General features: G+C 41.5%; 3 protein-coding genes, 1 long non-coding RNA gene and 1 other non-coding gene across 7 annotated transcripts; 4 read left to right on the top strand and 1 right to left on the bottom strand.

Annotated features, from left to right (window-relative positions):
* The first annotated feature begins 22953 nt into the window (after positions 1–22953).
* TRNAV-CAC (transfer RNA valine (anticodon CAC)) lies at positions 22954–23026 on the top strand. Its single transcript has one exon. It is a non-coding gene; the product is annotated as a tRNA-Val (tRNA).
* A 7326-nt stretch (positions 23027–30352) lies between these two features.
* LOC138986471 (uncharacterized) lies at positions 30353–52900 on the top strand. Of its 3 annotated transcripts, none has more exons than XR_011463321.1 (5): positions 30353–31327; positions 38106–38227; positions 39036–39092; positions 45555–46092; positions 46970–52900. It is a non-coding gene; the product is annotated as an uncharacterized lncRNA (long non-coding RNA). The 3 variants fall into 3 exon arrangements; XR_011463320.1 differs by adding an exon at positions 44271–44455 and having other exon boundaries at positions 30354–31327; positions 45555–52900; XR_011463319.1 differs by having other exon boundaries at positions 30383–31327; positions 45555–52900.
* Positions 52901–56685: 3785 nt separating this feature from the next.
* Positions 56686–60875, top strand: CFAP126 (cilia and flagella associated protein 126). The gene is made up of 5 exons (XM_005909223.3): positions 56686–57756; positions 59278–59340; positions 59536–59616; positions 60094–60270; positions 60633–60875. The coding sequence occupies exons 1-5, from the start codon at positions 57730–57732 to the stop codon at positions 60873–60875; spliced, it is 591 nt and encodes a 196-aa protein (XP_005909285.1). The 5' UTR covers positions 56686–57729.
* A 2692-nt stretch (positions 60876–63567) lies between these two features.
* SDHC (succinate dehydrogenase complex subunit C) lies at positions 63568–93856 on the bottom strand. The gene is made up of 6 exons (XM_005909219.3): positions 93800–93856; positions 88360–88416; positions 85101–85202; positions 77757–77818; positions 70607–70770; positions 63568–64432 (listed from the first exon to the last, which is right to left on the bottom strand). The coding sequence occupies exons 1-6, from the start codon at positions 93817–93819 to the stop codon at positions 64328–64330; spliced, it is 510 nt and encodes a 169-aa protein (XP_005909281.1). The 5' UTR covers positions 93820–93856; the 3' UTR covers positions 63568–64327.
* Positions 93857–97032: 3176 nt separating this feature from the next.
* On the top strand, positions 97033–101391 carry MPZ (myelin protein zero). The gene is made up of 6 exons (XM_005909218.3): positions 97033–97155; positions 99366–99532; positions 99785–99998; positions 100240–100375; positions 100507–100567; positions 100670–101391. Exons 1-6 carry the CDS (start codon positions 97089–97091, stop codon positions 100769–100771), a joined length of 747 nt encoding a protein of 248 aa, XP_005909280.3. The 5' UTR covers positions 97033–97088; the 3' UTR covers positions 100772–101391.
* The last annotated feature ends 7047 nt before the right edge of the window (positions 101392–108438 follow it).

The raw sequence follows: 108438 nt of genomic DNA, 5'->3' as shown, positions 1-108438 counted from the left end.
TTATGAGAACTTTAAATTTATAACTGGTTGATCAGATCCACAGGTGACGACCTGGACTTGCAATAGGTATATGAAACGGAGGACGGCAGTCTTGTGGGACTGAGCCCTTAACCTGTCTGGGCTAACCCCAGGCTGATAGTGTCAGAACTCAGTTGAATTTAGGACGCCCAGCTGGTGTCAGAGAACTGGTCAGTGTTGGGGGAACAAACCACACGTCTCTGTCAGAAGTACTCACTGTGTAGAAGAATAGAGTTTTGTGTGTGTGTTCAAATATTCTTATCCCAGCAGCTCAGAAACCATGCTTGTACACTTTAAAAATTGATGACCAGCTTGCATAACATATTACCTTTCATTCTGGGCTATTTTAATGTCCCATTCTGTAGACTTGTCATCCTGGATTAACTGATTATATAGTGCCAGACAAGATATTTCATTTCAGTTAGAGTCAAGCTAAAATAATCTACAGACATATGTAGTTCCCATTTGATTCAGCCCTTTGGGTCTGTATATGATAAGTTATGAAAACAAACAAAAAGGACAAATATTGCATTGTATTAGAATTTCAGAGAAATTAAACTATGATGAATCATTCTATTTCTGTTGCAGATGAAAGGCAAATCTTAAGTCATTCATATACATACTAAGGTTAATCAACCTTTCAAATGGCTTGAATAAAGTCTGCCTGTTAAGAAAAGTTTATAGTAGATCCTGTACCAGTATCTGATACAATTGTTTCAAACATCCCACTCTTGCAGAGAGGCTGCTACACGTTCAAAATTTCCCACACAGTGCCTTAGAGGGTCATGGATGCACACACTGAAGATTTTGTGGCTTCCTACATGAGGAGTCAGGTGCCATGATAAGAAGTGAAGGATAATGAGAACCAACCAGGAACAGCCTAAACACGTCTGTTTACCTAATGTCTATACTCCCCCTTTATACAAATGATACTATACTATACATATTTTTTTCTATACCTGCCTTATTAATTTAAATAATCTTCTTCATTCCTTTTTGTAGCTACATAGTATTCGACCATGTAGATGTTTATAATTTATTTCAGCAATACTCTATGAATGAATATTTAGGTTACTTCCAATCTGTTACTATTATGCTACTTGAATAACCTGTACAAGTATCATTTTGAAAATGTGCAACTATATCCAGAGATTAAATTCATGGAAGAATTGCTAAGTGAAAAGAAATATGAATTTGTAATTTTTAAGGAATTTCATTTTGTTCATTTTCCCTTCTTATTGAGATTTAAGGTGCACTAAACTAATATTAAACTTACAGCTTGGTGAGTTTGTATATATTCATACACCTGTGCAATCACCACTCAAGTTAAGATACAGAATATTTCCAGCATTCTAGGTGGTTCTCTGGAGAAGGCAATGGCACCCCACTCCAGTACTCTTGCCTGGAAAATCCCATGGATGGAGGAGCCTGGTAGGCTGCAGTCCATGGGGTCGCTAGGAGTCGGACAGGACTGTGCGACTTCACTTTCACTTTTCACTTTCATGCATTGGAGAAGGAAATGGCAACCCACTCCAGTGTTCTTGCCTGGAGAATCCCAGGGATGGGGGAGCCTGGTGGGCTGCCGTCTCTGGGGTCGCACAGAGTCGGACACGACTGACGAGACTTAGCAGCAGCAGCAGCAGCAGGTAGTTCTCTCCTGCTCCTTCTCAATCTGTACTCCCCACCAGAGGGAGACACTGTTCTGATATTTATCACAGTTCTTGAAATTTCATATACATGAAAGCACAGGGTAAGTTCTCTTTTGTGTATAGCGTCTCTCACTCACATAATGATTATTAAAAACAATTATATTGTTGAGGATATCAGTATATAGTTATTTTGTTGCTATGAGTATTACATTATATATCACATTTTTAAAATCCAGTCTCCTAATAATGTCTAGTCAAGGCTATGGTTTTTCCTGTGGTCATGTATGGATGTAAGAGTTGGACTGTGAAGAAAGCTGAGCACCAAATTATTGATGCTTTTGAACTGTGGTGTTGGAGAAGACTCTTGAGAGTCCCTTGGACTGCAAGGAGGTCCAACCAGTCCATCCTAAAGGAGATCAGTCCTGGGTGTTCTTTGGAAGGACTGATGGTAAAGCTGAAACTCCAATACTTTGGCCACCTCATGTGAAGAGTTGACTCATTGGAAAAGACCCTGATGCTGGGAGGGATTGGGGGCAGGAGGAGAAGGGGACGACAGAGGATGAGATGGCTGGATGGCATCACCGACTCAATGGACGTGAGTCTGAGTGAACTCTGGGAGTTGGTGATGGACAGGGAGGCCTGGCGTGCTGTGATTCATGGGGTCGCAGAGAGTCAGACATGACTGAGCGACTGGACTGACTGAATAATGGATATACAGGTATTTTTCCCAGTTTTAGATGATATTGGCACACCAGTCTTTTGGTTAATGTCTGCATGGTGTGTCATTTTCTGACCTTTCACTTTCAACCAATCTCTGTCTTAACACCTGAGGTGTATTTTGTGTGTTGTAAAGAGCACATAGTTGAGTCTTAGGTTTGTTTATTGATCCGGTCTGACAACTTTTGCTTTCTAACTGGGGTATACAGTCTATCTACACTTATTGTGGTTACTCACACAGTTAAGTTTATCTGTTTGTTTTCTACTTGCTCCATCTGTTATTTATTTCCTTATTATTCTTTCCTGTCTTCTCTTATGTTGATTGTATGTTTTGTTATTCAATTTCATCTCCTCTATTAACTTTGTAGTTATTGCTTTTTGGAGTATTCTTTTAGTGGTTATCCTAGAGATTACAATAGGCATCCTTGGTTTCTTTTAGCTTAACTTAATTTAGTATATTTACAACTACTTTATGAACTACACAGGAATCTTAACAGTTCAGTTCTACTTACCTTCCTGCATTTGTGTTATTTTTGTTATATATTTTACTTCACCGTAGGTTATAACCACCACAAAACATGGTTATCATTGTCACTTAAAATAGGCAATGTTATTTCGTATTTATATGCGTCAGTTTGCAGGTTGTCATTTTTTTCCTTATACATACCTGTTTCTATGTGGAGACATTTTCCTTTATCCAAAAAACTCCTCTTAGTCACCTGGAAATGTACAGCTTTTGTTTTGTCTGAAAATGTCTTTATTTTGCTTTCATATTAAGGATGCTTTCACTGATCATATAATTCTTGGATGGTAGGTGTTTCTTCTATTTTTCAGCATTTTAAACATGCTATTACATGTCTTCCATGGATTCTGTTGGAAAACCAGACATCGTTCATATTGACAGCTAACAATGGTGTCGGAATCATGATCTCTGAAGAAGAAGACTTAGCTTTGGGACCAAGGACCAGGCCTGATCACTCAGAGCTTTTGTGCGGCAGACATTTTACTACAATGAAAAAGGGCAGAGAAAGCTTCTGACATGGACATTAGAAGGGGGACAGAGAGTACCCCCTTGCCAGTCTTATCAAGGCCTTTTATATACTTTTACCAGACCCACTCCTATAACATGCATCTTAAATTAACAAGATTCGAACTAACAACAAAAAGATCTTACCAGACCCACTTCCACAATATCTTCCACAAATCTTAATATAACAAGATTAGTCAGAAGGTTCTTGTTAAAAAGGAGAAACATGTCCTCCAGCAAGATACATTGTTGTTATATAATCATTCAGTTCAGTTCAGTTCAGTCTTTCAGTCATGTCCGACTCTTTGCGACCCCATGAATCACAGCACGCCAGGCCTCCCAGTCCATCACCAACTCCCAGAGTTCACTCAGACTCACGTCCATCGAGTCAGTGATGCCATCCAGCCATCTCATCCTCTGTCGTCCCCTTCTCCTCCTGCCCCCCGATCCCTCCCAGCATCAGGGTCTTTTCCAGTGAGTCAACTCTTCACTTGAGGTGGCCAAAGTACTGGAGTTTCAGCTTTAGCATCATTCCTTCCAAAGAACACCCAGGGCTGATCTCCTTTAGAATGGACTGGTTGGATCTCCTTGCAGTCCAAAGGACTGTCAGGAGTCTTCTCCAACACCACAGTTCAAAAGCATCCATTCTTCAGCGCTCAGCTTTCTTCACAGTCCAACTCTCACATCCATACATGACCACTGGAAAAACCATAGCCTTGACTAGACAGACCTTTGTTGGCAAAGTAATGTCTCTGCTTTTTAGTATGCTATCTAGGTTGGTCATAACTTTTCTGCCTATTAGTACAGAGCTTATAAGGAAAAACATACCCTTGAGCAAGATGAGTTGTTTTGTTGTGTAATGTTTAGCTCTGGGCTTAAAGGAAAAAAAGTCTTATGTGACTAAGACAAACCAATGGAAAAAAAAGAAACACTTGTCCTTTTCTCTTCCTTAAGGGATTCAGACCCCTTATCAACCTACCTAAGAATTAACTCTCTCAATATGGTACTCTTTTAAAAGTAACATCTTTTTTTTTTTCTGTTTTTATGATTTTTATGTTTAACTTGTATTTTTAGTTGTTGAACTTTGATTTTTCAGGAACTTAGTAATTTAAAGAAAAGAACAAGGGTGGTTTTCTTTGTATTTGTCCTGCTTGGGATTTGCAGAATTCCTTGAGTCTGGAAATAGAGTCATTCATCAGTTTTGGAAAGTTCTCAGTCACTATCTCTTCAAAATCACTTTTGTCCATTATCTTTCCTCTCTCCTACTAGAACCAAATGCAATGTTTTTGGTATAGTCTCTTTTTCCCCATGTTTTGCATATGCTGCTACTGCTGCTAAGTCGCGTCAGTCATGTCCGACTCTGTGCGACCCCAGAGACGGCAGCCCACCAGGCTCCCGCGTCCCTGGGATTCTCCAGGCAAGAACACTGGAGTGGGTTGCCATTTCCTTCTCCAGTGCATGAAAGTGAAAAGTCAAAGTGAAGTCACTCAGTCGTGTCAGACTCTTCCCAACCCCATGGACTGCAGCCCACCAGGCTCCTCCGTCCGTGGGATTTTCCAGGCAAGAGTACTGGAGTGGGGTGCCATTGCCTTCTCTGTTTGCATATGTGTGTGCTTCAATTTGGATATTTCCTATTGACCTGTCTTTGAGTTCACTAATCCCATCTTCTGTTGTCCAGTTTGATGTTAAAGCCATCCAAAGAGTTCAGTTCTAGAAGTCCATTTGCATCTTTGTATGGATTCTTACATCTCTACTGAAATGCTCCATCTTTTCATCTATTTTTCATGTTTCTCTGTATTTTCTTTAAATAATAAACATAGTTATTTTAAAGTTCTTGTCTATAAGCAATTGGCTTACCTTTGTTTCTGCTTCTACCATTTGCTTTTTCTCCTGATTAATGGTCACATTTTCCTTCTTTTCATGTCTCCTAATTTTTATTGTATGATGGACATTGAATAAAATAACTATAGAAACTGAAGTAGATGTTTCCTCCCAAAGGGTTTTTTTCCCTTTTATTTTTTTCTGTCAGGCAGAGAGGATAAGAGTTGATCACTTTAATCCAATTGTGAATTAATCTGGGTCATGGATAGGTACATGCCCTAGATCATTGAAAAAGCCAGAGAGTTCGAGACAAACTCTTTCTAAAGCAGATCTATTTCTGCTTTATTGACTATGCCAAAGCCTTTGACTGTGTGGATCACAATAAACTGTGGAAAATTCTGAAAGAGATGAAATACCAGACCACCTGACCTGCCTCTTGAGAAACCTGCATGTAGGTCAGGAAGCAACAGTTAGAACTGGACATGGAACAACAGACTGGTTCCAAATAGGAAAAGGAGTACGTCAAGGCTGTATATTGTCACCCTGCTTATTTAACTTCTATGCAGAGTACATCATGAGAAACGCTGGACTGGAAGAAGCACAAGCTGGAATCAAGATTGCTGGGAGAAATATCAATAACCTCAGATATGCAGATGACACCACCCTTATGGCAGAAAGTGAAGAGGAACTAAAAAGCCTCTTGATGAAAGTGAAGGAGGAGAGTGAAAAAGTTGGCTTAAAGCTCAACATCCAGAAAATTAAGACCATGGCATCCAGTCCCATCACTTCATGGCAAATAGACATGGAAACAGTGGCTGACTTTATTTTTGGGGGCTCCAAAATCACTGCAGATGGTGATTGCAGCCATGAAATTAAAAGACACTTATTCCTTGGAAGGAAAGTTATGACCAACCTAGACAGCATATTAAAAAACAGAGACATTACTTTGTCAACAAAGGTCCCTCTAGTCAAGGCTATGGTTTTTCCAGTAGTCATGTATGGATGTGAGAGTTGTACCATAAAGAAAGCTGGGCACAGAAGAATTGATGCTTTTGAACTGTAGTGTTGGAGAAGACTCCTGAGAGTCCCTTGGACTGCGAGGAGATCCAACCAGTCCATTCTAAAAGACATCAGTCCTGGGTGTTCATTGTTTTGTTTTGAATTCCTCATATCATAGTTTATTTCCTGAAATTCCCACAGAAATTAAGGCAAGACAATGCTACTCTTAAACTCCTGTACCAGGTACCAAGTTTCCCAGAGAAATAATACTTGAGACCTCGGAGCCATACTGGCCAGGGGCTATTTTAGGTTCTTCGGTTCCCTCAAAGCAACAACTTTAAAATAACCATAGTTTGTTCTTAAAAAGAACTCTAGGAAGCTGCAACCTTTCAATGCAGTAGCAGTCTAATAGGAAGAGATCCTATACTGTGGCTATAGCAGCTAGGCTTTGAGAAACTAAACTGGATCATTGTACCTAAAATCCCCAGCTTGCCTGTTAGAAATTAAGCTCTAAAAAAAAAGAAGAAGAAGAAATTAAGCTCTAGACACACTAATGAACCATTACGTTTTCATCATTAAAAGAAAACTTTATCATGTACCTTCACTGTTCTTCTCTTTGCTCTCAATATACATGTTTCCTTTTTGCATGTAGAAAATATTTTCAGTGGATTTTTGACTCTTCAGCAATGCAAATCTCTGCCCCCTATTCCCCTAGTTCCTTCTTGGTAAATAATGTTAATTTTCCAATAGGAGGTGGAATACATTATCATCAAGCACCATTTATCTAGCCTCCTTACTTACGAAGAAAGTTACGGGGCAATGTTATACACCTGGAATTCCTTAAAGATACTTGCTTTCTAGTAAAATACGTGTATTTACACATATACATTATTTTTAAAATCTGTGAAGAATTCACTGAAGGATGAAATCACCTTTTATTGAGAAGCTAAAAATGTATCAAAATGCACATAACAATGGCTAATCTAGATACTATCTCCTATCAAATGTATCACCATCCTCCAAATCTAGAGCATATGCAGGCATAAACTGTATTAATCACGGTTAAGTGTGAAACCTTGCTTCGAAACATTGCTCACTATTAATTCTCAGAAGATATATGCTAGAACCATAGGAGTAATTGGTGGGCAAGTGGCTGAGGAATACCAATTAGAAAACAAAGCTTTGAGTGCTCAAAGTGCTTCTCTAGAAACTGTTGTATTCCCCATGGTATTTAGGAAGGGCACTATTCAGAATGAGTGTGAGTGATAGTTTCTCAGTCATGCCTGACTCTACAACCCCATGGACTGTAGCCTGCCAGGCTCCTCTGTTCATGGAATTCTCCAGGCAAGATTACTGGAGTGGGTTGCCATTTTCTTCTCCACTGGGTGTTCATTGGAAGGACTGATGTTGAAGCTGAAACTCCAGTACTTTGGACACCTCATGTGAAGAGTTGACTCATTGGAAAAGACCCTGATGCTGGGAAAGATTGAGGGCAGGAGGAGAAGGGGATGACAGAGGATGAGATTGACTGGATGGCATCACCGACTCAATGGACATAAGTTTGAGTGAACTCCAGGAGCTGGTGATGGACAGGGAGGCCTGGTGTGCTGTGATTCATGGGGTCACAAAGAGTCAGACAGGACTGAGCAACTGAACTGAACTGAACTGATGGATAGGTACAATTTTAGTCAGATTTAGTCCAAGTCTGATATCAATGATCTCAAGAGTAAAATCTGATATATATATTTGTACTTACTGCAGGCCAGTCTCTCTGGCACCCTGTCTGCCAAGCACTGAGACATTGCAGATCTCATTCTGTCTTTTCATCTCAGCACTCAGCCTCCCACGGTAACCCAGTTTTCAACAAATGTTGTGTGTGGGGAAATAGCCGTTTGTTTGATGTTCCATTGAGTTTTATCTATCAACAAACCAGTATGGCCATCAAAAGTTCCACTAGTTCTTCTTTCCTTTAGTAGGGTTCCTCTGCCTTTGTTGTTATTGTTCAGTCACCAAGTCATGCCTGACTCTTTGCAACCCCATGGACTGCAGCACACCAGGCCTCCCTGTCCCTCACCATCTCTCAGCATTTGCCCAAGTTCATGGACAGACTGTTGCCCTTTTCTCCTTCTGATTTCAATCTTTCTCAGCGTCAGGGTATTTTCCAATAAGTTGGCTCTTCACATCAGATGGCCAAAGTATTGGAGCTTCAGCTTCAGCATCAGTCCTTCTAATGAGTGTTCAGAGTTGATTCTCTTTAGGATTGATTGGTTGGATCTCCTTGCAGTCCAAGGGACTCTCAAGAGTCTTCTCCAACACCACAGTTCAAAGGCATCAATTCTTTGGTGCTCTACCTTCTTTATGGTCCAATTCTCACATCTGTACATGACTACTGGAAAGAACATAGCTTTGACTATCTATACGGACCTTTGTTGGCAAAGTGCTGTCTTTGCTGCTTAATACTCTGCCTCAGTTCAGTTCAGTCGCTCAGTCATGTCCAACTCTTTGCGACCTGATATCTAATTCTCACCTTGGTCCCAGACTCAGAAAATTCTCAGAGGGAAGAGAACAACTAACAATCTCAGCTTACCTGAGGCTATTTCTCTATATAATTTTCATTCATCTAGTCTTCTTTGCTTCACAGCCCTCTAATAACTTTTTAAAATATTACATTTGCAGTTTACTACATAAACTGCGGCTGCTGCTGCTAAGTCGCTTCAGTCATGTCCGACTCTGTGCGACCCCATAGACAGTAGCCCACTAGGTGCCTCTGTCCCTGGGATTCTCCAGGCAAGAATACTGGAGTGGGTTGCCATTTCCTTCTCCAGTGCATGAAAGTGAACAGTGAAAGTGAAGTTGCTCAGTGGTGCCTGACTCTTAGCAACCCCATGGACTGCAGCCCACCAGGCTCCTCCGTCCATGGGATTTTCCAGGCAAGAGTACTGGAGTGGGTTGCCATTGCCTTCTCCAACTACATAAACTACATACGGTTTACATATTATATTTATATTAAAATACTATATGTATTGGGCTTTCCAGTTGGCTGTAGTGGTAAAGAACTCACCTGCCAATGCAGGAAATGTAAGAGATGCAGGTTTGATCCCTGGGTCAGGAAAATCTCCTGGAGGAGAGCATGTCAACCCACTCCAGTGTTCTTCCCTGGAGAATCCCACAGACAGAAGAGCCTGGTGGGCTACAGTTCATTGGGTCGCACAGAGTCAGACAACACTGAAGCGGCTTAGCATGTACACACGGTATGTATTATATATAGAACTGCAATATATTATATCATATATAATTTTAAAGTATTCTATTTTTTCAGTTGCTGTAGTAAGCAAAACAGCCTGCCATTTCCTACTACAATAAACTCTGAAGCAGAGGAATTTTTTTTCATTATTTAAATAAATAATATGTACACATTGCAAAGTTTGAAAGGGCAAAGAGTAAAATCTAAGTCTAAAAACCTTCTTTCAGCCATGTAGTTTTCCCCAGAAACAATAGATACTAGCATATTCTGTATCTTTTCAGATATATGTAGATATGGATGCATATATGAGATAATTCCTCTTTTGAAGGAATGTTTGTGTTTTCCTCTGCATTAAAAAATCTATTATTTAATTTTCTTCCCTTGCGTCCAAGGATCTTTGCCAAGATATGTTAAAATAATGACAGTTGGCTTCAGTGTAATCATCCATGTTAGAATATACATCTCTATGGTTTCATTTACTCTCCAGAACGGTAAGCGATACATTTCTGCTGTTTACAAACTGAGTCTGTGGTATTTTGTTAATAGCAGCCTGAACGGGCTAAAGACAAGCAGCAAGAAGAGGTTACACATGAAGATGGTAGATTGCATAAGCGTATCTAATTTCACTCTCTTCAACCCTCAGTAAAACAATAGTATGAGATTTTAAAAAGATATAAAACACAGAGACGGGGAGAGCAAAGGAATAGTGGATATCAGTTTATAGAAACCAGTCAACAACAGTGCAGAGTAGCTTATCTCTATATACCGTTTTCTCCAGAGTGAATAAAGTAACTCTTACGAAAGTCAGTGGACTAGAATATACAAAGACCTTTCTTAAAAAACGGAGATATAATTGACACTTTCTTGACAAGATCCATGTTGCATAAGTAAATCAAGCATAAATTAATCTATACTTTGGCAACAGACATCTGGACTGCATCCAGTTCTGACTATCACACACAGTTCTATCCTGAATATCCTGGTACAAGTTTCCTAACAGACCTATGTGTTCGTTTCTCTGTGGCATATAGCTAGGAAGACTGCTGAGTCAGAACACACAGTTACGTAAGGACTTCCAGGATGCTTCCCACCAAGCTGAGCTACTTGAACTTCTACCAACAAGACGTGAGTATTCCCATTTCTCTATATTTTAGTTAAACTTACTTTCTAATGTTTCCCACTCAAAAATGTGAAGTGATATCTCAGTTTTATTTTCACTTTTCTAATTACTAGTAAGATTCACCGTCTCTTCAAATTTTTAGCCATCTCATTTTCTCCTTCTGTGAATTGACTAATCACATTCTCTGCCCACTTTTTTTCCTATTGGGTTTCCAGTTGGCTTTCTTATTTATTTTTTTTTGGTGGGGGGGAGATTATTGTTGAGGAAGTTCCTCATATGTCAATTATATCTCCGTTTTTTAAGAAAGGTCTTTGTACATTCCAGAATCTAAATATCAGTCCCTCGTTTGCTTTAGATGCTGCGGTATCTCGCCCCTATCTGTCGCTGTTCACGCTGTCCGTGCAGTGCCGTGTCGAAGTCTTTCCTTTTCATTGGCTCAGATTCATCTGTGTTTCTCACCGTGCTTTGTGCTTTCAGGATCTTATATTTAAAAAATCCCTTCACACCCCAAGGTAGCAAAAGCCCTGTTCTGCCTGTTCTCCGACTCAGCCTGGAGTTCAATCTTTCACTTTTTAATATTTATTCTATTGGAAATTCGTAACTATGTGAGTTACAACCCAAATTTCTTTTTACAGTACACAGTAAGTCACTTTACCCAAGATTATCTACTAAGCAACTCATTAATTTATGCTGCTATTTCTATCCTATACCGATGATAGAATAATACCGTTTTATTGCTGCAGCTTTCTATCATTTTTTCATATCAAGTACAGTGAGTCTCTACTCAGTCTTTTGAGCTGCGTTAGGCATTCTGACAGTCTCTTTCAAAATTCCCTTAATTATCCACAGATTTATGTACTCATGTAAATTTAAAAATCAGTTGTCAAGTTATAAAGCCACCCTGTTGGTATATTGATGCTGCATGGATTTTGTAGGAGGATTTGGGGAAAACTGTCATTTTTATACTATCAAAATACTTCATTTGTGTTCTCCTCTTGTCCTTCAGTAATTTTAAATGTTTCTCCATACAAAGATGATGTGAATTTGTTCTATGGCTTGTTGTAGGTACTTTAGGCTTTTATTCTATGTCCTCTTAGGTTTCCTAGGTGATTACTGCTGATGTGGTAGATGATACCGATTTTTGTGTGTTCATTTTGTAGCCAACAAACTTGTTGAATTCTCGTAGTCTAATAGTTTATTGACTCTGCTTCATTTTCTATGCAGTTAATCAAAACAACTGTGCCTCTTTGAGAAACTGTCTAGCATCAGGGTTATGAGAATGAAATCTGGAAGCCATTAAAGTTCATTTCAGAACTCTACTTCCTCTCCAGATTGCAAATTTAATGTGTAATTTTTTTCCCGGAGACTGTGCCTCCTCTATTGAAAACTCGTTCTAGAACATCCTTTGCCTCCTCCTCGCCACCACCAGTGTCCACGCCACAAAGAAGTCTCTGCCCATTGTCTCTTGCTGCCAAGTCCTTAAATTACATAAGTATTAGAGTCCTGAGGAGGAGGGTGTGATGGAAGACATTAAGCAATGGTATTGCAAAGAGTCAGGGACAGAGTCAAGTTTTAAAAGGAAGTGGGGTGGGGTGGGGCAGGGGTGAAATGCGGGAGGAGTGACATGACTTTTCAGAGCCAAGAAAATTTTGTTATTCAACCCAGAAAGGGAACTTCAACTTCTTGTTGGAGGATTGCCACCACCTCTACCCAGAATGATGTGATTAATATGTCAGGGTCGCTGTGTACTCAGGGAAATAGCTCCCGTAAGGAGTTGCTTTAGGGGAAAATCTGGGTGGGAAACAGTGATGAGTAGATCAAGAGTGATTCTCCTGAGCCAGATAAGGTGTGATGAGGGTGAATTCCAGGCAGCTCTCCCAGAGACCCACTGGCCCTTGGGGTCAGATGTGTGAAAGCTCCGCCTCCTCAGAGGCTGATCATAGGGAAAGGCACTGGCACAGTCCGGTCCTGACAGGGGAGGAGAATCAGAGACTAGCCCACACTGACAGGGGTCTGTGGGGATACGGGGGGAGGGTCCTTGTGTTCTGGGCTGTCCAGGGTCTCATCTGACCTCACAGAGTGGGAACTACTCAGAGGAAAATGCCTTTAGAGTAGAAACTCTCCTAACATCTGCTCCAGTTGCTAAAAGTGTATGCCATCCTTCCCCCCAGTTTTTGTCATTTTTTGCCATCTTATCCTTTGTAAGAACATTTGAGGGTTGCCACCTCAGCATTCCCATCTCCTTTGGCATACTTCACAAAACCTTGAATTTGTCAGCCATAAAGTCTAAGTAGGATTAATCCTACCTCTAACCTCAGGAGTAGCCCTGATTGGCTCAAACTAAGACGCACATCCCATCCTCTTTATCTATAGTACAATTACTCTTCAATAATGAGTTCTGTGAGAAATAAACACTTTTCCTGCTAGATGTGGACAAGGGAGCCTATAATCCAAGTTGCTGATGGTGGCATTTTGAGGATAGGTAAGCCAATTTATCAGAGAAGGCAATGGCACCCCACTCCAGTACTCTTGCCTGGAAAATCCCATGGACGGCAGAGCCTAGTAGGCTGCAGTCCATGGGGTCGCTGAGAGTCGGACAGGACTGAATGACTTCACTTTCACTTTTCACTTTCATGCATTGGAGAAGGAAATGGCAACCCACTCCGGTGTTCTTGCCTGGAGAATCCCAGGGACAGGGGAGCCTGGTGGGCTTCCGTCTATGGGGTCGTACAAAGTCAGACACAACTGAAGCGACTTAGCAGCAGCAAGCCAATTTATGCATTTTCTGTTAATTTGACTTCATCTGATAGACTTCTGACTCTCCAATGAGAATTCAGGCCATCAGCCATTTCTGATATCTTTTCACACTCAGCACATTCTCAGCCCACAAACATCTACTGCCCTGGTGCCCTCACACTGCGTTTCATAGCTCCTTAAACCTCCTTATTCTTTGGTTATTTATCCCATACCCACTTTCTCCTCTAGGCCCTTTTCAGATTAGAGCTTCTGGAGTAGTCAGCCAACATGGTCCCATTCTCGGTTCAGTTCAGTTCAGTTCAGTCGCTCAGTCGTGTCCAACTCTTTGTGACCCCATGAATCGCAGCACGCCAGGCCTCCCTGTCCATCACCAACTCCCGGAGTTCACCCAAACTCATGCGAATCGAGTCAGTGATGCCATCCAACCATCTCATCCTCTGTCATCCCCTTCTCTCCTGCCCCCAATCCCTCCCAGCATCAGAGTCTTTTCCAATGAGTCAACTCTTCGCATGAGGTGGCCAAAGTATTGGAGTTTCAGTCTCAGTATCAGTCCTTCCAATGAACACCCAGGACTGATCTCCTTTAGGATGGACTGGTTGGATCTCCTTGCAGTCCAAGGGACTCTCAAGAGTCTTCTCCAACACCACAGTTCAAAAGCATCAATTCTTCAGTGCTCAGCTTTCTTCACAGTCCAACTCTCACATCTGTACATGACCACTGGAAAACCCATAGCCTCGACTAAACAGACCTTTGTTGGCAAAGTAATAATTCTGCTTTTGAATATGCTATCTAGGTTGGTCACAACTTTCCTTCCAAGGAGTAAGCGTCTTTTAATTTCATGGCTGCAGTCACCATCTGCAGTGATTTTGGAGCCCCCTAAAATAAAGTCTGACATTGTTTCCACTGTTTCCCCATCTATTTCCCATGAAGTGATGGGACCAGATGCCATGATCTTCGTTTTCTGAATGTTGAGCTTTAAGCCAACTTTTTCACTCTCCTCTTTCACTTTCATCAAGAGGCTTTTTTAGTTCCTCTTCACTTTCTGCCGTAAGGGTGGTGTCACCTGCATATCTGAGGTTATTGATATTTCTCCCGGCAATCTTGATTCCAGCTTGTGCTTCTTCCAGCCCAGCGTTTCTCATGATGTACTCTGCATATAAGTTAAATAAGCAGGGTGACAATATACAGCCTTGACGTACTCCGTTTCCTAGTTGGAACCAGTCTGTTGTTCCATGTCTAGTCCCCCAGAAACGTGTATCATCCGACCACAAGTAAGTCTCCACTGCTCTTTTGGTAATATTCTCACCTTTCTCTTAACTTCCCAATGTTTTTCTCACATGGTATCCCCAAACTGTCTCTACCCCTTACCTCCTCAGATAATTCCACCCCTAACACTGTTGAGAAGATGAGGTCATTTGACCTCAGCAATCATTTTACACAAAGTATTTTGGGGTTCTACCGACAGGGAGGCCTGGCGTGCTGCAATTCATGGGGTCGCAAAGAGTCGGACACGACTGAGCAGCTGAACTGACTGACTGACTGACCTACCATCCACAGATGTTTCTTGAACCCCTCCAGGCATACTGTCACTGCAGGGTCTGTAGTCTTTAGGTCTCCAGTCTTGCCTGCTTCCTCAGGTTATAAGGTATAGTCCTGGTAAGACTAGATACAGCCTGAGACGATCAGGCTCGTGCACTCTTTTTTGATATTAATTAACTCTTCCATCTTAAGCAAGTAAAATGTGCTTAGCTAAGTCTCTTCATCCTTACACGGTTTAAAACATCTTTAACACATCTTATCTCAGGTGGCCTCGGCCTTGAAGCAAGAGTTTCGGTTCCCAGCCAGAGACTGAAGTCAGGCCTTGTCAGTGAGAGTACTGAATCCTAGCCACTAGACCGCCAGGTACCTGTGGCCAGTGACAAGGCCCTGGCCCATCGGCTGTGTAGAAATGAATTCCCACAACAGACAGAAAGTACTGAAACAAGAGAAGTGTTTATTGGGAGGAAAACAAGTACAGTACGTGTGGGTAGACACATGGGCGGGCTCAGGGAGAAAGTCACACCTTTGCGGTAGTTTGAGCCAGTTTTATGCGACGTTTCTTCCAAGTTTCTACTGGCCAGTCATTTTGCTTTGCCTGGTTCTGCATCCGTATTTGGGATATGACAGGGTCCTCCCTTGTGTGCGTGCACACCCCTTGGCCAAGATGAATTCCAGTGAAGAGGCCAATGGGTGATAAGCGTCACATCACTTACTCTGGAGTGGCGACCCCCCCTTTTTGACCTCCAAGGAGCCTTTCTGCACATGTATAGTTGGGGAGTTTCTCTGACTTCAAGAATGAGGAATATGTGGTCTTTTATCTCTTATCTGGGCAAGGCCCAGCTCCTCTCTCACTCCTGCTATTTTGGAGTATCTGTCTACAGCAGAGAAACTGTTTAGCCTGGGACCCATCTCTCTCCTGCCTCCCTTCCTTCATATCATTGTTATGAACACTCTCTCTCATTAAATGTGAGAGAGCACGAAAGTGCTAAAAAGGGAAAACTTTAGTTCTCCTTCTTCTATGTAGGGAAAGTCCCGTTTTTTCCCCACTGTATGTTTCCTTTCCTATGAGTCTCTTTTATTTCTTACACAGCACATCACTCTGGTCACCAAGTGTGTGGAGATTTTGCCCCCCACAGCAAGCAATTCTCTGTCTGACACTATGTAGTGTCCAAAGTGAGTTAAACTGTGGACATCCAGCTGGTGTCACAGACTGAGAATTAGTATGGAGAAAAACCTCCACATATTTGGCGACAGGATGAAGTGTTGTGTGAGTAATAAAGGAGACTCACAGGAAAGAAAAACATAGGAAGGGAAAAACTGAGGCTTTTCCAAATTCTAGTTCGTGCCAGTGAAGTGGGACTTGCTAGAATCAGCCTGGCTCATGGAAACATGTGGTTTGGGAAGAGAAAGGATAAGAGGGTAGTGTCCGATGAACCTTTGACCCCTGGATGGCTACCTGGTCACCCATGGTGTTAAACTTCAAGTCTCTACTAACGGAATTTAGAGATGGGAATAAATCTGACTCCTGAAGAGCTGACTCATTTAATAAGAAGGAAATGCATATAATAAAAAGCACACTAAACATATAATCTCTTGGTCATCATTATCTGTAATAGGTAAAATAAAGAAAGTGCTGGGTCAGAACTTGATGTTCATCCAACCTCAGACTTGGGTTGGTCTGAACTTCAGCCACTAACCTCAAAGCTGCCCACAGTGGGAAAAATGATGTCAGGACAACAAAGTACCTCTAAGGCCTCGGTTAGCAAGAAGGTCGTCGATGTGGGGGGAGGGGAAAACCAACAAACTACTGAAACCAGGGAGTATAGTGTGAAGGGGTCGTCTCATAGCAGCATCAGCTTCCTGAAGCGCTTTTATTAAAATGGATGCTGAGAATGGCTAATTTAGGGGCTATGTCTTTCATTTCGAATGCTGCTGAGTGGAAGGGCACATCTACATTGAGACAGGACCCACAGTTCACTATTGAACAATCACAGATGGTGTTATATGACCCAGACACACATAGAGGTGATATAGGATTCCTCATGCACTCTGGTACCAAAACCTATTGGTGAAACCATGACATCTTCAGTTAGATTGCATGCTAAATTGCTTCAGTTGTGTCTGAATCTATGGGACCCTATCTCTGTCCATGGGATTCTCCAGGCAAGAGCACTGGAGTGGGTTGCCATGCCCTCCTCCAGGGGATCTTCCTGACCAGGGATTGAACATGTGAGCACACCAGTAAGAGTATAAAAGTGGGACTGTCCAAACAAGATTCATGTAAAGCTGTGTCTCCTTTATATGAATGTTTCCTGGAAATGGATATTATGTCTGGCTGGGGAACACTTCCCTTACCTAGTATTGAAAACTCAAAATCTGTTGATGAACTCCTAGTGGAGGCTACAGTTAGGAGTGTAAATGTTTATGGAATTACAGTACTAGTTGGCAGGAGAATTGGTATGTTTGAACAGGTTTTATGTGAAGTGGTTATGTATCTTCTACCTGATTGTATTATGGGGATGGACACTGGATCTGACTGGGGAATATTTTCCCTTTCTAATATTGTAAAACAGGAACTATGTACATCCACCCTTCAAGCAACGTTAATTAGACATGCTTCTGCTGCTGCTAAGTTGCTTCAGTTGTGTCCAACTCTGTGCGACCCCATAGACGGCAGCCCACTAGGCTCCACCGTCCCTGGGATTCTCTAGGCAAGAACACTGGAGTGGGTTGCCATTTCCTTCTCCAATGCATGAAAGTGAAAAGTGAAAAAAAGTGAAGTCGCTCGGTCATGTCCGACTCTTCACGACCCCAGGGACTGCAGCCTACCAGGCTCCTCCGCCCATGGGAGTCTCCAGGCAAGAGTACTGGAGTGGGTTGCCATTGCCTTCTCCGAAATTAGACATGCTAAGTAGAATCAATAGAATGGGAAAGACTAGAGATCTCTTCAAGAAAATTAGAGATATCAAGGGAACATTTCATGCAAAGATGGGCTCAATAAAGGACAGAAACAGTGTGGACCTAACAGAAGCAGAAGATATTAAGAAGAGGTGGCAAGAATACACAGAAGAACTATACAAAAAAGATCTTCATAACCCAGACAACCACGATCACTCACCTCGAGCCAGACACCCTGGAGTGCAAAGTCAAATGGGCCTTAGGAAGCATTACTATGAACAAAGATAGTGGAGGGATGGAATTCCAGTTGAGCTATTTAAAATCCTAAAAGATGATGCTTTGAAAGTGTTGCACTCAATATGCCAGCAAATTTGGAAAACTCAGCAGTGGCCACAGGACTGGAAAAGATCAGTTTTCCTTCCAATCCCAAAGAAGGGCAACACCAAAGAATGTTCAAACTACCACACAATTGTACTCATCTCACATGCTAGCTAAGTAATGCTCAAAATTCTCCAAGCAAGTCTTCAACAGTACATGAACTGAGAACTTTCAGATGTTCAAGATGGATTTAGAAAAGGCAGAAGAACCAGAAATCAAATTGCCAACATCCCTTGGGCCATAGAAAAATCAAGAGAATTCCAGAAAAAACTTCTGCTTCATTGACTATACTAAAGCCTTCGACTATGTGGATCACAACAAACTCTGGAAAATTCTTCGAGAGATGGAAATACTAGACCACCTTACCTGCCTCCTGAGAAATCTGTATGCAGGTCAAGAAGCAACAGTTAGAACTGAACATGGAACAACAGACTGGTTCAAAATTGGGAAAGGAGTATGTTAAAGCTATGTGTTGTCACCCTGCTTATTTAAGTTATATCATGCAAAATGCCGAGCTGGATGAAGCACAAGCTGGAATCAAGATTGCCAGGAAAAATATCAACAACCTCAGATATGCAGATGACACCAGCCTTATGGCAGAAAGCAAAGAAGAACTAAAGAGCCTCTTGAAGAAAGTGAAAGAGGAGAGTGAAAAAGTTGGCTTAAAAGTCAACATTCAAAAAACTAAGATCATAGCATCCAGTCCCATGACTTCATGGCAAATAGATGGGAAACAATGGAAACAGTGAGAGACTTTATTTTCTTGGGCTCCAAAATCACTGCAGATGGTGACTGCTGCCATGAAATTAAAAGACGCTTTCTCCTTGGGAGAAAAGCTATGACCAACCTAGACAGCATATTAAAAAGCAGAGATTACTTTGCCAAGAAAGGCCCATCTAGTCAAAGCTATGGTTTTTCCAGTAGTCATGTATGGATGTGAGAGTTGGACCATAAAGAAAGCTGAGAACTGAAGAATTGATGTTTTCGAACTGTGGTGTTGGAGAAGGCTCTTGAGAACCCCAACCAGTCAATCCTAAAGGAAATCAGTCCTGAATATTCATTGGAAGGACTGATAACCTGAAACTCCAATACTTTGGCCACCTGATGCGAAGAACTGACTCATTGGAAAAGACCCTGATGCTGGGAGAGATTGGGGGCAGGAGGAGAAGGGGACGACAGAGGATGAGATGGCTGGATGGCATCATCGACTCCATGGCCATGAGTTTGAACAAGCTCTGGGAGTTGGTGATAGACAGGGAAGCCTGGCATGCTGCAGTCCATGGGGTCGCAAAGAGTCGTTCATGACTGAGCAACTGAATGGAACTGAAATGAGTCAGAGGGTGCTTACAGTCAAAATAAGAGGGACTAAAGGAGTCTCCCTGCTCAATGTATCTCTGTTTTACTGGTGGATCTGGGGGACTGGGGTATGGAAGGATGCTAGTCATTCTTTCTTCCCCATATCACCTCGACTTTTTTGTCTCTTTTACTGATGTAGTGGTCACAGGACCAGGGCTACAGCTAGAGCTGAAAATAGGCATAATCCTATCCAAAAAGTACAACTGTGTTTCTGATCTGATCTGATTTCTGATCTGTCATAATTACTAAGAGCCTATTGGGGCAGGATGTGGCTTCAACCCACTGACAAAATTGGGGCTAACAGTGAAGGCAGCTATATGGCTTGGTGGTTAAGAGAGCCCACTAGTTCTGTACTATGTAAACTTACCTCATCTGAACAGAAGTGGACTGAGGGGGAGGCACAGGCCACACTAGTACTACTGCCTGCAGTACAGACCAGCATAGTCTAATAGCCCTTCCAAAGGCAAAAGAGTTTGGGTATAAACAGAGAGAAGGAGGAATAATAGCAGTTAACAGTAAAGTAATGAATAAATGAATTATGTAATAAGGAAAAATTCCCATATTACATCAACACCTTGAAAGAGGCTCAGAACAAGACATGATATTGCCTCAGCTGAATTATGTAAGATGCCTAAAAGGGTGAAGCCATATGTTTGCTGAGAACATGCCTGCTTTTGGAACTTGAGAAGATGGAATGAAAGCCTGCAAACCTGAGTGGTCTTGCCCCAGGAGACAGTCTCATACAATATGATGACGGACAGGAATGATTTTTAATGACTACTTTGGATTCCAGTAATGTGAACTTGTACTTTTGAACTTGTGTATCATTTTGATGGAAGGGGTCAGTGGCCAGAGACCAGGGTTGGTGGGCTGTGAGAAAAGAGAAAAGAGAAAATATATATATTGGTCTCTGTCCCTGACTCCTGGCACAGAATTCCTAAAACCCTTTTAATTTCCTAAGTGATAAAAGCATCTTCTGTTCTAAGGAAGTGACGCTGAATGGGCTCCTGCTTGACGATTAGATTTGTGGCTGGTCACAAGAAAGACCAAGCCATGATTAAAAACTTGGAATTTTCAGCTCCATCCATCAGAAAGGGAAGCCTCCATAAAATCCCAAAAGCATGGGGTCCAGAAAGCTTCCAGACTGGAAGCTGGAACACCAAGAGGAGGATACACATTAACTCTACAGGGACAGAAGTTTCCGCACTAGAGAGCCTCCCAGATCTTGCTTGATGTATTTCTGTATCTGGTTATCCATCTGTATCCTGTATCATATTCTTTAATACACTGACGCAGTTGATGCAAGTAAGAGTTCTGTGAGCCGCTCTAGCAAATTAATGCAATCTGATGAAGGGATCACTGGAACCCCCAATCTATCATCTACAGCGGGTCAGAAGATACGACACCACAAAACTCCTAGAAGAGAACATAGCAAAACATTCTCTGACATGAATCAAGCAATATTTTCTTAGGTCAGAATCCCAAAGCAACAGAAATAAAAGTAAAAATAAACAAATGGGACCTAATCAAACTTGTAAATGTTTGCACAGCAAAGGAAACCATAAACAAGATGAGAAGAACCTACAGACTGGGAGTAAATACATGCAAATGATGCAATCAATAAGGGCTTAATTTCCAAAATATACAAACAAGTCATACAACTCAATAACAACAACAACAAACAAACAACCCACCCAATCAATAAATGGGCAGAAGACCTAAATAGATATTTCTCCAAAAAAAACATACAGATGGCCAATAGGTACATGAGAAGATGCTCAGTACCACTAATTATTAGAGAAACGCAAATAAAATAGGAGATATCACCCCACACAAGTCAAAATGGCCACCATCAAAAAGTTTATAAATAATAAATGCTAGAGGTGTGGAGAAAAAGCAACCCACCCTCCTACAATGTTGGTGGGAATGTAAATTGGCGCAGCCACTATGGAAACAGTACGGAGTTTCCTTAAAATACTAATAATAGAGTTACCATATGATTCAGCAATCTCACTCCTAAGCATATACTGGGAAACAATGAAAGCTCTAATTTGAAAGATACATGCACCTCCATGTTCATAGCAGCATAATTGGTAACAGTCAAGACATTTGGGACTTTTGGAAAAAACCCGTGTCCACTGACAGATGATTGACTTAAGATGTGGGGTATATATACTATGGAACATTACTCAGCCATGAGAGGATGAAGTAACATCATTTGCAGCAACATGAATAGACCTAGAGATGATCGTAGTAAGCGAAGTAAGTCAAAGACAAATAGCATATGATATCACTTGTGTGTGGAATCTAAAAAAACAGTACAAATGAACTTATTTACAAAACAGAAATGAACTTGCAGATATAGAAAACAAATTAATGGCTACCAAAGAGAAAAGGATATATTTGGAGTGTCAGATTAACATATGCATACTACTGTATATAAAATAAATGACTAGGATTTACCTATAGCATAAGTACTATATGTCATATCTTGTAATGAACTATAATGGAAAAGAATTGGAAAAAAATAATATGTACTTATAAATGTACAATCACATGTAGAACTACTTTGCTATACACCTGAAACTAACACAGTATTGCAAATAGACTAAACTTCAACTTTGAAAAGAAGTGCAGGTAATAACTTGGGCTTGAGACTGGCATCTGAAGGAAGTGGGGGCATTCTTGTAAGGAAGGACTGGGCCTTTAACCTGTGGACCTGACACTATCTCCAAGCAGTCAGTGTCAAAACTGAGTTAAATTGTAGGACACCTAGCTGCTGTCAGACACAGATTTGCTTGGTGTGGGGGGGAAATCCTCCCGCCTGGTAACCACAAGTGAAGTCCTGGTGCGAGTAGTAAAGGGAAGAAAGACATGGGAAGGGGAAAACTGAGTTTTCCCATTACAATTGCCTTCACAAGTAAGCACTGGGCAAACGTTAAGGTGCATATTTGTTTCACATATGAGCTGGTTTTCCTTATCTTGACCGAATCTGCCACCCAAGTGTCTTCCTACCTATAGTTACTGCACCATTTTTTCTCCAGTCTCGGAGCAGGGGATGTGAGCTAAGGGCCGGCGGGTGACCTGGCCCCAGGGCGGGCCGGCTCCCCGCCATCGTTCCTCCCGGACCACCAGGATCGGGAAAATTGCCCGACAAGCATTTAAGGAAGCCTGGAGCTTTGGCCCGCAGACTCCGGCTTTCAACATCAACAACACTGGCTGGAGCTGCACTTGCGCCTGAAGTTCCAGATAAGGCAAGATGGGGCTCCTCTGGTGCTGCGGCCATGACTCAGGGCGCGCATCAGAGCCTTGCAGGCCACCTCCAGGCGCTCGGGTTAGGCAGGGCTGTGCTCGATACGCCCCATGCTTTCCTCCTAGCCGGGGACACAGTGACAAGCTGATGTCTCTTAAGACGAGTTTCTGAGACAGAGTTTCCGTAGTGTAGTGGTTATCACGTTCGCCTCACACGCGAAAGGTCCCCGGTTCGAAACCGGGCGGAAACAGACGCGTTCTTCTTTTTCCCCGGCTGGTTGATCTGGATCAGCGGTTCTTGACTCATTCCTGCCAGAACCCTGAGACTAGTTCAGCAGGCACCTTCGCAGACGTCGACCCTTTGAGTTTTTCGTTATATTTTCTGACACTGTAAATCTAAAACAATTTTGGCCACTTAAATGAAGTCAGAGATCCGATCCGGATCCCTGGACCAAGTTCTGACTCGGGGCGGTGTCCCCTGCTCAGGCTCCGGACACTTCAGCTGGGACCACAAGGGGCTGTCTCCTGCAGAGAATTTGCAAACCTGTATCAAAACCCAGCTATGTGCCTGACATTATCTCGCTTTAAGCTGACAGCGGGTACATTTACCCTGCAGTCCAGAGGAATGAACGGAACATCGTTGCAGAGCCAGTGTCCCAAGTCACGCTGCTCTCTCACCACTACCAGACCCACCCTTCCCATTTCTATTCTCGTTTTAAGCTGTTTCCATGCATTCAATACTAAAGTTCCCAGTCATGGAGATGCTTCCTCCTTCCCTCCTCTGAGTCTTTTCCCACAGGGAATCCTAAAGCCCTAAGGCCCAGGGTTCTGAATCAGGGGAAAACAATATACATTTTCTTTTAATTAAAAGTTATTTTCACACACATTCCTCCCACCCCCATTGGGCAGTTTGCACAGACACTTCTCCAAAGATAGAGGGATAGCAAATAATCATATCTAAATATATTCCACATCATTAATCATTAGGGAAATGCAAATTTAAAATACAATGAAATATCACTACACATCGTTTGCTCCTTGGAAGGAAAGCTATGACAAGCCTAGCTAGACAGCATATAAAAAGGCAGAACATCACTTTTCCAACAAAAGTCTGTATAGTAAAAGTTATAGTTTTTCTAGTAGTCATGTATGGATATGAGAGTTGTACCATAAAGAAGGCTGAGCACGGAAGAACTGATGCCTTCGAATTGTGCTCCTGGAGAAGACTCTTGAGAGTCCCTTGGACAGCAAGGAGGTCAACCCAGTCAATCCTAAAGGAAATCAGTCCTGAATATTCATTGGAAGGACTGTTGCTGAAGCTGAAATTCTAATACTTTGGTTGCCTGATTCGAAGAGCTGACTCATTGGAAAAGATCCGGGTGCTGGGAAAGATCGAAGGCAAGAGGAGAAGAAGCCAGCAGAGGATGAGATGGTTGGATAGCATCACGGACTCAATGGACATAAACCTGAGCAAAGGATGGGAAGGACAAGAGTGCCTGGTATGCTGCAGTCCATGGGGTCACAAAGAGTCAGACATGGCTTAGCAGCTCAACAGAACAACAAATCACTGCACATATAAAACAGTGCATATGATACCAGATGTCCAGAATGTGGAGGGACTGGAACACTCATACACTGCTGAGGGGAATGTAAAATGTCACATCCACCTAGGAAAACAGTTAACAATATCTTGGAAAGTTCAACTACAATGATATGATTCAGCCATTCTAATCCCAGGTATTTACAAGAGAAAATTAAATGTGTGTGCATTGAATTGTATATGAATATTCATAGTAGCTTTATTTATAACAGCCCAAAGCTGGAAACAATACAAATGTCACTCAACAGGTGAAGATAAATTATGATTACATCCAGAAAATGGAATGCTACTCAGGAAAAATTATTATTATTACTCTTATGCTGGGTGAAAATTTCAATCAAAAAGTGTTGTATGATTCCATTTATATAAAATTGTAGAAAATGAAAACTATAATGACAGAAAGCAGAGCAGTGATTGCTTGATAAGAGGAAAGAGAATGGCAGGCAATAAGTATTAGAAAGGGAAAATCAGGAAGGGGAAACAATGCCTTTGCCCACCTTAACTGTGGCAGGGCTGTCATTATGACTTTCACTGGCCCTAGACACTTTGATCTTCGTGGAACCTCTCATACAAAATAATGTTTAAGTATTAAAATATTAATGTTGAAATATTTCAGTTCAATCACTCAGTCGTGTCTGACTCTTTGTGAACCCACAGAGTGCAGCACGCCTGGCTCCCCTGCCCATCACCAATTCCCAGAGCTTCCTCAAACTCATCTCCATCGAGTCGGTGATGCCATCCCAACCATCTCATCCTCTGTCATCCCCTTCTTCTCCTACCTTCCATCTTTCCCAGCATCAGGGTCTTTTCCAATGAGTCAGTTCTTCCCATCAGGTGGCCAAAGTATAAGCGCTTCAGCTTCAGCATCAGTCCTTCCAATAATATTCCAGTGATTTCCTTTAGGATTGTCTGATATTTTTAATTTAAATTTTATCTATTAATATAGTTTATTTACACATACCACAGATAATTGACTATAGTATATGATTATATAATATATAATTTATTGATATAAGATATTATACAGCTGCTTTGATATAAGTGGGTAAAGAATCTGCCTGTAATGTAGGACACAGAACATGAAGCTTCCATCCTGGGTGGGGAAGATCCCCTGAAGGACATGGCAATGCACTCCAGTATTCTTGCCTGGAGAATCCTGTGCCCACAGAAACCTGGAGGGCTACAGTCCTTGGGGTCACAAAGAGTCAGACACACCTGAGCGACTGAGCATAGTACATTAATATTAGATAAAAACGTTTGTAAAATTTTATTATGTTCTTTTGAATTTAAATGAATTTTTTAAATTAAAATATTTTGAATTAAAGAGTGGACACATTTTTGCAGGGGTATGCTTACGGTACCTAATGGGCAAGTCAGCCCCCCGTTGTAAAGATGCATTCACAGATCTATACATTTTGGCAACACTTACCAACCTGTACATCTTGAATATGTTCGCTTTGTTGTGTGTCAAGGATGCCCTAATACAGCTATTAATACTTGTTTTTAAATTTCTCAGAAGAAAAAACACATTTATTGAGATCTGTTCTGGATACTCATACAAATACGTATTTTTGTTTCTTATTAAAATTTTTGTATGAAATTAAAGTATGTATTCACAACATTGAATAACTTGGGGGTGGACCTTGGGTACAGTGTTAGTCTCAATTCATTGCCCTTAATTCACATTAAGGTGCAAGACTATTCTCTTGCTTTATTTATGTCAATTTATCACTTTCTTTGATCCTATTCCCCACTTCCACCCCCTCTCTAATGTGTTTGTTATGTATTATGAATCTGTATGTACCCTCGTAGGCTGTGGAGTTGTGCCGTGTGTAACTGTTGCCTAATCTTGCCTATGTTTGTCACTTAGCATGTGACTCTGGGGTCTACCCAGGTTGCTGTATGCACTTTTAGTCTTTGTTTCTAGCTGATGTAAATAATTCCACAGTGGGTACCCACTCATTTTACTTTTCTTCCCCCATTATAGATACTGGATTGTGACCCACTCCAGTGGATGACAAACAATGCCATCATAGATTCTTTTTTCCTTTTTATTGTATGTGTGTGAGTGTGTGTGTGTGAGTGTGTGTGTGTGTGTGTGTGTGTGGTTCAGTCGTGTCCCACTCTTCGAAACTCCATAGACTGTAGCCTTCCAGGCTCCTCTATCCGTGGAATTCTGGAGTGGGTTCCCATTCTCTTCTCCATGGGAATCTTTCCAACCCGGGGATCGAAACCCAGTCCCCTACATTGCAGGCAGATTCTTTACCACTGAGCCACCAGGGAAGCCCAAATGCTATGTAAATAGCTGTAAATACAATATAAATTCCATGTAAATAGTTGCTGGCTTGTAGGAAATTCAAGTTTTGCTTTTGGGAATTTTCTGGAATTTTTTTTTCCAACTATTTTTGATTCTTGGTTAGTTCACTCCAAGAATGTGGGATGCATGGGTAAGGAGGGCCAACTGTATTGTTATAAAACTGCTTGTATTAGTGAGGATGCAGAGACTGCTTATTCTTTACAGCATTGGTTACAAAATTAGAATTTTCTTAAATGAGAAGGAATTGGTTAGTGGTTACCTCATACCAACGTGGTAAAGAGTTTAAGTTGTGCCTGTGATTTCCAGAGGCATAAGCAAGAAGTGACCAAGTCAAGTTAGTCTCCCTTGTTTTGCAAAATAAGATAAATTAAGCTGCTCAGGAAATTTTCAAAGCCAGTCTTCATTTGTTCTTTAATTTAACAATTTCCCCCCTTCCAGTTTTATTGAGAAATAGTTGACATACAGCACTGTATAAGTTTAAGGTGTACAGCATAATGACTTGACTTATATACATCATGAAATGATTACCATAATTAGTTTAATGAACATCCATTACCTCATATAGATACAAAATAACATAATGTTAAAATTATGTTTTTTCCCTTGTGATGAAAACTGTTAGAATTTACTATCTTAAGTAACTTTAATATGTAACATACAGTAGTATTAATTATACTTATCACATTGTACATTACATCCCTTATTGTTCAGTTGCTCAGTTGTGTCCGACTCTTTGTGACCCCATGGACTGCAGCATGCCCCACCCTGTCCTTCGCCATCTCCTGGAGCTTACTCAAACTCATGTCCATTGAGTCAGTGATGTCATCTAACTATCATGTCCTCTGTCATATCCTTCTCCTCCTGCCTTCAATCCTTCCCAGCATCAGGATCTTTTCTAATGAGTCTGCTCTTCACATCAGGTGGCCAAAGTATTGGAGCTTCAGCTTTAGCATCAGTCCTTCCAATGAATATTCAGGGTTGATTTCCTTTAGGATTGACTGGGTTGATCTCCTTGCAGTCCAAGGGACTCTCAAGAGTCTTCTTCAACAGCAAAATTCAAAGACATCAATTCTTCCATGCTCAGCCTTCTTTATGCTCCAACTCTCACATTCATACATGACTACTGGAAAAACCATACTTTTGAATAGACAGCTCTGTTGGCAAAGTGATGTCTCTGCCTTTTAATACACTGTCTAGGTTTGTCATAACTTTTCTTCCAAGGAGCAAGCATCTTTTAATTTCATGGCAGCAGTCACCATCTGCAGTGATTTTGGAGCCCAAGAAAATAAAGTCTCTCACTGTTTCCATTGTTTCTCCATCTATTTGCCATGAAGTGATAGGACCTGATGCCATGATCTTAGTTTTTTGAATGTTGAGTTTTAAGCCAGCTTTTTCATTCTCTTCTTTCTCCTTCATCAAGAAGCTGTTTAGTTCCTCATCGCTTTCTGCCATAAGGCTGGTGTCATCTGTGTATCTGAGGTTATTGATATTTCTCCCAGAAGTCTTGATTCTAGCTTGTGCTTCATCCAGCTCAGCATTTCTTATGATGTACTCTGCATATGAGTTAAATAAGCAGGGTGACAATATACAGCCTTGACATACTCCTTTCCCAATTTGGAACCAGTCTGTTATTCTATGTCCGGTTCTAACTGTTGCTTCTTGACCTGAGTATTGGTTTCTCAGGAGGCAGGTCAGGTGGTCTGGTATTCCCATCTCTTTCAGAATTTTCCACAGTTTGCTGTGATCCACACAGTCAAAGGCTTTAGTGTAGTCAATGAAACAGAAGTAGATGTTTTTCTGGAACTCTCTTGTTCTTTCCATGATTCAAGGGATGTTGGCAATTTGATCTCTGGTTCCTCTGCCTTATCTAAATCCAGCTTTCACATCTGAAAGTTCTCAGTTCATGTACTGTTGAAGACTTGCTTGGAGAATTTTGAGCATTACATTGCTAATATGTGAGATGAGTGCAATTGTGCGGTAGTTTGAACATTGTTTGGCATTGCCCTTCTTTGGGATTGGAAGGAAAACTGATCTTTTCCAGTCCTGTGGCCACTGCTGAGTTTTCCAAATTTGCTGGCATATTGAGTACAGCACTTTCAAAGCATCATCTTTTAGGATTTTAAATAGCTCAACTGGAATTCCATCCCCTCCACTACCTTTGTTCCTAGTGATGCTTCCTAAGGCCTGCTTGACTTTGCACTCCAGGATGTCTGGCTCTAGGTGAGTGATCACACCATCGTGGTTATCTGAGTCATGCTGATCTTTTTTGTATAGTTCTTCTGTGTACTCTTGCCACCTCTTTTTAATATCTTCTGCTTCAGTTAGGTCTATACTGTTTCTGTCTTTTATCGTGCCCATCTTTGCATGAAATGTTCCCTTGGTATGTCTAATTTTCTTGAAGAGATCTCTAGTCTTTCCCATTCTATTGTTTTCCTCTATTTCTTTGCATTGATCACTGAGGAAGGCTTTCTTATCTCTTCTTGCTATTCTTTGGAACTCTGCATTCAGATAGGTGTATCTTTCCTTTTCTCCTTTGCCTTTTGCTTCTCTTCTTTTCTCTCTATTTGTAAGGCCTCCTCAGACAACCATTTTGCCTTTTTGCATTTCTTTTTCTTGGGGATGGTTTTGATCACCGCTTCCTGTACAATGTCACGAACCTCCATCCATAGTTCTTCAGGCACTCTGTCTATCAGATCTAATCCCTTGAATCTATCTGTCACTTCCACTGTATAATTTTAAGGGATTTGATTTAGGTCATACCTGAATGGCCTAGTGGTTTTCCCTACTTTCTTCAATTTAAGTCTGAATTTTGCAATAAGGAGTTCATGATCTGAGCCATAGTCATTTCCCAGTCTTGTTTTTGCTGACTGTATAGAGTTTCTCAATCTTCAACTGCAAAGAATATAATCAATCTGATTTCAGTATTGACCATCTGGTGATGTCCATGTGTATTAATTATATTTATCATATTGCACATTATGTCCCTAGTACTTATTTAACTTATAACTGGAAGTTTGTGCCCTTTGACCATCTTCATCCAATTCTGCCTCTCCCTAGACTGCAAATCTAGTATTTTGCTTTCTCTTTAAGTTACTTTTTGAAAAATGTTATTTATAGTTTTTTTTTTTTACGCCAGGAGGTATGGCACGTGGGATCTTAGTTTCCCAATCAGGGATGGAACCTGTGGGCCCTGTATTGGAAGGGTGGAGTCTTAACCATTGACCCACCAGGGAAGTCCCTGATCTTTTTTTCTATTAGTTTGCTTGTTTTTGAGGTATATTTGATATACAATACTATGTTAGTTCCTGATGCACAACATATTCAGTATTTCTATACACTTCAAAGTGATTACCATCTGTCACTATACTAAGATACTACATTGTCATTTACTATATTCTGCACACTGAGCAAGCACAAGCACCATACTGTATATTTACACTCCTAATTCATTTACTTTGTAATTGGAAGTTTGTACCACTTAACCTCCCTCACCTATTCCTCTCCTCTAGGCCATCACCCCTTTGGTCTCAGTTATCAACTTTCTTAGGGTATGAATTTATTTTTATTACTTTTATACATTACCATCACCGACTCGATGCACATGAGTTTGGGTGAACTCCGAGAGTTGGTGATGGACAGGGAGGCCTGGCGTGCTGCGATTCATGGGGTCACAAAGAGTCGGACACGACTGAGCGACTGAACTGAACTGATACATTACCTAGTCAATAATTATCAAATGTTTTTAAAATTTAAAAATCCCATTAAGACTAAATAGAAAGAAGTGTATGCGACCTAACTTTAAGTGAAAATGTCAGTGGCTATTTTGTGGAATGGGTAGCCGAATTCAAGCATGCTAAAAAGAAAAAGACACACAATATCATGAGAAGAGAGTAGTCTAGTTATGTAAAGGCGAAGTTATAAACTTTTATTACACAGACAAAGAAGATATGGACACATTAACAAAATTACAAAAACGAGAATTTCTCCAAAAATTAATTGGTAGCGTGATTTCGCCTTCGTACTCCTGGGGGCGTCCAAGCTCCACCTAACCCCTCCTTCCTCGTTTTTTCCCGAAGGCTCCGAGGACCAGCAGCTGGGCAGCGCGCGAGCCAACCAAGACGCCCCGGGATGCCGGGACAGACCCGAAACCTGGGCCCCTGGGCCAGGCGCGCCGAGGAGGAGGAGGGCCGACTCCGAGGCAGGGACCGTGCACAAAAGCCACTTTCGTCGCTTTAACTGTTCAACCCTAGAACCCTAACCCAGGACCAGAAGCCTGAGACTTGGGCAAAAAGCGGCCTAGGTTTCCCGGAAGCCTGAGAGGTCCGGTAGCCGCAGCCCGCGCGGGGCCCCGCCCGCACTCCCGCCGGCTCGACTCAGCCCGCGGAGGGCCCCGCCCCGCTCCTGCCCAGGCCTGCCGCGGTCGGGCCTTCCGGCGAGTCAGGCCTGAGTCAGGACTGGAAGGCTGGGAAGGAGCGACGGTTTCCCGGCATCGGGATCAGCATGACACGATACCAGCCACGCCACACATCGGTGGGAGGGACATGGAGTACAGCGCAGGCAGCCTCCTGCTGGTGTCCCCAGCTAGGCCCCAGGAGCTGGAAATGACTCGGCCTTGTCCTTGCTCCCAGGCGAGTGGTAAGCCCATGGGTCGAACGCTTCTCACTCGTGTGCGTGTTCCAGCCGGGTCCAGTTTACTCAGCTCCTCCAGCTCTACCCTAATTCTAGTGTTGACTGCAGGTTGACATTTGCCATGGGCACTTGCCATCTACCTCTAGAAGGACTAAATCCTGTGCTGTTGCAGCTGCTGACCATCAACACCCTCTGATGTTGAGGGCAGGAATGAGGCCCTCTGTGCTGGGGTGGGGTGGGGTGGTGGGTGGAGAAAGGAAACTGGCAGGACAGTTCTTTAAATAGATATTTGCAGGAGCCGCCTTTACGAACCCAATTCTTTTTTGTAATTTATTTATTTACTTTTGGCTGTGCTAGGTCTTTGTTGCTGCACATGGGGTTTCTCTAGCTGTGGAGGGCAAGGGCTACTGCTACTCTTCACTGAGGAGCACCGGCTTCAGTAGCTGCGGCGTGTGGGTTCAGTAGTTGTGGTGGCTTAGTCGCTCTTTGGCATGAAATCCTCCCGGACAAGGGATTGAGCCCAGGTTCCCTTCATTGGCAGGCGGATTCTTATCCAATGTACCACCAGGAAAGTCTCATGAACCCAGTTCTTGAATCTCCTCATATCTAGAAAATCACTGAAATCCTTCAGGGTGATGACTGTTTTCATGATTAGCAGAAAGCTTCATGAGACTAGCAGAAACCTGGAAAAAAATATGCAATCAATTGTATATATTCCCCTTTCACCAAAATCACGTATATACTGACATTCCTCCTTGCTTCGTCGGAGCAGTTTCTCAGAGGCATCTGCGGTGTTGTTTACAGGCTGCAGTCATTTTGCTATCCCAGTAACTTACAAGGTCGTTTAACCATTTTAACGATCTTATGAGATAATCATATGGGTAGTTTTCCAGGTCACATGTCAAAACGTTACAGGTGAGGAAATAAGTTGTAAAGCGACGTGCCTGAGTTTCCATTCTAGTTATGGAGCTAGACCCAGACCCAGGTCATTTATACCGATTGTCCACAAATCCCTTTTTAAATCAGAGCGTCTTGTCTTGGAGTTCTTGGAGGGGGCGACTGTGAGGTTCCAGTTAAACAAGGGAATGTGAGTGCCAGCCCTACCATGGAAGAGGTGGATTGCCTGGCTTCTGACGACAGACTGAGGCAGAGGGGAGACTGAGGTTGGGGTGTCAGCAGTGCTTCTTGCTGCCTTACACACTGCTGCTCTGGCTGTAACCCTTGTAGAACACTCCCAGATACTCTAATGAAACCCTGAGGTGGGGCTAGTGCTGGAAGGGCATCTGAGCTTCCCATTTCGGAGGAATGGATTTAAAAATAAAACAAACCCCCAAACCCCTAAGAGTAGGAAGTGAGAACTTGACCCGCCATCTGGTTGAATCAGTCACACTGGGAGTTGTTGGGGGCAGGGTGGATGGAGAGAGGAATGGTTTCTGAATAGATTCAATTCCCATCTCCTTCCAAGGAAAGACACCTGGACAAGAACAAATATCTTTCGTAGAAGTCCAGGAATGGGACAAGGCAGAGATTTTGCAGCTAAAGGCAAATGAATGGGGTGGGTCCATGGACCTGAGCAATTACTATCAGGTTGGCTAAAGACCCAACAGAATCAGCTGCAACTTAGCACATAGTACCTAGGGACAAGGCCACCCCAACACATCTGAGAGCAGTAAGGTCCCAGATGCCAGCCACAGGGACCTGAGGTTGCCTCCTTTTTCTGCTACCTCTAGGCCATGGTAGCTCCAGCTTCCCCTAGATGCCACCTGGAGGGGATAAGAGAGTGTTCTGGTTGTCTATTGCTGTGTAACAAACTATTCCAGAGTCAGGAATTTGGAAAGAGAATGAGGGGAGAAGCAGTTTATCTCTGCTTCTGAATTTCAGCTGAGAAGACTTAGAGGCCAGAGGTGACTTGATGACTGGGGACTGGAATCATCTGAAAAAATTATCTATTTCTGCATAATCACCTTAAAATTTAGTGCCTTAAAATAACAATTTATTATTTCTCATGGTTCAGATGTGAATTCGGCTGGAGCCAGAATGATCAGTTTAGCCGTAAGCCTTTCTCCACGTGACCTTTATCTCTGGCAGACTAACTGGTCTTCTTGCATGGCATGGAGTAGCAAGAGGGAATGCTTCAACCAAGGCAAGCAGAAGCTACAGATCTGTTAAAGCTCTCCCCTGAAAGTTATGTATCAGTACCTCCATTCCATTCTGTTGGTCAAAACAGGTCACGGGGCCAACTTGGATTTAAAGAGCAGGAAAATAGACTCTACCCTTTGAAGGGTAGTTTTCCAGGTCACATTTCAAAAGAGTTTATGGGGTGAGAGATATTGCTGTCATCTTTAGAAACACAGTCACTGCTACTACTTAAACAAGAACAAATGCAGAGATTTTTAACTGGATAGTTAAAGTTTCCCCATTTCTCCACATCTTGTAGGCTACAGGTTTAAGAACAGGTTAGGTCAATTATAACAGAGGCTACATGTTTTCCTGTGCATTGTTGTTGTTCAGTCACCAAGTCATGTATGACTCTTCAACCCTGTGAACTGCAGCATGACAGGCTTCCCTGTCCTTCACTATCTCTGGGAGTTTGCTCAGACTCATGTCCATTGAATCAGTGATACCAGCCAACCATCTCATCCTCTGTTGCCCACTTCTCCTTGTGCCCTCTCTGAATGTAATGAGTAAATTGTGAGCCACTACACATGTACAAGCTAGATGTAGAAAAGGCAGAGGAACAAGAGATCAAATTGCCAACACCCGCTGGCTCATAGAAAGAGCAAGAGAATTCCTGAAAAACATCTATTTCTGCTTCATTGACTCCACTAAAGCCTTTGAATGTGTGGCTCACAACAAACTAAGGAAAATTCTTAAAGAGATGGGAATACTAGACCACCTGACCTGCCTCCTGAGAAAGCTGTATGCAGGTCAAGATGCAACAATTAGAACCCGACATGGAAAATGGACTGGTTCCAAACTGGGAAAGGATTATGTCAAAGCTGTATATTGCCACTCTGTTTTTTATAACATATGCAGAATACATCATGCGAAATGCCGGGCTGGATTCTCACAAGCTGGAATCAGGATTGCCAGGAGAATAACCTCAGAAATGGAGATGATACCCTAATGGCAGAAAAACCAAGAGGAACTAAAGAGCCTCTTAATGAAGGTGAAAGAGGAGAGTGAAAACCTGGCTTAAAACTCAACATTTAAAAACCTAAGATCATAGCATCTGGTCCCATCACTTCATGGCAAATAGATGGAGAAAAAATGGAAACAGTCACTTTCTTGGGCTCCAAAATCACTGCAGATGGTGACTGTAGCCATGAAATTAAAAGACGCTTACTCCTTGGAAGGAAAGCTATGACAAACACAGACAGTGTATTAAAAAGCAGAGACATCACTGTCAACAAAGATCTGTCTCCTCGAAGCTATGGTTTTTCCAGGGGTCATGTAGTAGTGAGAGCTGGACCATAAAGAAGACTGAACACTGAAGAACTTATGCTTTTGAACTGTGGTGCTGGAGAAGACTCTTGAGAGTCCCTTGGAGATCAAACCAGTTAAATGAGGGCTTGAGATTTCAGATTTTGAGAGTCAGTTCCTAGGCAGGTTGATAAGAAGTCCAGGGTCCCCGAGGAGGAGAGAGGAGTCTGGGGCTCTCAAGGAGGAGAAAAGGACAAACTTTTTTTTTTTTCTCTCTACATTCCTTAGTCTTAGTCACATAAAACATTTTTTCTTTAAGCCCAGAACTGATGATTACACGACAAACAACTCAGTTTAAACTCTATACTAAGGATTATAGAACAACAATGTATCCTGTTTAAGGACAGTTTCTCCTTCCTGAAAACCTTCTGGCTAATCCTGTTATCTTAAAATGTAAATTGTGGGAGTGGGTCTAGTAGATCTTTACCAACTTGAGACATTCTTTTGATTTATTTTAATAAGTAATTAAAAAAGTATATGACTCTCTTGCTTAGACTAGTGAGGAGGGCACTCTCCGTCCCCCTTCTGATGTCTGTGTCAGAAGCGTTCTCTGTCCCCTTTCCTACTTTAATAAAACTCTGCTACATAAAAGCTCTTGAGTGATCAAGCCTGGTCCCTGGTACCAAAGGTAAATCTTCTACAGAGATCAGGAATCCGACACCGTTCACTGTAAGCTATCAATTTTAGGATCTGGACTTTTAGAAACAGGTCAGTTTGCGAGTTGGAAAACTGATTCTTCAACTTCAGTTTAGTTCAGTTTAGTTCAGTTCAGTCTGACTTTTTGTGACCCCATGAATCACAGCACGCCAGGCCTCCCTGTCCATCACCAACTCCCGGAGTTCACCCAAACTCATGTGCATTGAGTCGGTGATGCCATCCAACCATCTCATCCTCTGTCGTCCTCTTCTCCTCCTGCCCCCAATCCCTCCCAGCATCAGGGTCTTTTCCAATGAGTCAACTCTTCGCATGAGGTGGCCAAAGTACTGGAGTTTCAGCCTCAGTATCAGTCCTTCCAATGAACACCCAGGACTGATCTCCTTTAGGATGGACTGGTTGGATCTCCTTGCAGTCCAAGGGACTCTCAAGAGTCCTCTCCAACACCACAGTTCAAAAGCATCAATTCTTCGGTGCTCAGCTTTCTTCACAGTCCAACTCTCACATCCATACATGACCACTGGAAAAACCATAGCCTTGACTAGACAGACCTTTGTTGGCAAAGTAATGTCTCTGCTTTTGAATATGCTATCTAGGTTGGTCATAACTCTCCTTCCAAGGAGTAAGCGTCTTTTAATTTCATGGCTGCAGTCACCATCTGCAGTGATTTTGGAGCCCAAAAAAATAAAGTCTGACACTGTTTCCACTGTTTCCCCATCTATTTCCCATGAAGTGATGGGACCAGATGCCATGATCTTTGTTGAGCTTTAAGCCAACTTTTTCACTCTCCTCTTTCACTTTCATCAAGAGGCTTTTTAGTTCCTCTTCACTTTCTGCCATAAGGGTGGTATCATCTGCATATCTGAGGTTATTGATATTTCTCCCAGCAATCTTGATTCCAGCTTGTGCTTCTTCCAGCCCAGCTTTTCTCATGATGTACTCTGAATATACGTTAAATAAGCAGGGTGACAATATGCAGCCTTGACGTACTCCTTTTCCTATTTGGAACCAGTCTGTTGTTCCATGTCCAGTTCTAACTATTGCTTCCTGACCTGCATACAGGTTTCTCAAGAGGCAGGTCAGGTGGTCTGGTATTCCCATCTCTTTCCCACAGTTTATTGTGATCCACACAGTCAAAGGCTTTGGCATAGTCAATAAAGCAGAAATAGATGATTTTCTGGAACTCTCTTGCTTTTTCCATGATCCAGTGCTTGTTGGCAATTTGATCTCTGGTTCCTCTGCCTTTTCTAAAACCAGCTTGAACATCTGGAAGTTGACAGTTCACTGAAGCCTGGCTTAGAGAATTTTGAGCATTACTTTACTAGCGTGTGAGATGAGTGCAATTGTGCAGTAGTTTGAGCAAGAGAAGGCAATGGCACCCCACTCCAGTACTTTTTCCTGGAAAATCCCATGGATGGAGGAGCCTGGTAGGCTGCAGTCCATGGGGTCGCGAAGAGTCGGACACGACTGAGAGACTTCACTTTCACTTTTCACTTTCATGCATTGGAGAAGGAAATGGCAACCCACTCCAGTGTTCTTGCCTGGAGAATCCCAGGGACAGGGGAGCCTGGTGGCTGCCGTCTATGGGGTCACACAGAGTCGGACATGACTGAAGTGACTTAGCATAGCATAGCATTGAGCATTCTTTGGCATTGCCTTTCTTTGGGATTGGAATGAAAACTGACCTTTTCCAGTCCTGTGGCTGAGTTTTCCAAATTTGCTGGCATTCTTCAACTTAACTGGCTGTATATCTTGGACATACTGTTTAAGCTTCCTATGTTTCAATTTTCTTATATACAAAATGTACTAATATTATTCTCACTTTACATGGGGCTTGCAAAACTTAAGTTTAAAAACTTTGGCTTTAATAGCTCAAAAATTTTGATGATTGTGAGAGTGAAAACTTTGATCTAGACTTTTTAGGCAATCAGTGACTTGGCCTTATTTCTGACAAAAGAAGAAGGAGAGGATAAAATTTGGGAGTGGTCTGAGGCAGTATGTTCTTGGAGAAGAGGACATTTGAGTGATTCATGCATGTGAAAAGGAGGGACACAGAACTCTGGAGAGGTGTGTTCCTCCTGGTACTTAAAATTAGACCTGAGATCTAATCCTAGCATCATTCATTAGTACCTAGTCTCATTATTTTTTGGCAGTCTTGAGTAGAGTTCACTTTACACATTACTTTAAAAAATTTTTCTTATTGTAAAATACATATAAAATTTATCATCTTAGATGAAACCTTAAAAAGGTACAGTTCATATTGTTGTGTGACCATCACCCTTATCCATTTCCAGAATCCTTTTCATCTTGCAAAACTGAAACTCTGTACCTATTAAACAATATCTCCCCATCCCCATTACCTGTGCCCCCCCAGCCCCCATCTGTACAATTCTACTTTCTGCTTCTGTGATGTTTGATCATTAACGACCTCATATAAATGGAATCAGTATTTTCAGTATTTTTCTTTTTGTGACAGGCTTATTTCATTTAGCATAATGTCTTCAAGGTTCATTCAATGTTATAGCATATGTCAGAATTTCATGCTTTTTTAGGGCTAGTAATATTTCATTGTATAAACTTCACATTACTTTTTGTTATATCAAGAACTTTGGCCCTTTATAACATGCTTCTTATATTTTGCACACAGGAAGGGTCACCATACATAGTCGGGTCAGTGTTTTCCCTCTAGGATTTCAGTTCACCTTTTCAAAGGAGGAAGTGAAGGCAGAACAAAGACAGGAGTGACAACGGACTAAAATAATCATTCAAGTGAGTAGTTATTTCCTGGACAGTATTCCTGGCTAGATCTGTAACACAGCAGGCCCCCAGAGCTAAATTAAGGAGTTAGATTTGGGGAAAGGGGATTATCAACTCATGTATTTATTGGTAACAGCTTTATTGAGATATAATTCATAGACCATACAATTCATTCATTTAATGTTATTTAATTCATTCCTTTAACGTCATGACTTTTCACATATTCAGATTTGTATAACTGGTATCACAAAATCTTAGAAAATTTTTTCATAGTCCCCGAAAGAAATCTTGTACCAATTTGCCATCGTCCCCAGTTCCCTCCTCAGCCCTGTGCAACCGTTAATCTACTTTCTGTCCATACAGAGATGCCTGTTCTGGAAATTTCACGTAAATGAAATCATATAATATGTGGTTCTTTGTGACTGGCCTCTTTCACTTAGCTCAAGGTTCATCCATGTTGTAGTGTGTATAGATAATTCACTTCTTTGCTTACCAGAGGAGAGAAATAATAGCAGGAATTCACTTCTTTTTATTATTCAATAATATTCCATTCTGTTGATTATACTGCATTTTATCTACTCATCAGTTTTTGGACATTAGAGTTGTTCCTGTTTTTTAGCTATTATGAGTATTGCTGCTTTGAATACTCATGTCTAAATTATGTGGACCTATGTTTTAATTTCTCTTAGGTATATACCTAGAGGTGGATTTTTAAAAAATATTTTTATTTTATATTGGAGTATAGTTGATTTATAATGTTGTGTCAGTTTTAGACAAACAGCTGAGTGATTCAGTTATACATATATCCCTTCTTTTTCAGATTCTTCTCCCATATATGTTGTTACAGAATACTGAGTACAGTTTTCTGTGCTATACAGTAAGTCCTTGTTGATTATCTGTTTATATACATATGTGTGTGTGTATATATATGTGTGTGTGTGTGTGTATGTATGTGTATATATATATATATATAGAGAGAGAGAGAGAGAGAGAGAGTAGTGTGTACACGTTAATCCCAAACTCCTAATTTATCCTTCTCCTGCAAGGAGTTAGGTTTTATAGGACCAGAAAATGAATTTAGGAAACTAAACTATCTGTTCACTTCTTTTTGTATTCTTATTTAAAACTGTAAAGGAGATTGGAGATACATGCTGAGGTGGCAAGCACTGAACGTTCTCTACAAGCCACCATGAGCCAGAGAGAGGGGAAGGATGGCACACACTTTTAGCAACTGGAGCAGATGTTAGGAGAGTTTCTACTCTAAAGGCGTTTTCCTCTGAGTAGTTCCCACTCTGTGAGGTCAGATGAGACCCTGGACAGCCCAGAACACAAGGACCCTCCCCCCCGTATCCCCACAGACCCCTGTCAGTGTGGGCTAGTCTCTGATTCTCCTCCCCTGCCAGGACCGGACCGTGCCAGGGCCTTTCCCCATGACCAGCCTCTGAGGAGGCGGAGCTTTCACACATCTGACCCCAAGGGCCAGCGGGTCTCTGGGAGAGCTGCCTGGAGTTCACCGCATCACACCTTATCTGGCTCAGGAGAATCACTCTTGATCTACTCATCACTATTTCTCACCAAGATTTTCCCCTAAAGCAACTCCACGGGGGGAGCTATTTCCCTGAGTACACAGCGACCCCGACACATTAATCACGTCTTTCTGGGTAGAGGTGGTGGCAATCCTCCAACAAGAAGTTGAAGTTCCTTTCCTGTTCTGGACTGAACAACTAGATTTTCTTGGCTCTTAGAGTCTCTCCTGTCTCTCCTCCCCGCTCCACGCCCAACCCCATTCCGGCTTCCTTTTATTTATCTTTTAAAATTAATTAATTTATTTTAATTGGAGGCTAATTACTTGACAATATTGTAGTGATTTTTGCCGTACATTGACATGAATCACCAGCTTCCTTTTAAAAGTTGACTTTGTCCCTGACTCTGGACTTTAATACTGACGTAATTTAAGGATTTGGAGACAATGGGCAAAATATTTCTTCCTTTGTAGTGTAGGCGGACTAGTTGGAAAACTAATCTCCACTAGAGGGAGACTTCATCTTAAGAAAGAAAACGATATGGAATTTGTGATGTTTAATGGAAGTAGATAAAATATAGAACATGTAGCTGCTGCTGCTGCTGCTAAGTCGCTTCAGTCGTGTCTGACTCTGTGTGACCCCAGAGACGGCAGCCCACCAGGCTCCCCCGTCCCTGGGATTCTCCAGGCAAGAACACTGGAGTGGGTTGCCATTTCCCTCTCCAATGCATGAAAGTGAGAAGTGAAAGTGAAGTCGCTCAGTCGTGTCCGACTCCTATCGACCTCATGGACTGCAGCCCACCAGGCTCCTCCATCCATGGGATTTTCCAGGCAAGAGTACTGGAGTGGGGTGCCATAATTCATTTATATAGCTGTTGCATTTAGCCAACTGTCTCTTCTTTTAAAAAAAAAAAAAGCTGTTATTTCCACATTATTTTCACAATGATAATTCATTTTATGTAGGAATTACTTTTTGTTTTTAACTTAATTTTATAATTATGTAAAATATTTACATAATTACTTAAATATTTACATAATTTACTTCCCTGGTGGCTCAGATGGTAAAAGCCTCTGCCTACAATGCAGGAGACCTGGGTTCTATCCCTGGGTCAGGAAGATCCCTTGGAGAAGGAAATGGCAGCCCACTCCAGTATTCTTGCCTAGAAAATCCCATGGACAGAGAAGCCTGGTAGGCTACAGTCCATGAGCTTGCAAAGAGTCAGACATGACTGAGCGACTTCACTTTCTTTTACTTTTCTTTAATTTTATAATTATGTACAATATTTACGTATTTTTCATGTGTAATATTTGGGGGCCTTCCCTGGTGGCTCAGTTGGAAAAGAATCTGCCTGCAATGTGGGAGACCTGGGTTTGATTCCTGGGTTAGGAAGATCCTATGGTGAAGGGAAAGGCTACCCACTCCAATACTCTTGCCTGGAGAATTCCACAGACAGAGAAGTCTAGTGGGCTACTGTCCACAGGGTCGCAGAGTCGGACACGACTGAGTGACTAAGCACACGCACAAAATATTTACATGGTTCTAAAATCAACTGTACAAAACAAAGTATATTCAAACAAGTTTATCTTCTGTCTTTTCTGCATTATTTCTCCTCTCTCTAAAGGTAATCACTAATCATACCACTTATTTTTCCTACGTTATTTTTTCTATTAGAAACACACGTGTTTATCAGTTCAGTTCAGTCAGGTAGCTCAGTCATGTCCCACCCTTTGCGACCCCATGACTGTAGCACGCCAGGCTTCCCTGTTCATCACCAACTCCTGGAGATTACTCAGACTCATGTCCACCAAGTAAGTGATGCCATCTAACCATCTCATCCTCTGTCGTCCCCTTTTCCTCCTGCCCTCAATCTTTCCCAGCATCAGAGTCTTTCCTAATGAGTCAGTTCTTCCCATCAGGTGGCCAAAGTATTGGAGTTTCAGCTTCAGCATCAGTCCTTCCAATGAATATTCAGGACTGATTTCCTTTAGGATGGACTGGCTGGATCTCCTTGCTGTCCAAGGGACTCTCAAGAGTCTCCTTCAACACCACGGTTCAAAAGCATCAATTCTTGGGCACTAAGCTTTCTTTATAGTCCAACTCTCACATCCATACATGATGACTGGAAAAACCATAGCTTTGACTAGACGGAACTTTGTTGGCAAAGTAATGTCTCGCTTTTTAATATGCTGTCTAGGTTGATCATAACTTTTCCAAGGAGCAAGCGTCTTTTAATTTCATGGCTGCGGTGATTTTGGAGCCCAGAAAAATAAAGTCAGCCACTGTTTCCACATCTGTTTGCCATGAAGTGATGGGACCAGATGCCATGATCTTAGTTTTCTGAATGCTGAGTTTTAAGCCAACTTTTTCACTCTCCTCTTTCACTTTCTTCAAGAGGCTCTTTAGTTCCTCTTCGCTTTCTGCCCTAAATGTGGTATCATCTGCACATCTGAGGTTATTGATATTTCTCTGGCAGTCTTGATTCCAGCTTGTCCTTCATCCAGTCCAGCATTTCTTATGATGTACTCTGCATATAAGTTAAAGCAGGGTGACAATATGCAGCCTTGACGTACTCCTTTCCGGATTTGGAACCAGTCTGTTGTTCCATGTCCAGTTCTAACTGTTGCTTCTTGACCTGTATACAGATTTCTCAGGCGGCAGAGCAGGTGGTCTGGTATTCCCATCTCTTTAAGAATTTTCCACAGTTTGTTGTGATCCACACAGTCAAAGGCTTTGGCGTAGTTAATAAAGCCAAAGTATTTATTAAATAAATAATTTTTATTAAATAAATACTTTTTATTAAATAAAGCAGAAGTAGATGTTTTCCTGAAACTGTCTTGCTTTTTCAATGATCCAACAGATGTTGGCAATTTGATCTCTGGTTCCCCTGCCTTTTTTTATATCTCCTTTTAAATATAAACAATAGCGCACTATTCACATGTCCTCCACCTTTCTTTATTCACTTTAAAGTATTTCTTGGCGATCACTCCATAGCAGCATCTTCCTCACTGCTTTTTTACAGTAAAAAGTACTGTATAGTACTCCTTTTTGTGGAGGTACCATATTACTGACAGACAGTTGGGTTGTTTCCAGTCTGTAGCTATTACAAATAATGTTGTATACAATAGTGTACACTTTTCATACTTCTGTTAGAGTATCTTTGGGATGGGTTTCTAAAAATGGATTGCTTAATCAAAAGGCCCTGATAATCGTGCTAGTTAGATACTATCAAAGTCTCCATTGTGGAGGCTGTACCATTTTACATTTCCGTACTCAGCATATGAGAATGCCTGCTTCCTCACAGACTCATCAACAGAGTATGTTATCAAAGTTTTGGATGTATTCAGTCTCCTGGGTAAGATGTGCTATCTCCATGTACTTTTAATTTCCATGTTTTTAAAATTATGAGCAATACTGAACATTTTTCATATGATTAACAGAAATGTGTATGTCTTTCTCTGTGATAGGCTCATTTTATCAATTCATCTGTGGAGATGAGCATACATTTTTTTTTACCTTGGATCCATTAATATGATTAACTACATTAATGAATTTCCTCTGACTCTCCATTTTTGCATACATGGAGTATTATCCACTTGTTTATGATACAAATTTTTTAATGTATTATTGGCTTCTGTTTACTAATATCTTATTTAAGATTTTTATATCAGTATTAGCAAGTGAAGTTGATCTATAGTGTTTTTTGTTTAGCCTTTGTCATGATTCCAAAATTTAGGTTTGGGAATCAATATTACACTCACTTCGGAAAATGAATTTGAAAATGTTGGTCTTTTGAAGCTAAGGATTTATTTTTTTAGGTTTGATATTATCTTCTGTGAAACTATCTGGGTCTGTTTTCTTTTGTGGGGTAACTCTAATCAGTTTCTCTAATTCTTTTATGTTAAATCGTCTGTTTTTACTTTGTGTCCACATGAATCAATTCTATTAAATTGGGATTTTACACAAAATTATATACTTAATGTAGATTTTCAAACATATTTACATAGACTATTTTAAAAGTTCCTCTTCTATGTCTCTTTCTTTCTAGTTTTATGTATTTGTGGTGAAATTCCCCCCTCCCTGTTTTTTGAGTAGTTCTGCTAAGAAGTTGTTAGTTTTTTCAAAGAAACATTTTTGGATTTATTTGTTAGTTCTACTTTTGTTGTTGTTTTCAAACCCATTAGTCACTGACTTTCTTTTGACTTATTTCTTCCTTTTGCTGTTATTTGGTTTGCTTTGCTTTTTCCCTTAATTTTTTGAGTCATAATGTTTATTCATTTATTTTTGCTTTTAAACTTTAATTAATTTTTTATTATAAATCTTTCTCTGACAGCTGCTTTACCTATTTCCCATAGTTCTTGTTTTCATTATTAATATTTTCAATTTGTTTTGCATTTCTCCTTTGACCCAGAAGTGGTTAACAGCAGGTTTTTAAATTTCCCACTTGGAAATTTAAATTGGACTTTATTGAGATTTTTTTCTGTGGCCAAAAATGTTTCCAGATGGCACAGGTGATAAAGAATCTGCCATTGTAGGAGACTCAAGAGACTTGGATCCCTGGGTCAGAAGGAAATGGCAACCCACTCCAGCATTTCTTGCCTGGAAAATTCCAAGGACAGAGGAGCCTGGTGGGCTACAATCTGGGGTCACAAAGAGTCGGACATGCCTGAGCACACACATGCCATGCCAGAAGATGAATGTACACGTTTCTGTGATTTTTGTGAGTCAAAGATATGCATTTGTTGGTGTGTGTGGGGGTCCATATTCTCTATTATCAAGTTTTAGAGTTTAATATATTTTAAATATGCCTTATTTATTGTGTTGTTTAGGTTATCTTATCTGTACTAATTTCTTGTCATTTTCTCTCCCTAGATCTGAGAAATTTGTTAAAGTTCCTGTTATTATTAATGTGTTTCTGTTTCTCCCATTTTAAGTATAATTCTGATTTTTTAATTGTGGTAAAAATTTCTTTATTTCTTTTAAACCTTTTAAGTCAGAATCCTACTTTCTTGGATAATCACAACTGCAACCCCTGCTTAAATTACAGAAAAAATTCTGGTACATTTTTAGTCATTTATTTTTAGGCTTCCTGAATCTCTTCAATTTAGATATATTTCTTTTATACAGCATAGTGTTGGAATTTGCTTTGGTAGTCAATATGAAACTCATTTTAACAGGTGAGGTAAGCTTATTTATATATTTACTGATGTAGTCAATTTGTCTGGCCTTAGATCCGCCTTACTTTTTTTAAAAAGTTGTTTATTTTTGGTTGCACTGAGTCTGTGTTGCTGCGTGCAGGCTTTCTCTAGTAGCTGAGAGTGGGGGCCACTCTTTGACTGGCATCCGAGGGCCTCTCCCTGCACTGGCGCTCCTTGTTGTGGCGCATATGCTCTGAGAGCATGGGCTTCAGTGGCTGTGGCATGGGGGCTCAGCAGTTCTGGGGTAAAAACAGGCTTAGTTGCTGTGTGGCATGCGGAATCTTCCCCCACCAGGGATCGAACTAGTGCCCCCTGCATGGCATGGCAGATTCTTATCCACTGTACTACCAGGGAAGTCCTGCCTTACGGTTTTATGTTACATATTTTTTGTATATTTAGGTCTCTCACCATATGATCTATTTCATTTGCTTCCTCCCTCCTTTTTAAACATATCTTCTGATATTTAAAAGAGTTTATATTTTTGTTCTAATGGTTACCTTTATCCTAATACTTTTATTATATAATACGTAAGTTCTGTCTCTTTTTGGCTATTGTCTATATGAGCATGTGAGATGATCAAAAATGTATATATTGGTCTCTGCCCACGTTTTTTCCACACAGCTCCTGACCCTGGTAAATACCTAAGTGATAAAGGCTCTGCTGCTGCTGCTGCTAAGTCACTTCAGTCGTGTCCGACTCTGTGTGACCCCATAGACAGCAGCCCACCAGGCTCCCCCGTCCCTGGGATTCTCCAGGCAAGAACATAAAGGCTCTAGGAGCATCTTTTATGCTAACATTTGGTGTTTGATCCTGGTTCCTAACAGAGTGCTTGGAATTTCCTGGGTAATAGGGGTGCTTTTGTTCCCAGTGAGGTGATTCTTGGTGGGCTCCTGGATGAAAGCTGATCACAGAAAGACCAAATTGTGATTAGAGACTTAGAATTCAACCCCACCCCCATTCTCTGTACAAGGGAGAGGTGCTGGAAGTGGAGTTAAGGATGGATTAGACCTGTGTGATAAAGCCTCCATGGAAATCCCAATAAGATAAGTAAGGTTTGGAGAGTTTCCAGGGAGAGTGGCAGGCCTGCAGAGGATATGGGAGCTCCACACTGCTTCCCACACACCTTTCCTGAGCATCTCTTCCATCTGGAGGTTCATCAGTATCCTTTATCATATTCTTTTAAAGAAATTTTATTTTGGCTGTTCTGGGTCCTTGTGGCAGCACACAGGCTCTTTGTTGCATCATTCGGACTTCTCTTTTTGTGCCACGCAGACTTAGCTGCTCTGTGGCACTTGGGATCTTAGTTGACCGACCAGGGATTGAACCCAAGTCCCTTGCACTGCATGGTGGATTCTTCACCACTAGACTACCAGGGAAGTCCCCTGTCATTGCCTTTTATAAAAAGCAGTAAAGAGTACTTTCTTGAGTTCCGTGAGCCATTCTAGCAAATTACCTAAACTCAAGGAGGGGATTATGGGAACCTCTGACTTACAGCTGATTGATTAGAAGCACAAGTAGCAACCTGGACTTGGCAATTGGAATCTGAAGGGTAGGAGGGCAGGCAGTCTTGTGGGACTGAGCCCTTAACCTGTGGGGTCTGATGTTGTCACCAGATATTATCTCCTTGAGCTAAATTGTAGGATACCCAGCTTGTGTCATGGAATTACTTGTATGGGTAAACCTCCCCCCGCCACATCTGGTGTCAAAAGTGTTAATAAGATAGTAGTGTGAGAGTAAAGGAGGACTGAAGTTTTTCCTAATATACAGAGCAATATTGAAAAACTACCTAGGAATCTCTTAACCCCACCTCTCCACCTGCCCACCTATTGAATTCCTCTAGCATCTTCATATGTGGTACTTAGTGTGTGTGGACTCAGTCACGTCCAACTCTTTGCAGCCCCATCGCAGGAAAGAAAATAGGGTCAGAAATTTGTAATCTATAGAGAATTTTTGAAATTGTTTATATATTTGCAGCCAAAATTTTCAGTATTTACTGTGTACACAACTGTGTCTTCAGTTCCTATAAAAATATATAGAAAACAGGAAGTTTAAATACTTCAAAGACGGGCCAATAGCTGGTTGGATAAGATCCTGTTAGCTCAGGAAAACAGGCAAAAGCCAAGTCTCCACTCTAAGACCCATCATCACCTGCCCCAGTGAAATAGCATGCAGGGCACTTTGGAGCCATCTGGAAGAAACCTTCAAGAGCTGTTTGCTAAACTATGTAATAGATGAGATGATACCACTCTAATGGTAGAAAGTGAAGAGGAACTAAAAAGCCTCTTGATGAAGTGAAAGAAGAGAGTGAAAAGCTGGCTTGAAATTCAATTTTCAAAAAACTAAGATCACAGCATCTGGTCGCATCACTTCAAGAAAAAAATAGAAGGGGAAAAAGTGGAAGCAGTGACAGATTTTATTTTCTTGGGTTCCAATATCACTGTGGAAGGTAACTGCAGCCATGAAATTAAAAGACGCTTGCTCCTTGGAAGAAAAGCTATGACAAACGTAGACAGCACATTAAAAAGTAGAGACATCACTCTGCCAACAAAGATACATATAATCAAAGTTATGGTTTTTCCAGTAGTCATGTATAAATGTAAGAGTTGTACTATAAAGAAAGCTGAGTGCCGAAGAATTGATGCCTTAGGATTGTGGTGCTGGAGAAGACTCTTGAGAAGCTGAAGCTCCAATCCTTTGGCTACTTGATGCAAAGAGCTGACTCATTAGAAAAGAACCTGATGTTGGGAAAGACTGAGGGCAAAAGGAGAAGAGGGCGACAGAGGATTGAGATATTTAGATAGCACTCGGACTCGATGCATATGAACCTGAGCAAACTCTCGGGGGTGGGAAGGACAGGGATTCCTGGCGTACTGCAGCCCACGGGGTCTCAAATAGTCGGACACGACTTGGCGACTGAAAAACAACAACAACCAAGTTTTTACTATTGAGGCTACTAATGATTCTTCTGGTTTTAAAATTGCCATGGGGGGAATTCCCTGGCCATCCAGTGGTTAGGACTGAGATTTCACTGCCAAGGGCCTGGGTTCAATTCCTGGTTGGGGAACTAAGAGCCTGCAAGCTGCATGACAAAAAAGGGGGAAAAAAATTGCCATAGGAAGTAAAAATACACTGAAAGTTCAAGTAGAAACTTTTGACTGTTACCAGTTAGAAAGCACTAAATGAGATAGTTTACCTAACAACACAACTTTTCTTTAATGTCTGGGAAGAGATGCAGGATAAAAGCAAACTTGAAGATCTAACCAATCTATCAAGGCTTCAAGATCTCTGATACATGGTTGGAGAGGGAATGACCTCTAGAAGGCAATTTGGCAGTATCTATCAAATTGCACATAACTTTTGACTTCACAATCTTATTTCTATAAATTTATCATACAAATATACTCACACAATGAAAAATAACACATGTACAAAGTTAGTCATTGCTGCATTGTGATAGCAAAAGTTTAAAAACAAACTAAATGTTCAACAACAGGAAACTGGTTAGATAAATTATAATACATCATCAGTGTGATACTATGCAGCTGTAAAAAAGCAAGGAACCTCTTTATGCACTAATATTTAATGATATTCAAAATATATCTTTTGATCTTAAAAACGAAGTAGTATGTATGCTGTGATATATGAAAAAGGTAATGAATAAAATATATTTTTCTATGTATTATTTCTATCCTTTAAAAAATTTGTTTTATTTTTATTTCATTTTGTGAAGCATGTGGGATTTCAGTTCCCTGATCAAAGAACAACTGTGCCCCTTGCATTGGGAACATGGAGTCTTAACCACTAGACCGCCAGGAAATCCCTACTATTTCTATTCTTGAATATGCACAAAAGCATGGAAAACTACACAGAAAACTGATAACTGACTGTGGGAAAGTTATTACCTATTTGTTTAAAAGAAGATCCGCTACTTCAGAGCAAAAGTTTTACCTTCTATGGTCTCTCTCCACTTAAACTAACCAGCATTCTTTCTGTTCTTCCCATTCCCTCCTGCTGCATTAGTTAAGACTCTTTCTCATAAGGTTGCAAGAAAGGTATGAACCCAAGTTATCTCAGGATGGTGGCTGTCAGTGAGGAAGCAAATCAGTTGGCTGATTTGCAGAGGAAAAAGAGATGGAGGAAAAAAATCTCCCTTCCTGATCATGTTCTATCGTCCAGATTCTAATACCCTCTGAGACCCAAACTATACTATCTACTTTTGAAATCTGTTATGAATATCCTATAACTTTATAAAAAATTCCCCCCTTTTCTGTTTCAGGTAACCTGAATATGTATTTCTGTTTACTGGGCAGTCTTGAGCCAAATTAATGCTAAAATTATTGAACACTCACTATGCATCAAGCACCTACTAGGCATGTTATGTATGTTTAATGCTCAAAACTAAAATTATGCTCATTTCACACCATAAGGGTACTCAGATCCAGGAGGATCAACTAACTTATCCAAAGTCACACATTTAGGCAGAACTAGAATTTAATCCATGCAATCTGATTCCAGTGCTCAAGGTGGTAGCTGCCCTCAATTATACAGTTCATACATTTCCTCTAGACACAAAGTAAGTTTGTTGTTCAATGGCAGATTATCCCAATCCAAATAAAAGATTTCCTAATGGTCTAAGGAACAGTATGAAAAGGCAAAAAGAAAGGACACTGAAAAATGAACTCCCCAGGTCGGTAGGTGCCCAATATGCTAGTGGAGATCGGTGAAGAAATAACTCCAGAAAGAATGAAGAGACAGAGCCAAAGCAAAAACAAAGCCCAGTTGTGGATGTGACTGGTGATAGAAGCAAGCTCCGATGCTGTAAAGAGCAATACTGCAGAGGAACCTGGAATGTCAGGTCCATGAATCAAGGTACATTGGAAGTGGCCAAACAAGAGATGGCAAGAGTGAACATCGACATTTTAGGAATCAGTGAACTAAAATGGACTGGAATGCCATTATATCTACTACTGTGGGCAAGAATCCCTTAGAAGAAATGGAATAGCCATCATAGACAACCAAAGAGTCTGAAATGCAGTACTTGGATGCAGTCTCAAAAATGACAGAATGATCCCTGTTCATTTCCAAGGCAAACCATTCAGTATCACAGTAATCCAAGTCTATGCCCCAACCAGTAATGCTGAAGAAGCTGAAGTTGAACGGTTCTATGAAGACCTACAAGACCTTCACAAAAAACTAAAAGATGTCCTTTTCATTATAGGGGACTGGAATGCAAAAGTAGGAAGTCAAGAGATATCTGGAGTAACAGGAAAGTTTGGCCTTGGAGTACAAAATGAAGCAGGGCAAAGGCTAACAGAGTTTTGCCAAGAGAACACACTGGTCATAGCAACACCTTCTTCCAACAACATAAGAGAAGACTCTACACATGGACCTCACCAGATGGTCAACACCAAAATCAGATTGATTATATTCTTTGCAGCAAAAGATGGAGAAGCTCTATACAGTCAGCAAACACAAGAACGGGAGCTGACTGTGGTTCAGATCATGAACTCCTTATTGCCAAATTCAGATTTAAATTGAAGAAAGTAGGCAAAACCACCAGACCATTGAGGTATGACCTAAATCTAATCCCTTAAAATTATACAGTGGAAGTCAGAAATAGATTCAAGGGATTAGACCTGATAGACAGAGTGCCTGATAAACCATGGATGGAGGTTCATGACATGGTACAGGGGGCAGTGATCAAGACCATCCCCAGGAAAAAGAAATGCAAAAAGGCAAAATGGTTGCTGAGGAGGCCTTACAGATAGCCAAGAAGGGAAGAAACACTAAAGGCAAAGGAGAAAAGGAAATATATACCCATTTGAATGCAGAGTTCCAAAGAATAGCAAAGAGAGATAAGAAAGCCTTCCTCAGTGATCAGTGCAAAGAAATAAGAGGAAAACAATAGAATGGGAAAGACTAGAGATCTCTTCAAGAAAATTAGACATACCAAGGGAACATTTCATGCAAAGATGGGCACGATACAGGACAGAAATGGTATGGACCTAACAGAAGCAGAAGATATTAAGAAGAGGTGGCAAGAATACCCAGAAGAACTATACAAAAAAGATCAACATGACCCGGATAACCATGATGGTGTGATCACTCACCTAGAGCCAGACATCCTGGAGTGCAAAGTCAAGTGGGCCTTAGGAAACATCATTACAAACAAAGCTGGTGGAGGTGATGGAATTCCAGTTGAGCTATTTAAAATCCTAAAAGATGATGCTTTTAAAGTGCTGCAGTCAATATGCCAGCAAATTTGGAAAACTCAGCAGTGGCCACAGGACTGGAAAAGGTCAGTTTTCATTCCAGTCCCCAAAAAGGCAATGCCAAAGAATGTTCAAACTACCGCATAATTGCACTCATCTCACATGCTAACAAAGTAATGCTCAACATTCTCCAAGCCAGGCTTCAATAGTACATGAACCGAGAACTTCCAATAGTTCAAACTGGATTTAGAAAAGGCAGAGGAACCAGAGATCAAATTGCCAACATCCATTGGATCATCGAAAAAGTGAGAGAGTTCCAGAAAAACATCTACTTCTGCTTTATTGACTGCGCCAAAGCCTTTGACTATGTGGATCACAACAAACTGTGGAAAGAGTACCATCTTCTTAAAGAGATGGGAATACCAGACCACCTGACCTGCCTCCTGAGAAATCTGTATGCAGGTCAAGAAGCAACAGTTAGAACTGGACATGGAACAAAAGACTGGTTCCAAATCCAGAAAGGAGTACATCAAGGCTGAATATTGTCACCCTTCTTATTTAACTCATATGGAGAGTACATTATGCAAAATGCCAGGCTGGATGAAGCACAAGCTGGAATCAAGATTGCCAGGAGAAATATCAATAACCTCAGATATGCACATGACACCACCCTCATGGCAGAAAGTAAGAAGAACTAAAGAGCCTCTTGAAGAAAGTGAAAGAGGAGAGTGAAAAAGTTGGCTTAAAACTCAACATTCAGAAAACTAAGATCATGGCATCTAATCCCATCACTTCATGGCAAATAGATGGGGAAACAATGGAAACAGTGACAGACTTTATTTTTTGGGCTCCAAAATCATTGCAGATGATGATATCTGTAGCCAGGAAATTAAAAGATGCTTGCTCCTTGGAAGGAAAGCAATGACCAACCTAGTTCCAGTTCAGTTGCTCAGTCGTGTCCGACTCTTTGCGACCCCCATGAACTGCAGCATGCCAGGCCTCCCTGTCCATCACCCACTCCCGAAATCTACCCAAACCCATGTCCATTGAGTCGGTGATGCCATCCAACCATCTTATCCTTTGTCGTCCCCTTCTCCTCCTGCCCTCAATCTTTCCCAGCATCAGGGTCTTTTCAAATGAATTAGCTCTCCACATCAGGTGGCCAAAATATTGGAGTTTCAGCTTCAGCATCAGTCCCTCCAGTGAATACCCAGGACTGATCTCCTTTAGGATGGACTGATTGGATCTCCTTGCAGTCCAAGGGACTGTCAAGAGTCTTCTTCAACACCACAATTTTAAAGCATCAGTTCTTTGGCACTCAGCTTTCTTTATAGTCCAACTCTCACACCAATACATGACTACTGGAAAAACCATAGCCTTGACTAGACAGACCTTTGTTGGCAAAGTAATGTCTCTGCTTTTGAATATGCTATCTAGGTTGGTCATAACTTTTCTTCCAAAGAGCAACAGTCTTAATTTCATGGCTGCAATCACCATCTGCAGTGATTTTGGAGCCCCCCAAAATAAAGTCAGCCACTGTTTCCACTGTTTCCACATTTGCCATGAAATGATGGGACCAGATGCCATGATCTTAGTTTTCTGAATGTTGAGTTTAAGCCAACTTTTTCACTCTCCTCTTTCACTTTCATCAAGAGGCTTTTTAGTTTCTCTTCACTTTCTGCCATAAGGGTGGTATCATCTGCATATCTGAGATTATTGATATTCCTCCCGACAATCTTGATTCCAGTTTGTGCTTCATCCAGCCCAGCGTTTCTCATGATGTACTCTGCAAATAAGTTAAATAAGCAGGGTGACAGTATAGAGCCTTGACGTACTCCTTTTCCTATTTGGAACCAGTCTGTTGTTCAATGTCCAGTTCTAACTGTTGCTTCCTGACCTGTATACAGGTTTCTCAAGAGGCAGGTCAGGTGGTCTGGTATTCCCATCTCTGTCAGAATTTTCCACAGTTTATTACCACAGTCAAAGGCTTTGGCATAGTCAATAAAGCAGAAATAGACGTTTTTCTGAAAATCTCTTGCTTTTTCAATGATCCAACGGATGTTGGCAATTTGATCTCTGGTTCCTCTGCCTTTTCTAAAACCAGCTTGAAAATCTGGAAATTCACAGTTCACATATTGCTGAAGCCTGGCTTGGAGAATATTGAGCATTACTTTACTAGCGTGTGAGATGAGTGCAATTGTGTGGTAGTTCGAGCATTCTTTGGCATTGCCTTTCTTTGGGATTGGAATGAAAACTGACCTTTTCCAGTCTGATGGCCACTGCTGAGTTTTCCAAATTTGCTGACATATTGAGTACAGCACTTTCACAGCACCATCTTTTACGATTTGAAATAGCTCAACTGGAATTCCATCACTTCCACTAGCTTCGTTCTTAATGATGCTTCCTAAGGTCCACCTGACTTCACATTCCAGGATGTCCAGCTCTAGGTGAGTATGAGTGATCACATCTTCATGATTATCTGGGTTGTGAAGATCCCTTTGGTACAGATCTTCTGTGTATTCTTGCCACCTTCTTAGTATCTTCTGCTTCTGTTAGGTCCATACCACTTCTAGACAGCATATTAAAAAGCAGCTATATTACTTTGCCAACAAAGTTCTGTCTAGTCAAAGCTATGGCTTTTCCAATAGTCATGTATGGATATGAGAGTTGGACTATAAAGAAAGCTGAGTGCCGAAAAATTGATGCTTTTGAACTGTGGTGTTGGAGAACACTCTTGAGTGTCTGTTGGACTGCAAGGAGATCCAACCAGTCTATCCTAAAGGAAATCAGTCCTGAATATTCATTGGAAGGACTGATGCTGTAGCTGAAACTCCAGTTCTTTGGCCACATGATGCGAAGAACTGACTCATTAGAAAAGACTCTGATGCTGGCAAAGATTGGAGGCGGGAGGAGAAGGGGACGACAGAGGATGAGATGGTTGGATGGCATCACTTACTCGATGGACGTGAGTTTGAGTGAGCTCTGGGAATTGGTGACGGACAGAGAAGCCTGGCATGCTGCAGTCCGTGGGTTGCAAAGAGTCTGACATGACTGAGCGACTGAACTGAACTGAACTGAATGGTCTGTTCCAGGCATTAGAGAACTGAATCAAATCATGAAAATATCGTGAGACCTATTTTTTCAGTGGGGCCTGTATGAACCCTTCCAACTTTGAAAGAGTTGGTTTGATGAAAGAACAACAGCTGTACCTGAAGTCAAGCAGTCAATCAGAAGAACGGCTAAAATTTAATACGATTTTATTAGAAGCTTGTAAATGCCTGTTACTAATTATATTACAATTCCTGTAAGTGTCTGTGAAACACTAAGTGGAGAATTCACATAGGACTCAGGCAGGATTGAACCATGGATTTTAAAGAGACACAAATAACCTAAAATGGTCACGTCTCCCCACAGAAGAATGGGCTAGAGGATCCAGAAAGAGACCCAAATATTCGGGAATACAATAAAGGTCGTATTTCAAGTCAGTAGGAAAAGACGGCTTATTCAGTAAATGATGCTGAGACAACTAGTTAGGTATCTAGAGACTGACCTCAGCTTAGTCACCAAAACAGATACCAACAGAACAAAAATTTACATATAAAAACTGTAACCAAAAAAAAAAACTGTAACCAGGGGTAAATACTGGAACTTACAAAAAGCTTTCAAAGGATAAGATCTGGAAGCACAGAAAGAAAGAGTAATATATTTGACTACATAAATATTAAGAAGATGTCTATGGCAAAAAAAAAAAGCCACAAACGAAAATTAAATGAAAACCTGGGGGAAAATGTCTGTAACATAGTTGACAAAGGGCTGATTTCCTCAATACATGAAGTTTCAGACAGTTAATATAAATGATCAACAGCCCAATAGCAAATGGCGAAAAACATGAAAGGCTATTTTCAGGGGAAAAAAAAAGAAACAAAACATATAAACATAAGGGGGAAAAAAACTCATAATTAAAGAAATGAAAATGTAAAAAATGAAACACCACGTTTCACCTACAGTTAAGAAGCAATACAGTGTAATGGTTAAAACTGATTGCTCTAGAGTCAGAACACTTGAGATTGAATCCTGGTTCTACTCCTCACTGCATTCTCTTGTTTCCTAGGCCTGGGTTCTTGTGAGAACAAAAGGAGAAAATATAATAAAAAGCAATGAAGACTGCATGGCATATAGTAACCATATTAGTTCTTATTATCGGGTGGACAAAAACAGGGAAACCATTGGTATAGTGTTGGAAAGCGAGTGGAGAACTAGGCGCTCACGTGTACCACTAGCAGATGTATAAACTGGCAGTGTCTTTGAGCAGCAATTTGATATTGTCTACTCATGTTCTAAGTTCATAAACCCTGTGAGTTTGCAGTTCACTTTTAGAATTATCCTACTAATCACATACATTCATAAAGACATATGCTTCTATCTCTCTCTATATATATCTTTATACTCATAAAGCCATATACTTCTCTCTCTCTCTCTCTCTATATATATATATCTTTATACTCATAATGATATATAGGTAGATATAGATTTTCATTGCAGCAATGTATGTAACAGCAAAAGACTGAAGATGACCTAAATATCATCTAAATTAGACTAAAAAATACATGATGGTATACCCTAAAATGGAGAAGGCGATGGCACCCCACTCCAGTACTCTCGTCTGGAGAATCCCATGGGCGGAGGAGCCTGGTAGGCTGCAGTCCATGGGGTCACTAAGAGTTGGACACGACTGAGTGAATTCACTTTCACTTTTCACTTTCATGCATTGGAGAAGGAAATGGCAACCCACTCCAGTGTTCTTGCCTGGAGAATCCCAGGGACGGGGGAGCCTGGTGGGCTGCCGTCTATAGGGTCACACAGAGTCGGACACGACTGAAGTGACTTAGCAGCATACCCTAAAATGAAATAATATACTGCTATGAAAAAAATCTCCAAAATGGTCAAAAAAGCAAATCACCAAACAATGTGGACAGCTTACTCCCATTAGTCTAAGAATGCCTATAATATTTCTGGAAGGAGACACAAGAAAATAATAACAGTAGTTGCCTTTGAGGAGCAGGAATGGGAGCTGAAGTCAGATGGAGATTTGCTCTTCATTAAATACCCTTCTGTAAAAATTAAACTTTTTTCCCCATGTACATTTTTTTTAATGAAACAAAAACTAGTTAATTAAAAAAATAAGAGTGCAACCATCGTATAACATTACATCTCTATTAGAAAAGCATACCAGCTAAAGACAGAAGTTCTAAGAGAGATGATGCTTGCTTAAGTATAATCATGGCTTTAGGGACCAAAATATCACTCTAGAGAGTGATGAGAACCACAGCGACTGAACATACGAGTCTCCTTCCCAGACCTCGTATTATCCATCTGTTAACTACCTCTAAAATAAGAGCTGTTTCTACCTCCACCTCTAGAAGTGTATGAATGTTCTTCTACTTGGTGTATTGATTGGAATAAGTACTTTGGGGGAAGAAGGAAGGGAGAAGGACTGACAAGCATCCACTAAAATGCTCTCCTGGTTCTCAATGATCTATTTTTTTTTTTTTGACAACTTATTTCTTAGTTTTTTTCCTTTCATCTTAACACCTTACACATAAACTTTATAATTCAGAAAGCACAATTCCACTTTCTCCCTAACAACCCAGTAGATAGGTCTGATAATGCCATTTTAGATGAGTCTCAGAGAGGTCGCCTAATCCAACAGATTAGGTTTGTGTCCTAGCATCACCACTTCATCTTCTAAATCTGTTACTTTCCACACTACAGCGTTCTTTCATCCTCCCTGCTCAGTCTCATGGCACCAACTATGGATTCCAGCTCAACCCAGCCTACATCAAGCACCTGTATTCTTAGGCTGTATGATTCTAGAGAGTGATGGTAGAGACAGGAGTCAATTAAGAACAAAGGATAAGATATGTTTTTCTTTCTGGGGACAAATCTGAATCGACTGCTTTTTAAAACATCATTCCTTTGTTCTGTCTGAGAAAATGAAGTAGTGTACCCTGTAAACAGGGTCTTGGCAGTACTGAGCACATTATCTAGATATTCTATTCACTTTACCTCGTTTCCCCGGTAAAGGTTCTGTTATATCATCTTCACAATACAAACGACTACAGAAATTCAGTGAAGGGATGTCAATTGCTTTATATCACACAGCTCCTATGTTCCTGTGTTGAATAAGGACTCAGACCCCAGTGTCTGGCTCTAAAGTACGTTGTACATTACACCACTCCACCCAAAGAACAAGCACTGCTCTTGGGCTCCATGATTTGCTAGGGTGGTTAAAGAGCCCAGTCAAAGACAATCTGGAAGTTCTTAAGCATGCTAAGAACCTAGAAGTTACGCTAGAAAAGTCAGGGCTGCTATTCAACCAGTTTTCCCCCATTTATTTACTCTGTCCCTCACATCTCTAAAATGAAAATGCACCTAAGTTTCAGGGGAGAATACTGGGGGCACTATCAGCCAATAAAATGAATAACAAGAAGCAAAAGGCCGCCCCTAATTGCAAGGCCCTTCCGCAAGGGCTGCCTTCTGCGGTTGCCAGGCAACAAAGGTAAACAGCAGGAAGTGGCAGGATCATGGCCACTAACTACAGTGCCAACCAGGTAAGCACTTTTTTCCTTTTCTTTAACATTTAATTTTGCCTTCCAGAGTCCACCTTTTGCCTGACCCCTCCCATAGGATTCTGATTACTGAATAGACAGAAAAAAAAAGTGCTATGTGATAGTATTTTTTTTTTTTTTTTAACTTCTTGGCTCTCAGGGGAGGGAGGGCCTAAAGTACAAGTAATAAGTATTTCTGCATCAAGATTGTAGGCTCTAATCCAGAGGTCAGCAAATTTTTTTCTGGAAAGGGCCAGAGAGGAAATATTTTAGCCTCTGTGGGCCAAGTGAATAAAGATACTATATAGGTATGAGAGAAAACATTTTCCATAAAGTTTTTGACAAAATTCAAAATATAACAGTATAATTTTTTATATTATTAATGAAAAGAATGAAATTCTTATAGGATGAGAAAATATTTTTGCTTAATTGGAATACAAAGTTAGTGTTCCCTTTTATCAAATCAACTGCCAATGTTCATCTATTAAAAACAGTTCTTAGCTTTCTCAGGTCATCTCAAAACAGACAGGAGGATGGATTTGGCGCATGGGCCAGAGTTTGCTGACCCTGGTCTAGACCAGTACTATAATAAAAAGATAATGTGAATCACAAATGTAACTTCAAATTTTCTATTAGCTACATGCTGCTGTTGCTGCTAAGTCGCTTCAGTCATGTCTGACTCTGTGCGACCCCATAGACGGCAGCCCACCAGGCTCCGCTGTCCCTGGGATTCTCCAGGCAAGAACACCAGAGTGGGTTGCCATTTCCTTCTCCAATGCATGAAAGTGAAAAGTGAAAACTAAGTCGTGTCTGACTCTTCACAACCCCAGGCACCGCAGCCTACCAGGCTCCTCCATCCATGGGATTTTCCAGGCAAGAGTACTGGAGTGGGTTGGTAGCTACATGAGAAACATTTAAAAGAAAAAGTTAATTTTAATAATATATTTAATTTAGCCTGGTAAGTCCAAAATATTATTTCTAATATTTAATCAATATTTTAAATTATAGTTAGATGTTTCACATTCCCTTTTTTTGGTACTAAATCTTCAAAATCCAGTATTCTTTATATAGCTGATCCTTGAACAAGGCAGGAATTAGGGCACAGATCCCCACACAATTGAAAATCTGCATCTAACTTAACAGGCAGCCCTCCATATCCAGGGTTCCACATTCACAGATTCAACCAACTATTGATCATGTAGTACTATAGTACATATTTTTTGAAAAAAATCTGTAAGTTAACTTGCACAGTTCAAACCCATATGTTCAAGCGTCAACTGTACATACAAAGCACCTCAACTTGGACTGGTCATGTTTCCAGGGCTCAAGAGCCACACGTGGCTAGTGGCTTCATGTTGGACAGCACACAGACAAAACGACTTACCTGCTCTCTGCAGTGAGTTAAAGCTTACTTAGCATGGTTGTTCATGCCTCTGGTCTTCAAATCTAAAGAACTGTGTCTAGCTATCATTTCCTGGGCTTGGGACCTTTGAGTCTCAGGGATTCTTATCTTTCTCTCCACAGTATGAGAAACCTTTCTCACCCAAGTATCTGCAGAACTGGTCTCTTGCGAAGCCAACAAAAGAGGTATTCCAGCTTCAGTGCACCCTCTTTACGTCATGCTCTGTAATTCACTGGCACCTCCTAAACTCTTTCAGCATTCTTTGCATTCCCATAGCCTCCTCTCCCTCGGCCCTTAATTCAAATTTAAGCCCTTCAGATACTTTCTCCCACTTTTCCACTCCATCTTCACAAGCACTTTTCTCTCCACTTCTACCCCAGAGGATTTCTTCCCATGAAGGCTACACTCAGATTATTGCCAATGATCGTGGTCATCTGTTGCCTTCAGTGCCCCGTTCCAAGGTGAGATATTCATCTCCATTCTCATCTAGAAAGTTAAAGAACCAAGGCATAGAACTGGAGTAACAGAGGGAAGACTTGTAATCTCCTGCAGCCACTACTTGGAAGATTAAAGTGCAACCTAATTCACATTGTAACAAGAGTGCTCCCAAACTTCCAGCCAACAGGATAGGTTTAACACCCAGAACTCCTTAAGTTGATGAATGATTGGTATAAAATGAACACCTTCAAGGTGATAATACTTATATAGTGGGTACCCTGCCAAACTTAGGCTAAGGATGTAGAGTTTAAGCCAGTGGAGGTAAAGGGGATTAAAAAATTAGGGCAATCTAAATGAGAAAGGGGAAGAGACTGGGGAAGTTATGCTTTCAGTCTTGTTTCATGACAATCCCAAAGGTAAAAGATGGAACTAAGACAAATAGAACAGACCTGCCAATAGGCCAGTTACTGAGAGTCAGAAGCCCATCTTTTTCCATTTAGGCAAGTCCCTGGGGCTCCTTCATGGGCACCTGGCAAATGCCTCTGAAGGTACCCCCTGCTCGGGCGACCCTGACCTCCCGTACAGCTGCTGGTGCTGCCTCCCTCACCAGATGGATACAGAAAAATCCTGATTTACTTAAGGCTTCCAATGGGTTGCGTCCTGAAATCTTCGGCAAGGTATCTATTTCTCCCACTTAACCTCAATCCTGTTTCCTTTTCAACCTCAGAAATGTCTATTGTTATACTACCACAATCCCAGCAGGGGGAACCTTTAACCAATTCTGTCTAGTCCTTAAGCAACCTCTTCGGGATGAAGGGATAAGCTAAGGACATCTTATCCACCCCACACATCTCCCCACTTCACACAGTACAAAATGATCTGATCTCAAGGGGAGGTTAATGGTACCAATTTAACTTGTATTTGAAACCTGACTTCTTGCCCATGGGATGGGGAGAAGGGGATTTAGAATTGAGATGGATTGAGAATGATCTAGGCCTAACCGGAAACATAACTGTCTCTTCTGTTCTACCCCTGACAGCCCCATGATCCAGACAGTCAGAAGAAACTCAGGAAGTCTATCACAAAGACTGTACAACAAGCACCAAGCCCCACCATAATCCCAAGCTCCCCAGCCTCAAATCTCAGTTCCCCAGATCAACTCCAAAGCTCACATCCCTCTGCAGGTCACACTCCAGGTCCCCAAAGCCCACTCAACTCTCCAAAGTGCCCACCTGGAAGCCCGTGTTTGCCCCATGCAGGCCGTAATCTAGCCGAGGTCTAGAAATGCAAACCTGCAACTCCATAAGGGTCTAAGGGACTGAGTGGCCTAAGGAAGACCCCCCTTAATCAGGGAAATTACAGATGGGAATAAAGGCAAATTTGTAAAATAAACTTTTGTTATTGGAGTATAGTTGCTTTACAATTTTGTGTTAGTAACATTGTATGTTGAGTCTTTTACTGACTTGAAATTTTTCTCTTCAGCTCTTGAGGTAGGAGGTAGATGGGCACCCTCCACCTCACTCCCCCAAGGTAAAGCAATTGGAGATTCATTCCCTATAAACTGAAACTCCACTCCAAGGCAATAGCAGGACAATTAAGGGAGGAGGCTGGGCCCTGTTCAAACCATTTCTCACTCTGGAAGTCAGGAGACCTCCCCAACCACACATGCGTAGAAAGGCTCCTTGCAGGCAGAAGCAGGGAGCAATGCCAAGGGATGCTCTACCCATAACGCCTCTTCAGTAGAATCCACCTTAGCTAAGAGATGTGTGCACTCATCTGAGAAAATCCTGATATACCACATATGGAGTGTGAACCAGACAAATCAAAATGATTGGCCAAAGGAAACCAACAAGAAATGCCTCATAAAAGTAATTCAAACTGCTTCGAGGGCGCATGTCTGGGACAGTCTGCCTGTGTGCCTATCCACATGTATTATACTCTTTTTCCTCTTAATAAATACCTTACTTGCTTCACTACTTTCTTTGTGGGAATTCTTTTCTGCAAAGTCGAAGGGCCAGGGCCCTTGCCACTGACCACTGGTCTAGTAACTAGGATTTGGTGCTTTCACTGCTGCGGCCCAGCTGTAATCTCTGGCTGGGATACCAAGCCCTGCTCTAAGCTGCTGCAGGCCGAGGCCGCCCGAGGTCACTCTGGCCACCTCTTTTAACCCATAATTAGAAGGGTTGGAGGAAATAAATACCCCCTCACTTTTCACCCCGAGCATTAACTTCAAAGTCAGAAGTACGACCATTGAGAGTAGAGCAGGTGTATGTGTATTTGGAGGTGGGGAAGAAAAGCAACGGGATGCCAGGGTAGGAGACATGACCCTTGTCTAAGAGATCATATCTGATCTGACAGAACACACAGGGAACTAAGAGTTGTAAAAGCAAAACTTAAGCAAAAATACAAATATAACTTGAAAACTAAAGCTACAGAAGTGATTAGGAGACAGAGAAGAAAAATAAAGGGCGACACTTAAGTAGAAAGTTGGGGCAGAATTACATACATGATGACCACTCTGCCACTCCCAACCCAATCACCTGAATGATTAAGTCATAAGTCATAAGTTGCTCAGTCGTGTCCGACTCTTTGCAACCCCATGGGCTGTAACCTACCAGGTTCCTCCGTCCATGGGATTTTCCAGGCAAGAATACTGGAATGGGTTGCCATTTCTTTCTCCAGATCTTCCCAACCAAGGGACTGAACCCGGCTCTCCAGCATTGTAGGCAGACGCTTTACCATCTGAGCCACCAGGGAAGTCCAGGGAATGATTAAGAAGCCAAGAGAGTCCCCTATCCATTTCCCAGCCTCTCATTTCTGTTTATCTTTACCCCTGTTCTGCAACTTCCTGGCACTGGCTGTTGCATTTAATGTGCTTGCCAAAGCTTTCCCAGTTCTGGTACCCAGTTGTTCCCTGGTGAGCACGGATGCCTCACTCTGAGGACAAGCACAGAGGGCGTCTGGTGTGCAATGGAAAGCCTGTAAGTCGCTCATTCCTGTCCAACCCTTTTCGGCCCTGTGGACGGTAGCCCACCAGGCTCCTCTGTCCGTGGGATTCTCCAGGCAAGAATCCTGGAGTGGGTTAGCATGCCCTTCTCCAGGGACCTTTCTGACCCATGGACTAAATGCAAGTCTCCTGCATGGCAGGCAGATTCTTTACTGTTTGAGCCACAAGGGAAGCCCCTGGTGTGTGCTGGAAAAGGCTCCAAAGACTTCTCAGGGCCAGTATAGCAAAAAGGGAGACGTGATCATCACTTAAAGCCAAAGACTACTAGGAGCTGGGATGAAGACTGATGAAGCAGCCAAGCAAGGTCTTCCTCTCCAACTGATACCAATCACAGTCACTGCTGCTTCTCTCCAACCAAAGCTTTAACTGGCTGGCGAGCAGCTCAGTGACACACTAAGATCAGTCGCCCCAGAGTTTCCGGAGCCTATCAAAACAGCACTCCCGCCACAGGGAGCTAGGGGCCCAAAAGCCCGGCCTATATGGATGGATTAGGAAAGTAGCAAGTTTTCTCATAAAACCATAAATGTCTGCCAGGTTTCCATCAATCTCTTTCTTACCTCCACTCTCCCCTCTGCTGATTTACATACTTAGCTCATGGTCCCTTGGCCATCCCCTCCATTATTCCACTGGATTATAACTTGCTGAACTGTACCTTGGGGCTTCTAATCTGTTCTCAGTGGGATTCTGGAGTTTATAAAAAACTAAAAGCTCTCCACAGCTTAACTTCCTTTCTCCTGCTCCTTTCTTCTCTGAGGTTTCTGTATATTAAATCCCTAGCCACTTTTATTTGATTCCCTGATAATTTTTGAGTGCTCACTTAAAAGGACAAATTGCTTCCCTCTGGAGGAAGGCAGGATTGGGGGATGCAAGCACCTGAGAGGAGGAGGGAGACCAGATGGGGCAGGGAGGAAACTGGCTCCTCCTCCCCAGTTGCCGCTGTCTTGGTTTCTCCAAGTATCAACAAGAGTCAAAGGCAAAATAATAATTTTAATTCAGTTTCAGAAAAAGATGTCACGTGATTCTGGATTAGAAAACATGACAGTAAGAGGTTTGGTTTTTCTGGAAACACAAGGAAAAGAAATAACCCGTAACAGATTCAACAATAATTTTCTGGATTTTCTTCTTGCATCAAAAGCTATATATCTTCTCCCCAAGACCTGCTCCAAGAGCCAACTTAACTCTTCTTATCTCCCGCTAGCTGGGACAGGCTAATTCTCCTGCACCCCCACCCCTCTCCTTTCAGTCACACTATGTGGGCGCTAAAGACCCTGGGCTCTGACCAATGGACAGAATTGTCCTTTGAGCCAGCAACCCACAGGCAGTGGCACCCGGATCCCCACTCCCAGTCCCCACGGCAGAGGCCACAGAGCTGGCATTGTTTCCACTGTCTCAGGAAAAAGGAGCCAAAGGCTGACCCTCAGCATAAATCAAGGCCTAACATGGAGAGAGAAAGAAGGCTCCCAAGCCCAGAGTAGGCTGCAAGCCGGGGGCAAGAAAAGGGAGTTTTTGCAGTCATTCCATCCTTAGAAATAAGGAGAAAACTGGACCCTTTTCCACTGTTATGGTTCTGTAAGGTACTCTACTGCTGAGCTCCAAGGGGATCTGCAAGCAAAGAAGGGTCTAAACAAATCAGAATAACTTTGCCCTGGCCAAAGACAAGAGTAACAAACAGGAAGACAGGTCAATGTGATAATTTGTAGGATGATGACACTGGGAACTTCGGCTCTTCACATGGCTGCCAGCCCTACAGAGGACAACACAGTAAGAACCAGGACAGCCACTCCAGACTGGTGTAGCTGGGAAATCGTCAGGCCTTTTCCTAGATCCCACATCTGTAAAAATAAGAAGAAAAAATTTCAGCAATCAGGGTCCTGGTCACTCTCATAGCTCCTTTCTCAGAAAAGAACTCCACTTAGGAAACAGGCAATTTCTCTCAGCATGATTCTAGAGAAAAGCACTTCCTTATTCTGACCTTCACCTTCCTCAAAACCCACAATACGGTACCTGCCACCCTCTTATCCCAATGACAGCACAGGGAATCGATCCTCAGTCCCTATGTATAAGAACTTTCAGACTAAACAGATAAAACTTTCCCTCGTGACAACAAAACCAGATCAAGGTTTTCCAAAGTGTGTTTCTCCAAAAACTAGTTTCACAGAATGTTAAAAGGCATTACAGGTGGGAAAAAAAAGTTCTTAAGTCAAATAAATTTGGCAACTGTTTAAATACAAGACTTCTTAAACAACTTACTAATGTACACTGTTAATCTCCAAAATGGGGATATAATACATGGTTTTTTAGATATAGTCAACCTCTGAATCCTCTTTGGGAAGCAACATTTGTCCATTAGGGAACTAGTATTTTTTTAAAAAAATACTCTTTGGGGAATTCCCTGGTGGTCCAGTGGTTAAGACTCCACACTTCCAATGCAGGGGGTTCAATCCCTGGTGGGGAAATAATCCCACGTGACTCAAGGCATGGCCAAAAAAAACTACTCTGGGGATCTAGACTCAATTTTGTTTTGACTGTGACATGCCCCCACCACTAAAAAATATCTTTTTAGTTAGTACCCAATGTCTGTGTATATATATCTTATATATAAAAGTTCATGAAACAATAAGCAATATTTATCAACACCTTCTGTGTTATATTCTGTACGGTATATTCTATTTAAAGTTCTTTTTTGTTGGTAGCAACCCACTAAATAGATTTTCTACCCACGGAGTCAAAAAACACTAATTTAGACTTTCTTGTGTCCTAGGGATATCAACATATCATATTCTAAAAGCTCTCCTAGGGCAAAAGCAGAGTCTTCAGGTCTCACACTTTCCACACATGACTGCATCAACACAAAGAAGCCCACACTTTAAGAAAGCTTCAGAGAAAAATTAGAGCCTGGAAAAAACTCAAGATGAGAAGATGTCCCTACCTCAGGTGTCAAACAGCTTCTACCTAGATAAGATTAGGAGTCAAAGAGGCAAACAGTTGCTTGCTTATAAAGGAATAGTTCAGTTCAGTTGCTCAGTTGAGTCCAACTGTTTGCAGCCCTGTGGCCTGCAGCACACCAGGCCTCCCTGTCCATCACCAACTCCTAAAGCTTGCTCAAACTCATATCCATCGAGTCAGTGATGCCATCTAACCGTCTCATTCTCCGCTTCTCCCACCTTCAATCTTTCCCAGCATCAGGGTGGGAAATGAGTCAGTTCTTCGCATCAGGTGGCCCAAAGTATTGGAGTTTCAGCTTCAGCATTACTCCTTTCAATGAATATTCAGGAATGACTTCCTTTAGGATAGACTGGTTGGATCTCCTTGCAGTCCAAGGGACTCTCAAGAGTCTTCTCGAACACCACAGTTCAAAAGCATCAATTATGCAGTGCTCAGCTTTCTTTATGGTCCAGATCTCACATCTATACACGACTACTGGAAAAACCATAGCTTTAACTAGACAGACTTTTGCTGGTGAAGTAATGTCTCTGCTTTTTAATATGCTGTCTAGATTGGTCATAGCTTTTCTCCCAAGGAGCAAGCGTCTTTTAATTTCAAGGCAGCAGTCACCATCTGCAGTGATTCTGGAGCCCAAGAAAATAATCTGTCACTGTTTCCACTGTTTCCCCATCTATTTGCCATGAAGTGATGGGATCAGATGCCATGATCTTAGTTTTCTGAACGTTGAGTTTTAAGCCAGCTTTTTCACTCTTTTCTTTCACTTTCATCAAGAGGCTCTTTAGTTCCTCTTCACTTTCTGCCATAAGGATGGTGTCATCTGCCGGTCTGAGTTTATTGATGTTTCTCCCAGCAATTTTGATTCTAGCTTGTGCTTCATCCAGCCCAGCATTTCGCATGATGTACTCTGCATGTAAGTTAAACAAACAGGGTGACAATATACAGCCGTGACATACTCCTTTTACAATCTGGAACCAGTCTGTTGTTCATGTCTGGTTCTAACTGTTGTTTCTTGACCTGCATGCAGATTTCTAAGGAGGCAGGTCAGGTGGTCTGGTATTCGCATCTCTTTCAGAATTTTCCACAGTTTGCTGTGATCCACACAAAGGCTTTGACATAGTCAATGAAGCAGATGTTTTTCTGTAACTCTCTCGCTTTTTCGATGATCCAATGGATGTTGGCAATTTGATCTCTGGTTCCCCTGCCTTTTCTAAATCCATTTTGAACATCTGGAAGTTCTTGGTTCATGTACTACTGAAGCCTGACTTGGAGAATTTTGAGCATTATTTTGCTAGCATGTGAGATGAACACAATTGTGCAGTAGTTTGAACATTCTTTGGCATTGCCTTTCTTGTGGATTGGAATGAAAACTGGCCTTTTCCAGTCCTGTGGCCACTGCTGAGTTTTACAAATTTGCTGGCATATTGACTGCAGCACTTTCACAGCATCATCTTTCAGGATTTGAAATAGCTCAACTGGAATTCCATCACCTCCACTAACTTTGTTCATAGTGATGCTTTCTGAGGGCCACTTGACTTCGAACTCTAGGATGTCTAGCACTAAGTGAGTGATCACACCATTGTGGTTATCTGGGTCCTGAAGATCTTTTTTGTATAGTTCTTCTGTGTATTCTTGCCACCTCTTCTTAATATCTTCTGCTTCTGTTAGGTCCATACCATTTCTGTCCTTTATTGTGCTAATCTTTGCATGAAATGTTCCCCTGGTATCTCTAATTTTCTTGAAGAGACTGAGAGCTCTAGTCTTTCCCATTCTATTGTTTTCCTCTGTATCTTTGCACTGATCGTTTTAGGCTTTCTTATCTCTCCTTGCTATTCTTTGGAATTCTGCATTCAGATGGGTTTATCTTTTCTTTTCTCCTTTGCCTTTAGCTTCTCTTCTTTTCACAGCTATGTGCAAGGCCTCCCCAGACAGCCATTTTGCTTTTTTGCATTTCTTTTCCTTGGGGATGGTCTTGATCCCTGTCTCCTGTACAATGTCACGAACCTCCGTCCATAGTTCATCAGGCACTCTGTCTATCAGATCTAGTCCCTTAAATCTATTTCTCACTTCTACTGTATAATCATAAGGGATTTGATTTAGGTCATACCTGAATGGTCTAGTGGTTTTCCCTACTTTCTTCAATTTAAGTCTGAATTTGGCAATAAGGAGTTCATAATCTGAGCCACAGTCAGCTCCCGGTCTTGTTTTTGCTGACTGTATAGAGCTTCTCCATCTTTGGCTGCAAAGAATATAATCAATCTGATTTTGGTGTTGACCATCTGGTGAGGTCCATGTGTAGAGTCTTCTCTTATGTTATTGGAAGAAGGTGTTGCTATGACCAGTGTGTTCTCTTGGCAAAACTCTGTTAGCCTTTGCCCTGCTTCTTTTTTTATTCCAAGGCCAAATGTGCCTGTTACTCAAGGTATCTCTTGACTTCCTACTTTTGTATTCCAGTCCCCTATAATGAAAAGGACATCTTTTTTGTGTGTTAATTCTAGAAGGTCTTATAGGTCTTCATAGAACCATTCAACTTCAGCTTCTTCAGCATTACTGGTTGGGGCATAGACTTGGATTACTGTGATACTCAATGGTTTGCCTTGGAAACGAACAAAGATCATTCTGTCATTTTTGAGATTGCATCCAAGTACTGCATTTCGGACTCTTTGGTTGACTATGAGGGCTATTCCATTTCTTCTAAGGGATTCCTGCCCACAGTAGGAAATATAATGGTCATTTGAATTAAATTCACCCATTCCAGTCCATTTTAGTTCACTGATTTCTAAAATGTCAATCTTCACTTTTGCCATCTCCTGTTTGACCACTTCTATATATGCTAAGTCACTTCAGTCGTGTCCGACTCTGTGTGACCCCATAGACAGCAGCCCATCAGGCTCCCCCGTCCCTGGGATTCTCCAGGCAAGAACACTGGAGTGGGTTGCCATTTCCTTCTCCAATGCATGAAAGTGAAAAGTGAAAGTGAAGTCGCTCAGTCGTGTCCAACTCTTAGCGACCCCATGGATTGCAGCCTAACAGGCTCCTCTGTCCATGGGATTTTCCAAGCAAGAGTACTGGAGTGGGGTGCCTTCTCCCCTTTTTTTTTTTTTTTTTTTTTTTTGACCACTTCTAATTTACCTTGATTCATGGACCTAACAGTCCAGGTCCTATGCAATATTGTTCTTACAGCAACAGACTTTACTTCCATCACCAGTCACACCTACAACTGGGTGTTGTTTTTGCTTTGGCTCTGTCTCTTCATTCTTTCTGGAGTTATTTCTACCCTCTTCTCCAGTAGCGTATTGGGCACCTACCAACCTGGGGAGTTCATTTTTCAGTGTCGTATCTTTTTCCCTTTTCATACTATTCATGGGGCACAGTGCTTTCAAAAAAATAAAGGTACAATGCTTTACAGAAAAATTGAGTCCTACTGGGTGGTGGTGATAGGGGGATACTCTCTAGCATATCAGAGACCCTGTCACTTCCTAATCTCTTTCATCAATTCCACCCTCCACTCCATTAGATTTTTTTTTTCTTTTAATGTATGGGTAGCTATGCATTTACATGAATATGAATGTACAGGGAAAGTTCTGGATGTGATCTTGGAGAGACAGCAGTGAGCAGTCCTAGAGAAAGATCTTAGTTCCCTGCCCAGGAACTGAACCTGGGTAGCCTGGATGAAAACCAGGAATCCTAGCCACCAGACCACCAGGGGATAGAACTGTCAAGCTCAGAGTGCAAGAACTATGGACTGTCACAGAGAACAAAATCCTGTCCCACTCAGAGCCAGGACTTGCTAGAAGAACAAACAAAAGCAGATTTAAGGGCTTAAGAAAAGCCCTGACTGAGTTCTGACATTTTATAAAATCTCTTCCTCTTCCCTCCCCCCATTCTGAGACAAAAGCAAATATATGGCAAGTCCCTGCCTGAGCCAGGATGCCAACAGAGGAAGCTGATCAGCTGATTCTATTGGAGAGCTTTGTTCCGTGGAATAAGAAGTCATTAATGGAAATGCTCTCCCTCTCTCCCCGCTCCCCGAGGGAAGTGAAGTCATTTTGAATCAAACTGAACACTGCCCCAGGGAACAGTTAATAGATACACTTAATTTAATAGGTCATTTAGTCTCTCGCTTTTCTGATTCCATTAAACTGTCTATTGGACCAGACTAAAATTCAGAAAGTGCTTGTCTCTAAGCTCTAATGTGGAAGTTACAAAAGGTCAAATTAAGGCAAGAACATCCAACTGCCAGATGGCTCAGGGTGAGAGAGAATGGAAAACCATAAAGAAGGAAGCTATAATTATCTTCCTGACAAAGGAAGCAAGACCAGGGGTAGGGAGACCACAAAATATAAATCTTAAAGTGCTGTAGGAGAGATTGATCCCTGAGCTGGGGCAGGTTTGATTCCTTAAAAAAAAGGGGACACCAGTTTGAACTGACCCCAAGCTCATGTAGGAGGCAACTTGGACAGAGTTCAGCTGTCAAAAGATTTCTAAACCCAATATTGAGATCCTAGACACTCGGTTTCTTGTTGAAGTTGGTCCCATTCTAATAGTTCAAAACAAATAACAAAAGCAGTTAACATAATCCAATATCAAGTTAATAATAATCAGTATATTTGACTCCAGATATGTCACTTTGTCTTGATGAGACGATTAAGACTTCCCATCAAGCAGTAACTATGTTATCTAGTTCATAAATGAACCTCCAGTGTCTACAACAGTGCCTGATACAACAGGTAACAATTTCTGTCTGATAAATATGCCTTCTATGCCAGATATGTGGCCTGGCTTAAGGGGTCTCTTTTAGTAATGACCCTCTTAAAACTGGAAGAATTCACGGAGATCCTGAAAGCATCTGTCAGGTCTATGTCCAGTGCTCAGCTACATCACCAGCTGTGCTGCCTGGCAGTGCCCAGGCAATCTAGTTTAGCTTTGTCCAAGAGGCCCTTGAGCAAACATCCAGCACAACTAACTTTAAGAACAGTACTAAACCCAGACCAGAAAAGAGAATCCTCTGAGCCTCTCCATTCCTTGCACCTAGAAAATGTACAAGTCTACAATTAACTTACCAAGTGTCGGATCCCATTCCAGGTGTGATACATGAGAGGGAAGACAAGTGCAAATTTGGCTGTGTGGATCAGTGCTGGCCCCAAACACAGGGACTTCACAAATTCCAAATGAGACTCAAAGCTCCCAGGGACCAAGAGGGCTGACAAGCCAAAAAGAGAGACTCCTGAGGAGAAACAAAGTAAGTCCATCACAGCGGTCCATCAGCTACAACCAGTAAGACACATAAAACTGGTTTCTATGACAGTCCCTAGCACTTCACACAATTCTAAACCAATTTAAAATGGGGAAGATTTAAACTAATGTTCACATGTGTAGTAGGAGACAGGCTCCATGGAATCTGACTCCAATCTCTTAAAATTCAGAATATATATTTTAGCATCTTAATCCTTCATCCAACATTGCTCTCTATAAAAACTTTACCTACCACTTTAGACGTCACCTCTGCTGTATCTATATCATCTCAGTAAGAAAAAATAAAAACAGTATACTCGGTTCAAGAAAAAGACTGAGAAAAAAAAAATTTTAATCAATCAAATCTCTACCATACAAAAATTTAACTCAAAATGAATCAGAGACCTAAATGTAAGAACTAAAACCATAAAACCAAGAAAACACAGGAGTAAATCTTTAGGACTTTGGATCAGCAGTGGTTTCTTAGATACGACACCAAACCAGAAGCAACAAAATAATAAATTGGAGTTCATCAAAATTAAACACTTTTGGGGGCCATTTCTCCGTTAGTCTGGAAGGACGCTGATGCTGAGAATAACTACCATGGCTTTCAGTTCTTTGACGAAACTTCAGATTGTTGGAGCATTCACTGTATTCCGGGGGTGCAGCTTTCTGTAAGTTTGCTGTGGCTGAAGCAAGAAAGCAAGCATATGCAGACTACTACAGAAATTATGATTCCATGGAAGATTTTTGAGATGAGGAAGGCTGGTATCTTTCAGAGTGCAAAGTGATTTCACAATGTAAAAAATTTCTTTAGGTTGAGTTCCATGGAAGTTTTGTCACTGAACTGTAATCTGAATTACAAAACTATGACTTAAGAATAATGGAATAATTTGTGTTGATAAATCAACAAATACTATGGAAAAAAAATAAAAAACTTTTGTGCTACAAGCAATGCCAACAAGAAAGTAAAAAGACAACATATACAATGAGAGAAAATTTTTGTACATTGTTATGTCTGATAAGGGACTTGTATACAGAATATATTAAAGACCCTTATAGCTCAATAATAAAAAGGCAACCTAATTTAAAAACAGGCAAAGGATGTGAATAAATCTCTCTCCAAAGAAGTAAAAGGTCCATAAGTATATGAAAAGATGCTCAATACCATTAGTCACTAGGGAAATGCAAATCAAAACTATGAGAAGCCACTCCACACCCACTAGAAGGCTATACAGTTAGTGCTCCACATCCATGGGTTCTGCATCCAAATGAACTTTTAGTCCCATACATCCGTCCCCTTCCCTGTCTACTCCCCACTTCCTCTCACTATATACACACACCTGGGAGTGGCTGGTGATCAAGCTAATGACCAATGGCCAATGATTAATCAATCTTGCCTAGGCACTGAAGCCACCATAAACTACAGGATTTGGACAGCCTCTAGGTTACTGAACACAAGGATGTGCTAGGAGGGTGGTGTGCCCAGAGAGGGCATGGAAGCTTCATACACACTTTGCTCTCTGTTCCTGTGTATTTAGCCCTGTGTTATCTCCTCCATTGGTTTTTATTTTGAAAACCAGTATGTCTAAATAAAGTGTCTTCCTGAGTTATGGTGAGCTCTTCTAGTAAATTATCAAAACTGAGGACCGGGTCATGGGAACCCTGGTTAACAGCTGCAACTTTATATATATAATTCTCAAAGTCCTAGCAAGGCATTATAAGCAGAAAAGGAAGTGATGATACAGTAGCTAGTGAGAAAGTTGGAACTGAACTCAGAAATATCCAAAGTTTGTGCTTTTTCTCTACACTGTCTCAGTTGGGAATTACCAGGGTGTAACATATCACATCTAAGAATCAATAACTCATGTCCCATCTCATGAAAAGCCCAGAAAAACAAAACAGGGATTTTAGAGTTCCACTAGTTACTTTATAATCTGTCAGTTCTTTGGCTTTTCCAGAAAAGAAGTGATTACCTGAGCAGGTTTGCCTATACAGTCAAGTGACCTCTCACTGAAGTTCTGATTTTCAATCCGACCTATTTTTAAAGACTATCCAGAACATTCAGGACCATTCTTCTTCCCATTCAAGTTAACTGTACAATTTATTTACAGCTGCGTTCTTCTAACGTATCTGTTGTTTGGCACTCATTCATTTCATTGCTGTACGTTGCATTTTGATTACCCTTTCCCAGTCTTATTCACATTGCAGCTTCAACTATGCCATTTTTAAGGAATTTATCTAATTTCACCTATATTTTTACACTGTTGCTATGAAAAATCACAAGTATTTTAATCCCTTACAGAACCTAAGCAATGGAAAAGTGTTACTGGCTTCTTTTTCCATCTTTTAAAGAACTGCTTGTAAAGTTCTTCCTCAATAAATTCTATTTAAAGTCAAACTAGTGTCATCATGCTTTTTTAGTTCAACATGCTCTTTAGAGTATCAGCCACAAAATCTCTACAGTATGAATGAACACCTAATCATGGATTTGTCTAGCCCAGCTTGTTCTGTTACTGAAACAAATGAGAACATAAACCTTTTTTGATTTCTTATGGGATCAAGTTCCACCTTTTTTGATTTCTTATGGGATCAAGTTCCAACTTCTCGACACATCAGTCAAAGTCCTTTACAGCCCAGGACACTTCCCAGCCTTATCTTTTGCCACTTTTTCCATAACACAACTCTTAAACAAGTCCATCTAGTTATCATGATCCAACCTTATCTTCTGCCACTTTCGTAACACAGTTCTTAAACAAGTAGATCTACTTATCATCATCCAAGATTTTGGATGCTTTGCAAACCCTGTGCCTTTGCATCCGGTGGCTTCTCTGTCGGAATACAGAGAAGCCTCCTCTACCTCCGTTTCGTGAATTCTCCCACTCGTTCTTCTTTCAAGATCTCTGACTCCTGCAGAGTTGGTCTCACCTCTGGGACCTCATATCTCTATTAAAAAATTATCCCAGTGCATTACAAATATTTGTCTTATTCCTTAGACTCTTTTACCCTTGAGGGTAGACGCTTTTATCACTATCCAATTTCTAATGCATGAAAGAAGATCAATTAGAAGTTAGGAGGAACTGGTTCCAAATAGGAAAAGGAGTATGTCAAGGCTCTATATTGTCACCCTGCTCATTTAATTTATATGCAGAGTACATCATGAGAAATGCTGGGATGGAAGAAGCACAAGTTGGAATCAAGATTGCCGGGAGAAATATCAATAACCTCAGATATGCAGATGACACCACCATTATGGCAGAAAGTGAAGAAGAACTAAAGAGCCTCTTGATGAAAAGTGAAAGAGGAGAGTGAAAAAGTTGGCTTAAAGCTCAACATTCAGAAAACTAAGATCACAGCATCTGGTCCCATCACTTCATGGCAAACAAATGTGGAAACAGTGGCTGATTTTATTTTTCTGGGCTCCAAAATCACTGCAGTTGGTGACTGCAGCCATGAAATTAAAAGACGCTTACTCCTTGGAAGGAAAGTTATGACCAACCTAGACAGCATATTAAAAAGCAGAGACATTATTTTGTCAGCAAAGGTCCATCTAGTCAAGGCCATGGCTTTTCCAGTGGTCATGTATGGATATGAGAGTTGGACTATAAAGAAAGCTGAGCGCTGAAGAATTGATGCTTTTGAACTGTGGTGTTGGAGAAGACTCTTGAGAGTCCCTTGGACTTCGAGGAGATCCAACCAGTCCATCCTAAAGGAGATCAGTCCTGGGTGTTCATTGGAAGGACTGATGTTGAAGCTGAAACTCCAATACTTCGGCCACCTGATGCAGAGAGCTGACTCATTTGAAAAGACCCTGATGCTGGGAAAGATTGAGGGCAGGAGGAGAAGGGGACGACAGAGGATGAGATGGTTGGATGGCATCACCAACTCAACGGACATGGATTTGGTTGGACTCTGGGAGTTGGTGATGGACAGGGAGGCCTGGGTTGCAAGAGTTGGACACGACTGAGTGACTGAACTGACTGAGGAGGAACAAACATTTCTGAACTGACCACCATAAGCAAAGTGACTGACATGGTTGCATTCATTTAGCCTAAAAATCACTGGAAGGACAAGAGCAGTTTGTTTATTAGGTTAATAGTTTCCATTACTGGGCTTCGCTGGTGGCTGAGAAGGTAAAGAACCTGCCTGCAATTAAGGGAGACCCAGGTTTGATCCCTGGGTTGGGAAGATTCCCTGGAGAAGGTAATGGCTACCCACTACAGTATTCTTACCATGGACAGAGGAGCCTGGCAGGCTATGGTCCATGGAGTCGCAGAGCTGGGCATGACTGAGTGACTAAGACACTCACAGAAGCACCCACTGAGTGCTAGAGGATATGAATGGTAAATAAAGTAGATGCAGGGCCTACTATCTGAAGAGTTTACAGTCTAATCAAAGAGACAGATGTATAAAAAGCTGTGAAGAAACAGTGCAATAAGAACTATGAAGGAATAGTGTTGTGAAACTGAAAACTAATAACAGAACTAGAAACAAACCAGAGCTACTATTTTAGGTATGGTGGTGAGTAAAGTATCCTTTGAGCTGACAATTTTGTGGAGAGCTATGAAAGAAGGAACTAACCACACACTCTGTAGCAAGAGGTAGGAGTGGACATTTCAGATCAAGGGAATAAAACATGCAATGACTCTGGGATGAGAAAGAGTTTTACCTGTTCCAAAGAATTCAAAGACAAGTGTGGCCAGAATAGAGTACGAAAGGGGAGAAACGGCTGGATGACTTATGCAAGGGCCAGATCAGGTAGAGCATTTTAGGTCATGGTAGAGAGTTGAATTTTAATCTAAGTGCAAAGGCAAATACTGTAATAGGAAGATCCTAAGTGTGACTTGATTCAATTTATTTTCAAGAGATTTTTACTGTTCTTGCTGTTGTGTGAAAAATAGATTGGAGGAGTGCAACAAGATTGCAATGATCACAGCTGCTGGGACTGACTTCATTTCAGGTCAAATGATCCAATTCTTCTCGCCATTTGGTCCAGTACACACCATCTTCCAAGAGACTACTGCTATCAAATTTATCATGCTTCTCATCCCTGTTTTCCTAAGTCAACACCCAGAGTGTAGTTTCTTGAAATCCCATCAACTCTGGAATAGGCATTATTAATATCTTAAAATGAGGAATTAACAGAGGCTTACTGGTAGGCTGCCGTCTATGGGGTCGCACAGAGTCGGGCACAACTGAAGCGACTTAGCAGCAGCAGTAGCAGTAGAGAGGTAACTAAGTTACTATATCATCCACCTAGCAAAAATCTGTTCCAGTTTTGAAGTAGGGACTTTCAGAATTTAAGGGAAACATGGTAACTACTATTCTACAGCAATCAGCTACTGTTACGGAATTAAAGGAAAAGGTTTGGGAAAAAGGGTATACATGCTAACAAATACAAGATTATTCAAAGGGGTAAAAACAGAAAAAAATAATTATTAAGTTCAGCTGTGAAAAAAATACATACAACTTTAGCCATACTTAGCAAACTAATATTTCTTTACACTATAGTCTATGAAAGAGTCAATATCCTCTTTTTTCATTCAGTAGCGATAAATATACTGAGATAATAATGAACTGTGTGTATACTCAGTCATGTCCTACTCTATGCAACCTCATGGCTCTATGCAACCTCATGGACTGTAGCCAGCTGGGCTCCTCCATGGAATTTTTCAGGCAAGAATACTAGAATGGGTTGCCATTCAAGATCCAGGGGATCTTGCCAACCCAGGGATCAAACCCACATCTCCCACAACAGGAGGTGGATACTTCACCACTGAGCCACCTGGGAAGTCCAATAATTGAAACTATAGCCTAATAAATAAATTGTTCTTGTTCTTCCAGTGATTTTTAGGACTGAATCTGTTTTATAAACACCACCAAACTAAGCAAAAAGCATCAATCTAAAAGTTATGAGAGTCTAAGTACGAAAAAATAAAGTAACTATGAATTTATAGTTAGAACAGGCTAATCCTAAAATTTATCCTATTATTTAAATGCAAGTATGTTAAAAATCAGAAACTGTACAGATTCTCAGACAACACCAATCATCCTTATACCTGGATTCCATTATTACTTTACCAACCACAGAAAAGGTAACACAGGAATAACAACATCGGATCTTAAGATAGGAGTTCCTATCCTTACTTGATTACCAACAAAACTAATCTAATTTTGAATCACAGACTTAGTTTTAGATAATTTCTCCAATGCCTCAGCAGTAGCTTCCTCAATGCAGGATCCCTGTACTTGAGCCACTAGTCCTGTTGATGACCACTTCAGTAAAAACATACTCTATGGAAGACTAGGAGGGACCCCAAAGGATATTATGAAAAACAAATGCTGCAGCTGTATTTCATATTATATAAATAAACAAACAAATTGTGGTTTGCTACCAGGGTCTTTTTGAGAATGGAGAATGACTTAGTATTTCTGTACTTGATCAATTCCAGGTGACGAAAAATGGGTGTTAAAATGGATTTTCTGAAAGAATAAGGTTGATGATTAATCCGTATTTCTGTACTTGATCAATTCCAGGTGACGAAAAATGGGTGTTAAAATGGATTTTCTGAAAGAATAAGGTTGATGATTAATCTTGGACTGTGTTTGGTCAATGTTCTGTCAGCCAGTCTATCTCCATTATATTTCTGTATCTGTTCTCTGTAATGTCAATAAATATAATATCAGGACATGCTGGGAATAGTTTAAAAACTGGATAAGAAAAAATAAGAAAAATTTTTAAAAAAGGAAAAAAAAAACTGGTTAAGAAAAGAACGTGAGCATTGTGGGAACTCATAATTAACAGTTAAAGAAATGAATAAACAATAAACTTCAATGGACTTATCGTTTTCTCTAAATTAAGCTGCTGGGTTGCAAAGGAGGCACTATCAAGAGCCACAGAAATAGCAAAGTTTTTCAAAGAAATAATGTGTGTATGTGTGTGTGTGTTCATACGCAGATAAAAACATACATACATACCTGCACTCAAGGCAATACCGGTGCCACGGTGGCAAATGGACATCGCCATGGGAAGAGACCAGCTGAAAAGAAACACACAAAGGCGATTTGTAAGAGGAATAGAGGACACCACTGTAGAGAATCTATCTTGGAAAAGGAAATATAAACTACTTTGGAAATAGGCAACTATTTATCACAAACCAAAACCAAACAGCTTTCATATTCCTGTGTTTTTCACTCTCCAGTTTAAAAGTAAGAAAATGATTTATTTAAGAAGTCCCTCCCTTTTCTAGACTGCATCACTAACAGAGATGAGAAATTAATTAAGACTCAAATTCCTTTCATAAAAGAAAGAACATGGGTCGAAAACATCAATTAAAGTTGCATACAGTTAGAAAATAAACACTAGAATACAACCATCTGGGTCCTTCCTTTCCTCCAGTAGTAAGACAGAAGTAGAAGAAAACTTGAGTTTTATTTATCTACTGTTTCATATAACATAGTCATCCATGAACTTTATTATTATATAAACAAAAATATCCAAATTGAGCATATCGTTCATTCCCTAGTAAATTACTTAGCCCAAATTTAAAAATCTAATTTTGCTGGATTTAGTATATGTTTCTTAAATCCACAGGTGTTTTGAAATACTCTGTCATCAAACCCTTTTAAAAATCATGTTCTCATCTGTCAATGCTTTTCCTTAGAAGGATAACCAATACTTGTATAATCTGGACCTAGTTCTCTTGCTCAAGAGAGAAATGGTTAGTAAAATGGAAAGAACAGGCATCTTTGGATAAAGTTAACATTCATCCTGGCAAGTCAGCTTAGATAGAGAATGTTGAGCATAATCAGACTACATAATCCATACACCAAAGGAAAGGAATTCCAGCAGACTGAAAAGATCATGAAAAGAAATTCTATGTAATAAAAATGGTCACAGTAAAAAAAGAAAAGAGCAATGTTTATGTAATAAAAAGGTCACAATAATAAGTGTAATAAATAATGTCTATGTAATAAAAATGGTCACAATAATAAGTGTAATAAATGTCTCTGTAAAAAAAACTCTACGTTAAAAAATGGTCACAGTATTAAAAAAAAAAAAAAAAAAGAATAATGTCTAAAGAAACCAAGAAAACTGACTAGACACCACTCTAGGTTAACTCAGACTAACAAGATAAATATAAAAGGCAGAAGAAGAGCCTCGTAACAAAGGACAATCAGAGAACAATGGCATAATTTGATCAGAAGAATCAGGAGACTAAAACCCAGAATGAGCTGAGGCTTGCAAAAATGTCAAGGACAACAAAAAGGGGCTTTTAAGATTGTACTCAGGGAAAGCAAGCCTCCAAACTGGGGCTGACAATTTTATGTTAATGGATGACAGAGTGCAAAGCAGATTGCTCAACTATTTTATTTGTCAAAGAGAATGATTATCAGACAAAAAAAGACAGAACAAATATTGATTTGAGAGAACTGGGGGGAAAAAAAGTGGGGAAATTATAAGACATTACTTTGCATTCCAAATGCACTTAGGACTCCTGGCCAGATGAACTAAATCCCAAGAGCTAACACATGAAATATAACCACTGATCTTGTAATCTTTAAGAAATACTGAAATGGAAAATGGGAGTGATATGAAGTCAAATGTTAACCTAACTTTAAAAAATGGTTAAAATCATAGACTTGTTAGCCTAGTACTGAGCTGCTAAAGGAAATTTTCTTTTCTAAATAATCATGATAGTATTTCCAGTCCCATATGATCTTCTAGAATCTTGTCACTCCTCATCACACTGTATTTATATTTAGCCGCTTGACTCTGGGCAGAACTTCATGACTGACTGCCTCAAGATACAGAGCACAGATCTGGCACCGCATGACTTCCAAATCACTTGTGCTCCTTCTGTCCCTTCATCCTTCTTTCATGCTGTAAGGAAGCCTCAAATAATCTATGCAGAGAGATCAAGTAGAAAGATCAATGCAGAGAGAAAATGAAGGCCCCTCTAAAAGCCAGAATCAACCCAAGACATGTGAGTAAACGAATCTTCAAATTATTTCACCCCAGTTTGTGTTTTCTCATTGAGGCCTCAGAAATCATGGGGCAGAGACTAACAGGTCACCCCCACTATTTCCTTCTGAACATTATGTAAGAGTCTAGCACAGAAAATCAAGACTGATTCAACTCAGTTAGAGAAAAGTGACGATTAGAAGCCAGTAAGATTTCCTTTAGGAACATTTTTTTTCAGGAAACACTGAGATCCTTTTCAACACAGGTTATATCTTATTCACCTTTGTATTTCAACTTCAAAGAGTACCAGGCACACTGAGCAATTAACACACATCTCCTGATTTGAAGAGTGTTAATTCTTTTTCCTTTTTTTGACTGTTAGTAGAATGTTAACCAATAAAAAGCTAGAGACACAGGATATATGAATTTCAACAAGTGATCTAACAATCATACTGCAAACAATACCATCAAAAAACCAAAAAGCAAAGAAGATACATAAATGGCCAGTTAAGTATATGAAAAGATGTTCAACATCACCAATCATTAGAGAAATGCACATTGAAATCACAATGAAATACCTCTTCACATTCATTAGGATGGTTATTATTAAAACAACAACAAAAACAGTAAATCACAAGTGTTGGTGAGGATGTGGAAAACCTGGAGCCCTTGTGCACACTGCTGGTGGAAATGCAAACAGTGCTACTGCCCCTAAGGTCAATACGCTGTTTTCTCAAAAAATTAAGCACAGAATTACCATAATCCAGCAATTCCACTTCTAGGATATACCCCCAAAGAATTGAAAGCAGAGGTTCAAAGAGATATCTGTGTGCCCATGTTCATAGCAGCATTATTCACAACAGCCAAAAGATAGAAACAATCCAAATGAATGGATAAGCAAAATGTGGTACATATGTACAATGGGATATTATTCAGTCTTAAAAAGAAATGGAATTCTGATAGATTCTTCAACACAGGTTAACCTTGAGAACATTATGCCAGATGCAATAAGCCAAATACAAAAGGAAAAACATCATGTGATTCTACTTTATGAGGTCCTGGTGGCTCAGCGGGTAAAGAATCCACCTGCAATGTGGGAGACCTGGGTTTGATCCCCAAGTTGGGAAGATCCCCTGGAGAGGGAAATAGCAACGCACTCCAGTATTCTTGCCTGCAGAATCCTTATGGACAGAGAACCCTGGTGGGCTACAGTCCATGGGGTTGAGAAGAGTCAGACACAACTGAGTAACTAAGCACAACATACAGGTAGTCAAATTTATAAAGATGGAAGCTCAAACGGTGGTTGCCAGGGGCCGGGGGAATGGGAATTACTGTACAGAGTTTTGGTTTGGGAAGATGAAAAGATTCTGGAGATGAAGAGCAGTGACGGTTGCACAACAAAGAGCAGTGACGGTTGCCACTGAACTGTACACTTAACAATCAATAAACTGGTAAATTTTGTTATGTATGTTTTACCACAAATTTTAAACAAGGATAAAAGGCAATCCAATATAAAAATGAACATAGGACTTGAATATTCATTTCTCTAAAGAAGATATACAGGTGGCCAGTAAACACATGAAAAGACGTTCAACATCAAAAAAGGTCATCAGGGGAAAAAAATAGGCTTAGATCGTTTTTACATAGTTTATGGTAGAACTAGAGCCACTGTGCAGACTGCAAGGAGATCCAACCAGTCCATTCTAAAGGAGATCAGTCCTGGGTGTTCTTTGGAAGGACTGATGCTAAAGCTGAAACTCCAATATTCTGGCCACCTCATGCGAAGAGTTGACTCATTGGAAAAGACTCTGATGCTGGGAGGGATTGGGGCAGGAGGAGAAAGGGACGCAGAGGATGAGATGGCTGGATGGCATCACCGATTCGATGGACATGAGTTTGGGTGAACTCTGGGAGTCGGTGATGGACAGGGAGGCCTGGCGTGCTGCAATTCATGGGGTTACAGAGTCGGACACAACTGAGCGGCTGAACTGAACTGAACTGTGCAGAAGATATAAGTTACAGTAAGTTCAATAAAGTAAGGGTCTTTCTGATAATATGAGAAATTTCCAAACTGGAAAAGGGTGATGTGAGTTTCTTGTCACTGGAGGCATGCAAGCCTAAGTAGACATTTGTTTATGAAAGTACTGCAGAGGAAATTTACTCATCTGTGGCTTTTAAACTTTTTTCTTTTTTTGAGTAGCACCCTTTCTTCAAAAGCAAAATCCTTAAAGTCAAGTTGCTTTGGTTATAGCCAGGTCTAAGGGCCTACAGTACAATCTGCATGTTGGCCAGCCCCACACAACTACCCACAGAAGTGGGTAGTTGTGATACTTAATGGAATATCCCAAGCCCCAAGCAGCACTCTTAAAACCAATGTGGTTGAAAATTAAATTAAAATCTAAGAACTCTTCCAACTCTAAATTTTTAAAATATTTTTCTAACATCTTTTAAAATGACTTGTTTTCCTGAAAATGCAATTCCCTATATATACTTTTGCTTTGATAATAACAATTTACTAAGAGATAAAGAATACTTCAGAAAGGCTAACTTAACCATATATTTCCATGCTACCTCCAAAAATTTATAAAAGTTAGTAACAGAAAATATGACTCCAGATATCTCAGGTATCTTTCCCAGACATATCACCTTGGAAACAGCCCCATGTTTCCTGCTATTTCTTTTCTTTTTTTCCCATGAGTATGTCTAGAGTTTCATCATCAGAAGAGCAAACAAAGTAGTTTAAGTCTCATCCCACTAGCTTATTATCATTTGTTAATATGACTTGTGAAAAAAGGCTTTAAATATAGACTCAAGGTAATTTGACAAATTCTTCTTCATTATAATCCTCCCCCAAATCTCTCATCTCTTAAAAAAAAGTTTTACCAGAAAGTAGCAAACACTTATTCATCTTCTTCTGTTTTAGTAGACTGTCCAATTTCTACAATCAGAATTATTTCAGGAATCTAGTTTGGAAAAAATCTGAAGGGTTGTGGTATTTGTGGAGGTGGTTAAAAAATGACCAGCTTCCCTGGCAGGAACTCAAGAAAATACGGTAGCAGAACTCAAGATGCTTTGCTGGGTTAGGAGTTTTTTGGGAAGACACTAGCATAACAGCCATCAATGCTACTTCTGAGGACAACAAATTAACAGAAATAGATGTACATATGTATATACTCATATATACACATGAACATGTGTGTTTGTGTGTGTGTGTTTGTACATATATATCATAGCTCTGTCAGGAAAAGTCTAGAAGCAATGATATCCTGTTAGCAGTGAGCACATCTAGCACCCAGATCTTGATTTCACAGGAGTCATCTTGAAAAATTTCCACCAGCCAAGTCTGGGACAATCTGAACATCAAAATAAATCAGAGTAATAGTGTAACTCTGGGCAAAACAAGAATTGTGAAGTAATGTGGTGGTGTGGTGGGGGGATACACACACACACACACACACACACACACACACACACACACACATATATCTGTTCCTAGTTTCTGGACCCTTATCAATCTCCTCACTGATACGGGTGCTAGGAGGATCTTTTTATTTGGTCTTTGACTCTGGTTCCCAACACACAGTTCCTAAATCCCTTAGAATTTCCTGGGAGGTAAGAGTGACCTCTGTTCTAATGAGGTGACTGGATGGGGGCTAGTTGCCAGAAAGACCAACCCGTGACCAGAAGCTTGGACCTTTCTGCCCCACCCCCACCTCCATCCAGGGAGGGAAGGGCTAGAGATTAAGTTAATAACTGATCATGGCTACATGATGAAGCCTCCATAAAAATTTCCAAAGTACAGGGTTTGGTAAGTTTTCAGGTTGGTAAATAAATCCATATATCAGAAGGATAATGCACCCCAACTCCATGGAGACAGAAGCTCCTATGCTCAGGATCCTTCTAGACACAGAGGGACCTAAAAGGGCACCTGGCTATTCATCTGTATCATCTGTAATATCCTTTATAATCATAGTAAACTTAAGTAAATGTTTCCAAGTTTCTTGAGCCATTTTAACAAATTACTGAACCCAAGGAAGAGTTTGTGAGAACTCTTGATTTATAGTTGGTTAATTAGAAGTACCAGGTGGCGCTAGTGGTAAAAAACCTGCCTGCCAATGCAGGAGACATTAAGAGACATGCATTCGATCCCTGGGTCAGGAAGAACCCCTGGAGAAGGGAATGGCTCCCCACTCCAGTATTCTTGCCTAAAGAATCCCATGGACAGAGGAGCCTGGCAGGCTACAGTCCATGGGGTCGTGAACAGTCAGACCCGACTGAGCAACTAACACTTTCAGTTAGAAGTACAAGTAACAAGCTGGGATTGGGGATTGGCATCTGAAGTGGGAGGCAGCCCTGTGGGACTGAACCCCAACCTGTGGGGTTTGTGCTAATTCCAAGTAGTTAAACAACTAAATGTAATACATGATCCTCAGTTGGATCCTGGACCTATAAAGGACATTTTTGGGACAACTGGCAAAATCTGAATGGGATCTGAGGATTAGGTGATTAACACAGGATCAATGTTAGTTTTCTGACTGTGATGGCTATAGTATGGAGAGTTTCCTCAAATTTAAGAAACATACACTCAAGTATTAAGGGACTGCAGCAGGCAGAAAGATGTCCACATTCTAATTCCTGAAACTTGTGAATATTTACCTTAAATAGCAATGGGGAATTAAGGTTGTAAGTGAAATTAAAGTTGCTAATAACCTCACCTTAAGATAAGAAGGCTATCCTGGATTATCTGGATGGGCCCAATATAATACAAAGGGTCCTTAAAAGTGGAAGGGGCTGGCAGAAGGAGGGAATCAGGGAAGAAATGTGACAATGAAGCAAGTTTAAAGTGATATGATGGGAGAACCTGACACACCACTGCTGGCTTTGAAAATGGAGGAAACGGGTTCCAAGCCAAGGGATTCAGAACAGCCTTCAGAAGCTGGAGAGAGCAACAAAACAAATTCTCCCCCAGAGCCTCCAGAAATGAACGCAGCCCTGCCAACACCTTAATTTTAGCCCTGTAAGACCTAAGCCAGACTTTGAACTACAGGACTGTTAAGATAATAAACGTGTTATTTTCAGTTACCAAGTTTTTGAGTACTTATGACAGCAGCAATAGAAACTAACACAGGAGTAATGAGTATCATCATCGCTGCACTTTTCAAAAATCATTCAGACATGTTAACACACTGGGAGTCTGCATAAGGGTATACAGTAACACAGCACACTATTTCTGCAATATTTATGCAAATCTGAAATGATTTCAAAATAATTTCTTTTAATTAATAGGAATTACATTTTGATTTACCTCTAGAACTTTTACCTGCTACTACTAAATTCCCTGGTTCCAGAGCCCTTACCCGTAGATGCTGATATGGGGAGACAAAGGACGGTTTAAACTAGTGTTCTTACTCCAGAACCTCTCCATCTCTTCTTTGGCTGTGGTTCCCAAAGGAACAGCACTAAAATAAAACCAAAAGGTTTAAATGATTAAAAGTAAACTTGGTTTAAAACTTTACATAATAAAAAGTTAAAGGTAAGCTGGGCTAGATGAACCCATATATTAAGAAAACAAGTCTGTCCACTCACCTTATCTTTCTGCTAAGTACGACTCAGCTACTAATAACCTCAACCACCCAATGAGGTCATATTAGAGAGCAACTCTTCTTCTCAATCCCCCAACACCCAAGTACAGTAACGGAAGATTAACTTTCTTGTTGGGCAGCAGGGCAAATACAATATTTCAAAACCATTTACATATCACCCAGGTCATGTGTGATATCTCATACATTACCACCTGCTCTCATCTAGCTCTTCAAGACTCCTTTCCAGGTTCTCAAAAATTGAGAACTAGATTCAGTCCAGTACCTCTAAATAGTTTCATGATTTTTCTCGTCACTAGGCTAGGCTGATGAAACAGGAGAGTGAAAAAGTTGGCTTAAAACTCAACATTCAGAAAACTAAGATCATGGCATCTGGTCCCATCACTTCCCATGATGTTTCCCATCACTGGGAAACAGATGGGGAAACAGTGGAAACAGTGAGAGACTTTATTTTGGGGGGCTCCAAAATCACGGCAGATGTTGACTGCAGCCATGAAATTAAAAGACACTTGCTCCTTGGAAGAAAAGTTATGACCAACCTAGACAGCATATTAAAAAGCAGAGACACTACTTTGCCAACAAAGGTCCATCTAGTCAAAGCTATGGTTTTTCCAGTAGTCATGTATGGATGTCAGAGTTGGACTATAAAGAAAGCTGAGTGCTGAAGAATTGACGCTTTTGAACTGTGGTGTTGGAGGACTCCTCAGAGTCCCTTGGACTGCAAGGAGATCCAACCAGTCTATCCTAAAGGAAATCAGTCCTGAATATTCATTGGAAGGACTGATGCTGAAGCTGAAACTCCAGTACTTTGGCCACCTGATGCAAAGAACTGACTGATTTGAAAAGATCCTGGTGCTGGGAAAGACTGAAGGCAGGAGGAAAAGGGGATGACAGAGGATGAGATGGTTGGATGGTATCACCAACTCAATGGACATGAGTTTGAGTAAGCTCCAGGAGTTGGTGATGGACAGGGAAGCCTGGCGTACTGCAGTCCATGGGGTTGCAAAGATTCAGACATGATTGAGCGACTGAACTGAAGCTAGGCTGAAGCCAATTCTTAGACAGCTATGTTCAACAATTTAATTTACTATGTACCTACATTAAACATGATCCATCCCCCTCAAGAAAAATATTTCCCCAAATATTACTTACAAATTACAAAAGTTAAAAACAGTAACTTCATACTGGGAAAAAACTCAGCAAACATTTCTGTATTCAAATGGCCAAAGTTAAAATCACTGATAATGGGACAAATGACAGCATATGTCCCTGATGTGATATAGTGAGGATAAAACATCATTAATGTATTACTCCTGCCAAAAATGCATAACCTAACTCATTAGAAAACAATCAGACAAATCTAACTTGAGAAAAACTCTGAAAAATAACTGACCTGTATTCTTGAAAAAAGTCAATGTCATAAAAGACAAAAAAGGCTAAGAAATAGTTCCAGATTAAACGATACTACAGAAATAAGACAATTAATATAACATGTGAGCCTAATTAGATCCTGGAGAGGGGACAGACAGTCTGTTTGGGACAAATGAAAAATCTGAAAATTGACTTTATATCAAGTAAGATTAGGTCAAAGTTAAATTTCCTGAGTTTGATAACTGCATTTGTATAATTATTCTGTGTTTTATAAGATAATGTTCTTGTTCTTAGGAGAAATTAGGGTTTATTTTGCTGTGCTGTGAGATATGTGAGATCTTATTTCCCTGACAAGGGATCAAACCCATGCTCCCTGCAGTGGAAGTGTGGAGTCCTGGCTATTAGAACACCAGGAATTCCCTTAGGAGAAGTATTTGGAAGAGGTCATGATGTCTGCAGCTTAATCTCAAAGAATGCAGAGAAAATCATACTAATTAAATTGTGCTAAACCACACTAAATTATCAGTATTACACAAGTTTTGAGCTACAAAAATATAATTTCATATGGCACAACCAAAAATATAGAGTGGTATGTAAACACAGCAAAATGTTAACAACTGAGAATATAGGTGAAAGGTACGTAGAACTTCTTTGTACTATTTTTACAACTTTTCCGAAAGTACCAAATATGTCTACTCTCCCCCCGCCCCCACCCCAGGTACATTGCTCAGCATGCAGAATCTCAGTTCATGGAACAGGGATTGAATCCAGGCCACCACAGTGAAAGCCTGCAATCCTAACCACTAGGCAACCAAGGAACTCCCTAAAAGTATGAAGTATTTCTAAAATTAATAAAAGTTAAAGGGGGATTAGAAAAATAAGTAAAAAGTTATGCTGCAACTACTGAAACCCTCATGCCCTAGAGCCTGTGCTCTATGATAAGACAGGCCACTGCAGTGAGATGAGCTTGCACTGCAACTAGAGGAGCCCCTGCTTGCCACAACTAGAGGGAAGCCCTCACAGCAACGAAGATGCAGTATAGACAAAAATAAATTAATTAAAAAAAAAAAGTTAAGGGGTACTTCCCTGGTAGTCCAGTTAATACTCCAACCTTCCAATGCAGGTGCACGGGTTCAATCCCTGGTCAGGGAAGTTCCACATGCCGTGGGGTGTGGCCATAAATAAATATTTTAAAGTTTTTTATAACAAAAAAAACCATACAGGGGCAACTGCTGAGGTCAACAGACTAGAAATGAATACTGTAAGAAGAAACAGATTTAACTCCTGGGAGCTGCCCAAAATTAAAGGTTACAAGAAAAAGGAAGTACAAAAGGAAAAAAGACTAGACAGAAGAGAATTAAATATCAAGAAAGGAACCAAAAAATGGAGCAAATAAATGAAGTTAAAAAAAGCAGAAAAGCTTAAAGTGAGGAAAATTAAGAAAAGACCAAAGATATATTCAAATTCCTTCTTTCTTCTACTACCAGGTAAGAAAACTAGAGACCATGGTCACTAAATTTTCAGCCAACCATCTACAATTACCTGCTTTCATATATATCCCCAAAATCTCAGTCAAAAACCTACTGCTTTTCTCTGATGAGAAAAAGCTTAAATAATAATAATCTCCACAGATTTAGGAACTTACTTTCTGATACAGAGCTGAGGACTAAGGTGGGCACGGAGGCAGTGACGGCCAACATGTCTGCAAGAGAACCAATAGTCAATAAACATTTAGAGACCATTTTTAGTGTATCAACTTTAGTGTATCAACTTCTCTATTTTTGTACTGTGTAAGACTTTAGGGTGGAGGGGAAAATTAGGAATAAGATGAGAACAATGACAGTATCAGGATTTTGAGATTTATCTTCTAGTTGGAAAGCTACAACTTTAATAACTTGAGAATAATCACAAACATTATTTTCAAATGCAAAATAAGGTTTTAGCTAAACACAAATGATACAAGGTAGAAGAATAATCAGAATTGGTTAATACTCAACAAAGAAATATAGAAAGTGGGACTTCTCTGGTGGTCCAGTGGTTGACACTCCATGCTCCCAATGTAAGAGGCACAGGTTCAATCCCTGGTTAGGGAACCAGGATCCTACATGCCACAAGGGGTGGCCAAAAAAAGAAATATAGAAAGCAATTTTTTTCAAGCTAGGTCTTAAAGGAGGTGATGGTTAAAAGACAGGGTTTTTTCTGGGGGAAAAAAAAAAGGCAGAGGGACAGAATAAGCCACTGGCAACACCAAGAACTGTGTGTGTGCTGTGTGCTAAGTCGCTTCAGTCACGTCTGACTCTTTGCGACCCTATGGACTGTAGCCCACCAGGCTCCTCTGTCCAAGGGACTCTCCAGGCAAGAATACTAGAGTGGGTTGCCGTGCGCTCTTCTGTGGGAGCTTCCCCAACCAGAGACTGAACCCACATCTCTTTACATCTCCTGCATTAGCAGGCGGGTTCTTTTAGCACTACCGCCCCCTGGGAAGCCCCCCAAGTACTATACAGCTTAGCTAAAGCAAACACCTGCGCAAATGGATGAATTTAAAAGGTTTAAAGAACAGGGGTTTGAAGAGTGAGGGTCTAAGTATTAAACTGTTATTTTAGGGAACTACCACCAGGTTCTAGACAACCCGGATGACCTTGAAGTGAAAAAGGCCATCATACAATAATGCAAAAAATATGAGAATGCAGATTTCTCTGCTATCCACATGAAAAGGTACTTGAAGAGGATACACAAGCTTTCCACTAAAATGCTGCTATTTTTTAAATAGCAATCAATACCAGAACTGCTTTTCAAGTCCAAGACTAAAATGTGCCCAGCCACTCTACCTAAAGAAGCTCTGATCCAGCATTTACATGGTATCATGAAAAACACATGATCACTACACCCCTTTAACTCACATTATATCAAATCTTTAAGAAAGGTATCAGAGTGAAGCTCTGGGACCAAAATTAAAAATACACTGAGATTCTACAAAAGTTTATCATATATCCACTATGTACATGGGGGATACAAGATCACATTAAGATCCAACACTTCTAAAAAAAGTGCATGATGTCCCTCACATCATTGATATCAGAGGCATAAACATTTCAAGAACCTTATGTTTTACACTAGAAAACTAGAAGGGCCCACTACTGGAAGGAAAAATAATCCAACCAACACTTCCTTCAGCTCTTCCCTCTTCCCAGCTTTGGAGGCAAGGGGTGAATACAGACATTGTGCACCCAAGACTCCCAGAAAGAAAGAAGTGGGAACAAATCTCTTTATATCAATTGAAGTAATTGTGACTCTGAAGTTGCAGGGCACGCATTCCTCACACCAGGCTAGGTCCAGTTACTCAGCTACCCAGCGAGAGTTTTCAGATGTGGGTTGGAATCTACAGCACTCTCTGTCTAATGCTATTGTTTCCCAGACAAATACCAATGTAAACTTTCCACAAGGCCCTAACAGAATCTGGTTGCACAACTATATAACCTTATTTGAAATACGACAAGAGTAGATGTTTAATCTATCCTTGCCTTTCATGTGAAACCAGAAACCCTGAAAAGATTTCTTTTCCAACCCAGGAATAGCACTTTATGTTACAGCTAGAAAGTAACAGTAGTTGCCTTGTTTTGTTTTTAAAAAACCAGAACTTATAATTTCCATTTAGGGCTGTCCCTTTCTAAATGCACTATACATGTCTCCCCCTAAATGTAATCATTGCTCAAATTGTTTCTGAAGCTCTTCCCTGTATCGAGGCAACAACAGTAATGTAGAAAGAACACTGGACAAAGTAATAAAAGTCAGACTGGAGGTCTAGATTGCCCTAATGTATATAGTGAGTAACTGAGCTTCAGCTTTTTCATTTGTAAAATGGGATTGATAAAACCTACATTACTGATTACTAGAAGGATAACATGAGAAAATGTATAGGAAAGCACTCTCTAAACTGCACTATACCACATATATGTAATTTATTAATATTCCACTGGTTTCCCAAAGGTCTTTAGAATTCACATCACATTCTCTTTAAAATTCTTTGTGGTGTTAAAAATCTTCATCTGCTGAAAATGGATCTGACTTCTGGAAAAAAACAAAAGTTATTCAAAGCCAAGTCTATGTCATCAAATTAAATAAAAACCATTTTTAGTCCAAAACAAGATATAATATAATGACTTTCTTTTGCACATCCTCTACACCTGATCTGATGGCACATGAAAACTTAGTTTCATAAATGTCTGAGGTTAACAACAACATTAAAATATATAATCTTGAAGGACACAATGAAGAGCAATCATTTATACATGAAAGTTCTGATTAACTGTATGAGCATCCAACCAACTCCAGCAAGAACTCCTGAACTGATCTCCTAGCACCACCAATCTCTTCCCTATCATTCAATATAACCAGTTAAGTTACTGAAAAAGAAAGCTGACTTCATCAATCATCTGCCTAAAAGTCTTTAACAGTGAACTGGTATGCACAGTCAAACAAGGTCCTTCTCAACATGACCCAATCCAGTTCTCTAGAACTATTCCCCCACAAGTTCCCTTCAGCCCCCTATACTACCAAACTGAAAGTCACATTGCCCACAGATAGAGCAATAGTTTCTTTTGACCACATGCCTTTGCTCAGGCTATTCTGAGTGGACCTCCCTTACAGTCTGATAAAGTCATCCTTCAAGACCCAGCAACTCCCAAATGGCAACTTCACTCCTAAAAGGAAGCAGCCTTACCTGCTGCACCTGCTATGCTCCCAAAGCAACTGTTCATATCTCTAAATCAAAATTAGGTTGCTTATTAATCAATCTCCTGTGCTAAACTTTGAGTTCCTCCAGCATAGAATGGAATACTTTACATCTACAGCACCTATAACAACATGACACATAGAACAGGCTCAAAAAAATGGTGTGTGAATGAGTATGCTTATTTTAAAAAGCAGTCTTAAGAATTCAGACTTTAAATAAATTAAGCCTTGTTTTTAGAGGGGCTTTATTTAATACGATGGGCAATGCCAGAGGGTTAATGACTCTTGGTGGGTTTGTGCTTAAGTTGCATGAATATTACAAGACAGAAGCCTAGCTATTCTTAGCTTAGTTCTCCATCTAGGTCTTCTTGGCTTTGGCAAATCATTCCCTGACTATCAATGGAGCTTGTGCTACATAGCTGGTTATTCATCCCTAGCTAGTTTGTGAACTGTTCAGGGACTATACAGAATATAGAATACTATTCAAAATCTATAACATACAGCACTGCCATACTAATAATTTTTAGTTAACCAAGCATTAAAAACATTTAGAAATATTTCTCCTGAGTTCAAGTTATGACTATTTTCTTTTTTTTTTTTAATTTTTAAACTTTACATAATTGTATTAGTTTTGCCAAATATCAAAATGAATCCGCCACAGGTATACATGTGCTCCCCAACCTGAACCCTCCTCCCTCCTCCCTCCCCATACCATCCCTCTGGGTCGCCCAGTGCACCAGCCCCAAGCATCCAGTATCCTGCATCGAACCTGACTATTTTCATTTGCAAAGAAATGACAATCATCTAATCAATGACCCAGACTTGTCTAAAATAAATGGAATTAGTGACACTACTAGAACTAGAAACCAGCTCCCAGAATTTCTTAGAAGGTATTTTCCTTTGAGGTGAGATCAGCACATTATAAACAAATCCCTCTAGTGAAATGGAATTAGACCCCAGAACTCCCAAAAAGAAAAAAAAAAAGTTTTTTGAAATCTCCTACTTCTTTTAAAAAGCCCTTGTAAGAAATGAAGAGAGGTGTCCCTCCCATAAGAGTTTTGTACTATCACTAATGAATCCTAATAATGATAGTCCTATATAGCTCAAAATTAGTTTGGACATAGTCAATGAATACAGTGATCCTCACTTTCTAAGTACTAAACATGAAACTCCTAAAATGAACTGTTCAGACCCAACATGATCAATACAAGCTATAAGGTAATGCCACCAAAAAGCCTATGACATCTACTGAAATGTATATACCAAGGAATTTAGAAGCATTCAATTATGGTCAAACTACCTGTAATAAAGGAGGCAATCTGGCAAGACTAGCCCTGACACATTTTAGAAAGAGATACAATTGGAAATAACAGACAGGGAGAAAAATGAAGGATCAAGGTAAACCATTCCTGATCTCAACTCCCAAGAGCAATCATTTTGTCACAGAGAAAAACTAAATAAAGTCCGTCTATTTTTATGCCGAGTGACTGAAGTGGAAAGAGAACGAGAAGATATTTGGGGAAATCAGGAATTAAATCTCAACAGCATTTAAGCTAACTTTCCATAACAAATAGTTTCTAAAAATAGTGCTGGCACGAAACTGTGCTGGGATTTGTATCAAGTGCGTCTAAAGTCACTAAAGCGGCTACAGCTACACAGGCTGTGAGAACGAGTCCTCTTAAAAAGCGGACAATTCAGAATGGAAGAAAATCTAGGGTATTTCTCTGGACGAGCTGACACTGCAGAGAAAAACTGAGCTATCTACTCCCCTCACCCACCAAATAAAAAAATAAACTAAAACTGAATTTCCGGGCTGCTTTGGCGCAGCAGAGCGACAGCTATAGGCGCTGTTACTAATCGTCAGCCCGGTGGGGTTCCTGCACTTTCTACCAGGGGCCGGTTAGGAACTCGAACAGTGCCCACCCATTGCCAGCAGCTGGTGTTTGCAGGAGTAAAATGCAGAAGTACAGTACACCAAGATTCTTCTCGAAGCCCAAGCCCTAAATGAAAAAGTTAGAGCTGTTTTCTTGAGCTCGGCTCTGGCCGTGGCCCAGAGAGCAAGCTGGGGGAGAACTATTAGAAGTGGGGAAAGCAAAAGAAGCGAGAACCCCGCGACCCCTCCGTAAAACGGAGTAAGGAAAAAATAATCCGCCAGTGACTCCGAAGCTCTCCACGATATACAGGAGCGGCTGGGGGAGGGGAAGGGTCTCTAGGACTCGAGACTGCGTCGCCTCCACCCACGGGTCCTTTCCGTGCCCAAGCACGGGGTAAACAGCTATCAGCAAGACGTGAGGGGGCAATACAGGTCCCCTGAGGGCCGCCGGCACGGACTCCCAGCCCCAAACTAAAGTCACCTCAACAAGAGCGCAGCCATCTTGGGATCCGGCCTGACGGAAGTGACGCCAGACGGCCCCACCACCTCTGGGCGGGGCTTCCGTCACGTGACAACACCGACTATGTTAGAGGCTTGGGCACCTGTCGGGTTCAGTTTGTTGGCTGGTTTTATCTGCTCTCATGGTGTCTGCCTCTTTCTCTCTCAACTGACTTCTATTTGAAAGTGAGAAGATTTCGGCAGAATTGCGGCTGGGTCAGATTCTGCAGTGTACATTTCACCGCTGTACACACTGATTTGTTCAGCCCCACAAAACAGGACTTGCCTAGATTCTTCACTGAAGACGTCTTAGTCTGGTTTCACTCCTTCCCCCTTCCAGGTGGGACTAAAAACGTCTTATAGGATGATTGACACACCGAGGGAAAAGATACTTTGGGTTTACCCAGTATGGTATGGTATGGTATGGATGAACCAAGAGATTAGCATACTAAGTGAAGTAAATCAGAAAGACAAATAGGATATCATTTATATGTGGAATCTAAAATATGACACAGATAAACTTATTTACGGAACAGAACACATAGACAGCAAATGTTTAATTACCAAATGGGGGTGGGGGTGGAATAAATTAGGAGTTTGGGACTAGCAGATATAAATTAACTATATATAAAATAGATTCAAAAAAATAAAATAAAATAGATAACCAAGAAGATCCTACTGCATAGGAAACTACATTCAATATCCTGTAATAAACCGTATGGAAAAGAATATATATATATTACTAGATACGTGACTTTGCTGCACTTTGCTACTATTTGCTGCACTTTGCTGCACTTTGATACTATGCACTTTGCTGCATACTAGAAACTAGCACAATTTTGTAAATCAATTATACTTTTAAAAAAGTTTATTAAAGATACTTGGGGCTCCTTCCCATTCTTATGTGAACCTTCTTCACCAGAAATAGTGCACAAGTTGAGATCCGTCGGGGAGAAACCCTCCCAGACCACTATTCGCCAAGGATGGGGAGCATCCTCTAACCACCTCCGTGAGCTTTATGTCTCACAATTCCTGGGCTTGAGCTGCCACATGAGCTAGATGTCCACTAACAACAGCGCTGCCTTGTTCCTTGTTTCAGGGCTGTGTGGGCGACACCCACTGCCAGAATAACCTGGGGTGAGGGTGGGGGAGAGCTTGCTTTGATTTGTATGCAGGAAAGCAGTTCTGAGGAAACCTAGCACAGCAGTCACTTCCAGAGAACTTAGGACTTAAAGGAGAAGCAAACAAGTGGCAAGGAATGGAAGAGAGAAAAAGTCTGCCCTTTTTGAGGAGGTGGGGTGAGAAGAAGTGAAGGAGACAGCAGCCCAGGGCAACTCCTGTTCTACAATAAAAACATATTCATCACATTAATATTCAGATCTTATTTATATTTAGCACTCCTGTGCTTTTCCTTTCAGGACTTACATAGGGGAGATTCACTTATATCTGCATCAAATGAAAATACTATTTTGCATTTCTATAATGCTGTCAAAGAAAGCACTTTAACAGGCCTCTGGTTTTGGAAGAGACCTTTGAGGCGCTCCAACCTGCTTTTCTATCTAGTTCAGGAATCTCCTCTGCAACACAGCTGACAGCTGATCTTCAAGACTGTGCCTTAATGTATTCCTTAATGGGTATCTCAAAAAAACAGGTTTCATTTAATAAACAATTTAGTCTTTAGGAAGTTGTTATGTTAGAGTTTTCTGCTATTGATCTTCCAGTCATTGGCCCTCTGAAGTTTCACATTAACAAATCCAATGAGTGTCTTTTTCACTTAGCTCTTTAAATAGTTTCACTTAACTTATCTGTCTTAAAACTCAGCTCTGACTATATAGACACTCCCATTCCTATCCCCAAATACAAACCCCAAACCTTCAGCAAATTCTTATAATGTACCAAATTAAATCCACCCCTTTAGTCTGTCATTTAAGGCCCTCCACAAACTGACTTCAGCTTTCCTGTGCAGCCTCCTTTCCTGTGATGCCTGTTCAAGATCCCCCATGTCAAGTCAAAATGGGGGATACCAGATCTGCCCTGAATATTCCCCAGACTTCACAAATCTACCCAACGCCTCCTCCACACACACACACATGCTTTCTTATCTCTTTATCTTTGCTCTTGCTCTTCTACCTTCCAAGATGTCTGCACTGCCAATTTCTCCTCTTCAAAATGCCATGCATCCTTAACAGCTGGTCTGCATCTAATACTGACTTATAGACATGACTCCCCCTTCTTCTGAACTTCATTTATTAAATGAAAGTTATTTTTGTGTTTAATATCTGTTACACAACTTAATCTTGCTAATGTAGCTCTGCATGCCCTCTTTATGCTCTTGGCACTTTGTTCATCACACTACTATACCAAGCATCATGGTTTATTATAGTTCATTGTTAATGGGTTTGTTCTCTGATTCCCCTCTCTCTGCTTCCCCAAACTAAATTTTGAACTCCTTGAAGGAAGATCTTAATTTTTATTCCTCTATTACTCAACTACCCACATACTCACATACTCATCTATGTAGCTGGCACTCAATGTGATTTTGCTGCCTTGCTCTTAACTGAAATGGACTTAAACTTCAGCATGAGGCAGTGAAGAGCTTCCTGAAAAAGAGGGTAAGATTAGAGGATTATCCCCTGGATATTTTCCCATGGAGAAAAGGTTTTATCTGGAAAGAATCACCCAAGATGCAGAGAGATGGAAAAAAAAGAAGACTCCCAAAGGACCTGGTCATCTCAAGAAGCCTGTATTGCAGCCCATAGTAGTCAAGATAGTAGGGATATCCTGTTTTCAAATTTCTCTGGGGCTCGCTAACTCCCAGGGCTCTAGAGGAGCCACTCTCAGGCAAGGAGACTATGGAAAAACCCCTTTTCATAGGTTTAAGACTCAGGTTCTCCTGCCCATCTGTCCCTCAGAGAAATGTGTTTGTGTCCCTTTTTCTGTCCCTCTCCTTCACCCCCCCCCCACCACATGACATTCCAGCCTAGGCCAGGGGGAGGCCAGCAGACACAAAGCCTTCAGTGTGTGGGGTGGTATGTGACCCCCAACCCCTCCACCCAGAGGACACAATGCCACTTCTGCTCCCTGCACTCTGCCCCGCTCCCCACCACCTCTCAACTGCACATGCCAGGCTGCAATTGGTTACTGGCTCAGGACAGCCCCCTCACACTGGGGTCCCGGGGGATTTTAAGCGGGTTCCAGGAACCCCCGCTCAGTTCCTTGTCCCCCACTCTCCCAACTGCGCAGGCGCTCTGGGCCCTAGCCCTGCCCCAGCGATGGCTCCTGGGGCTCCCTCATCCAGCCCCAGTCCTATCCTGGCTGCACTACTCTTCTCCTCCTTGGGTAAGTTGAGCTGACCCAGTCTGGGAGCCCTGGGGCTCAGGTTGTCTCTCAGCAACCTTTCCATGGCCTTCGCTGCACTGCCCTCTGCAACCAAAGAAAGAGTGAGCAAGAGCAGGAAGGTGATATTCTCTGTAGAAAAATATATATACATATAGTTTGGAGAGAAGCTGTTAAGATAAAGGTATTCTGTGAAGGGAGAAGGGAGTGTAGAGTGTTTCCGGAACCAAGGTGGACTTGACTGGATAGGGGTTGGAAACTGGTCCTTCTCATTCCTCAGTAGTGTAGGAGGTAACTTAACCTTAGTCTCCCCAAAGAAAAGAGTCAGGGAACCTGATCTAAGGGTGGAGCCCAAGGGTTGTGGTCCCAGCTCTTTGGATCTGCTGCCTCAGTTTCTAACTGCATCTGTTGTCCATTACATGGGTGAACAGAGTACAAGGGAGGTTCCATGAGATTCCAGGGTCTTGTTGCATCTAAAGCTATCTTCCACAGAAGCTGGCCAACCCTCCCATGGCAGATGCTGACTGAGCAAGAAAAACTCAAAGCAGGGTTATCTGAATGGATCCTTCCCCTCTCCAAACTGCCCTGAAGCCTGGTGCAATGGGCGAGAAGTAGGGCAAATGGGAGAGAGAGGGGAGGAAGAGCTGTTTAGAATGTCTGAGTTTCTCTGCTGTCAGCTCCTTTAGGGCTAAACCCAGAATCTAGACTCCTCTGGGCTGTACTGGACTATTTGAAGGTACCCTAAGAAAATGTTAAGGATAGGGAATTGGAGAAGGGCATGCTGAGGGAAATGAGGAGAGGGAATCTTGGAGTTTAAGAGGGAGAAAGGGTACTGTCCAGCATCTGCCCCACTCATAGAACCATTGAACAGAGCTGAAGGGCAGTGGTTTATACTTGAACAGGAGGAATAGAAGTTAGATCCAATGAATAAGCTTACTTGTTACATTTGGGATTCCCCAGAAGGCTCCAAGGCTGAGTTCCAGGATGTGAATCACTGGTATTACATGCTGAGGTGGGAGATTTGGGACTGTGGAGTTGGGGATGGGATCGGGGGAAGGGGAGAGGAGGCATAAGCCCCCAACACTGGTCAATGGTCAGACAATGGGTCTCTATTTATTTGGTTGCTTCCTCCCCCTCCCATAGAACAAAAGGGTCTACAGTTGCCCCCAGCCAGGGCCAACCCACACACATAATCTCCCTGGAATGGCCTTCCTTGTATGGGTGAGTCTTGGGAGTGGCACTGGGCCAGAATGGTCAGAAGGAGGGTGAGGAGGGTCAAATCAGAACCACAGAGGGCTCACAAGCAGAGTCATCTGAGTTTGGGGCTTGGGGCGGGGGCGGGGGGTGGTTTCCTGCTTGAATCCAGCTTCCCCTGAGAGGGCTATGAGGTGCTCCCCTCCCTGACCCTTCCAGTCAGGAGCAATTGTATGGAAAGTAGGGATTCAGCAATGAGGACAGTTGGGCCAGGGAAAAAGACTTACAGTCTCCAGTTATCTTCATCTTTTCTGCAAGAAACTTGAGTTTGCCATTCTGTGAAATACTATGCAGCAATAATATTGATCACTAGGCATCAATGTGGAACACCCTCCCAGACACCTGTATTCTTTTATATACGTATATTCTTAAGGAAAAAAGTAGACTGTAATGCAATATATGTTTTTTAAAAAAAGCTTCATAGAACAAAACTATTTGAGTTTATGCTGAGTCTGATACAGAGAAAATGATCACACATTAAACTAATAACATTGGTTCTATCTGGAAGGAGACCACAGAAGAGGAATTGGTTGGGAGCTGTCAAGACAGACTTTAGCTTTCTTTATCTATACTGCTTGCATAGTTATAAGAATGCACAGGGTGTTACCTGTATAATTTATAATAAGTTTTAAAAATCATTAAGCCTGCATCTAAAGGATAGCTTAAGAATTAGATACTGATCTAAAGGCAAAGGAAGATTCTGGAGACTGAATCCAACGTCTGAAAGTCCTCCGGAGAACTCTGGTACTGTTGTCAAACATGCTGAAGAACTTGAGCCAACACAGTATTTCTACTCTTCTATTCAATTAGTCCAGAGAGACCTGGGCCTCAGAATTCATCATTTTTGCCCCAATCTTCGCTATGGTCTGTGACTCAGGCTTGACTTCCCATTGGTCTCAATCCTTCTATACTCCTTGCCGGGCCCACCCGTGCATCTGATTTCCCCTCTATGTTTGCAGTGCTCTCCCCTGTCCAGGCCATTGTGGTCTACACAGACAAGGAGGTCCACGGTGCTGTGGGCTCCCAGGTGACCCTGTACTGCTCCTTCTGGTCCAGTGAGTGGGTTTCAGATGACCTCTCCTTCACCTGGCGCTACCAGCCCGAAGGGGGCCGTGATGCCATCTCGGTGAGTGCCTGGGGGAATACTGGGATTGCATAACAGAAAGGGGGTTTCAAACAACCACAGGAAAGAGAACTTGGGCTAAGGAAGGAGAAATCCTTTTTGAGCCGTAACCCCAACTTTGGCAAGGTAAGTGGCAAGTCTTGTCTCCCTGCTGGGACCTACCAACACTGACACTCCCTCCCCAGCCCTACCGTCTCCAGCCCAGAATCCTTCACCCTGAGGCGAGAGTTGCATGCTTCCCCTCATTCCTCACAGATCTTCCACTACGCCAAGGGACAGCCCTACATCGATGAGGTGGGGACCTTCAAAGAGCGCATCCAGTGGGTAGGGGACCCTCACCGGAAGGATGGCTCCATTGTCATACACAACCTGGACTATGGTGACAACGGCACTTTCACCTGTGACGTCAAAAACCCCCCAGACATAGTGGGCAAGACCTCTCAGGTCACGCTCTATGTCTTTGAAAAAGGTGTGAGAGGAGGTGGGACGGGAGTATGGGAGGCAGTTCACAGAGGGGATCAGGCCTGGCTGAGAGGCTGGGGCAAGGGGCAAAATGCCCGGGCTAATGCCCCTCACGCTCTGGGACAGTGGGCAGAAGGCAGCCTTGTTCGGATATCTTAGATCCCCAGCCGCAGGGAATAGGTGTGTGGCTAGGAACCAAAGACACTTGTCTCTGCTCATTCCCCACGTGTTTTCCTTGCCCCGTTTAGTGCCTACGAGGTACGGGGTGGTGCTGGGAGCCGTGATCGGGGGAGTCCTGGGGGTGGTGCTGTTGGCGCTGCTGCTTTTCTACCTGATTCGGTACTGCTGGCTACGCAGGCAGGCGGCCCTGCAGAGGAGGCTCAGGTAAAGGGCGGAGTCTGACACCCCTTCCCCGACCCACTACTCCCGGTCTCTGGGCGGAGACTACTTCGATGGGTGGGAGGGTGGAAGGGAAGACGAAGCCCCCGAATCCACAGCACACCCTTTCCCTGCAGTGCCATGGAGAAGGGCAAATTGCACAAGACTGCGAAGGACGCCTCAAAGCGCGGCCGGCAGGTTAGCGGGGCTTGGGAAGCCGCCGGGCAGCCCGTCGAGGGCGGGCTGGGAACAGTCAAGCCCTACCCAACGGGTCCCTGATGCATGCGCTCCTCCCCACAGACGCCGGTTCTGTATGCCATGCTGGACCACAGCAGAAGCACCAAAGCTGCCAGTGAGAAGAAGACTAAAGGGCTGGGGGAGTCTCGCAAGGATAAGAAATAGCGGTTAGCGGGCCGGGCGGGGGATCGGGGGTTAGGGGCGGAGGCTTCCAAAGGCCCTCGGGTGGTGGTCATCGAGATGGAGCTACGGAAGGATGAGCAGAGCGCGGAGCTCCGGCCTGCCGTCAAGTCCCCCAGCAGAACCAGCCTCAAGAACGCCCTCAAGAACATGATGGGCCTGGACTCAGAAAAGTGATCACCCGCCCCAAGGCCCTACCAGAGCAGGGGGACCTCCGGTCCTCTATCCCCCGTCTAGGTGCTTTCCTCCTTAGCTCCCCAGCCCTGCCCTGCCCTCACTTCCTTTTGAGATGTAAGTTTCATTCCAGACTTCCTTACCCAGGCACTTCATATTCTCCCCCACTTTCACCCCCTGGCTTTCTGGAAGCCCAGGCCCCATCCTATCTTCCCCTTGCCCCAAGGACTGTGTGTTTGGTGCCTGTTCTTCTGGCGCCGAGAAGAAAGGGACCTTGATACCCCTGCCTCAAATCCAGGCCACCTGACGTTTCGATCCCCTGCACCAGCTAGCCTGTCCCACTGGCTCTCTTCTTTCTGACCCTCCATCCCCTCCTTCAGGTGGTCAAGCTCCATACTCTACCCTCCTAGCTAACACCCAGGTCACCCAAATCAGACTCTCCTTCAGGGTTTATTTAGGTTGTTAGTTATTTTTTATTCTTTAATCCATTCTTCTTTGTTTGTTTATCTGTACCCATGCTCTACCCTCCCCCCATGACTGAGTACCAATGACGTCATGTGGCTTTTGCAATTCTTCACCACCACCACCACCACCCCCCCCTTTAAATCCTTAATGGAGAGCCAGCCCAAGCAGAGCAGCTCCTGATCCTCAAACCTCAGCTACAGGAATGGTGCCCCCTGATCACTCTGGAGCACTGTTCTGGGACTCAAGGTGATGGGAATGGAGAGAGGGAGACAAAGGATCCTCACAGGTCAGGGGTTGAGGAAGGGGCAAATGAGCCTTAAGAAATAGCTTTTAAATAATCAAAAAGCAGAAAAAACAAGTGGGAAATAGGGGGAAAGGGAAGAGGTTGCACTCCCAGCCACAGGGGATTCTTAAGATTTTTCTACATCCTGTATATTTCTTCTCAAACCCCCCAAATGTCCTTAAATGTTTAATAAACACTGACATTTCCAGAAGCTGCTGCCTCCATCTCCAGTTTCCTCATTCTCCTGGGAGTAATCCCTGCCTCTAATCCCCAGTCCCACTCTTCCCCAACTGATTTCAGTTGTTAAGAATTTGATTTCATGATATGGGGTTACATAGTCTAGTGGAGAAGGCAATGGCACCCCACTCCAGTACTCTTGTCTGGAAAATCCCATGGATGGAGGAGCCTGGAAGGCTGCAGTCCATGGGGTCGCTGAGGGTCGGACATGACAGAGCAACTTCACTTTCACTTTTCACTTTCATGCATTGGAGAAGGAAATGGCAACCCACTCCGGTGTTATTGCCTGGAGAATCCCAGGGACGGCGGAGCCTGGTGGGCTGCCGTCTGTGGGGTCACACAGAGTCGGACATGACTGAAGTGACTTAGCAGCAGCAGCAGTCTAGTGGAAAGAACTGTGAGACAGACTCATAAGACATAGTCCGACATTCAACGACTATCCAGTGAGCTTGTACTATGTGCTAAACTGTGTGGCAGGCTCTGCGTTTACATGAGTTATAACAGATTCCCTCTTCACCAAACTGTGTATTCTTAAAATATCTCAGCCACTCACAAGCTGTGTGACCCAGGGCTAGTTACTTGATTTAAGTAAACCTGTTTCTGCATTTGTAAACAACTGAGATAATGACACCAACTCAGCTGAATTCCCAGGATTTTTGTAAGAATCACATGATTCCATGCTGTGTATGGAAACCTTTGTAACTTATAAACTGATACACAACAAAGATACTAAGGATCAGTCCTTTACAGATGTTTTTCAGTCTTGCCTAATGGATTACACTTTACAAGCTAGCACTAATTTCATTCAATCATATAAACTCATGCACACACAATTTTGTTTCATTGTTGCATTTTAGGTATACTATTAATAGCTCATTAGCTAGTTTGTTGGCATGCTAAATAGGTACACCATTAATATCCAGAGTCCTTAAATAATTATGGAAAAACATATATGTATCTTTTTACCTTGGTGGTTACTGATGGCAAAAAACCCGAGTCTCATAAGTCATTTCTTCACCTTGTTAAAAGGTTAAATAAAAGATTTTTAATAGCAGTTTTGCAAAACCCTCAGTGCTTCCATTTATTTCAAGAGCTGTCTTCCATTTCTCTTAAAAGGAAAATTAACCCAAATTCATTTTAATGTAAAAGCTAATAGATTCCATTGTGTGTGTGCATGCACAGTCACTTCAGTCATGTCCAACTCTTTGCAACCCTATGGACTGTAGCCCCCTAGGCTCCTCTGTCTACAGGATTCTCCAGGCAAAAATGCTGGAGTGGGTTGCCATGCCCCAACCTCCAGTGGATCTTCCCGATCCAGGGATCAAACCTGTGTCTCTTATGTCTCCTGCATTGGGAGCTGGGTTCTTTACCACTAGTGCCACCTGGGAAGCCCAATAGATTCTATTAGGCAAATACAAATCAAAACTATAATGAGATACCACCTCATATCCATTAGGATAGCTGCCTTCAAAAACAAAGCAAAGTATTGACAAGGGCTTGGAGAAGCTGGAATCTTTGTGTACTGTTTGTGGGGGTGTAAAATGGTGCAGCCTCTGTGGAAAGTAGGAAGTTCCTAAAGAAAATTAAATATAAAATTACCATGTTATCCAGCAGTTCCATTTTTGGGTATATATCTAAAAAAATTAAAAGCAGGGTCTTGATATATATATTAGTATACCCATGTTCTTGGTGGCATTATTCACAATGGCTGAAATGTGGAAGTAGCCCAAAAGTCCATAGACAATTGATGACTAGATAAGCAAAATTTGGTATATCTATACATACGATGGGATATTACTCAGCTGTAAAAAGAAAGAACATTCTACAACATGAGTGAACTTAAGGACATTATGTTAAGTGAAATAAGCCAGCAATAAAAAGACAAATACTGTGATTCTACTTATATAAGTTACTTATCATAGTCACAATCATAGAGACAGAAAGTAGAATGGTAGTTGTCAGGGGCTGGAGAAATGGGAGAATGGGCAGTTACTGTTTAATTAGGATAGAGTCTCACTTTTACAAGACGATGAGTTACGGAGATGAATAATGCTGATAGTTGCATACATTATGAATGTACTTAATACCACTGAACTATACACTTGAAATGATTAAAAGGTACATTTTATGGTAAATGTATTTTACTACTATTTTTTGATAAAATAAAAGTTAACAGAGTCAATATAGCTTTTTTCAGGGAGATAGAGGAAGCTTAGTCACAACTCAATAAAGTTGAGACTATCTAAGATAAAGAATCTATCAGTGAACCAGAATACAGAGTTCAGAAATGCATATAAGTGTGGGAACATACTATATTATAAAAATAACATTCTAGTTAAGTGGTAAATGAATGGATTATTTAATCAAAAATAGTTATATTGACATATGTCTAGAAGAAAACAAAGTAAAATCTTTATCTTACATCATATATAAAAATAAAACCCAAATATTATGAAATAAAATACAAGAATCTGAAGGAGATAAGCATATTCATTTAATCCTCAAATGGGAAAGGCCTTTAAATAAGGGCCTTTATCTTAAGGGAAGTAAAATCTTAAAGGAAGTACATGAAAAAAAATGTAAAAATCTTAGAGGAAGTACATGAAATCTTGAACCTCTTTAAAGGCAGAATATATTATAAATGAAACCAAAAGACAGTTGGTAACCAAGGAGAAAAACACAGTGCAAATGTATTTGCACTTCTTCACATAATAATCTAGTATCTCTGTTATTCCCATCTCCTGCTACTGTCCCATTTCTCTGCTTCCCTCTAAAGCAAAGCTGCTTGGACAAGTCTAGGGTACTGTCTCCAACCTCCCATTCTCTCTTCAACCCTCTGTCCCCCACTCTACTGAAATTGCTCCTGTCGAAGGGCATGGTGATGACCATTTCGCCAAATTCATTTTTCAGCCCTTCTCATCTGTTTAGCAGCATTTGACATTATTGGCCACTTCCTCTTTTGGATGACACTTCATCACTTGGCTTTTTTGAAACACACTCGCATGGCTGTACCCCTACCTTTTTGGCTTCCCTGGTGGCTCAGATGGTAAAGAATTTGCCTCAAATGAGGGAGACCCAGGTTCAATCCCTGGGTCAGGAAGATCCCCTGGAGAAGGGAATGGTGACCCACTCCAGTACTCTTGCCTGGAGAATCTCATGGACAGTGGAGCTTGGCTGGCTACAGTCCATGGGGTCGCAAAGAATTGGACATGACTGAGCAACCAACACACACACACATTTGGGAGATGCAGCTTCCCAGGTTGCACTAGCAGTAAATAATCTGCCTGCCAATGCAGGATATGTAAGAGACCTGGGTTTGATCCTTGGGTCGGGAAGATTCCCTGGAATAGAAATGGCACCCCACTCCAGTATTCTTGCCTGGAAAGTTCCATGGACAGAAGAGCTTGGCAGGCTACAGTCCATAGGGCCACAAAGAGCTGGATACAGCACATGTGACTTAATTTTATTTTATTTTGTGTGTGTGTGTGTGTGATTTAATTTTAAAGTAGAGACCGAAACAACCAGAAAGACATCTTTTGTTTGTCCCATGTGATGTATTTGTTTATTTAAAGCTACATTTGGTCATCACATGGCAACAATCATGCTGAACTGAATGTTGTTTTTTCCCTTTAGATAGAGCCTGAATTCTCATCACTCTTATTTCCTTACCTGCTTGACCACTCTTACCATACTCTGTCTTACCTGCTCTGTCTTAAAACGTCTAAGAAACTGGAGATTTATGAGTGGGAGTGAAGTTGCAGAATTGAGGTGTAGTCAGAGTACACCCCAGACTTCCCTGGTGGCTCAGACGGTAAAGCGTCTGTCTACAGCGCGGGAGACCTGGGTTCGATCCCTGGGTTGGGAAGATCCCCTGGAGAAGGAAATGGCAATCCACTCCAGTACTATTGCCTGGAAAATCCCATGGACAGAGGAGCCTGGTAGGCTACAGTCCATGAGCTTGCAAAGAGTCAGACATGACTGAGCGACTTCACTTTCATTTCAGACTACACCCAGAGTTTCTCACAGTTCCTCAAACAGGCCACCAGTCACCATGTTCTTCTCTGGCTATATTAGTTACTCATCAAACACAGAGTCCCACTGAATTCTTTGTTATCTAAAGACTAAATGGTAGGGATTTTCCTGGTAGTCCAGTGGCTAAGACTCCATGCTCCCAAAGCAGGGGGCCTGGGAGGGAACTAGATCCCTTACGCCACAATCCCTGGTCAGGGAACTAGATCCCATACGCCACAACTAAGGCCCAATGCTGCCAAATAAACAAGTATTAAAAAAAAAAAAAGACTAAATTGTGTGGGACTTCCCTGGTGGTCCAGTGGTTAAGAATCCGCCTTGCAATGCAAGGGATGCAGGTCTGATCCCTGGTTGGAGACTAAGATCCCACATGCCCTGGAGCTACTGAACCCACATGCTCTGGAACACGCCGGCCACAACTAGAGAGCCCAGGTACTGCAACAAAAGATCCTGGATGACACAACGAAGATCCTGCATGCTGCAGCTAAGACCCAACACAGTCAAATAAATAAATAATTTTTTTTTTTAAAGAGAAGTGCTAGGGACTTCCCTCGTGGTCCATTGGTAAAGAACACGCCTGCCAATGCAGGGGACACAGATTCAATCCCTGGTCCAGGAAGATTCCACATGCTTTGGGACAACTAAGCCCAGCCGCCACAATTACTGAGCCTGCACACTCTAAAACCCATGCTACATAATGAGAGAAGGCAACCACAACAGCAACACTACACACGCAACTAACGAGTAGCCCCTCTTGAGAACTAGAGAAAGCCCCAGTGCAGCAACAAAGACCCAACACAGCCAAAAATAAGAATTTTTAAGACTAAATTGGGAAGTTCACTTCCAACAACTTGTATAATAACAAAAATGGAAAGAAAGGGAGAGAGGAATAAAATGGTTACTTAGACAAACACCTAAAACAAACAGAAAATACGCTAAGTTACAACAGTCCTCATTTCTGTAATTGGTTAGGAAGCCATAACTGACATCTCTGAACCACTTCCACTGCTTATCTCATATTTCCCATGTCTTCAGCCAGAACTTCAGATAGTCAGGGTTCTTTACGTGGTAGAATGATCAAAGCTTTCGTTGCCGACTCAAGGTCTGTGCTGCATTTTTTTCCCCTTCGGTTGCTATGTTAACCTTTACTACCAGGCAAGGAAGTGCCCCCAGAGACTCTCCTGGGCTCCAGAAATGCTCTCCTTCTCTCATTGTGTAGCAGCATCCCAATCTCCCCTAGGGAATCAGGATCAATCACACCAGCGAGCCAAGCAATCACTTTTTTTCTTTGCTTCTTGATTCAGTGATATATAGACCCCCAAATGACTAGGTGGCAGATTCTTCTAATTCAATGGAACTGTTAGGTAGGTAGAATAGGGAAAAGGAGTCCAAAATGGCAGTGGCTAAAAGACAAGGAAGGTCAAAGGAAGGTCCGAGGACCAGAGTGAAAACTTCAGGCAGAACAAACAGCACTCCTGGCTAAGCCCAATTTGCATAGGGCAGGCCCAAGTGGGGGAAAAAACACATAAAAGGAGGAGCCAAAGCGCTTTCTCTCGGACTCTCTTTCCTGAGTGCATACGCGCACTCTCTCTCTCTTTCTCTCTCTCTCTCTTTCTCCCTCCCCACGCACTCCTCCACTCTCTTTTCTTCGAGTCTTGGATTCTCCTGCTATCTTATAAATAAAAACGGAGCTGTAACACTGATTTGCCTAAGAGCTGTAGCAAGGTTTGTCCAAGACCCGAGAGCTGTGACGCGCCGAAGGCTTTAATGTCCATCGCTCCAAATCTTCGTTGTGACGAGACAAAGAACCGAGGAACATACACTCCGAGTCACGATAGATGTCACGCGAGTGTATGTTCCTCGGTTCTTTGTCTCGTCACAACAAAGATTTGGAGCGACGGACATTAAAGCCCTCGGCGCATCACAGCTCTCGGGTCTTGGACAAACCATGTTACAGCTCTTAGGCAAATCAGTGTTACAGCTCTATTTTATTTAGAAGATATCAGGAGAGTGTGAGAGAGAGAGAGAGAGAGAGAGAAGAGCGCACGCACGCGGGAGAGAGAGTCCGTGAGAAAACGCTTTGGCTCCTCCTTTTATATGTTTTTTTCCTCCACCTGGGCCTGCCCTATGCAAATTGGGCTTAGCCAGGAGTGCTGTTTGTTTTGTTTGTTCTGCCTGAAGTCTTCACTCTGGTCCTCGGACCTTCCTTGTCTTTTAGCCACCGCCATTTTGGACTCCTTTCCCCTGTTCTACCTACCTAACAGAACCATAGTGTCTAATGGTAGAAGCATTTTCATGTTGGAACCCAAGTTCTCCAAACCAGCAGACCTCATAGTTTCTAGGAAAAACAAAAATTCTGTAAGTGGATTATTGGGTATAATAGTGAAAGAGCCACCCCCACTTTCAGCCTCTGACTCCGGAACCCTTATATTCTGGCCATGAGGGAGGCAACACCATGTAATCG

The sequence above is a fragment of the Bos mutus genome, chromosome 3 (assembly GCF_027580195.1).
Source record: "Bos mutus isolate GX-2022 chromosome 3, NWIPB_WYAK_1.1, whole genome shotgun sequence".
NCBI classification, from domain to species: Eukaryota; Metazoa; Chordata; class Mammalia; order Artiodactyla; family Bovidae; genus Bos; species Bos mutus.
Note: the sequence above shows the minus strand (reverse complement) of the source record. Positions and strands in the feature narration are given on the sequence as shown.

Excerpts from the sequence above, each read along its gene's own strand:
- CFAP126 (XM_005909223.3), top strand. The coding sequence starts at position 57,730 with ATGGCCACTAACTACAGTGCCAACCAG. Across the intron at positions 57,757-59,277 it reads CTAACTACAGTGCCAACCAG|TATGAGAAACCTTTCTCACC; the intron begins GTAAGCACTTTT and ends TTCTCTCCACAG. Across the intron at positions 59,617-60,093 it reads CTTCAGTGCCCCGTTCCAAG|GCAAGTCCCTGGGGCTCCTT; the intron begins GTGAGATATTCA and ends TTTTCCATTTAG.
- SDHC (XM_005909219.3), bottom strand. The coding sequence starts at position 93,819 with ATGGCTGCGCTCTTGTTGAG. Across the intron at positions 77,819-85,100 it reads CCCCATATCAGCATCTACGG|CTGGTCTCTTCCCATGGCGA; the intron begins GTAAGGGCTCTG and ends GTTTCTTTTCAG. Across the intron at positions 64,433-70,606 it reads GGAATGGGATCCGACACTTG|ATGTGGGATCTAGGAAAAGG; the intron begins GTAAGTTAATTG and ends TTATTTTTACAG.
- MPZ (XM_005909218.3), top strand. The coding sequence starts at position 97,089 with ATGGCTCCTGGGGCTCCCTCATCCAGCCCCAGTCCTATCCTGGCTGCA. Across the intron at positions 99,533-99,784 it reads GGGGCCGTGATGCCATCTCG|ATCTTCCACTACGCCAAGGG; the intron begins GTGAGTGCCTGG and ends CATTCCTCACAG. Across the intron at positions 100,376-100,506 it reads GCCCTGCAGAGGAGGCTCAG|TGCCATGGAGAAGGGCAAAT; the intron begins GTAAAGGGCGGA and ends CTTTCCCTGCAG.